We start from the raw sequence: 124,660 nt of genomic DNA, 5'->3' as shown, positions 1-124,660 counted from the left end.
AATTTAAATACGCTCGCTATTAGGCCTTTTACATCTTTTAGCCAAGATAAAAGTAAAGTAAATAGATACCAAACAACTATTTATGTGCAAAAATATCGAAGAAGTAGAGACCACAATTTCATTTCTTTAAAAGTTTGGGCTGTACTGACTACAGACTAGACGTGCGCGCCGCGCTACTGTTACCCAGCGGCGGCGCGCCGACCTGTCGGGGTCGGCGTGGTGGCGCCGCGCCGGCGTGGGTATTTTTTTTAATAAAAAAAAATTCTAGCTCTTATCCAGCAGTAGGTACTTATTTGAGTATTTTGAGTTACTAAATTAAAGAAAAATAATTGCGTATGACCGAATGAAAACTTTTATTACCGCTTGAAGCAGTCAGGGTCGACAGCTTCAAGCTGCGACTGCACAGTGAACTGCAGAGTTCTATGGCCGCACATACACGAACCGCTCGAGCAGTTGCAACTGATTCGGGCGGTCGACAGCACGGTGAATTTTCATCGTGCGGTCAAGTCGCCAGCCATACACTGACTGCTCGAGCTGTCGACAGCTCTCGCGCAGTTACCTCCACCCACTTTCTTCATTCCACGGCGCGCGCACTTGTGATTTGTTGAGCAGTTAATACCACCTGCTCGAGCAGTTATCACTGGCAGCTTCAAGCTGTTGAGTCTTGACTGCAAGAGCGGTCCGTGTATGTTGATCACTAACTGCTCGAGCTGTCCGTGTATTGCCGGCCTTAAAGCAATTCAAAGATAAAATGGCGACGGGCGACCGAATGACAGCACGGTGATAAAAAGTTCGCGTCTTTACCCTCCCCGCGCCACGCTCTGCCCCGCCAGCCACACGTTCGTGAACACTCGGTCCAGCTCGGCTGAATTCGATTAATTTGTCGCGCTTCGGCCATCTTCGGCGCGCCGAGAGAATGTCTCGGCGGCGGCGGCGCGTTCCGAAGTCGGCGCGGCGCGGCGGCGCCGGCGCGGCGCGCACGTCTACTACAGACTACTTTATTAAAACTTATGAGGTAATTTATTTTTATTGTTGTATGAATATCTACACTTCTACACTAATATTATAAAGAGGAAAACTTTGTTTGTTTGTTTGNTATTTTAATTACTTAGGTTGGTAGGTACTTACTTATTTGATTTTAATGATAATTACTATAGGTACGTATTAGTAGAAAGAAAGGTCATTGAATGACTAAGTGACTCACTCACTCATCACGAAGTCTCGGAAACTACAAGTCTCAAAAGAGTTCTCATAGGCGTTAATGGTCTATCTATTCCACTTTGATCACCTGGCTTTGATCACCAAGATGATCAAAGTGGACTCCAAATGACTTTTTTAGTGTTCTTTGATCACCTATAAATAAATCATACCTCTGAATTGTCACATACATGTCCAATTTGTTTATTGCGGTTTTTAGAAAATATCAAAAATGTTACAAAACAAAATATTATGTAGTACAACAATTGGACATGTGACTATTCAGAGGAGGTGTGATTTGTTTGCAGATGATCAAAGGACACTAAAATAATAATTTAACTAGAGTCTACTTGGCTCACCCAGGACATCGTATCCGTGGCTGATCAAAGGCACAGAACAAATTCAAAAGACACTAAATTGTCGCTGTAAGTCCACTGGCTTTGATCAGCCAGGTGATCAAAGTGGAATATACCTCCTTTTAGAACGTAGGTAGTCTCTAAGACGAAATTTTGCAAAATTAAACCCTTATGGGAGTTAAAAAGGGGGTTAGAAGTTTGTATTGCAGTCCTCGGTTTTTAAAGTAAGAGACTTGAAAGTTAAAATGTATGCTCACTATGATCTCTAGATATTGTGGAGGTGTACATATACTGTTCGGTATACTTTGGTACTGTGTACACATAGGTTTGCCGACGATTGTCGTCATGCCAGAATCGTTGGAAGATCTTGGCACAATGCTCGAAGACCTTAATCGATTTTCCCAACAGGTAGGCCTGAGGATGAACATGGACAAAACGAAGCTAATGTCGAATGTCCATGTTGCGCCCTACCCAGTTTCAGTTGGGAGCTCAATTCTCGAGATTGTCGACAAGTAGGTATGTCTACCTCGGACAAACGATCCAGCTAGGTAGGTCCAATTTCGAGTAGGAGGTCAATCGTCGAATCCAACTCGGCTGGGCAGCGTTCGGGAAACTACGCAACATCTTTTCGTCCAAAATACCTCAATGCCTTAAGACTAGAGTGTATAACCAATGTGTGTTACCAGTGATAACTTATGGCTCGGAAACGTGGCCTCTCACTATAGGCCTTATACAGAAGCTCAGTTGCACAGCGTGCTATGGAGAGGGCTATGCTTGGTGTTTCTTTGCGAGATCGAATCAGAAATGAGGAGATCCGTAAACGAAGCAAAGTCGCTGACATAGCCCGACGGATTAGCAAGCTGAAGTGGCAATGGGCAGGGCACATAGTACGCCGAACTGATGGCCGATGGCGCAGAATGGTTCTGGAATGGAGGCCGCGTACCGGAAAACGTAGCGTGTGACTTCCACCTACAAGGTGGACCGACGACATCGTAAAGGGAAGCGCTGGACGCAGGCCGCTTCCAATCGATCAACATGGAAAGCATTGGGGGAGGCCTATGTTCAGCAGTGGACGTCCTATGGCTGAAATGGTGGTGGTGGTGGTGGTGGTGGTACATATACTGAAAATGTATCATTAGAAATCAACTACGGGGGCTAAGGAGATAAAAGGAGGGTTGGAAGTTTATATTATGAAAGTCCTATGTGTTTAAAGTAAGAGAGTTGAAATTTAAAATGTATGCGCTCTAGATGCTAAGAGCGGATTTTACGAAACTCCACCCCTAATGGAGTAAAACGAGGTCCACGCGTACGAAGTCGCGGGCGGCCGCTAGTTGTACATAAAACTTTAGTTCTTAGCAACTGATTATTCTTATGCCTAAGATTGTTTAATTGTTAAGGACAGAACAGTTCTTCTGGAAAATTATTATGAGTACCTATGAATGGAACTGATACTGATTGAACGGTATTATGATTTTCATTTTATTTGTATAGCTCAAAGTCATCGCCATTCCTACTCAATGACATAAAACTTTTCTTTAAAGACTAAACTAAACTTAGAGGGCATGCGATTGGTTAATTACTTACATCAAGCTAAGGGAGAGGGAAAGTTTAGCGTTTTCGGCGCGTCCCGGGCGGCCTTTGTGACTGAAAAGTTCCTTTTCTTGAAATTTCAGGATTCTACATGGTCAGGAACCAACCTAAAGCTTTATTTATTTTCTTTATTTTTTTTTGTAACCGACAAAAATTAATAACAATGCCACAACTCTACTCACCTCTCACAATTCTACTAGTATTGATCTGATGTCTAAAAAATTTAGCTGCAGTAAGTAAAAAGAACGTAATACATAGTAGTATCCAGTTCATTAGCAGCATTGTGATTGGTCTATACAAAGCTGTACCTAATAATAACACCAACATAAAGTATTATTTGAGAAATTAAAAGGAAGGAAGATTACCTAGGCTCACTACCTTAGGCATGAAAAATAAAGTTCGAAAGTTGATCTATTAACTATATTTAATTAACATTTAAAACATAAATAGGTAAGTAATAATTTTCCTTTTCTGGAGATTCCATAAACATTCAAAACATCTCTTAATTAGTAATTTTTGATAAAGATACATAGCCTAACCATAAAATTGTTCAAACTTTTGCACTGCACTTTAACGATTGGAATCACAGTAGGCGCCTTGATCGATGAGCAATTTGCGCGTGCGTCGCGGCTGCGCGGCGCGCGGCGGCGGCGGCCCGGCGCGCGTGCACTCGCCCGTGCTTGGCGAGGTGGTCGGAGCGCGCGAACCGCTTGCCGCACTCCCGGCATGCATACGGCTTATCTCCCGAGTGGCTCCGGCGGTGGCGCGCCAGCTCATCCGACCGCGCGAACCTCCACTCGCAATCTGCCCACGTACACCTATAAGGCTTTTCCCCACTGTGTCGGCGAAGGTGAGCCCGCACGTGCGAAGCCTTAGCATACAACTTCCCGCACTCCTCCACCGGACACCGGAACGCACCCAGCTCCGTCACGAACTCTGGCTCGCCCCACGATCGCACCTTCATATTCACTCTTTCTATATCCTCGGCGATGCAACCTTTCTTGTCCCAATCCCTCCGTGACGTCACGGTGTAGTCGTGCGTATCCAGCACACATGATCTTTGAACATGATCACTGGACTCCACCGTCTCTGATCCGGAGTGCGGCGTATCATTCGACAGGTCGCTGCTAAAAGCTTCCAGTAAGTACTCATCTATCACACTGTTATCTAAATCCGAGAAGTCGAATCCTGGTGAACTGTCCGTTAAGGTAAAATCGTCTTTGTTTACATCGCTAATATCACTGACGAAGGCATCACAATGTAAGTCCAGATCACTGAGTTGCCAGTCCAGGTTTTCAGATTCGATAGACGGCAGGTCGAAGTAGACGAGGCTCTCCGCCGGCGAGTAGTCGTACAAGAGTCTGTCGTTCAGCAGAGCGTCCTCGTGGACCGGGCCGCTGCCTTCGTAGTACATCGTAATTCTGAAATGACCACATAAAAATTAATCCAAATTCTATCGGCAATATCACATCGTGAACACAAGAGTAGCGTAAGAGGTCAAAGTGAATTATACTTACGAGTGTCGGCACCGGTCGTTTGTATCGCCAGTTTGACTGGTCCGTTATTTTATTAAGTGTCGGAACAATGATAGATAATACAATGGAACCGTTTATCTTTCGGGATGAGGAGGCAGCCGGCAGCGTCGGTTCCCGGGCCCGGAGTGAGCGGCGCGCAGCCGCAGCGTGTGTCGCGACGGACGCGATAACGACGATCGACGATTATCGCAGGATCCGCGCACGCACATGTCCGCAGCGGCTGCGATTGATCGTCAATAACATGCAGTGATTGCTAAACATGACAGTTATTTGTGGTGCTTCTTATGACTTAAATTCATCACACCCAGGACTTTGACTCTACATTTTCCTGTCCAATCCCCAGATTTTATAAAAGCTTATTATTATAGAGACCCGTAGGTATTTAGGAAGATCAGAACATAACTAAATTGTAATAGGTCTGACACATAATATTAGCATTTCGCATGTTAAGTGTACCTAGATAAAATTATTCTAAACAACCGTAAACCGGTAGAGATTTATTCTATAATTTATTAAGAAAATATGTATATTTAGATGCAAAATAATGAGTCAAATGAAATAAATTAGGTACGAACTTGTGGAATAATACATATTTTATAATGTGCTTTACTTTGTTTTTGTATACATTTTAACACATTGCGCAGTTAAAGAGATAAAAAATGGAAATATCAATTAACAAAGCTGTTTATTGAACATAACGAGAGCTGAACGGATCATTCACTTTCTTCTCTTTATCGGTTGTTTGCACGACCTATCCGACAGTTCTTTTACCTAGGATAACTTCAATGTCTTGTGTGAGGCAAATATTAAGATTTATTGGTCTATCAGCTTTATCACTTAATTTCCTATTGCAGGGCGATATGAGACTTTATTGAGTACTATAAAAATGACAGTATTATTAAAATATTATAATTCTTTTTGAATAAATTAGCAAAATTACAGATTATTTAGGACTTTTTTTTAAGTATCATGTCATTATTACCTACTTTAAACTGGAGCTAAGTATACCTATTAGCAAAGCGGTTATTTTAAACTAAAAACTTAGGTAAGTAGGTACGCACTAACTTTTACGTTGACCCGATGTTTGTTGTTGTACGGAAATTCCTAAGATTCTTTACAATTATAATGGCAATCGAGTAGGTTGTAATTAGGATTACTTGCACGAATAAAAATATTCCAGATGGAACAATAACAAACATAAGATAATTAAATAATTATGGAAATTGCGTGGTTTACTTCACAAGAAGTAAGTATTATTTTGTTTTTCAACTATAGTAGTTAACATTTAATGGAAATATGTAACTGGAAATGGAATTGGTAAATAATTACATGGAACCTAACGAAGTTCTGCTATTAGCACTGAAGCGGAATGGGAATTATTTTTGCGCAGTTCACTTCCCCTGATAACTTTGATAAGATTCTTATAAAAAATATTGTTGTTCCTACGCTGATTAGTCATCACAACTGAGAAATGGCAAGCTTATAAGTAAATAAAAATTCCATTGCAATGTCTGCAGACTCTTGATCCAGAACGGAACAGATACACTATTTAAAACATCCAGCTCTTGCTCCAATTGCCCTACGAAATTCGAACCCGCAACTGTAGCTTTCGTTTGACTCAGTTCCTAGGAAATTTTAACTGTAGTATTTCTTTTCTTGTGTGACTGCATTCAGATTCTTTAGCTTCTGACGACTCTGCGTTCATTTTGGCACATGTATAAGCACGTTTTGTGTGTCATAAAATCTGCGTGGAGTAAAACGTTGCGTCAACGTGGTGTCCCGTCTAGCCGCTATCGCGGCGCTCTGCGGTGGCTGGCACCACCAGCATCTGGCGTGAGCCTCGCAGGCTCAGGTTACTCTCCACTTATTTGCGTATAACGGATTTTACGCATAAAATTTTTACAAACAAAGCGATTAGTTTTTGTTTTGTTTTTGTGAAAATACTATTTTCTTGAAAATGGAAAATTTTAGTGCCTAGGACTAAATTAAACGTTGTAGCCAGTCTTGATTGCCAGGAGTGTCTAGAGGTATACATTTGTGATGAAACCTTATTGAAGCTCTTAAGCTTATTGAAAAATGTGTAAAAATGAAAAACATATTGTATTGTTTAGTTGGTGTACCTACCTAGACCTACTTTCCATACAGTAACCCTACTGACGTAATCAGAAAACAGTTTGGTCAATGGCAAAACAGTAAACAGGGTCCATTTTGTAAAGACCATCTTTATTTTTAAAACCCCGCCGGCAACGTATCGAAAGTGGCCAGCACGAACACAATGCCGCCGATAACAGTCGGTGGCTGGTACCGCCAGCGTCTGTCCACTACGCCAGATTACGCACCATATTACTTACTATATCGTACCTACGGTCATTGAATAAAACATCAGAGTCACCTCGACCGCTGGGATGACCCATGACCGCGACCCACTAGACTTCAAATAAGGCTTAATATATCAGAGCCTCAACTGCTAAATTCATGCGAAAAACGTGAAAATCGAGGCACAAAATAGACTTAATATTGGCACATTATTATTTATGTTATGTAGCCAACCAATAGCCATATCATGCTGTAACTATAACAATGTTTACAGCTTGCCCGCATCGCTGTGCGCCGAGATTATGAATGAACTTCTTACGAGCAATAGACGATAAGTACGCGTCAAAGTCAACATTCACTTATTCAATTTAGGCTTACACAACACGTTGCAAGCTCTCATAAAAACGCTTCCGGAAAAGAGAATCTACTTTTGTTGGGGACAAGTGTCTGTAACAAGCTTTTTAAATTAGTGATAAGTATTGGTAAGTTGTAACTTTACTGAATTTTCTCATTATTTTTTAAGTTTTATCACAATTTCACTTCGTGCCAATTTAAAGTATGAATAACATACTTACCATTTAAATGCAAAATTTAATTTACTGCGTTTTTTAAATTTAAGTTATTCATGAAATAGAAAAGACATTGAGATTATTAATGCTACGACTAGCTCGCCTATGATTCTGTTCGATTTGCAGACAATATCACAGGAGTTTATGCTATTTCACGTTGAGATTTTTTATTAGAATTTCGCGCAGAAATAAAAGCCCAAGAAATTGTAAAAGAAATAAGTGACAGATCGAAATGCAGGCGGTTGCAGCTGGATGCAGAAGTAACGATAAATATGAATAAACAATTGCCAAACGGCCACAGCGTAATGTTTTTTCCAAAGATAGATAAGAAGATCGTTAACGCCAGCTGGTTTGAATGGCGCAGATTAATGTTATTTAGCAAACCTATCGTTATCTTTGGTGATTCTCAAATTTCAACCATGGATGAAATTGAGATCTGTGTTGATGGAGTATGATCACAAACAAAAACTGGGAAATCCTCTCTAATCATAATCAGCTAACATTATTTACGCGCGTGTCGATAAATATCCGGAATAAATTAGATGTGATAAAACAGTTCCAGCCAGCAAAATAAAAATGGTAATGTACGCAAATTCTATCATCAAAGTAGTGAGTTAATCAAATAGGCCCTTGTTCTAATTAATAACTTGAGCATTGTAATTCATATTTATGAATAGATTTCAGTCTGTGATTGATTAATTAATCAGGTCGTAACTTTCTTAGCCTAACCTTGGTTTGCACTACAAGGTAGAAAGGAATATGCTATGCCAAACGTGTTCGTTATCAAAGGTTCATAGTGAATAATTAATTAACCTTTGTTACCTTTTTTTGTAATATTAAATCCGTTGCTGGTACCCAGAGAACTAACAAAGCTAGTTTGCTTTGGTAGATGGCTAATAATATAGGAGAGTATGAATTTTATTTATTTTTAGAAACTGGATAACTAGTTTCTGTTAAACGGTTAACTGGTTTATCATATTCCTCTTCATAAAGAGAACAAAAGTAATAAGTAAAGGGTTGTCTTACCATTTCATTAACTCAATTTTATTTCTTAAACTTATTAATGGGTGTATAATAAATTAAGTGAAACAAACTTATAATTTGCGCATATCTTTTCTTTAATACGAGCATTTTACAACAATATTGAAACGAAATCGTCATTTTGAGATCTGCTGCCAACATACACTACGGGCGCTCAACAAATAAACATAAATCGCGCACACTAATCTATATAAACAAGTCGCATAAGTACATACAGGCTTCCCAATATAATCTATACATACACTAAAGCTATATCACCACTTTCCACTGTTCGTTCGCGGAACGTTCTCACTCACTTGTACACAGTCACTTGATCTAGTTTGTTCGCTTTTCTGAACGTCTGTTAGCGTTTCGCACTAGTAGATCACCTCGTACACTGTGGCTTTCTTGTCGCCAGAGCCCGTCACTATGTATTTGTCGTCTGATGAGATGTCACAGCTAAGCACCGATGATGATTCTTTTGACTGTAAATAAACAACATTAGTTAGTTCATATTGCATATTATGTTCTAAACTAAATTATTAAAAGTATAAATATCCGTAACCTAACGAAAAACATTGATGGAGCGGGCCATGCTTGGAGTTTCCCTGCGTGATCGAATCAGAAATGAGGAGATCCGCAGGAGAACCAAAGTGACCGACATAGCTCGCAGAATTGCTAAAATCAAGTGGCAGTGGGCGGGGCACATAGCTCGTAGAGACGATGGCCGTTGGTGCAGAAAAGTTCTCGAGTGGCGACCACGGGCTGGAAGACGTAGCGTGGGCAGGCCTCCTACTAGGTGGACCGACGATCTGGTAAAGGTCGCGGGAAGAGCCTGGATGCGGGCAGCGCAGGACCGTGCATTGTGGAAAGCCTTGGAGGAGGCCTTTGTCCAGAGCCGTCTTTAACGTTCTAGGGGCCCTGGGCACTTAAGGATCAAGGGTGGTCCTTATCATCTGGAGAAAGGTCTTTTGTGCAGACGGGGGCCCCCTCGGTCGCGGGGCCCGGCCAGTGGGAAAGAGGGACCTGCCTTTGTCCAGCAGTGGACGTTATTTGGCTGAAACGAACGAACGAACACATTAAATAGAGCAAATTAAGCAGTATTCACCTGGAATATACTAGCCCCGTAGGGCGTGCGCCAGGCGTTGAGCAGGTTGTCCTTCCCCGTGGAGACGAACCACTTGCCGCAGCTGGCGAAGCGAAGCGACAGCACGCATGACTCGTGCAGGTGCAGCTGGTACTTGTCCGGCTTCACTGCGTGCAGCACTTCCACGTTGCTGTTCTCCATGCCCACTGCCAGCCACTCGCCTGGAACAAAAGGAACGAAATTAGGAACATACTCACTCACTCATTTGCGCTTGCTCTCAACGTGACACTGTGCACTGATTTGTTGAAAAAAAAAACCCCTTCAAGTCACATTGTTTCTCTCTACTTAGGCTGGGTTGCACCATCTTACTTTAACTTTGACAAACGTCAAAAATCTGTCAAACTCCATACAAAAAACACCGGTTATCGTCATAGTTACGGTCAGAGTTAGGTGGTGCAACTCAGCCATAGAACATCTGTTTATCAGTCTTTCCAACTGACCACACTGCACTCGTAGCTCGTATTTTGATTTTTACTTATTCTGTCGTTCATAATGTGTCGACAATGGCTACTCAAGCTAAAAACTCCTTAGTTTTTAGCGGCCTACCTATAGGCCGCTGCAGAACCCAGAATGGGACAGTTCGCGCACCGCGTGTGACTGTGGCAAGGAGTTTCATCCATAGCTCACCTATTTGGGACTCTTTATACCCACTTCTATCTTGCTTTGCAAGTTCTATGTATAACAATCTGTGACCTTCACTAGATTTGTCATTTATACGGAATGTGTTTTTATGTTTTATTATATTTACAAATGTAGAGGGGAAGTGTCGATACATTTCCGTCTACATAACATACCCAAATGTGACGCATTCGTCACTTCCTTGGATGCAAAGTTCATAAATCCTACGCAAACGGATATCCACGGCGATTAACATTGCTGTTAACGATAATAATCTTTTCTAATTTTAACTAACTAGCTACATTGTTTATCAAATTTTACATAATAGATCTATGCAAATAGATATCTATTGTATTATTCCAATATTTACGTAAATATTATACGGTTACAAGCGAACATGGCTGTTACGAAATATTTAACATATCACTTTACACTCTTTGTGTTAGACAATACTAATTATGCAAGCTTGTTTACATAATAATAGTACCTGTTTAGTGAAGACAATGAGATTTTTTTACAATCAATGTGATGTATCTTACCTGTTGGACAGTAGCCCAGCGAGAATATCTGAGAACTGAAGTCGTGTTGCTGTAGTTGTCTGCCTTCTCTTAAATCCCATGACCTGTTACAAAAAATTATATTGTTACTGAGAAGTTCACCTACTACTATTTAAACTACAATAACACAACATGAACAGCTTTTCTTTGAGTAGAATATAACGCAACATACTCATTTTTTTTACAAAACAGACAATTTGATTCTTAATTCAAGAGTCATTTTAGATGTAAACAAATGACAGCAGTTTATGTTTCATTTCGATCCATTTGCAGTTATTTTCAACTGTTGAGTTTACAGACCCATCCATTCAGCCATAGATACATGAATCTTTGGTAGGCAAAGTCAATGCTCAATGACAGTTTCGGCAGAGTAAATACAAATGAGTAGGTCATTCATCATTACTCATTTGTATTTACTCTGGTTTCGGTTTAGATCAAAGTGAATGCAGCCCGCATGTTGTATGATTACTTTGACCTGACTACAGACCCCATCCAGTGTGGCAAATCCTGTAAAGTTTACAAAACTTACCGCACAGTATTGTCGAGGCCGCCGGTCCAGAGTTTGGTGCCGTCAGCTGAGATGTCGATGCAGGACGCGCCGTCCGTGTGCCCTTGGAACTGCCGCACCAATGTCTGGTTGTGGAGGTCCCACACCGCGATGTTCCCGTCCGAACAGCAGCTGAAGCAAACCTGGAAGCGAAAGTGGTAGTCAGTAAGGCAGGTCGAAACACAATTGAAGGGGTAAGTGGACAAAGGTGTTATCTGACAAAACTGAAGAATCGACTTTTTGCATTAACATAGGTTTAAATGATAATAAAATCGATTAATGAGCTCAAAACACGCAAATTTTGGTACGTGTCAACAATACAGACCTTAACAAAGGTGTTATCTGACAAGCATTAATACATATTTTCAGGATTCAAATGTGGTATGAGCAGATTAACATTTTCGAACACTCATAACTCATTTGGAACTTTTTGTTAGTTAAGACCTTTGTCTACTCAACCCTTCAATTATGTGATTTTAAACGATGATTTGCACTGAAATGAAACATGATTCGCATTAGAGAAAAGTGTTAATTTTTACATTTGCATTCATCAATTTTTATTTATTTATGGTCTATTCGTGGTACTCTTATAGTTTTTGTGAACTATTGCTTAGTCAGAGATGATGTAATAAAATCAAAATTCATAAAAAAAATACAATCTCTGTGGCCAGTATATTCGTACCTTGGAGTCGGGGCTGATGGCCAGCGCGTAGCACGCCGGCGCGGAGGGGTAGATATTGTACAGTCGTTGGTCTTATTTTATGAGCAATAAAGTTAGAAATAAACAAAAACACACATCTTAGTGTACGGCCTTATACAGAAGCTCAAAGTTGCACAGCGTACTATGGAGAGGGCTATGCTCGGTGTTTCTTTACGAGATCGAATCAGAAATGAGGAGATCCGTAAACGAACTAAAGTCGCTGACATAGCCCGACGGATCAGCAAGCTGAAGTGGCAGTGGGCAGGGCACATAGTACGCAGAACTGACGGCCGATGGGGCAGCAAGGTTCTGGAATGGAGGCCACGTACCGGAAAACGCAGCGTGGGACGTCCACCCACAAGGTGGACCGACGACCTGATAAAGGCTGGATGCAGGCCGCTACCAACCGTGCGATGTGGAAGTCATTGGGGGAGGCTTATGTTCATCAGTGGACGTCCTGTGGCTGAAATGATGATGATGATGACACATCTTAGTGGCCAGTATCTTACCTTGGAGTCGGGGCTGATGGCTAGCGCATAACACGCCGGCGCGGAGGAAGTGAGCTCGGCCTTGATGCGCGGCGTGGGCGACGCCAGGTCCCAGATGGACAGGTTGGACGCCTCGCCGCCCACGATCAGCGTGCGCCCGTCAGGCAACAACTTCACCGATCTGATGTAGTTGTCGCGTTGCTGGAATTTTATAAACGTTAAAATTAGGAAACTGCTCGTTCATTTGTTTTTAGTACATTAGAAAGGGACGTGGAGAGGAAGACAAATGACTCGTATGTGGTGTAATATGATGAATAGGGGCATTTAACTTCAAGCCTCATACTCCAGTCCCCAAGAGACAGGTGTAACCTAGTTTGGGGACCACTAGCAATACTAAGTTGTAACCTTGGTTAAATAAAGGATTTATTATTATTATTTTAGTTTTTACACTTAAGTGTCTCAGCTTTAAGCCGGTATTTCAGGAATGTACGGGCCTAAGCCAAGTACATTCCCACCCAATACAAATAATGATTTAAGTCGGTTTGCGAGGATGATCATGGTCCTGAATTATTATTATTATTAGTAACAATAAGTGCAATAACAATGATTTAACACCCATTTGATTTAATCTATCAATGAACACTTTCCCTGTGGATTAACGTGCACGTGTCAATAATTTTTAGATAGGTTAATAGGAAAAGCTCACACTTTCACTTGACTCCAGAAAAAATGGTCTACACAACTTTTTATTATTATAACGTTTTAATTATATTTATTTATTGGTTTACCAACAATAAGTACGTTCCGTTGGTTTACGTTATTCACGCACGTTGTGCAAAAACAAAACATCACTATGTTACTAAATCAGTTTTAATTTTTCTTCAATTTATTTAGTTTTTTATTTGTTAATTAATCGGGAATTCTAGTTCATAACGAATAGAGAAAAGAGCAAAAAAAACAATTGACGGCTGATCAACTCAAAACAAAATATCGGTCTAGAAACGTAAGATCCAATAAACTGAGTCGCCGACAGTTACCCACTCACCAAGCAGTCGAGCTGGCTGACGGGCGCCTTGCTGGGCTGGCTGATGTCCCACACCTTGACGCAGCCTTTGCCTCCCGTGTACACGTATTTTGTAGGAGATGACACGGTGACCGCGCACACCACCTGGAGAAAGGATTTGTAAAGTTAAATGCATTTATTGAGACAAAGAAATCGTCTTATGAACCTAACCTAATACAGTTCATTGCTTGATAATAATTAATAAGGTTAAGGCACGTTTAACTACGAAAGAAAGTTCAGAAAGTATTTATAGTAAATAACCAAGTTTTATATCATGAACGACTTTACTTAGTGAAAAGATTGTAACTGCTCGAAAAAGTATTTTTTATGAGATGTGAGTACCTATAATGGTTCTACAAAAACACAGTTTTAGTGTACCTAAAATACTAAGAACATAAATACAGATAAATTAGCGCAGGTGGTTGCGCTGAGTATATTTAGGACGTATAAGTTCCGGTTTCTACCATAGTGGAGAGGGGATATCTTGAAATAACCAATCAGATTTTATCCCGCTTAGCTTCAATTCGAAATCTAATTGGTTATGCAAACACCTCTCCTCTCGGCTTTGGTAGAAACCGGGCTTCAGTGTAAAGAAAAGGACCTACAAACTAATATACAACCCGATCGAGTTAACTGCGCGCCACGCTGGAATGAGACTCGCACGCACCTACCCGCGTTCACCACATCCGTATCAGAGCATCGATGTGACATCACGGCTGCTAGGTACTTAGTTAAAGCAGGGTACTCATCTATTTATTTATTTATTTATTTTATTTTATTTGGGATAACAAACAATTGCGCAATATTGCAAATGCTGAACATTAAATAAACTTATAGGTACTATTACGCAACCAGCACTATTATCCTCATAGTAATATTACAAACTTATTTGGAGTTCGTTTTGGGCAGCCTTCGGGAGTGGACGTGCGCAACACGTGCGCTCCAGACGGTCCGACCCTTTAAAGGCACTTACAAAGCCCTATGGCGTTTGACGCCGACGCGACGGTTAAATCCAAATATTCTAACAGTGAGAATTACCCGAAATCATAGTCGCGATTATCTATCAGCTGTGTAAAAATTAGTGGTTATAGGTCAATTTTTTGAATGAGAAAAACTGTAGGTGAGAAAAATGCATCGAGTACACAGTGACCAGCACAGCGCCTAAGCTCGACGAAACCCGGTGAGATCTTTCCTTATATTTCTTTCCTTATAAATATTTGGTGTCAATTATTTTGTCAAAAAGCACCAAAGCGAACGCATAATTATGATCTAGTATTTTCATTTAAAAATATGTAACATAGATCGTATAGTTTGTCAAACGAAAAGCTCTAACTTTTGGTCTATAAACTCTAACATAAACTTTACTTTTTTATTAACATTTTTGATACATACAGATTCTACATGTACTCTACATGTCTACATGTATTCTACTTCCTGCAAGTCATCATAGTAGGTATAAATAATATTGATAACAAAGAAAGATCCCTACAAACTTTCACCAACACATTCTATAAATTAAAAGACAATTGTACAAAATTTCAAAGCGCATACCCAAGAAAGGTTAACATCTGGCCGCCATAAAAAGTTTCCAAAAGCAATATAACTTAACTTCAATATTGCACTAACATTTGTAGATGGACACTCTAAACACATTTGCCACGAAATACAAAAAAAAATTGAAACAACAGAGATCCTTTGCTTGGTAAAAAAAAAACTAATAGTCACAGCTGCATGTCGTAAACCATTCAAAAGAACAACCCATTTAAAAAAAGGNTCGCCTTTACTGCAGGAGTTCGTTTTGGGCAGCCTTCGGGAGTGGACGTGCGCAACACGTGCGCTCCAGACGGTCCGACCCTAAAAGGCACTTACAAAGCCCTATGGCGTTTGACGCCGACGCGACGGTTAAATCCAAATGTTCTAACGGTGAGAATTACCCGAAATCATAGTCGCTATTATCTATTAACATAGTCAGCTGTGTAAAAATTAGTGGTTATAGGTCAATTTTTTGATTGAGCAAAACTGTAGGTGAGAAAAACGCATCGAGTACACAGTGACCAACACAGCGCCTTAGCTCGACGAAACTCGGTGAGATCTTTCCTTATCTTTTTTCCTTATAAATATTTGGTGTCAATTATCTTGCCAAAAAGCACCAAAGCAAACGCATAATTATGATCTAATATTTTCATTTAAAAATATGTAACATAGATCGTATAGTTTGTCAAATGAAAAGCTCTAACTTTTGGTCTATAAACTCTAACATAAACTTTATTTTTTTATTAACATATTTTATACATACAGATTCTACATGTGCTCTACATGACTACATGTATTCTACTTCCTGCAAGTCATTACAGTAGGTATAAATAATAATTGATAACAAAGAAAGATCCCTACAAAACTTTCACCAACACATTCTATAAATTAAAAGACAATTGCACAAAATTTCAAAGCGCATACCCAAGAAAGGTTAACATCTGGTCGCCATAAAAAGTATCCAAAAGCAATAAAACTTAACTTCAATATTGCACTAACATTTGTAGATGGACACTTTAAACACGTTTGCCACGAAATACACAAAAAAAAATTTAAACAACAGAGATCCTTTGCTTGGCAAAAGAAAAAAAAACTAATAGTCACAGCTGCATGTTGTAAACCATTCAAAAGAACAACCCATTTAAAAAAGGTGCCATCACTAATATTTTGCTGAAAGTAGGTATATTTAAAACAAAAGACATTTGACGCTTTGACAATACAAAATCCAATTAACACGGTAGTCATACTAATTCACTAACCCTCTAGTTATAAGTCCCTTTCCACAGCTAAAAAACTAAGGCATACACTTTCAAAATACCTGGCGATGGAAGATATCTACTTTGAGAAAGAGCTCACCAAATCAATGAACCTATGTATCTCAATCTTGATCCAAAAGCAGCCAGACAAGATCTTATATATTTTAACAAGAGAATACATAGTAGCGGATGAAACGAGTGAATCACCACTCAAAAACTAGACTAGGTACTTACTTACCTGGAACCATCAAAGAAAGCTTGAGCCTATAAGAATCAGGATTACTGCCTTATTTACAAATGTGCAGAGAAATACCATCAACAGAACATCAGCAGGTACTGGAATCGGAAAATTGAAATAGTAACCAAAGCGTAGTACAGTTTTAAGAGACTCCAATGCACTGAGAAGGTCAAACAATTTTGCATAAAGGGTCTTCATCAAAGACAGAAGAGTGACACCCCGCATGAAAAACTCATTTAAATGCAAGAACATCTAGAAACTGGAACCAAATCTCACCATTGACCATTTAATGACGAAATCCCATAGGAACCACAAAATATTCAAACTGATTACAGAAGCTACATATTCCAATAAGAAACTTTAGACTGCAAGCAATTTAAGGTGAACATATACAGCTCAACAAGCTCTGCAAACAACCTTGTCGGTAAAGGGACTTCAACCAGGTGAATCTAATAAGATTTCTACTACACATTTTTTCAATAAGAATACATTCTTTCATTGAGAGCATATAAAAAACTCAATCCAACGACACAGTGCTAACCACTGTCTTTTGTCTCGGGAGGACAATAAGTATCATGAATATCTTGAAGACATCGGAAAATAACTTGTGCTAAAAGAAATTAAATAATATCCACAGTGAAGAATTGAAAACCTGATGGAAACAATGGATAAGAAGCCCAATGTAACAAACACACTGCATAAAATCATTGAACTAAAAAGAAATCATATAGATTACACCAAACCGAGCCGTTTAATCTTAGGAAAATATGCACTCGCTCCTAAAACCGTTTTAGAGGCCCGCCGTCCGCTTACCGCATCAAACACTATCCGAGAAAGTCCTAAATCAATCCACCATAAAAAGAAATAAGAAAAGTAGCACAAGAAACTTTAGATATTGAAGAAACAATATCAAAAGATAGAGAAAAAGACAACAAAAACCCACAAACGCATATTATATCAACGGAAAAGTCAAAAGTGCAAACAAATCAAATAATCGAAGAGAGAAGATCTATTTAGCATGAGACAACAACAAAAAAATCAAGCAACATAAGAAATATTCGACCCAGGCAAAACAGACTACGAAGAAGATGACAAAAATCCAAAACCACAGTTATCGATGGATTAATTAGTAAAAAACAAGAGAGTCAAGTTATTCGAAGATTGTGAATAAATTTAAACATCTACTATCCAAGAAATAGAAGAGAGTGAACTCAATTAAGACAAAAAGAAATAAAAAATGAAGCATAAGAAATATTTGAGCCGGAAGATGTAAACAAAATAGACGTCAAAAACCCAGTACCTACCTAACACAGACCGACAGACCTCAGGAGAACAATGAAGCTAGTCTAGCAGCAGTACAAAAAAACAAGACACCTCACTAAAGACCAAACCGCCCGCCTTATCGCAGCAACGATCATTCAATTAACGACATCAAGAAAAGAAGTTCGGGAAATATTTGACAAGGAACATAAGACGATAAAATCGGAAAAACAATCAAGTTACAGTCTTGTAGCAGTACAAGAACTAAGAATAACCAAGCCGCCTCACCAAAAGCCAGACCGCCCATTTCATCGCACCAATACTCAGTCCTAAAGAAAAGAAATACAAGAAATATTTTACCTGGAAGAAAATAAGACGATAAAATCGGGAGAACAATGATGCAAGTCTAATAGTAGTAGTACAAGAACCAAGAAAAACAAGCCATATCCCTTACCAAAGGTCAGACCGCCCATCTCATCGCACGCATCACCAGTTTAGTCCGTCCAACGATATTAAGAAAAGAAGTTGAAGAAATATTTAATCTGGAAGATACAGAGACGACAAAAACGCAGTAGGTACCACAGACGTCAAGAGAACAACGAGTAGCAGCAGTACAAGAACCAAGAACAGCCAAAGTCATCTCATCAAAGGCCAGACCGCCAAAAAAAAAAAACGCAGTACCACAGACGTCAATAGAACAACGAGAAGCAGCAGTACAAGAACCAAGAACAGNGAGAACAATTAAGCTAATCTAGCAGCAGTACAAAAAACAAGACACCTCACTAAAGGCCAGACCGCCCGCCTTATCGCAGCAACGCTCATTCAATCAACGACATCAAGAAAAGAAGTACGGGAAATATTTGACAAGGAACATAAGACGATAAAATCGGAAAAACAATCAAGTTACAGTCTTATGGCAGTACAAGAACTAAGAATAACCAAGCCGCCTCACCAAAGGTCAGACCGCCCATCTCATCGCACGCATCACCAGTTTAGTCCGTCCAACGATATTAAGAAAGGAAGTTGAAGAAATATTTAATCTGGAAGATACAGAGACGACAAAAACGCAGTAGGTACCACAGACGTCAAGAGAACAACGAGTAGCAGCAGTACAAGAACCAAGAACAGCCAAATTCATCTCATCAAAGGCCTGTGTGCCTACCATGAGTTTGCGTTGGGTGAGCTCGCTAGCGAATACGTCAAAAGATTCTATGAAGATTTTATTTCTTGAAAGTAGCCGCTAGGGGCGCTGCACAATATGTCATACATTTAAATGACATTTTTTTACGCAGTCGCTAGCGAGCACACCTAGCGTAGACTCATGGTAGGCACACAGACCGCCCGACAAAAACGCAGTACCACAGACGTCAAGAGAACAACGAGCAGCATCAGTACAAGAACCAAGAACAGCCAAAGTCATCTCATCAAAGGCCAGACCGCCCGACAAAAACGCAGTACCACAGACGTCAAGAGAACAACGAGTAGCAGCAGTACAAAAACCAAGAACAGCCAAAGTCATCTCATCAAAGGCCAGACCGCCCATCTCATCGCATCAACGCTCAGTCCTATCAACGATAACCCGTCTTTACCTATTTTCCTAGACCAGGCTCAGGATGCATATCTACTTGGTTGTGGTCGACCGGTTGCGGTTTAAAAGACGCAGCGGCTAGTCGGCCGTCCTCTCCCATCCTAGAGCGTGTCTTTCCTTAAAATCGTGCCCCCTGCAGGTATACCGGTTTGACCGGGACAGGCCTCGTCCTGGCTGGGTCGGCACTATCGTATCGTATCGTATCGTAGTAATATTACAAACTTATTTTGGTACAAGCTAACCAAATCTAGCCGTGTAGCATGTAATGTATCGGATACTGTATCAAGTGAGTACATAGGCACAAGCCCGCTGCGAGCTGCTCGCGCGTTGTTCGCAGGGAGATCGCAGCGACCCGCCGAGTAGCGGTATCACTGCGAGCACAAAGGCGGCTTCAGGAGCTCGCAGCCAGATACGCGATGACCGTGGACGAGCCGTACTCACTTGAAGGTTGGTTACGTCACATGCTACGTTACGTGCTACATGGCAGGTGAGTACCCTGCCTAACTACGCAGGGTTGTAGGTTAAATAGTTACCTCGCCGTGTGCTAGCGCTGAGACTTGACGGGCATGCCGCGGGATGCCGGGCCCCATGAGCGCGTCGGGCGGAAACGGCACTGGTTGCATCTGCCCCTCCGCCGACACGTGGAATGAGTATGCTCTGGAATTGCAAGTGGTACACGTGAGATTTTGATTGAATGGTTTCAAAGGGGAGAACGGGATTACCTAACTAAAAAGAAATAGATTCTTGAGAGGTTAAAAATTGCTTCCGCGGATTACCTGGAATCAATATGCTCTAGAATTACACATGATACACGTGGGATTTTGATTATTGATACTTTGAAGATAAATTTCATTTCGTTTAGGTACATACGCGAGAGATTGAACATATTTTAGAGTGTATTCAGGCGATAAATACTGTTTTACCACGATAATGTCGTCTAGAATCATCACCACGTGAAATATGTTTTAAATGTTTTGGTCTTGAGCAGGATGGTTTTGAGCTCAAGTTCTCATAAAACTGAAGTATCATTCTACGTCATTTGATGCATCGGACAGTTCCCTAATATATGATGGGACGCTCTTTTACCTTTGCCATCATTCAGGCGCATAAAGTAATATTTCAGGTGACATTTCGGCTGGTAAGCAATACTTACATGCAATAACGCAGGTGTCTATTGAATTGGGTTGGCTTGGACATGTAAAACTGCTTTTTGAAAGCCTACTTACAGAAAATACATGAATTTGACTAAGTTAATTGACCAAATAAGTAAGAACACTAACGGTTTGCCTCCTGGGATGGGTGCTAGCGCGGCGGGCCCAAGCGGCGGGCGTAGCGGCTCGTACGCCAGCGCCGCGCGCGCTGAGTACCCGGCCAGGCCGTAAGCGTCGTGCGCACCGTTGCCTGGACAGATAGAAAGGTTAAGACTTTATACACTACGCAAAATAGAAAAGGAATACACATAAAAGAGAAATAATTTAGGCGGTCTTATGGCTATAGCGATCACTTGCAGACAACCTACCCAAAGGTTCATTTAAGGGAAAATGCATTACACTGAAATTAACAAAAAATATTGTAGAACTGTCTATTCATCAAATTAAAGCATTATTAAAAGTACATACTTTAATGAAAACTTGAATCAATATTTTGGAATTGAATAGATACTGAAAACCCTTGAAAAAGAGACTGAAAAAGGTTGAACTGCCACTGACACATTTTTTGTCCCAAGGCAATGGTAGAGTTAAGGTAATCGGGACCTGCAAAGGCGCTTTTAAAAGGCTTCAATTACTTCAAAAGATTCAGGACTATTCCTATTCCTGTTGTGTAGTCAGGATCTATAGCTTGACCGCCAATAAAAACCCAACCAGTGAAGGCCAAGTATGTCCCGGGGGAAAGTTAAACTGTAATCGGACTCGCAACAAAACTGACTTTAGACTCTAAAGTTTAGAGCAGTGGTTCTTAACCTTTAAGTCATGAGGGACCACATTACCAAATTTCTGTCTTATCAGGGACCACCTCCAATAGGTCAAAACCAGTATGACTGCAAAAATCTGTTAAAAGTGGTTTTGACCAAGGTGTGCAAGTGCACTTCGTGGACCACTTGGAATGGCTCCAGGGCCCACCGGTTAAGAACCACTGGTTTAGAGGATAGTGTTTAAAATACCTAGATACGGGTACTGCAGCGCGGGCGGCTTGACCGCGGCTTTGAGCGGCGCACCGCCCGCGCCTGCGCCGCTGGCACCAGACGTCGGCGTTACGGGCTTGGATATTGGCGTGCTTGGCTTCTCATCCAGTTTCTTGGCTGACGGTGTTGAGGCGTTACTCGAGGTTCCAGACCTGCAATTGTTTCTTGGTTTAGCATTTGAGCAAACTGGACGTTAGAGAATGATTATTGATTGTGGTCAAAAAAATACACCCGGTAATATCCGGATAACTAATCAAATTATCGGTATGTAGTTATATATGATTGTTTGTGACCATTAATAATATTTAGTAGAGTGCCGTACGGGTGACGGCACATCAAGCTAATTATTGTAGTATTATTATGTTAATGCGATTTGGCAACAGAAATGTAATCCTGAGACCATGAGTTGATTTTACTAATGTGCTAGTCACACATTTTATAATAACTCTGTGAATAAAGATTTGATTTGATTTAAAGATCACAACTTTTATTATAAACTGTTAAAGTGCTAGTGTTTCAATAGACTGCTAAAACAAAATTCTTTTGCAGCCTCGTTACACAATTTGTTTTATTTGGTAATGACTTGCAAGGCCTCTACTCTACCACTCTACTGTTGAAGATTGATGTAAATATATCATTATCTATCTAAAGACCTCCGTACAGTCAACGGTTTAAATGCATCATAATGTTGTTTAAACATCGATAATTGTGTACTTTAATTATCAACAGCTCTGTTATGTACCATTTAGTGTAATTACATACCTAATTGCTGGTAGTCAAGTCTGTGTACGTTAATGCTAAAGGTTAGGCGCTCAATTTGTTGAAGTTTGCACGAAGATTATCAGCAGTTATCCACAGAGGCGTGTCTAATCTTATTGCTGCTAATAGGACTAGTACTGAGCCCCCGTTCGTATTCGGTAATTGATTTAGTGTTGGGAGGATTAACTTTCAACTCGTGTCGCAGCGACCTTCCGACTAACATGTCACCTGCGAGGCTTCTGATAAACGGATGGCGGGATTATTAGGTGCTGGACACCGAGGCGATAGAAACGCTGTGACGCGTTAAAATGGCTTCAATATTTTGTGTCTTTGCTTGTACAGTTTATAGAGTAATTCCATTACGAGACAATTCCCTGTTAGATATTTAAATGAAACATGCTTTGCGGAGATTACTAGTGGTTTAGTTTACAAGTTGCGTTTGAGGTTGCGGTAAGAAAATAATAGGATTTGCGGTGGATGGTTTTATTTAGGTAATGTCTCGTTCTGTGTAGCGAAATAGAGATTGCAAAATTAGATTAAGCAGTAAGAATTTAGGAGAAGTTTTTGAAGAACTTTTAGATACGGTACCTTGGACTATGAGGGGGGTGTTCTTTCTTAGGTTGTAGTTTGTCTAGTCCATTTTCACGCGGTGAGGGCGCTCCGTTATGTGGTGACGTAGGCTCTTCGCTCGCGTCGTCCACTACTAACTCCTGAAAATAGAAAAACATTACCACATTATTAATTAAATACATAAAAATTGTATAAACATCGTAGTTGTATTTTTAAATTAGGCGAAAAGTGTTTGTATGTTATCGTAGCTCAAATTCCTACATCATATTATCTGAGTTTTCATGTTTAATAGCATTTGGCAAGCTCTGAGGCATTTACAATTATAACGATCTTTTGATCTTTGCCAGCTGTTCGGTAATTTACTGTGAAATTTAAATTGTAACTCACATGTCCCATATCTTTTTCCTCTTTCTTTAGTTTCTTGTGGTCTGGCTCCGCTGGACTCCGCGTTCTGTATTTTTCCCTTTCACCGGGTGATATTGAATTTCTCTGCAACAACAAAACAAAGTCTATAATAACAAAACGGTCCATTTAATACGGGCCGGCATTGGGTCTTGTTAGTTCAGCAAATACGAGTAAGTAAACATAATCAAAACGTTTACGGGCGGGCTTACGTACCTATAGCAATCAATCGATCATTGTTCGCAAATAAATCGGCGCGCAGCGAGCCGAGTGCTACAGTCAATATCAATATCAATATCAAAACACGCTGAGGCAGAACAAACTGACCGCATGATTAGCTCCGGGAGTGGTCATCGCCCCCCGTGGGAGGGGGCCGTAACATTTGGATGAGCGCGCAAATACGGACTAATGAAATAATCATATACGTGACGAACGACCACCGCGCTCACTGATTCAGTTAGTGTTGATGTTTCAATACTGCGTAGGTACTAGTATAAGTACCTATCGACCGTTCGAATTATCAATATTCGCTTGAGTGCTCACGGCAAATTGTGTTAGGCAGATGCTATTTCAAGTAGGCAAACATCAAGGCAATTCAAACGAAAACGCCTCTCGCTTGCTGAACAATTAGCTGCAGGATATTCAGCTACGATAAGTAAAGTATCTTCGTAGTTAACTGTACAAACAAGCTTGTATTGTGTCCCGATATTCAGATAGTTCAGAATTTCATTTGATATAGTACATAGACGGCGTAGAGTTCAATACTCCAGTAAATCCGTTGTAACTGGAGTTGAATGAGAAACGGCTCGGCGTAATCCGACGGCGGAGCGGGCAGGACGCGTGCCCGGAGGAGTGTAACGGGGCCTAATTTTACGAGGCACTAATTCAGCGGCGAGTGGCGAGCGCCTGTTAATTTGCTCTCTCCGCCGACCTGTCGCCGCCCGCTGTGACTTACTGCCGGCTCTAGCTCGAGACAATAACACTTCATGTCTTCACGATCTATTACTATTACTGCCACTGAGATTTCGCCAGCCCACGACAGATCCAGATGAATCATTTGGACCGCGACATTCTCGTAGTTACAAAATTTACGGCCGAGAACTTCTCGTATAGTGAAATTGAGACGAGAATTGTGCGAGATCAAACTAGACGTGTAGCTTATTGCGGCGGTGTTATTAGATATTTGATATGCGAGATGTAAGCAATAAAGTTTTATTATTGGTGTGGAAGGCAACATAAATATCGCGATGGCGATACGTCTACGACTATGTGTAAGTTAAAGCGTGGCGCGCTATGTTGTGAGACGCGATAAAGTTATACGAGTACAGCGGGGGTCTTCCACCGTGTGTTCGAGGACCTAATTTTACGATCTCCACAGAGTTGGATATCGAATTTCAAGTGCTATTTCGAGAGACCCACGGCGCTCGCGGTAATGCGACGTGTCGGATTCGATTGGATGGATTTTATGATGCCCATATTACGAACCATTCGCCCGGGTTGGGTAGTGTTTGCGGTTGATCGTTAATTTCATAGATTAAATTTGTGGTCTGCTGCCGACATTACTAGATCATGTGTATTAGTCCCAATATAGTTACAACAATATTTTTTCAATTTTGTCGGTATATTGGATAAATGGATTTTCGTAGAGCTGGTTTTTGACCACTTCTGTAACTATGCTGATATGTAGAGTTATAAATAAATGCTAGAATAATAGGCATTGCCATTAGGGTTGCCAACATTTCATCAGCGAAATATAGTATTTTCCAAAATAAGGTGTAAAAAAATATAGTACATTTAAAAAAAATATAGTATTTTATGGGAAAAACAAAAAAATAGACAAATATACATTTTTTAATTATTTATTTTTATAAAAACTATATTTTTTTGCATTTCTTGCGCTGTGAAACAGTTTTTTGTATAAAATAAAAGTGTCATATGCTTTGTCACATTCAATTTTTAAATTAATATAAATCAAAAGCTCATTTTTTATTAATGATACACTACTTGTTTCTTTCTTCTCGCCACTTCGAATTCATAACCGAATATATCCTTTCTGTAAATGCCGAAGTGGCGGGAATAGAGAGCAGGAATGAAATTACTTCAAATAAATTTGGTAAGTCATTTTCAGTATTTTTTAAAATATGCTGCCATTTTTGACCTGTAGTTTTGTCAGTAAAGTCACTACAGTCTTTTAATTTAGCAAAGATTTCATTCAATATCGTTATTTCAGAGTATAGGTCGTCCATTTTGATACTCAATTTTTCTTGTAAATTTAGAACTTCTAATATTGTCTCACAGTCAATGAAACCTCCTTTTTTAAATTTAATTTTTGGATTTTAAATAACCAGTTGCTTTCACTGAAATCAAACCATTTATTAAGATAGTCTAAACATTTATCAAGAAATAGCAAAAAAATCTTTTGAATTCCATAACTTTCCCACTCCGGTTTATTTTATTTGGAGTCTTTTTGGTATTTTTCGTTTTTTAATCGGCGTTAGCGGCGCAATAGAATTTGACGCACTTTCGTTATCACTACCACTTTCCATACCTAATTTATATAAGATTTCAACTTTTCAAAAGAAATAACAACATCTAGTTGAAAACGATTCTGCCGATAAATAAAGCAGACCAAAATATCCTTTCACGACGTTAAAATTTACGTTGTCAATTTGACATTGACCAGTTCGTTACGTGCGATGGGGCGGAAAGGTTTTGGAATGGAGGCCGCGTACCGGAAAACGCAGCGTGGGACGTCCACCTACAAGGTGGACCGACGACATCGTAAAGGTAGCAGGGAAGCGCTGGACGCAGGCCGCTACCAATCGATCAACATGGAAAGCATTGGGGAAGGCCTATGTTCAGCAGTGGACGTCCTATGGCTGAAATGATGAAGTTCGTTACGCAAGCGTTCGGATACACGCTATCGCCTATCGGGTATGTTCACGGACCTCATGAAAGGAAATGGTACGTGCGCAATAGGTTATATGACTTAACCATCATCACAGTTAAAAGTTACTTTAAAGGCGCGTTCTTATTTTTTTTAAATGAAGGATTTGTTTGTTAGATTTGTCGGTGTTGAAAATATAGTATTTTTGCGTACTATATATTTTTTCAGCAGTATATAGTACGCCGACCCGAAATATAGTACAATACTATATATTATAGTACGGTTGGCAACCCTAATTGCCATGGAAGTAAGAAGATCAAAGCTAATACTTATATCTCCTCAAACAGAAACACAGTATATTGAGTAGTCACTCGCAACCTTTTCCATTTTCAACAGATAAGCGAACAGAGCTAATCTTTACTTTATCCCATTACGCGGGTCGACCTCAAGAAAAAGGCAATTGAGTCGGGGAAGGGTCGGGCGGGCGCGGGCGGCTAAACAAGTACGAGTCGACTACAAGCTTCAACAACAAGACTTATCGGCTGCCGTTCGCGTCGACTCAAGTCGCGGGTCGCACACATGTGTCGCCGGGCGGTGACGTAACATATAAAGTGGCAACACACAGGCGCGCTGTTAACGCCGCCCGGGCTTATTGTCTGCGGTCACGCGACGAGCCGTTTAGCCGCGCGCGCCGTGCCGCCGCCCGGTTAACCGGAAGGGGGGCGGTTAACCGGACGCCCGGGGGCGGAAGCGGGGGAAATAGATAAATAGACCGCCCGCCGCTCGGAAATGTTCGGATTGAGTTCGGTCTATATTTCAGGTATAATAGTTTTGAAAAGTTTCATGATTTACACGCGATATGTTCGTCTCTTGCAAAACTTTCTGACGACTTAAGGTTTTTATTGCCATCTATTTCGGCGTACCGTATTATCATTACATCGACGACTATTTCAGGAAGTGAGGTGTGAAAATCTGTTGAGCGTAAAACCCATTCATACGTTTATTGAAGGATGAGTGCTCTTGCCTCTTATCGTGATTACACCGGCCGCTACCTGAACTGAGCGTTTGTAAAAAAGCTAATCATTCGAAAACGAGAATCTGCAGATCGTCGGAAACCGTGGCCATCAAAACATAACAAAAAAATTAATCGTCAGCGAGCGCGTAAACCGCGGGCGACTTTAAAATTAACTTTACCGGTTCATTCGTATACATAAATAATGGAGGAATTTCTGAATACACATTAAACTCCTATAAAGAATACATTAGCATAAATTTATGGTAGCGAGTCGGCGTTTCGAGCGCGTTTTTACGTGACTCGTAAAGTTTATAGTCGCGAGTGGAGGATTGCGTTTACTGCGCTCGCTATCGGTTTATGGCCGACCCCAAATAACCAAATTGCCTGGTGCTCGTTGTCGGCTGACGTGCGCCCCCGCGCCCCGCCAATCTGTTTCCGACCACTCACTCTTCGTTACGCCGCTTTCCGCGCGAGCCCGCCGCACTCGCCTCCAGTGCACTTGGAAAGCTGCCCAATGCGATTGATGCTCCTGCGAGAGTCGAACATCCCGAACCAAATCTTAATATCCAGGCCATCAATCATAAAGGGATTACGCACGTACTTTACGCGAGCCAATAGACCGAATTAACGTTGCGGCCGGGCAGATGTAACAAAGTAAATTCCGGGGAAGCCGTCGATAAGCAATCTCACCCCGCCCCTTGCTCCATTACAGGAGTAATTAGCACAATTAACAGGAGCGGGCGAGGGCCGGAGGGGGAGGCGCGATCGCTTTCACGCACGCAAACAAATGTCACGTGGCGTAGCGCCTTAATTAAAACGATAATTGAGTTGACTTGCGAAATTCATCCGCCATTTCAACATTCCGAGAGAAATTTCACGGAAACTCCCCTCGAAACTACGAAGCCCTTAAGTGTCGACGACTTTAATTTTGTGTTAGCGTCTACTTTGCGGTCTCCAGGCAAATTTTAATACGGTGTACGCGGCCTCGCTTTTGTGAAATTACTTAAATAAATTACACCGAATCGAGTTTCGTCGCTATGCTGAGAGGCAACTCGTTTGGAAAATTGCCGACGAAGAAATAAAGTCGCGATAACGAGAAACTTTCGTCAAAAGCTCTCCGCGCGCGAGGAACAATGTTTTCATCACCTCGCGCGGCTACAATGAGCGGAGTGAATTAAGTAAATATGAATCAGGGGTTTATTTTCATTGGGTTCTCAAGATAATTGCAGTAATAAAGCGTGTCAGAACGACGCGTTAGCCGGCCGGTGTTGACAAAGCCGACTCCTTTAATTGTGATCCGTCGCTTAAATCAAAGAGGGTGCGGAGGGACGAGCCCTCGCAGGATTCCTTCGCTGCAATATGTGCGTCGGCACTCCCGCCACGGTTTAATGCCGGAGATAAACAATTCGTTCCGCCTTAACGAACGACTCACTCCAACGACATAATAGCACTAAAAATTAATTTGTAAAGGTCACTGTCCGACATTTAAAAAATTATGACTCATAAAAGTAATTTAAGCGTCGGTCCACTGTGTTACACCGCGTATTATCGTGCATGTTTAATAACATGTTAAAAACACGCTTATGGCGGTGAACGCTAACAAGATTTGACGAAAGTTTATGAATGTGGTACAAGCATACGGCTAATTTAGTTATTATCATAACTTGTGAAAGAGGTTTCATTAATGCGTTTACGTCTCGTCGTCGAATAATTTTATTACTGGTCTGATAGTAATTACTACTATAAATGTGCTAAACCAGTATAGCCTAAGGGCTTCAGGAAAAATGCCCTCCTCGGGGTTGATTCTGGCGCTCATTGTAACATGTTTTTGAATGAGGCTAATTTATAAACAGCACTTATGTGAAACTTAAAATTATGGTATTTTTAACATGATTGTATAATACATACAATAATTTTGTGTTTCACCACTAAGATCTCTCAAGAAGTGCTGAAGTAATGTGTGTAATTATGCACTCGCAGTAGACTTGGATTTATTTAAATAAGGCATTTGAACAGTTAATTAGTACAATGATGGAAAGTCGTAGGATCAGCGCGAGTAGCGCAAGGGTCGCACGGTCGTGTTAAACGAGAACTCCCTCACCACCCGTCAATAAAACATTAAACACGTAACAAGTTTATGCGCAGCGACAACCCTAGCGGATTCCGCCACTTCGTTAATCCGGGGCGGGGGCAGCCCTAAATTAGGGTCGAGACAAGCCGTAATCCCCCGCTCGGCGCGACGGGGGATTTATATTGTTATTGCTCCGCGTCCGGAATTATACGAGGGTTGAGGGACTAATGAAAGGGGAAATTTAATTCCTAATGATTCTCGTCTTAGTCCGTAACGAGGAAACTCGAAAAAGGGCTGCGACCCGCGTACTTTTTATGATTAATCGGTCGAAACGAGTAGGTTACGAGTATCATCGATCCTTTGTTTACGTTAGTGTTTTTGTAGACGGGGAAGGTTTGTCGACACGGAGTTAACGATCAAATTGGATTACAAATTTATTCATGAAACATTTTCAATGCTCGTACACGGCAGCGAGGAGGCGAAGCATATGTAAATGATCGCGCTCGGAGGGAACGTGGCGAGCATAGAGGCGGTGCAGCGTGTTGGCGGGAGCGTGTCACGGCGAGAGACAACCCGCACGCCGGCCGCATTGTTAAACACGCGCCCGGCCGCAGAGCACCGCTACACTACTCGCTACCCGCCGACCAATCGACAATACACCCGCTGATATTACACAAAACCGCACAGCTACGTATAGTTAAGTCCTTTGAGCAACGCAAGTAAACTGCAATAGAATTTTAAGCCCTCAATTACAACATGTCGTGCAGAGGATTTTCAGGAAAATGAAAAGATTTTCATGCTAATAACTGAGGGAGCTTTTCGTTTATTCGCAATTCTGGGATATAATTATTTTCATTTGCAAAAATGGACTGACTTATCTAAAATGATCAACAAACAATTTAAGTTCTTTCAAGTCATTATACAATGTTCTTTGACTCTACATCATGTTCATGAAAAAACATCCCTTACAAGTAAATCCCTTCTGTTCTGCAAAAAGGTGGCTGTGTAACAGCCACCTTTTTGCACCAGCCACAAATAATTTTGCTTAGCTACATAAGAAAAGCCTACGAAGTTATGACCTGACGCAATGAAGCCTCCAAACAAAATAACGCAAACAAGGTAAATAGTAGCGCGGCGAATCGGCTAAACCTCCCTTTGATCGCGGTAAGCCGTAGGTACTTCACGAACAGAGCCGAAGGCGAGCACCGTTAAGAATCTATCCTCGACTTCGAAAATTGTATAATCCGGTATGAAGTGAGAATCTATCTTGTAACATTTGATAACAGATTTTTCTCACGCTTTGAAGTAACAACTATAACTACCACACAAATTAAAACGTGAGAAAGCTTTTTAAAGTACAGTCGCAGAATGAAAAGGTTCGTCACCTTAGTGTCGGTTTTCGCTTGCACTAGGTACTGTAAGAGTCAAACCTGCCAACATAACCGTGCAAGAAACAGTGCTGCTAACATTTAAATAAATATGACGTTTGCTAACAAATAAGGTTTTGCTTGTTTATTTTTCTATCCCATCAGTGCAATGCAATGATGACATTGACCAATTGACAATAGTTTTTTTTATTTAATAGAAATAATAATGGCAGGTTGAGCCAACAAGAAGGTTTTAGTTTATCAATCATAATAATCTTCTTGACAAGATAAATCGTCAAACAACTTTGATCTGAATAATTTTGAACTATACTGACGAACAGTTAAAGATTATTTTCTCTAACTCGAGATTATTCTGTAACATAGTTTTAAAAGGTAATATGTGCTCGCGATTCGTTGAAGGAATCAATTTGAAAACTGACGAACCTTTTCATTCCGTGACTGTACACAGCGTCAGCGCATTTCGCACGTAGTGCAAGTAGAGAAGCGAGCCGGCGCGCCACCCGCTCTTCCGCTTATTACGCGCCGACTAATTGAGATAAATTATGAAGACGTGCACCGAGCCGCGAGCTATCGCACCACCTCGCGCTGCTAATTACATGCAGCGATTTCAATTATACAACAACTCTAGCGTGTTTCGCCGAGGGACGAGTCGTTTGTTTTTATTCTCACATTTACGAGGAATTAATCGTAATTATAGCGTCAAAATAACGCATTGTAAAGGTGAGGTTTAGAGTAATTAGAGGTGTGGTTATGGCGAGTCGTAAAAGGGAACGGAGCGAGGTGCAATAAATGGGTTCGGAGGAAGGTAGCTGGATGCGGGGCCACACACGTCGCAGCGCAGTGCGGGTGACCACAACAGAGAGCGTGTGTGCCGACCGCACTGTCGCGCCTCTATCACGCTGACTCGTCAGTGTTGCGGTCAAGTGACGACAACCTACCTACTGCATAGCACTACGCAAAGCCCCTCGCAAATTAAATTGCAAATCTGGAGCTATGCGAAACCTGAACAGGACAGTGTTCAATCAAATGTAGAATCTTTCATAAAAGGGCCATTCTTATTCTTACGNTTAGTAATTTGGCCATAACTTCGTCAATTTTTGTCGTAGAACAAAAATTTTTAGACTGTGTATTAAGGATTTCTTAGCCCTATAAATCTGCATTCACAGCTAAAAATCGAAATGATCCTCATTGCACAAGATCTGCTAATTCACAGATAGTTTTTTGGATATATCGGACACGTTCCAAATTGTCACGGCCATGGTATTAAAAATGTGTCACTACCGCAAACTATTTAAGTACATGGTCGTGACATTACAACGCGTGGTTGTGACATTCTATTTTTATTATTTAATAGTTTTTGTTGTTCTGCTAAATTATTTTGTGTATTATGCAATTTTAAGGAGTAGCCTTTTAGTAAGTGTACTTATTTTTTGCTAGTATGATTTTCTAGATGCCACGAAGGAAAAATTATTGCACTTTCTCATTTCTGCAGTAATATCAAATTTTACTGAGACAGCTCCCGGTAAAGGCCCTGCAGAGGTGGTCGGAGTTGTTTTAAAAGGAATTGCTATTAACCATATTTTTAGTGGTACGGTGACTATGAAACATGTTTAAGTTGTCAAAACCAACTGTTATGTGAATCCTACAGAAATCTCATTTGATACTCAATTAGGTACCTACTGTGTTTAAGATTTACTAATTTGTTAAGCATATTATCATATCGAAACCATGTAGGTAGCATATCGGAAGCATGATCAGATAGTGCCAATAATAAAAAGTCTATTTTTTTATTATCTAGTAGATATATTAACTACCTGACGGTATTTTTGATCTCAATTTTAATTAAATTTTTGGATGTTCAGAAAAAAGTACATATTACCAAATAACACCTTTGTTGATGAAACGAATTTAGTGTATTTTATTGTTAATCAATTTAAACTATTATGATATAAATTTAACAACATAAATATAAATATTTACAGTAAAAATGTAAAACTGTCACATCCGTGTCATGCTGTGTCACAGCCGTGTTTACGTAGGCTATTTTGTTTCCTTTCCGAGGGCTTTAAGGTTGTCCATATACATCAAAAGTATGCTTTTGGTTTATACTTTCGATACACATCACAAAAAGTTGAAAAAAAAAATCTTTCATTTTAAAAAAAAAATTGGCACAAATTTAAGAATGGCCCAAAATGTAGTTAGCATTCGCTGTAAATACATGATGCTTAGAAAATTTATTTTTAGTGGAACCTACCGCCTTTGTTTAGCTGAAATTTTACTAGTTGCAGGCAATATCATTTTCAAAATTCAAAACATTCATAAACTGCAGATGCATTTCATTGTGAAAGGTTATCTAATATTACATTTGCGGTTGTGAATCCGTTTTGTTTACGATACGCTTCTATAAATTGCATAAAATATTGCACTTGAGATACGTATCGGCGAATGCAATACGTATTGAATATTTCATTTGGAATATTGAATGAGGGGGAGCGCGGGCGCTCGGGCGTCGGTCGTGCGACATGGAGCGACACGGCTCGCCGCATCCAGCCCCGAATGTCGAACACGATACACGAAACAATGACTACGGATCGCCGCACTGCCGCCTAATACATAACTGGAATACAAACGAGGAAACAGTATGACACGAGTAACGAGAACCGAGGACGTAAAATCACATAACTGAATCAAGAGCTGGCATCTACACACACATTTCAACTGAACATAGCTGTCTGGAATTTTATGTATGTTAGTAGTAGCATGTGTAATGACTGGAACTTCTGTTCAGATACTAGAAATTTTTTCAACATTTTTTAAAGCCACTGAAGTAAATGCGATACACCATACACCATGTTCTTGTTTTTCTTTGGTTAAAAATCACGCGTGCGGAACGGCATACGTGATAATAAGGTAAAATCATACTGATTTGTATTTACATCTACTGGTTAACTTGCCTGTTTTTAAAGATAATTTTATGTTTTTTTTGATGATGTCGAAAAGTAATAACACAGAATGGTATCTGTGCATTGTGCAAGCAACTGAGGCAGCAGTGCAACGGCATTAAGATAGATATTGTGACGGGTGGCGAGGTAGGAGGGGGTGATTCGATCAAGCTTGCATAAATCGATGCGATACGGCCCGATCGGGAACAAAGCCGCAGCTCAGAAGAGCAATACCCTTGCCTGCCTCCGACATACGTAAGTCCTACGTATTGAACTTAAGAAAGGAAGCGTTTGGCAAAGAACGGTGATTCCTTTGCCTGTTGAACTCGTAAGATGTTGAGAACTCTTTGTAAGATTGAAGACGTTTCAAAATACGCGTCTATTTTCAGGTCACATTGCTTTGGTTTCGATGAGTTATTCTTATTGTTAGGGTTGCCTATGTGTTTACTCAAAAAGTGATTTGCAATTCACCCAAGTCGCTAAATTAACGCTATTATATTCAGGAAATAGAAACAACATCCAGAACAGATGCTGGGCAATATTTTTCACTCCCCGCTTACAATTAATCTTTGTGTAACAAGATCCTTATTTGCTAAGATTAGTGAAATAAACATATCAATACCAAACATCACACAGCTCAGCTAATTCTGTGATAAATCTGATGTGAGAGCCTATAAATAAATAAATCAATAATCTCTATGCATTGAATGCCTAATCTTAATCGTTGTTGCGGTAAGCGGCCGTGATTCGAAAGTCAAAATAAATTCATAAGTGAAAACAATGCAATAAATCTCTACATGTCCCATTGTATTCTAAATACAACAATGGTAATCTCCAAGTTGCTGTGATCAGATTTTAGCCTTAAAGGTAGCATTCGGATCAAGACGACCGCGACGCGAGACCGCGACTCGAGACCGCGACCGGCGACCGGTCGCAGGTCGCAGGGCGACAGCTACTTACGAATCTTCGCGACACGAGTCGTGCGACCCATACGAAACTCAGTATGTTTGCAGTTAAAGTAAAATAGTACCTATCTGTAAACAATAAAAATAAGTACATTTTCTAATAAAAATATGTATCATTTGAACTTACTTGTTTTATTTAATGCTTTTCCAATTTTTTCCCAAATATTGTCTCTCACAGTATTATCTTTATAAGCTTGAAGTCTCGTATTGAATACAGGTGCGTTTTTACTTACTAATTCTATTAAAATTTCGTCTTCGTGCGAAGAAAACACGGCCATTTTGCATCTGTCGCGCCACGGCACTGCCTTGTGAGCGACCGAGTCGCGCGACGCAAGTAGCCGGCAGGCCACGCCCACACGTCGCGCGACTCGGTCGCTTGCATCCGTCAGCACTTCCTATTAATTCATATAAAGCAGTGGGTCGCGGTCGCCGGTCGCGGTCTCGAGTCGCGGTCTCGCGTCGCGGTCGTCTTGATCCGAATGCTACCTTTAGGTATTTGCAATAGATCGATATCAATTTGCTACTGCCTTATTCCCTTTCGTATCCATTATCAGATGGTTTCAATAGATAAGACCGACTTCACATTTAAACATTAGTTAGGCATGACTGAACTGAATGACAGAGACGAATTGGCTTTTAAACCTGCCGCAAAATGACTACCGGTTAGACTGGGAATGCCTAAAGACATCTCAGGAGATTAATAGTTGATGCAATGTAACAACCAAATCAGGTAGGTATCTTGAACTATCTTGAAATGTCATGGAACTCGCTAAGAATGGAAGAACAGAATTACAGATAAAGGCAAAAAGCAAATCAAGATCTCTAGGGGCACTTTGTCAAGTAACCCCAAAACAAAAAGTTCTTTCAATAAAAGCTCTTACAAGTAACTTTTTGTATCAAATCCTTGGGAGAAAAAACAAAACGGCACGAAGACGACTACCGCGCAATCTGTTTCACTTTAGGCCGTCTTAATAATTACAAGTGGCCATTCCTTCCAATTAAGAAAAGTCTCGGGCGATAAATTGTGAAGAGTGTCGCGGCGCGCTCCGGGCGACTGTTGTTACACTCCGCGTAAACACGCCGGCTAGGGTTGCCACTGCCGACAAAACCTGCAGTCTCGCATCGACGCTTCGATGAAACACTCATCATCTCTCACCTCCTCAAATAGAATTTACACGCGCCGCTGCCGTCTTAATTAAAGGAGCGCACCTTTAAATACCCACCGACTCGAGCGTATCGGAGAACAAACGCAAATTTATTCTGACCGGAGTTTTTTTCGGCATCTATTAAATAAAGAAGTCGAGGAGAATGCTAAACAAGGTTGAGCGGCCCTCGGCCTGCGAGTTTTCCACTTGAAGTGGTGAGCGGGTGGCGCGGCGACGATCGGGGGAGGGGCCCGGGGGTGTTATTCAGAGTGGCTTAGATAAGGTAAGGAGGATGAAGAGGCGAGATGCGCGGCGTAATGAACCGGCTCCGAGCAGTTTTTGTGTGGTTCGGGCGCCCAAATTGAATATTAGGCGCGATTTGAGAGCGAATGAGCGGGCGGCAGAAATAAATCCGCGGTTATTATGTTACCCAAATGAGATTGTGGAAAGGCTCGCCCTGTTAGGCTTAGGGACGCTGCTCAATTTCGCGTCGGTGTAAATTGGCAGTCGTAAAGTTTGTTATATTTGCGGGAGTTCGAGATCTTTGAGCCGGGTTCATTGGTTTGAGGCACTTATATTGATTACGTTCTAGGTAACAAGCTAATAGCGAAATTTGTTCAACAATGTTTGCGTCTACAATTCCATTGTGTATTTTAGATGTCGTGTTTCGTGCCATCCATAAAACTGGCAGCGAGTGGTCCAACAGCGAGTTTCTCTACATTGTTAAAATAAACAGCGGGCTGATGTATCGGAAAATCAAATACACGGCGTGCGATGTTTGCAAATAAACAGCGAGCCGGTTGCAACAGTGTAGCACCTTCGTGATTCGCAGTAAAAACATTCGCCGGACAAACGGGCGAGGCACGAACTCGGTGTAACCTGACGCCCCCTCGAGCTGCCGCAGCCAAGACGCGCTCGGTTTATGTAAACTTTATTACGGCGTGCATTTCTCCCTGCCCCCATCTCCCGGCTCAAATTGTAAGGCGCGTCCGTGCATTACTCAGCTCGCCGCGTGTTTGCACAGATCGACGGCTCCGTGAGCGGACTGCCAACACGCCGCGTATCGAGGTCACACTGCAAGATAAACTCTTCACGTGCTCTCCTCAAGTTATAAACTTGCCTACCTCGCTTAAGTTTTGCTAAAGCACTCTATGATGGACTTTTATGAGACGAACTTATTTGGACGAGCTATTTTACGTCGGATAAAATGACTTATGAATTAAGGTCCATTAAGCAGACCGTTTGTTAAAATAATAAAATGTAACTGTAATGTCTTGCGTCAATATTATTTTCTTCAATGCTGCAAATATTAGTAGAAAATTAAATTTACAATTAACTGCGAAAATGTTTTACTAGTGTTATTATATATAATATTTCTTAAACAACTTGTTGAAATAGATTTGTTGATTTCGCGCATCATTAGTTTTGGAGTGTTGGAAATGTTTCTCTAATCCGGTTTCTTAACAAACAAAAATAGCTCATAATAGCTGGTAGAATGAGACAGTTGATTTGAGAATGATTAATATTTTATAGATGTAACGTGCAATGAAGTCAGGAGAGAAGTAGGTTAGTGCAACAAAGAGTGTTATAAAACAGGCGTGGGGGGTATCGATTCGCATGCATTCCGCGAGGCGGTGCACGTAGGGTTGCCAGGCGTCCGGCTTTAGCCGGACATGTTTAGCTTTTTAGGGGCTTGTCCGGCGAAATATTGTCTTGTCCGGCCTGTCCGGCTTTTTATGTGGCTACCGCGCCAGATAGTACCCACTCAAGAGCTATGACGCTTATTGCACCCCCCCCCCGTGACATGGTACGTTAGCTATTAAAAAAGTATGTCCGGCTTTTAGGGTAAAATGTCCGGCCAAATGAAGCACAGAGTCCGGCTTTTGTGTTTTTGGACCTGGCAACCCTAGGTGCACGGCACATCTGTGCGGTGCGCCGCTGCGTTCATCCGAGCACAACAACAGGGGGCGCCACCCCCGCCCACACTGTAGCACGATAGCCGACATTCGCAACACCTCGCGAACGACGCACTCGGTCGCGAGCTCACTTCACACAAGGGTCGACACTTATTGATATACCTAATTCGTTAAGGGTTTTTGTTGTGCTTAGCGTTTTGATTTAGATTGTATGGCTGTATTGTTTGTGGATTATCTAATCAAGTAGTTTAATTACCTACTTCGTTCTTTTAAAAAGGTCGTAAGTTGATGCAACATCCTTACCTATTATTTTAAATAACAGTTCTGTCACAAACAATAAAAATAATTTTATCCAAGTAGACGTCTTTCTAGAGTTTGTTCTGCCTTCAGTCTGCCCGGTAATCTGGTTTCCTGTTCTTACGTTTCCACTTCACTCTATCTAAAACTATTTCAATGATAGAGCTCTTTATTATCGCCCCTTTACAACAGCATTCTAAGAAGTTTACTAAGCTTCAATCACCGGCTTCTCTTGAGTAGCAAGCAATTGACTAAATTATGTTTTATGAGATAGAAATCAAAGTGGGCTGTCCAGTTTAGAATAGCACATCTATTGGTTTGATTAAGAATTTATCGTCTATTTATCGTTAGTCTTAACGTTCGCTACTACATCAAATCAGCTTCCTTGAAAAAGCTGTTAGTGACAAAATGTGATTAGAATTTGTAAACGGGTAGCAACCCTGCTGCGGGGTGCGCCACTTGCACCACCCACTTGTTCCAGCCAGGGCCGTGTTATGAAATCAACGTGTTCAAGCGCACCACTCCTCCGCGTTCACATTCCCAAATGGAAAAGGCAGTATGACGCTTGTTGGGGAATTTTTCAAAGCGAAATTCGTCGTCGCAGTTTTAACAACCCGGGACAGAAATTGGAAAAAGTTGTGTGTTACTCACATGTCTTTCCTCTGCTGAGCTGATACCTGCGGACAAAAGAAATTTTAATATTTCATTTTATAAATGTTTTGCGTTTTTTTTCCTGTTACGGATGTAGTTGAATAAAAGTTGCTTTGGTGCTTTCGCAATTAATAAAGAGAATAAAATAACCGTTTGCTTTTGTAAACATCTTTGTGGTGAACTGTAAACTTTAGAACGATTCGAATGTTTTTCTTTCAGCGTTGCAAAAGGTAAATCTGTTTATAATCCTGTCCCGTCTACGTTTCGCTTAATTGCATTTTAGTAAAGCTAAATCAACGCAATTTGTTATAAAGCACAAACGAATCAATTATTAGCTTCTCCAACCCTAATTACCAATTCCGTGACTTCCCATCTAAAGCCAAATTGGTTTATATTACGGATATCGATTATAACATAGACGTGCACGGGTCTCAGGGAGCGGGTGTAAAGTGCCCGATGAATATTGTAGGGGATGTCGCTGTCTGTGCCGCAACTTCCCGCCTAATGTCCTTCCGATGTATATGTAGCATAGATGTTTGTTTGTTTATACGGTATGTCTTCATCTACTTATTAAGGAAATCGTTTTTAAAAGAAAGAAACATTATTTTCTTTGCTTTTTACAGCACTGCCAACGATTTCTTTCTGTTTAGCATGAACCAGTGCTAGTTACCCGCAGCCTAAAACTTGATAACAATAATTTTCCTTAAAGTGCTTAGATTTTTTACGATGTCCTGTCGTTCAAACCCTAAAAATAGTCACATCACACAAAGACACCAAATAAAGGCATGTGAACAATATGTCGAGAGTTGGTTGGAGACTTGAAAACTGACAGCTTCATGAAAGTCGAGTTGTAAGGTTAAAACATCCATCTTTAGACTTTGCAAATTCGTCAACCTAACAGTACGAATATAGAGCTAGTTGTTAAGTATATCTACTGAGGTAGTAGCAGTTTCGCAGCCACGGGTGACTGGCTGTAAATTAGCAAGCGTTCCCGCGGCACTTAGCTGACACCGACTGCCCGAATTAGAACCGTCTGGGTGGTGCATCAATCAGGGCCGCATTTCGCATACTATAAATCTTGCATCAGTTTTATGCACAATCCTAGATATCCTGTCAATTATCTATTTCAGCTATGGATAAGCGCTACTATGAGGTAGGCCGTCAGTATAGCTGAGTAGCTGCAATTTAGCGATCGTTTCAGATGCACTTAGCAGATACTAACGCTGCTTGAAATTCGGTATAGTACGGATCTATCAATGTGTAACAATGGAGCAACATTTGATCATCATCATCATCAACTTCTGCAACTTGTATAGAAATAGAAAAATATTTTATTGGCACTTAGTATTGTAACAAGTTGTTGGGGAATTCCTCTCTTAAGTTTATGTAACCTATATTGAGAGGAATTCACTCTTTCGTCACATCCATAGATGTTCTAAACTTACTTGTATAAGATCATTTATCCTCCTTTAGGGATTATGATATGAGGTGATATCATCCAGGTGAACAAAGTGGAATAATACTCCTTTAGGTGAATCAAAAACTTGCAAGAGCTTTATAAGGAAACAATGCTAAGCACCCTTTCGTATCGTATACAGCTGTGTGTGTTGAGCACCACACTCGAGGTAGTTCGTCAGCACGGCTGATTGGCTACAAATTAGCGATCGCTCCCGAGGCACTTAGCCGACGCCGACGACGCCCGAATTAGACCTATCTATTTCTAATTAACGCTACATAATATAAGGGTGTAAACAAAACCTACAGGTATAGCTTGTTAGTTTGATTGATAAAGCCTTTTCGACGTCTCCATGGAATTTGTAGTTATTGAAACAAAAGAAGATAGGAAAAGAAGAATCGAAGGATATTCAGCTTGAAATCTTCATTATTTAGCCTACATGATGTAACTTAGTACATATTTAATCAGTAACTTAATATCTTACGAATTACGAGTATAATTTAAGCCCCAGACATAAATTCAGCAGCAGTTAACAACTACAGTCGAGAATTGCCTACAGGTACGCACAAATGTTCATGAATAGCAACGTAGAATTACGTATGCAGATAGTAAACATCAAAGGCATTATCTGCCGCGTCTGATTCGCCACAAGTTTGCGAGCAATTGCCAGCCCAATCCCATTACTATGCACGTGCAGTACATATGTAACACATAAGAGCCAGACGCTGCATTAGCACCGCATGTATTGCTACAATTAATTTAAACGCAATGGCCTCAATTATTGACAACTATTCGACCATTTCGTCCACGTACGCATGAACGCTCAGCGCACATTAGTTAGGACAATGCAATCGTGTCATAACTGAGCTGTAAGTTTTCAATTACGCTATCGTAACCAATTAATCAGTGGCGCGTCATTATATTATTACCGTAGTAATTACTCGCGAGTACAGCGTTGTTTGTTCGAATGTATTATTTAGCGAGCATTAAAACGCGGCACGTCGGTCCGCGGCCGCATACGCTCAAGTCACCCGCAAAATTACGTTACTAATTGACTAAAACACGCGACGCTCACACCAGCAAGGAATAATTAATTGAGCGCGGGCAAGGTGAGGGGCTTGGTAGGGGCGGAGGGGGGCCATCTGCGCGGTAACTCTTACATCAGTACACCGATAATGGCACAAATTAGCCAGGGAAGTGGCAGGCGGAGGAGGGGAGCGGAACGAGGGGGCGCTAAGCCGGAACATCCCGGAGCGCAGATTACCGCTTGCTTTTGTAATTAACCGGAGCGACGGGCGGCTTCCAAATCCATTTCTGTGTTACATTTTCATTTGTGGCGCGGTCGTCCCCGCCGCGCCGGGATTACCCGCGCTCCACTGAAAACTGAAAACCCCGCTTCCTGGTGTTTGTCATTGCTGTAGATATTTTAACGGTGAACTCAAAAATCGGTTAAGTGGAATAATATTTTCCCCCAATCTGTCTCACACGTGTTTACATATTCTGTCCAAACACACGCATAGATAGGTAAGAATTCGAAGAAGTGACTTATTCATACCCTCAAAGCAATATCGGGCGCGCCGTAGCCGTCAGCGATCCGAAAACACGCAAACAGCGGAGTTCAAAAAGCCTCTCGAAGCTGGTAAATATTGAAACAGAAGTGGGATCGGAGACGGCGGGCGAGGGGCGCGGGCGGCGCTAATAGCCTCCAGTGGCACACACCAAACAAGGCGAGCACACAACGGACAGCTCTTAAAATATTCATGTTATTAGACCGTTATATCTCACTTCCTATGATTTGTTTTGCAAATTTATACTTGGTCATATTTATATTATAGTTTAATAGACCTGACTGATATATTTTCCCACGGCTATTTATGTGCTTTACTCTGTTAATTAACTTGATATTATCATTGCTGGTGGTATCGTTACTGACATTAGATATTACGATATAACTTTCTAACATTGCATATTTATTGCTACCATAATATACGTCAGTTAATATTACAATGGAGATGAGATCATGGACTCATAATGATAATATTTTTATTAATTCCTAACAGCGACAGAAGAGCATCAATTAGAAACAAAACACTTTCACTGGGTGCCCACGACTTCTACACCCGTATTCACAAACATTACTATGAGGTCTCACAGTGCGGGTGGACGCATGAACCAACCACAGAGCTCTATTCATGGCTGTGCGTTCGATTTGCTGCTTCACTTAGCAAGCATTGTTCGCAGATAAAGCAGTATGTATACAAATAGGTGGACCGACGATCTGGTAAAGGTCGCGGGAAGAACCTGGATGCGGGCAGCGCAGGACCGTTCATTGTTGAAAACCTTGGAGGAGGCCTTTGTCCAGCAGTGGACGTCATTTGGCTAAAACGAACGATACCAAATAGTTACCACTTTTTTAATTGAATTTAACTTTCTAATGCGTAAGACGAGGTGTCTCTTAAAAAAATAGAACTTACCGTTTCCCTTATCGTCCGCCCGATGATGGTCGGGCGGTTTGGCCAGGACCGACAGTGGGTGATGCGGGACGCCGAGGCCTAACAGGCCCGCCGGCGGTAAGGCCCCCTGGCCTAGCAGCGGCAGCGGCGGCGCTCCGTGTGCTGGGAGGTGGGCCGCGTGCATCTGCTGCAGCAACCTTGGCAGGTCTGGCCTTTGTTGCTGTGGACAAATGGACTGTTAGAATGAGCAGTACAATAACTTGAGAGGGTTGTTATTGAAGCTTAAATAAAGAGCCTATCGAGAAAAATATTGTTCTTTATTTATCTTTTAACTTCTAACGTTTCAATCGTAAACCCTAGTGTAGTAACATACTTAAGAAGTACAGGCCAATTTAATTCATTACGCGATTAGAATGATCAAGAGATTTATTTTACAAAAATAAACAATACTAAAGATTACGGCTGCTACGTGCTACGACGTAGCTACGAAAATATCGTAGAAGCTAAGACAATAGCTTTCATTTCTTTCATTAAATGCAGCTTAGTCACACAATCCACGTTTTATAGCTGAATAAACTGCGACTATTTAGGTAGTTTCGAGTGTTGACAGTCAAAGTGAATTGATATGTCACCGCAGAGCTCCGTGCATTTTTAAAACGAAGCGGAGCCAAATTAAAAAGTCCTCCACGAGCCCCCTCCGCGGCGCGTTATTTTAAATTTTAAATGAGAGCTTCGCCGGCGGCGGCGACTGAGCGAAATTGATTACTCCTTCTCCATTATTCCCCTTTTTCCACTTTTCCCGTTTTCCCGCGCTTCCTGTTCGTATCGTCTCGTTTAACGTTATTATTGCCCGCCGACCGCGCCGCCATACGCTCGTCGTTTGCGCCGACGATCGCCGGAGCTTTTTCCGCTCGGCCGGGCGCGTTCTTTTTTTTAGCCGCCGAAAATTAATTGGATTTTCGCCGAGGGTGGAACATATTTTTTATTGGCCGCTCACGGCTGTGATTTATTGTGTGTCAAAAGGTGGCGAGCGCCACTTAGCTGGGAGTGCTTTTTTACAAAAGGGGATTTTTTTATTCGAATTAGTCCTAAAGAACAGTCTTCAACTCGTGCTTACGCTACGTAGCTATTTGTGTAATACCTTTTTGAAATGGGCATAGTCCAGTCATTTCGTCCGAAAAAAAGGCAAATAAAAGAAAATGAATTTGCGCTTCTAATTTTTTAATATGTTGTAGGGGATACCTAGAAAAGCTTAACTTGAGATTGTCGACCAAGCTTTCCTAGGAGCTTTCGCCGCCATCTTGGAAAACGCTTAAAATTTGTTTTTCGGCAATAACTCGGCTATCCGATGAGATTCGAAAATTTTTGTAGGACACTTTTTGTAGCTTTCTTTGTGCTCTACAATAACGCCCGAACCATTTTTAGCGTATCATGCATCGTTATCGAGATATCGATCGATAAAGTTAAAGATAAATTGATAAAACAATAGACACTTGAATATTGTTTGAGGGAGCGCTGAAAATTTTTGGGCCAGCCCTGGGGGTGGCGGGGGCGTTATGAATGACAATAACGTGGCGTGATACCTCGCCGGTGTTTTTTCCACCGCATATTTAGACGTGATTAAATACCGCCAATAGTCTCCCAGGACTAAAACTCGTTCCCCCTAACGACTTCTCCATCCGTTTACTTATCTCCCGCGAACTTTGCTGTTTGTATTATCAACCAAATTAAAGTTTGATTAAGTTTCGTTTGAGACAACAAAGAGGGGCGAGATAATTTTTCAATACTCACTCTCCATCTCAAATTCGCTATTACGTTAAACGCCGGAGGTGGTGAAGATTTCTTGTAGCTAAATTGAAATAATAAAACAATCTGATGTTGTTAATTTTGAACGCTGATATTAGATACGGGCAGATAATACAAAGGAACTTTTAATTCAGTATTTACTTACCAGCAAGTTGTTAATTAGCATAAGTAATTATCATAAGTTAAATTTAGTGCTCGCTGAGTAACTTACAATAGGTAGTTAAACTGTACAACAATACAGTAATAAAACGGGCACTAGTGAACATCTTCTAAGGTTTACTTATTTGGTCGTTAAAATAATATGTAAGAAAAGCAATTTTGAGATGATTGATATGAAAAAAGCGTCTGTGTTTGTGTGTGCGAGGGAATCTGTCTGAGCAGCCGGCGAAAGCTGTCTCCGAAGCTTTTGTTACGAGAAAAATGCTTCGCCGCGTTCGGGTTTTCACGCCACATTTACCGCCGTCTATACGCCCCGGATTATTCTCCATTTATAAATGGATAGCGCACGCCGACTGCACACATTTTTATGCATAAATATTTATTTACCTTCGCTCCACAGCAAATATTTTACTATGAACGCGTTTGGCAACGCATGGCGGTTATTCGAACGATTTTTTTACATGTCGAACACAGATTTACATAGCGTTGACCTGGTTAAAGCTATTTTTTAAACTATCATTGTCTGCTTTTGTTTTGTTTCTAGAAAACTACCTACTATCATTAAAGATACAATGATGCTCATGTTAGAATGAGGTCAACAAAAACACAATTAAATAATGGTTTGTTAACGAAAAAACTAATTAAGAACCGATTATAGTAATGAATAGGTATCGATGTGGCATTTAAAACAAATTACTCAATAGTTTACAACAAATAAGTGGACGTGTAATCTATACAATTAGCCCACAATAGTTGCGTTTTAATAGGCGCTATTGAGAGAGGAGGAAAGTTTCCACTCTAACACACTTAAATAATTAAGAGCAGTTAGTTCGCGGTTAGAGCCGCATTAGAGTTATTATAGCGATTGCTTTAGAGCGCTTTCCTCGGGGATTAAGTTGTTGCGTAATACGATATTATTATGATAGTAATTGATTTATCTAATGAACGTTGACGCCTATCATTGACAGACTTGAGTGACGGCGAAGAGTGAAACCGAGATGAGGTATGCTATCAATCATTGTAGTGCTATTATAAAAGATGAAAGCCAATTTTAATGACTCATAAATGATGTTAGTCTTAGTAAACGTTTTAATAGCGATAATAACGGTAACTTTCACGGATTTTTGAAAAGCTTTTCATTGGCACAATATCAAGAGAAATATTTTGTAGTAACAGTAAAAGCGTACCAACGACGTTCCTCTCGGAATTTCAATGTTTTTTCCGATAGTTTCTGTGAAATACGAAAATAATAATCACCGTGTTGCGATTACGTAGACTTGTGTAAGCATAAATCGGGATATAAAACGTCAGTGCGCACAAAGAGGGTAGTTTATAGAAACAAGGGAGGGAGTTCACGCGCCATTAGGCGGGCAGCCCCGGGCGGGTCTACACGTGAACCAGCACGTGTTACACTTTCAACATAATTGCTTCTAATCACACATTATACCTTACACGCCACACCGTATCATTAACTTATGAATTGAATATGACATAAGTTACAGTGCATGTGCATGGCAATACAATAATTGTTATGGATCACTAATAAATTGGACGTTAGTCGTTAACATTATGCTTTATTGAAAACGTAACGTATAATCTGATAATACTGTTTGCTTACATTTTAAAGCTGATGTGTAGATGTAGAATTACAATATCTCCAACAATTGAGCGTGTTTCCTCTACCTCTTTTATTTTGAATACTCATCTCAACTTGACAAACGACATAAAAACCACAAACGGAAAGAAAAAACGTACGAAAAACGCGCGGGACGGATGAGTCGTAAAACTGATTACATAATTTCATTGGGAGCGACGACAGAATGTCCCCTAACTCACTTCCGCGCGTTGAAAAACAAGGAGCTACGCGTAAGCGACAGGGGAAAAGTTAATGCGGCTCGCTCGTCGGGCGACGATGCGCAAGAAACGCCAAGGGCCTGCAATGCAATATTTATCACCCGCCCGCGAACGTGCCTGGGAAAAAATGTCAAATTCATGTTGCCCGCCCGCCTGCCCGCGCCGCTCCCCGATTTATTCCAGTCGTAATTTTTATCAGAGGGCGCGAGCCTCGGCGTAAACTAGATAGAAATGTTTTCACGAGTCGCTTGTTTATAAAGCCATCGACGGCGAAACAGATACGCTCTATTTACACAGCGAGCTTGTTTGCTCTCCTATCTCGAGATAATGTTGCATAAACGATATACATAATACACTTGTTTATTCCACATACTTATGTCAACGATGGCACTTTTCAATTATGGATGGATGTAGTAAATATAAAAGAATGAGATTTGTTATCGGATTCGGTGCGCGTATCTGTGATACGGGGGCACACGTCGTATCGATCTGGGGAACTTACGTGAATATTGTTTCAATGCGAACATTTGTGTCATGTATAGGTGAGCATGAGAGGGGGCTGTATCTGTAAGCTATTACCTCCGAAGAGGTCGGCACCCCGGGGGGTGTGCGACGCGGAATAAAATCAGAACGAGAAATGATTTACCCGGTGATAGCGGGGCGAAGACTTCTCGCTTTATTGATGACGAGTTCACGCACATTGCATAAACACAATAGGGTTATAGGGAACAGATCTGTCGCGTTATTTGTCACCCCTAAATTCTATTCACATTCCGAGTTAGCAATCCAGTCGACCGAAAAGGCTAATAGTGTTTGACTGTTGTCCCTGCGTGAAATGTTAGTTAGAATGTGCCGTTTCCAATTCGGTATTAATTTGGAATAGGTACTTTCACGCTGGAATGGATACAGATTAAATTGTAACTGAAATGAGAGCTGAAACAGCGTTGAAAACAAAAGGTTTCGAAACGAAGCACTCAGAACGGTAAGTGATTTTAATAGGCAAGCAAACAGTCCCCAATTTGAGGAGTATTCCCTATTCACAAATCGGCGCGCGTTGGAATCGTCGCAAATCAGACGGAGACGGGAGCGGCGGGCGGCCACTCTCAGGGGAGAGCCCCTTTGATCCCTAGCTGACCCGAAAATAAAAAAGGTTCGTAATAAAAAAGGACCGACATACGGAAGGTGGCGCCGCTTTTTTATTTAAATTAGAGTGTTTTATAGGGGGAGAGCGATATTGCGTTTTGCCGGTGTCTCAGAGGCTGTTAGGTAATCTATACATGTAGGTAAATCCTCACGGAAAGGGGGCGACGAACTTGCGCCGAATACTTTGGGGTCTTAAGGCATTTTCTTTTATCCCCTAAATCTTATTCCGATCGTGAATAAAAAGGTTTCTGAAAGTAGAATAATAAAATGTATCGCAAACTGACACACTGGTGTGTATTTATATCTAGAACTCAATAGAGGTTCTCATATGCGATGTAAATGGTCCGATAAGGTCAGCAGCTCGAACACATGTGTGAAGCATTAAGTAATTAGGGACAGTTATTAGCGAGACTTCAACGTGCGTAAATAATTCATGAGATTGTTGACTCGACGCCAAAAGTTACAACCCACATTTAGGCGTTAACGTTGATAATTTTCGAAGGCAATAACATTTGCCAACTCGGTATTCTGCTAATAAATAAAGCTGACAAAAATACATTACAGTTTCAGAATGTTTACTATTTGTCTTTAGTAGAAAAGATGTTCGGTGTCGGGTGGGAGTGGGAACACGTTTGTACGTGACGTGCGATCGAATTGGCCGCGCGCCAAGGCCCCGAGCGGAGTATCAGCCACAGACAGACGAGCGATGAGTGAGTTCCACCACTTTATTTTCGCCCTCATTATCTTTAAAGTGATTTATTTCAGGCGCGGTAGACGTATTCACAATTTTCGAACGCCGAGCGTTAATACACCACGAGAATAGGTCGCACTAACTACTTGGCACCGGTCCGCGAATGTGCCTATTGAAATTTATAATAGACGGCAATGAAGTCCTCACGACGCCCACCGGCTAAAAAACACAATTAGTGGGTTGCGAAATAAATTAGAAGTCCAATTTGAGGACAGATTGTGTGCGCCAGAGGTGCGGTTAAATGGCGGCTGTAAATTGAAGTAAACGCTAATAGTGTAGTCATTACGTTTAGATACACACCTCGCCCACGCGGGTGACAAATGGTTGCTTGACGAATAGGTACCTACATAAAACATGCTAATTTGCGGTAAGCTTACTAAGACGCGCCGGCTTAATAAAAATCTTTATTTTCTGTATAAAACGGCTCTGGTTTGTAACAGTTTTATCAATTCCTCGTTGTTGGATCGCAGCCAACCTCGTCTTGCGGGGCTTAGATGGTTTAATTAACGACCGTCGAACTTTCGACCTGTTGAAAGCTGTGCTTTTAGAGAATTTACTTGCTTAACACGTACTCCCCTGTTTAAAACAACCGACTGGGTTTTTGTTTGTAGCAATTAGAAGTATTGGGATCATTTAGGTACACACATTCTTTCATTATTTTTATTAAAGTAGTTGTAGTTTCAAATATTGCTTAAATTCCAAGGTTTTGTACTGTTCAGTAGTGCACTTGGGGATCTTCTAAAACTTTCTAAATTCCAAATGTCGCCGTGACTGGTATCGAGCAGTGACTAGCATGAAATAAGTTTCCCATTTGGCAAGCGCATCCACGTTTGTAAATGTTGCAACAAGCGAATAAGTAAGCATTGAGACACGCATTTCTTACTGTTTGGACAGATGCCATCGAAGCGCTGAGCGCCCCACATTAACTAACTGCTATACAAACAGCACACGTGTTGTATTAATCGGTTTCGCGTGAAATGTTACGGCTAACTAATAAATTTCCTTAGAAATTATTAGATTGCATTCATAATGCCCGAGGTGATTCATGGAAGCCAAGCGGCGTAAAGGCTAAACGAATACATGAAATAATAAATTACTTCAGCTGTCTTTTTTCACATTACGTACCAACTATGTTTGTACGACTTCGGGAATTTTTCATCGACTTGTAATTTAATTTGTTTAACGATTGAAATGAGTTATAAACGATTAAATTTTCGGGACAATACTTACCCCTATAATAGCGTTAAGTTCTGTCATAGTGACCTGTTTCGCCCTCTCCACCGCCGACGCTACTTGTTGCTGGTGCTCTTGCGACAGGAAGGGCAAGATCTGAGCTATTATAGCGTTTAGCCTTTTCGCTATCTCCGTCTGCAAAATCAAAACAAAGTTTCAATAAACACCCGAACTGACTCACGAATTAATTAACTCGTAAATCGACGACGCGCTGCGTGATGGAAATTATGTCGACATCGATAAATGCTAATAAACCATGACACCGTTTAATAGTCAATTCAAATTCAGCGATCTATTTCTTTGAATAAAATCTACATTAACGTTCGTTCATCGACGCATTAATCAGTGAAATAATAACCGACCTTTTGCTGCAGATTAACCTATTTAACATACAAATTGAGATTCAAAAACGTTTCCACATTCCAACGCAATTTGGATTCAATAATAACATATATAATTAGTGGATAAGCTGCTCGGAGAGCAACAAATAAAATTAACACGATAAACAATAATGCACGCGGTCAAATGAAATGATAAATTGCCGTGTTACAGAGCCGCTCGCGTTTATTGGCTTTGTTCGTATTTTCCGTTTAAATGCACATTAATTTTATTCACAGATTCGGAGTGAATTGTGAACGAATTAACATAATTAAGTCTTTCGTGAAAAATAACGAGTAACCGGTAAACGTTTAGTATTTTTGCGTATCGCAACCGAGTGGGCGAGCGGGTTATTTAATCATCGATATGCATTAAAAAAATTTAGTAACGCGGAACACCACTATAAATTAAAACGTGCCTTTTATATTCCGGATCTAAAAACAAATTTGTTGGACGTTAAATTCCATTTCTAGTAAATGGTTGAGCCGCCCACGCAAACGAAGTGATTTAGAAACCTCCGAGATGATCCGAAACGGAATGGCACATTGCAGGCGTCCCTAACTGCTGCAATAAAGAGAAGAAGTTGTGTGGCGGAGGCGGCAGTCGGTAACAGCGCTACACCGCAAATTGCACTTTCATTCCACTCCACTGTTTGCTGCGGCTCTGCGTAAATTTTCTCTTTAAACTTTTGTTTCATTTAAGCATTCGTTTAATTTTCGCGTACATTTTAGTAGTGTACGTTTTAGGATTCCATCTGTTTGCGAAATGTAAAGCGTTAAAGTGTTTTTTGCAAGTGTCCTCAACTCTACGGAACCCTACTCTGCGCGTGACTCGACACGCACTTGACCGGGTTTTAAAATAGATGCGATTCGTAGCATAGCATTAACAAACAAGCCCGTTTATTGAATCACTGTTAGCATTTTAAAATAGCGATTTGTCAGAATTGATTAATCGCTACTCGGTATTTCGCTGCACATAGCGCGCATATCTGCAGTCGGCTGTTGAAGCGATAACCATCTAGCTTCGTGACTGGCTATACTCAAACATTCGTAATTGCGAATTTCCTAAATGCTAATAGAGCGAATCAAAAGGTCATCGGTTAATTCGTTTCGCATGTTGCATGCGCTGGCAAATATTAAGAGAAAATAACAATCAGTTTGATGACGTGCACTCGCAGACAGTTCAATGGGTCATTTAGATGTTACACAAATGTTATATGATAGGTTAACGTTAATGGACTTGCGGCACGAACAGTTTGTACGAGAAACGAGAACATAATTGTTGAAATTGATTTGACTGTGCAAGAGTCGGTAAATGTGTCGTTTAAATCAGTAAAGTAGGTAAATGAAGACAAATAACAATAAAGAGCGGAATATCGTGATGAAATGTAAATAACGTATGTATCGTTGTAAACCGAGGCGGGCACTCGGGCAGTGACGCGGGCAAGCCGCGCGCCGCAGCCGCGCGCCGAATTACCGCAAATTACATTTTCATTCGCCGCCAGCCGCGCCCGCGCCGCACCACGGTTATTGTGGAAATTCACTACGTTTACACCCTCCAATATCTCATAAAAACTTTTTGTAAACTTAACTTTTTTTTCTTCATTACAGCGCTTTATAAAACTTATTAGTGGTTGGGAAACTTTTTTCATTAATTAATTAACATAACTTATAACGTCGGAGCCTGTTAACATTTTTTTATAAAAATTAATATTAAATACCGCCAGTCTGTCTACACAATTACCGTCAAAAACGCGTCATAATTTTTACAAAATAAAAAGTTTTCTAAACTTAATGAATACCGTGAAATAGTTTTACAGGCCATGTGAAAGAATTCTTAAGACGTATCTAGACAGTCGTTAAAATAAATAAAAGTGAAGTTACGTTACATAAAAAATATATGGGTAGTTAAGAGTATAGAGAAGTCGTGATGAAATTAGCGGAAGTTATTGTTCATGATACGCAACCAGGCGTGGGTCAGAATTAATTGTTCATAATTTTGCACACTTTCTGCAATGTTTATGCATGTCGCTCTCACAATGCTAATAATGATCGTAAAGAGTGTCTGTCTCTATATTTCATTGTTTGATATCTAGTTATTATTCAAATGGAGCTTACTTCAAACTTGATAACTTAATCCCACCCGTCTAAGCCGAACGTTCAGTCAACTGAAGACGTCGAAAGTTATGTCTAGCTCTTTTATGTAGTTACAAATAATACTGCTCTACAAAGTACCCAATTTAATAAATGGCAAATTGTGTGATGAGAGCACAATCAGTGCTCCAACGGACACGTATTACCCTTTCTAGAGCTCACTCCCCCGTTAAAAGAATCCGCTTGACAATTACGAGATTTAATTAGAGAACGTCACCCCGCTCTGCTGAAATGTCGACAAAGGGTTTCAGATTGAAACGGTTTTTCTTATTGACGTTACGAGTCGAACAGAGTCGACCGTATCTGCATCTCGTATATCCACGGGAGCCACGGTCGGCGGAATAAAAAGCGGGCGTACAAAAGGCCCGCAAAATACGTACTTTTGCGAGCTCTCCACAAAAGATATAGTACGGTTTGTCATTAAGGAGTTCATCCCCGCGCGAGAAATAAAAGAGGAACGTCGGGTTTCGGGGTGAGCGGGCGTGGGAGGGTGGGAGGGCGCACTAATGGCTCCGACACTCATCCGCTAATGCCGCGGGTGACTCCTCTTTTTGCGCGATTTTCACGTGGTTTAGCCGCCGGAGCTTTTAATCTGAAGCTGCATCTTGCCACCGGTGACGCTCTATTTGTTCTCCTATCTCTACAGACACGAAAGATTTAATTTGCCGAGTCAACCCGCACCGTTAAATTAAATATGACATCGGAATGTCTCTATTATTCGAGTATAAATGCTGTAATGAACAAACGAATTAATTAATTTGCTGTCTTAAAAGGAGACATGAAAAATAATAAAACATTCTGATAATTTCGATTCGCTGAAGATAAATTAAGCGTACAGCCGATACTGAATAATTAATTAAATATGATTCGTATCATTTCATTCGGTTTCCAGAACAATTAATTAATGAAAACTTCGCAACGTTTTTATAAAAACGTTTCTTTGAATTGTGATCGTAATGCATTCCAAAATGGTTTTGTTTCGTCGGAGTAAATATTTGTGTTTTGTTAGTTATAATGCAGTTTTACTTGGATACTCTATAATACTGTAACATATAATTAATAAGCCTTTGAAAATAATTTATCGTAATTCATTAGAATTTATAACAAATGATAGATATCTATCATTGAACGCAATGTAAGAAAAATAAATGTAGCATCACATTTATAAAATGTTGATTCGATTTCATCATTGCACGCTCGCATTAACGAAAGATATCCATAATTTATATTAGACAAGATATAAATAATTTATATTATGTAAGTAACAAAGTTTTAAATTTAACGATTGTATTAATCTGCACAAAATAGTTAATAACTAAAGTGGATACAAATTGTTAAACAAACAGTTGTGTTACAACTCCCAACTTTGGAGCCTACGGCGGCTACGAAATTTAGACCAAACTATATCTGTGACACGGTTGGTCGAGTGTTCAGTAGAGTAACACACGCTGCCGACCATCCGACCACTTCATCCGGAGAACTTTGCGCGGTTTTGCGAAATAAGCCGAACCGACTGGCATTTCTACAGGCGGTTTCGGCCTTCATTATATTGTCTTCCGAGTCTTTTATGAATTATTTATGCACAGCACACCGCATTTTGCTTATCTTACCCAAAGTGAAGTTTCCACTTTATTAAACAAAACAGTCTCCAATCGAGAAGGCGCGCTATTGTATTAAAAGCGACCGCTCTTATGGCGCGGCAATAAATAATTCCTCCGGTGAAATGGCAGTCGAGTCGATAAATGGGCTATTATTGCAGCAGACAGAGCCAACATTATCATCGATTCGTATCGCATTCGCGGGCAATAATTGTTTAAACATAGCCTGCCGTGGAACATTAGTGGCTGGCGCATCGATAATGCAGATAGCTCGATGTCGACGCTCCTCGTTAGCTTTCTAATTGCCACCTATGTTCCGTGCCGGAAGAAAAACAACACTAATTGTTTGAGTAATATCGACACGAGCGAAAATAGGGCAGGAGCACAACTTAAATATTAAAACAACAATTATCCCGACCTACGCAGTTAAGTGAAGACAAAATAATTGCCTTTACTTAAAATAATTGCTAGCGTCAATACTCACAAACAGGATCGAGTCGGACGGAGGGCGCGTCGTTAATATTCATTATAAACAAATGGATATAATTACTCGGCAAGAACAAGTTGATTCGAGAGCTGTCGAGTGGGTGTGTAGTGGGAGACACGTCGTTATCTCGATATCGAGTATCGAGTGCAGCCGGTGCCGGTGTCACCTCGTAATCAGATTGTAATTGCGCGATCAAAAGTCAGCTATGCTCGAATAACCACCACCTGTCAATTTAAACCTCGTTACTTCGGCTCAGCCTATAAATATACATATACGCCTATGTAGGCATGGTGGAATGCCGTTCAAAGACAACTCATCTATTTATTTAATCTATATCTAGCCAGCAAGCTACGTAATTATTAATATTTATAACGAGCAGTTCAGTAAAAAACAAATTTAAACGCGTATTATACCTACATAATCTTTTATCGATGAATGTTTTGTAATGAACTAAGTAATTAATTTATCTAATTATTACTCAACAATTTTTTATATGTATTGGCTAATAATTCAGTATTTATTTTTGTATAGTAAATTTCCTTCTCATCAAATTGAAATACGCAATGTTTTTTTTATAAATTATAATGAATGTTCAATTAAACGGATTTTCAATAAATCAATTTGCAGCAATACCTAATCTGTAATCGTTACGTTACTGTTAGAATATTAAATTAACATTGTAATACCAGGATGCACGCGCGATTACCATTGAATGTCTATGTCTGATCAAATGTTAGCTGGTCGGCGAGTACTGATCAGACGGCCGATATCATTTATAATCACACGGAGGTTGTTATAGCGCGCGACCGTACAAGCTCGACATCTCGGAGCACCGGTCACGTAAGCAGTTAAGCCTCGATATGATGCCTATCTATTGAAGTTGTCGAAGTTATAAATTGACTCGGCGCGCGGGATCACGTCCCGATTGACGGATTAGAGGCGACAATCACGAGCGGCGTGACATATGGTTCCATAATAGGGCACAACCCGGAGTATTCGAGTGGGGCGATGTTGACTCGAATGTTTCTCGCCAAACAAAGCGCCAGCTTCCTAGCTACCCTTGTTTGTTTAGGTCCACGCCAAACGTTTATTGCCCTTTGTGTATCTTACCTCTCGCTAAAGCGTGAAGCCTTTTTGACTCGGCACTTTTTACGAGAGCGCTTATAAGCGTGTTGATTACTCGACACCCGAAAACAACGCCGTCAGGTATTTATACAAGGAAGCCGAGATACCTATAGATTTACGTTATGATCGTGACTGTTCAAAAGTAAAAGCTGCAAACAAACGAATAGAGTGCGGTGTGGTGTTTAAGTGTTTATAAGTCTACATGTGTACCCAGCGGGTGAGGAGAAACCTCGGCGCTTACGTGATAATAAAACACAAACAAGTTTCTCGTACATGAATTGACCAATTTGTAGACAGCAGATAGTTTCACAGGCGGTTTCTATAGACAAATCAATCATGGTGTGCATGAGGTTTTTTGCCAGCATTAACGAGTCGTAATGACGGCGCGTTTCCGTCGGCGCCTGCAAGCGCGGACACACCTATCTGTTCGGCTGTATTATCGCACTAATTAACGCCATTAATACACTCGTAATTTATGTAGTTACAAAGTTCCGTTTCACACGTAAATCGAAAGGTTCCGAGCAGATAGTTTTTAACATTCGTGTACGCATCGAATTATTCGCGGTTGGCTGCGTGCCTATTATTTTTAATTTCGAAACGGCGATTATCCGCATGCTATAGTGTGTTATTATCACGCCTTATATCAGCAGGTTATTTGGAATAACAACATTAAAACCGAGATATAGGTTTAATCGTAAAAAATATATTTATCTACACACAATCTCTCATATACATTATGATTTTTAAATCCACCGTTTTGCTTTTGACATGATATCGAGTTTATCACGGATTTAGTACAGAAATTGATTGGAGTGATAGCGGGAAATCCGGAGTATGTTAAGTGATAAAGACTTTACCTACGTACCTACCTATATTATTATTTTAGTGATCAATATGGCGATAAAAGTGTATGATAGGGACCTGTCATGCTTGGAAAATCCTACATAAGTGGTTTGTCCTTTTTAAATACATATCAAAACATTGAAGAAGTTGTTTGGAAATGAAAGAATCATTTAACATCAGCATTTATACAAAACTTACAACACTTTGTTTATGTATTACATCTACGATAAATGACTCTATTATTTAAATAACAACCTCACACAACTGCAACGAGATGAAATCTGTGCCTAGAGCACCATGTACGAGCCCATCAAAATCAAACCGAATGTCTGTCGAAGGACAAACATATTGTGTGTATGTAGAGACCTAGGTGGGCATTCGCCTCTGTGTACAGCGGGGGCGGACGGCTGTGTAGTCCAGGGCTGCGTGTAGGGTCACTATATTTCTGGTTTCTACGACTCTACATAATATTAATTAGTCACTAAGTAATTTACTGAAATTATAAATATATGGACTGGATGCAACAAAGTGAATAAATACTAACGCCCGTATTCACAAACGATGCTTACTTAAGTGAAAAAGCAAATCGAACGCACATCGTTGAATAGAGCTATGTGATTGGTTCGTGTGTTACCCTGTACGTCCACGCGCACTGTGAGACCTCATAGTAATGTTCGTGAATACGGTCGTAAGGCTCATATTCTGAAATACCGCTCAAAACTCTAGCATAATTATATTTCCGCATATTATTTTAAACAAGACCAACTACAGGCTTAAACTTGAGACTACTCTAGATTGTAGTTTAATTATTTGAGTTCAAAACTCGATTCAAACTCAAGGATGCCTCGAACATAAATGTATTTTCATGATTCAGGCCTCAGTATTTTTGCCAATATTATCCTAAATCATAGCTAGGTTTCTGAAAGAGATCAAAATTTGACGATCAAATTGATCCAAAAGCTGGTAGCCCTGTTTGGAAGATAGCAGCGTGCTTATTTACGAAGCCCGTTTGCAGTGCTCTGTTTGCCATCTCGTTGTGACTGCAGTCCAGGGTAAGCGCAAATCCTTACTATCACTCCTCTCCAGCGCAGAGAAGATAAACGAATTTATTTAGCTCCATCGGAATCAATACTCAGCTCGACAAACTAACTCGGACTTTGATTCTGGGATTGCGACCCCGATCTGTTAAGTCCATTTCGAATTGGTCCACCGATTCGTTTGTCATCGCATCCCTAAATCAGCCTATTGGCTCCGTGCACGATTACAGCGCCAACTAGCGTCCACAACTTTGTGGGTTCTGTCACATTGACATTTAGGTCGTATAATTGTGAAAAAATGTCGAAATGAAAAAATAACAAATATTTTCAACTAATAAATTGTTGTGATACCACGATTTGGGTGGAAAAAAGGTTTTGAAATCATTTTGGTCATTCAAATCAAATGAGGTAAGTCCAAAAAGTGTGTTTAATTTTGATTGTGTCAGGGTTTGTTTACTTCATTTATAGTTGTAGTTTTACAGTAAAACAAAAAGAAAAAGCTACTTTAACGGTTTCATTATATAACAGTAAATATATTTAAATGTTTCTGTATCGCTAGTAATAAATTAAATATCGTTTTCAGATCGAAATGAGTATCGTTTTGAAGACCGGGTTTGTGAGAGTTACAATATCAAATTCCAACCACAAACCGTATTTAAAGGAAAGTTGTTGGTATTGGCTGGACAAGTCCGAGATGTAGAAGAATTAAGAACAAAACAAGGGCAGAGTTCAATAATTCACGCTCTCATCATAAGGCAAACATCTGTGCACAACAACTACTGTGACTCATTTTTGTACTACCACGTTGTATAGTTTAGTTATTTCCAAATTGTAAACGGCTATTAAAACAGCCCTATCGAAATACAGTCCACTCTTTTATTTAAGTTCCCAGTAGGACCCTTTTCATGCGATTAATTAATGATATTAAAATGTATTATGTAGAATCGCTTTGCCATTGACAGATACATCTGATGACAGAGCTTACATTATTTCTACTTTTGACCACCATGAGCGCTGCGATAGATTATGTCCCCCCCACCTAGTACTTCGCACCCAGCGAATAACTAACCCAATATTTGGATTTTGGAATATGAACGTTATGTTACAAATATTTCGCATCGCTTATGAAGTGGTAGTGCATGTATGTCACCCGCATGAGTTAACATGCTAATTGCTAACATTAACATACAGTTGTAAATTATGTAGTGAAATTACGGTACTAAATATTACTTTTACATCTATATGTGTTTATGATTATAATTTAACAGCTATTGCTGGTTTAAAGTAAATGTTATTATGCATTTAATGATTATTAGTATACTCAGTAACGGTTGGGAACAGTTTTGAAATTGGACAAAAAGGGCACAAGGGGAGATTTATTTAAATATTGGCTAGCTGATAGAGCAGGCCACCGGGACCCCCACAGGGGACAGCGAGGGTTGGCGTGTACACAGTCTATGTTTACGCAGCCTGTTTGCGCTCAATGCTTATTGTGAACTGTCGGGCCAGCCTGTGTGCGCCTGAATATTATTTAATTTGTTAGATACGCCGCGCGGAAAACTCTACAGCGCAATTTTATGCCGCTTACACTCTTTGTCCGTCGACAGCGAGAGCGAACATAAAACAACTGTGTAAACACATTTGTCGGTGTAGTTGCGATTGCGATGAGCTCTGGAATATTGGAAATTCATTGTTTCATACCTACCTACTTGCACAATTGATTTAATAGATGAAACCACTGATCCATATAATTTTAAACCGGTTCAATCATTTCGTATTTTAAATATTAATTTGCAATTTTAACTGTGTTTTGGTATTTCGTAAACGAGAGATCCTTTGAGATTTAATCAAAATACTGGGTTATTAAACATAAAGTAAATTTTAAACTGCAAATGTTTTTATTCGCGTTCACAATTTAAGTACAATTTAGTGAAAATTTCGCACAATATGTACCCGTAAAACTAGTCAGTTCAAAGCAGTTTGGAACAAATTCAACAAAACAGTGTTAGTACTCGGGTAAGCGAGAAGGGAGCGTGCGGGCGACGGGAGCAGCTATAGTCTTTTTCACGTAAGATGATCCGTATGACGTTTCGAGTTTGAAAGTTATAGAGATGTCACATAACTAAACCATAGCGATTTATCTATCGATTTTTTTTAAGAGTTAGTAAAACCTACTTTTAGAGAAATATTTTGTATAGGTGTCATTTAACAAAAAACATGTTTTTTTAATTACAAATATTTTTGTAACAATTTTTTATTGATAATATTCAAATTCCATGGACTTCGTGTTCAAAAAAACGATTCCTAAATAGTACTGGTTCTATTTCTTTAAATTAAAAACTATTAATTTATTTTCAATGCGTTTATTAAAGTCAACAATCGAAAAATATAGTTGATTTTTGTGATGTTTTTAATAACTAAGTAAGTATTCACTGCAATCGATTAATGAAACTATTTTGTAATCGATTTTGTTATACAACAAATACCCCAGCACTAAATCTATTCCGTTTCACACATTGCGTACATTAAATAAAAAATATTTTTACATCGTATTTAATTAAAATATAATCAATAGACTCAGATTTTACTATATATTTCAAGACAAGTAGTTAATTTTTTTTATTATATTGCTAATAAAATACAAATATTTTTTCAAAAATATTCTGCATAATTATGTAGTATGCGTAATATGGATAACCTTGAAGTGTCATACGGATCATCTTAGGTGAAAAAGACTATAGGGTTGCCAGGAAGAAGCCAATTAGATAATAATGAATACATTTTCTTAGTTTGATTTTGATAAATACTTGTCCCACATTTTGCAACAACGTGGCGGTGCAATTAAATACTTTATCTGTGTGAAAATTTTTACGCAAGACATAATGGTTTGAATTTAATATTAAATAATATACTTGTATATGAAAGCAAAGTAGGCCTTAGTGGGACGTATAGTCCATCCGTCCGGACATTTAGACCTGTGTCTATAATCCGGAATATGGTGCCTGTGCACAGCGCAGATATTCTTCTTATACATGTGTATAAGAAGAAATGTTCGCGCTGTGCAAGATAGATTATTCCAGTTTTTTGAACACGTAATTAGATACAAATCCAGATTTAAAATCCTAAAGTCCCAATATATCCAAATAAATTAGTACAGATGGCTACCCTAGACGGGTCCGGCCACGACCGCTGCGGCTTGCGGCGCGCCGCGACCGCAACCCGCGCGCCGCAGCCCTAATGTTCAGGACTTCTTTGAACTCGGTAAATTCTTAAACATCAACTACTACTATTATTAGCTGCGTAACTAAGTTTCAGTACTTCTCGGTTACGGCTTCATCGGCTAAATGAGTGGCTTGAATGAGAAAAGGCTTTAAAACTTTAACGTTAAATATCGTTACTTCATTTAGAGCGTTTCGATAGAAGTAAATCGTGATTACAGTTTTATACAAAGATCAATGTAAATATGACTCGGTAAACCGCGCGGCATCATTAAAATTAAGAAGAAGCAAATAAATCGTTTCGACGCTGTGTTACTGTAAAATTAATATTTATTAACGTGGTTAAACAAGACTCTTAATTTATTACCTCATTAGTAGACCTGTTTTAGTATAGCAAACATGAGCATGTATGTTAAAAGTATACTAAGTGCTATTTTGAAGTTAATAGTCGGCTTGTGCGTGTTTTTTTTTTAATTATTACCAAGAAAAAAAATTTACTTATTTAATGTCTTAAGCAATGTTTTTATTCAATGTCTAGAATAGATTACTTGTGTCTATGTCGATTTATAACATCATTAAGTCTACGTAGTTCGTGACAGAAAATTTAAAATTGGTGTTAAACTATGCAAATTCGTTCCTCGAACGACTAATAAACCAAAAAAATGGCCACTTAGGAACACGAGTATTTTCGTGCGACTAGCTAAGGACATGGCGCCTTTAGGACAACGTGTATGCTCGCAGCTACACGCACGAAGTCGCTTCTCCGAAGCGCATGCAATACACGTGTTCATACGCCACCGCATAAAGCGAGCCTAATTAACTTAACATTTACAAAAGCGAACTTCCACTAATTATATTCGGCGCAATTATCTCTCCAAATTCCCATCCCATTATATTTAATTCACAACAAACGTTTTATTGGCAAAATGTGATTAACCACAAATACATTGTGTTTGTATTATTACATCAGTCGGATAAAGATTTATTAAACGTTTGTCAAAACCTATAAAATGGCAATTAACTATTAATTAATAACGGACAGTGACTATTATAAGTAACCGAATCACGCATTCGAAACGAATAAATTTCCAACAATTAATTAATTGGCTAGCAATTATTAACTATGTCCACTTTGTGTTGTACTAAACGTAATTAATGCAAACCTGTTGAGTCGATTGTCGGCATAAAAACAAGCGGCTAAAGCGCGATGGTTGAACTCGATTTACGATAATTTAATCATATTGATTTTTTGCATTGATAAATTATTGTAAATAGTGTAATGACAACGCTTTTTGTACAGCCGGTAAAAAGATAAAAGCAAATCAAAGATAATCTAATGACGTTTTAAGAAAGTTATTTACATAGATAGGCAAATAGATTGTGAATAATGACTCTACATTTACATATCTAGCTAGATTACTTAGTCTAATGTACTCGTATTTTACTTCGGTGAAAAGCATTCGAATTTTTGTAAAAAAGAGAAGCATCACACGAATCAGTGCATGAGAAGCAGTATCGAAGCGTGACTCGTTTGGCAACAAGCTGGGCCACTTGACAAGTTGCGCGCTTCGCAGTCGCTTCCTTGATAACGATCGCCAGGAAGCACCTGGGTGACATTCGCGACGAATATATCGCACAAAAGATCCGACACTTCGATCAACTGAGGGCGACGTGTTCACATGGAGTCAAAGAACTTGACAGAAAAAGAATTTTAACTAAAGATCTATTCAGAAATAGACTCTACCTAACTATATCAATATATTCAATAAGGCAAGAATTAAATTATTTTTGTGAAAGTTAACATCGGTTTTATCATTAGTAAATAATTACGTTCACGCTATTTCGTAGTATTAGTTTGTTTACAAGTTTATTCACTAATTAAAATGTTTTTGTTTTGACTAAAAACTCTACAAGCACGTTCGTTATTTATAATCGACCATGGGCGGTGATTCTACAGTGAAAGTATACAGTTAAGATTCATTTACATAAAACAAATACCGATGTTTGTATATGTAATTAGTAGCAGTCAATAAGCAATAGTTGAGTCACAGGTCAAACAGCCGCCTAATGCGTAATTTGTATGAGGATGGTAGCTACTCAGACGGTAATTAATACGTATATCCGCCATTAGGCAGTTGCCGCTTACATATACAATTCAAACATGCCGCTGGCATTGTTAATCTATTCGTTATTGTGCACTCGGTTTATGATTTGCTGCACAATTTCGTTATTTTGTATTAATTTCTTTTGATATCCACCCTAAATCTGGTCCCCTTCGAATGTTTTAATATCTCGCCGGGAGAGCTCCCCTGCAATATGGCGATTATGGGTGTACGAAAGCTTTATACTTGAGCAACTCGGCGTCAAAATGTCGCTGGCAATAAACTGGTGAATAGCCGAGATTATAACGACCAGAGAGATGACACAGACAATAATTATTGTCAACACGTTGTCGTTATTGCAGTACGGCAAATAAACTCGCGCTATATTGCCTCCTAATATTTCGCTTTAAGAATTATGTTAGGCAACTAAAAAAAAGTATTTTCCACTAAGTAAATTAATAACTGAAAAATACATGAAGCATGATCAATAACATGTTTATAGTTTACACAACATTGACCATGATAGCTGAAAGTAGCAAATTACTTACTCCTTTCCAATTTCTTTCCTTTCAGTGAGCGCACGTTATTTTTATCCGACAACAATGCCTTTAGCCATACATTCCATTAAGCAGAATGAATCGTGCTCGGCCATAAATTAATGACAGTACATTTAACGTGTTATAGACGGAATCCTTTCGTCGTTTCGGCCGATATTACATTGTGTGGGTCGTAAACTCGTGAAGCGCTCTTCAATGGGTGACAAAGTGTATCGCGAGTGTCAGGTGGCGGCTGGGGTCCCGCCACCCCCCGTATTTGTGCTTACCCCTTTACCCTGTTTGCATTGTTTCGCTCTATTTGTATAGAATACCCGCCGTCGTACAACTGTTACCGGTTCGTTATAATGCCAGAGATTTAATGATACTATCTATGATAATATTGTACGCAATACAAATAAAAGTATGCATTATGTATGAAATGATAATCTAAGATTTGTTGCCTAAGGTAAAAATGAATTAAATTGATTTGTTCGTTTGAAATGCTAACGTTTAATTACAGGTATAAAATGTTTGGTTTTCAAATTAAAGTCACCGTTCGAGTGATTAGTAGCTGTTTGAGGAATAACGTTTTTATGAGCGTATTCCAATGGACTTTTAATTGCTGGCGGCGCTGACAGATTCCAACCTTACAGTACCTCTAGTAGGAAAAACTTTCGAGTTCGTTTCGTTGCGTATTCAAAGTGTCATCGAAAAATTTTGTATGAAAAATTAAACAGCGCCCCCTAGGGCGGCTATAATATAGGGGGCGCTGTTTAATTTTTCATACAAAATTTTTCGATGACACTTTGAATACGCAACGAAACGAACTCGAAAGTTTTTCCTACTAGAGGTACTGTTACGATTACGAAGCGTTAATGTCTTCACTACATATTCTTTTAATTCCGTGGAACGTCCGAAGCAAATATGTTGCTTCTTAAAATTCTTACACCATCCTCGCTGCAGTTTTACGGGCTATTACTGTGAATGGAGAATGAATGACTCATAGGCGTGTAGTTTACGACTCGAATAGAAATCGTCTGTTTTAAATGAAGAGTCAAGGAGCGTACAAGGCGTCCATTATTCATGAGGGCGTTTCACGCGCCAGTGCCTGCGGACGGGCCCAGGCCATCGCGGACTGTTTCGAAATCAATATCCGTGTCTCAATCAGTGCAATTAAGGCGGGAAGAGCAGGGGCCGCATTTAGTAATTAGTTTCGCGCGGCAGCGAGGGGCGATAAATAAGCACAAGTAGAATAACGTTAAACGAGCAAGCGCGCTGGTGACGACCTCGGCTACAGGGTGCTCTCTAACTCATGGCGTTAGAAAAATAAACTGGCATAAGTCTAAAGTAAGAAAATATACGAGTAAGTAAAGGTATTCAGTCTGTTATAAATACACTTTCCAAAAAGAAACCTTTACAAGAAATTATCAAATAGATAACACGAAACACGAGCATGTTACATTTGACAGGACATGGATTAAATAAAGTCTCTGGACTATTGCCAATTAATCGCAAAATAAATAAAAATCACAGATGCTATCTAAAAGCAACATCAACAAATTAAATAACAGATCTGTCAGATAAGAACTCACAAATAAGGGGTAGGCGATATATCAAGCATCACATATTATTACGTTGTTTCATTACGCGGTTTAGGCACGCAATAAAACTGTGTTTATTAGTCACGAGTGTTCACGGCCGCATTACACGGGATAACTTAACGCGCACGAACATTGAATCGTTAAATTGTTCAACGTCACTAATAAAACGTCGCGCCGAGCCTAACATATCAGCCGGGCTTAAATACGACATCGCGTGAAATATTTAAACAGCCTTAATAGCTAATATACTAAATACATGTGCTTTGCGAAATTCAGAACATTTTGGGACAGGCTGTATAAAATTTAATAAAGCGCAGGGTGAGTACGCCCTATTTTTTCGCGTCCCTCGACATCGCAAGGGCAGAATTTGAAAACACAATTAGACTTAATACAGAGGTGATTGTTGACGGGCGAGGGTCGCATGCGAGGGGTTACGGGAAATCCTTTAATTTGGCTCCCCGATCAAATAATAAAGCGGAGGGGCAGCAGAGAGCGATATCACATTTAGCGGTTTTATTGCAAGCGCCATCTGCCGCGGCGCGCCCTGTCGATGGAGAGATAATTTCGCTTTAAAAGCGAGGGGCGCGGTGGAGCGTCCGTTTAGACAATTCACAAGGCTGTAGATGCGTCGGATAGCGCATTATGCGGGGCCCTTAACGACTACCTGCATGTTGCGAGCGCTCGACACTCATAATTCGATAAGGCACTGCACTCGCCCGAACAATGCAACATTATTCCGCCACCAATGAACTTTGCGAACGAAACACTTAAAACAACAGTGCCAATTACTCATTTGTTTGTGTGGGTCGAGGCATTTGTTGTGCACAATTTATATTGTGCAAAGAAATATTGCGTCAGTAAAGATATGAATACGAAATAATATGTATAATTTATAGTATTGTAAATTTTATAACGGAACTGGCTTTGTTAGGATAACAAATGAAGATTATAATAATCTGTTGGAATTATACTTAATTTAATCAGTCTAATAAATACTAAAAAATAATTCAATACCATAGTAAAAATGTTTAAGTTTTATCTCTATCAGTGTGACGTTGTCGTGAAACCGACAATTCGAGTAGGCGAGTATTTTAGGCACGTAAGCCTAATAGAACGGTGCAGTCCTATTGGGGAAACAAACAGGATTAGGGCAGTTGCACAAGGCCCCCTGTTTCATTAAACAGTGGGTAAGCGGATCGTGCACGTGCAGTGTTTTTATCAACAAACGCCGGCCATGTGGACTCACCCTAACGTGGGCCTGACTCGCCCTACCCAGTAACCACAATTAGCGTTTTCACGAGATAATCCATAAATTAAATTCGTGTATTCAGCTAACACAATAGGCAAACTGAATTTACAAACAAGGTTTACAAAACCGCGTAGAATAAAATACCATTAACTAACTAAGCAAATACTTCGAGTATACATATAAGTGGTTAACTAGTTTTCAGTGCTACTTCGTCAATGTAATATATATGTTACAGGAAATGTATGAAATCCGTCATTGTATACAATTCCTAGGATTTGTGTATAAGTCCTAAAATCACCCGGAAATGTGTGATGTAAATTATATTAGACACATTTCCTAGGAAATTTACACATTTCCTAAACAGCAATCGGAAATGTAATTAAGGTTTCTTTTTTTTCTCCGAAACTTAAATGGCGCTACCGCGCCGCGGCCGCTGTGTATGTACCTATAAGGTCGCAAGTCTAACCTAACCTAACCGAGACTTTGTTATCCAGCTACAGGAGTAAAGGTATGACAATAGGCAAATATTTTTTTCAGCCAAAGTATAATGCGATAATATATAAGTGCGAAAACAACTTTCAGACTGAACAATAATAGTTGTGAGTTTAAATTACCTATCAGCCAATGTGGTTTGGCTAAATGAAATTTTAGTCGTACTGAGGGGCACCCGATCACACGACCGCGCTTGTGCCGCTTAGTTTTATACATTTCCTAATACAATATTGGAATTCTATAAAATTCCTAGGAAAAGTATACATGTCCTAGGATATGTGCTTATTTAAAAATCTCTGAAGCATTATTTTATACATTTCCTAAATAGCTTCGGAATTGTATACATTTCCTAGGAATAGTATACAATTCCTAGAATTCATACATTTCCTGTAACATATACATATATTTAAAATAATGGAAACCCATATTTGCCGTTGCTAATAAGAACAGAGCAATAAAAAGATATCAAGCAAATCCTATTAGGGTACGGCCGAAACAATGAAGGAACATCCAAATTGGTTTTTCATGAACAACCCAAAACGGGTACATTATATCAAATCGGGGAATGTCCTCAAAAACAAGTCGCGATGGTGACTCGATGCGTGCGTATGAATAATTTGAGTGCGCATCGGGGCGCGGAGGGCCGCGTGCCGTGCACGGAATCGCAATAACCCCTAAATGATTAAATTATACGGCCTCGCTCTACCTACCGAAGTGCCAGCTTTTTTCCACCCCACTATTATTCTAATTGCTGTGTACGTGATACCATTACGTTACCGAAGGAAACACTTTTTTGTATGTGAAGGAGAATTTAATTAACAGACACGTATCGAATGTTTGCATAAGTTTAACCACTTCGAAATTCGTGTAAAATAAACAACACGACAGCGCGATAACGTAAACATTAACATAAACAGTTAGCGGTTGACTGATGTCAAGTCATGTTTAGAAGCTCATAGCCTTGATAAAATTAAATACGTTCCGGCAAAGCGAAAACAGTACATCGTAAGCTATGTTACAAAGAAATACACGGCGTGTATTTTCAGCGCGTCCGCGTCATTGATATTTCATAACGAGCGAGTGTCGGCGAGAGGGTGGCGGGCAGCCGACCGCGAGGGAGTCCTCGTAAACCTCGACAAAGTATTATATCGACAACCGCCCACAGCACTCGCGTCTACACAACCCTATTGTCTCCCAACATTTGTGACACTCCATGAAAGCACTCCACTGTTATAAATTTATTGCTCTTCAACCGCTGTTGACTCCCCATTCGACGCGTTTTATCTACGTTTATCATCGAACATTTAATTACGATCGCAGCGCTGATAACACTCGACGTCAAAGGCCAGCTCTAAATACGGGAACCGTTGCAATAATCGGCAGCGTGAAAGTCAGCTCGGGCGTAAATAATACCACGAAGCTCAGAACAATAAGTCTCCGTGTCGATACAGTCGCACAAAGACGAAACAATCAATTCACGGCATAAGTAGGTGCGATTCGGCACGGTCTCACTACGGTCTGGCCCCGCGACTAACAAAAGAAAATCTAAGCAATTAGTCGTCGTCAGAAAGAGCGGAAAACGCGCGTTAGACGCGGTCACGGCAACGAACGCGACGCGGTCACGACGCCAACGATCGTGCTGCGACGAATCAGACCTTATCGACGACCGCATCGATCTACTTGCTGAACGAACACTGAGACAGATCCACCGCGACCTTGAAGTAACAAGTTCAACGACAACGCGATATAAAAGAAAAACAAATCCGATTTTTCCACGGCCAAAAAAACATATCCAATCTTATTTCATTCGAGTAGTTAACTAGAGATACGATTGGAAGATACAAAACAATTACTGCTGGAACAAAAAATGTAAAAACATTACTTTTTATAGTATTATACACGTGAGCGTGCTGCGATATAAAAGCTTAACAAAGGGGGCAGTATTCTGGTTCTCGCTCGACTGAGCGTGTTAAGTGCTAATGTAATAATCCATTACAATGAAGCGCGGCAGTGTACGCTAAATAGCGCATTCAAGCATTGAGTCGCGCGGAGGCGGCCATCTGCCCGCCGCAGCCGCAAACAATGCGACCCTACCTAATCACCCCCGTTGCTAGTTTGCCAGACCCTAAACAAATATTGCTCCGCGCCGTCGGCTTTGCGATATTATAAGAGAACTCGCAAAGTATCATCCGCGCCGAGTTTATCCGCCGATTAAATCGAATTCGCTTTCTTTCTCAACTTCGAATAAAGACGTGCTTCGACTTACAATCCTCTAACGGAAATCAAATCTATTTCTTATTCATTATTAACTTCAAGATCTCTACGACAGTTTAATAAAACTAAAATGTTTAAAAAAACACGTGAGAAATTATTGACGTGTAAAACGAATGACTGTTTCCTATTATAGCAGCGTTTAAAATTGATTTTGGTTCCGTTTTGAGGACGTGTTAAAGCCGAGCTATTATTAAAAGTGGGGTTCGACCGTGGCAAGCGGGTCGGAGCGTAAAATCAACAGATTACTGCGGAACCCGGCGACCCTCGGGCGCAGGGAACCCCTGGTGCATAATATCTATTCGTTGTGATATCTATTGTTCAACTGCGGTTAGGGTTGTCAACAAACTGCGTAAAAAGCTAATATTTTTATAATTTTATTCATGATGAGATGAACGTAAGTAAACATTGATAAACTTATTATTTTTTTGTAATAAGGCTTGCCAATTAAATAACATACAGACAAGTCATATTAACTACCACATAATTTTAGAAATTCTTCTATTTGACGTTCCGTTGACTATGTATTTCTTAAGATGTTTATAGGACTCCTTTATTGCCAATTTTATTTTATTGCAAGAATACTACTCACTATTTTGTAATTAATATCAAACCAATTTAAGGTTTATCATAATGAAACTGCGTATTTTAAAAAAAGCAAATAATAAAAAATAAAGAAAATAGTTTCGACAGCCCTAAAAAACACCCCTCTTGTGATTTCTACTAAGCGCCTGTAACTCACAGAGATATAGTCTCCGCTCTAGTCACACGCATTATTTAGGGGAGCCTGTTCGAAGCTGTTCCCCCAACAATATATCCATCATAATGTATTGAAATGAACGCCATCACAACATTACTCCGGCGCAGATTGTTAGACAAATTATTTTCCCTTCGTTCACGGAACGCCGGGAAAAACTCGAGTTATTCGTTTAACGTAAAACAATTTTAGCGTAACATTTTTCTAAAATTAAAAACCGATGTCAACAAAGCGGTTTGACCGTGCACAGGCGACTGACGGGAGCGCCCGGGGCCCGGGCCCGGTTGTCAAACAACGAAATCCAACAAACAGGCGCGACGCAATAACACGTTTTTTACGTTTACAACATTTCCCCGTGCGCCCATTCGCCCGACCGCAAATAAAATACAGCTATTTTTCCACTTCGTCACGATATTTTTAAAGACTCGCGTTGCGTTGGAATGTGGACGTTTAAACTCATTTAAATGCTTGTCATCATTATTAAATTATCGTGACAATCATAATGGTAATGAATTTCACACAATTAAAATGTAATAAAACAAATTAGACGTTAATTATTAAATGATTATACTCATTACATACCTGTTTGTGCATTTCCACATTGAGGCCATACGACATTTCATAGTACTGAAACATAAAAGACACGCATTAGTCGAATCGATTACGATATTATGTGTGAAAATGTTCGCACGGAGTGTGACACGGAAAGCTTTTGGCACAGATTGGCTTCCTCAAATTATAGGAGGCGAGTGACCAAACATCCGCAGCGACTGAGTTTGGACTAGCGCCAGAAGTGTTTCCGACACATAAAAATTCTCAGAGAAAATTTCCTCCCGAGCGTATTAAAATAAATTGCGAACGATTTGGCAACACTTAATCGTGATTCATATCTGAATGGGGCGAACATTCGGGGATTAAAGCATGCGAAAATACACTATACATTACGCTGACAAATGCACGCTTGTTATTGTAAGGAACGCTAAGCTGGCTACAATGTGTTTTTGAACAGAATCCGGTATGATCTACTTAGAGGCACGGCAATTTAACAGTCGTTTAAATTATAGCGCCCATACATGTTTAAGTCAATTGGAAGCACAATTTTAATTAAATTATATTCTATTTTCGAAACACATTTCTATCATCAAATAATGAGTCTTTCCTAGATTTCACACGCCAACAATCGGAGCGTCCGATAAACATCTCCATTCAACCGGTAAATTAGACTCTCCCTCCAAATGGTTCGCTCTAATGATATCGTAATTGTTAGCATGTGCCGTTGATAATCAAAAAGAAAACAAATACTCACCATAACATAATGCCTTTGTATTTCGATTTTTTCACTAGCCAGTTTTTCACATTCTAATTTTAAACTGAAACAAAAATAACATCAAATCAGTACAAAACACAATACCTATCATTATCTTTACTTACACGGTAAATATTTTTTTGTAAATAAGTGTTGAAGGAACTATTAAATATTTAAACATAATTTGTGAACCGAACTGATGTTCCACATCGGCTGCTACTCGTAATAACGTATAATTACTTCAGAGATAATTAGTAAGAATGTGTACCAACTCAATAAGTAAGTATCCCACGCACTTAACGTTCTATTTAAGGAGCACTTGTAATATTAATAAAGATAAGCAGTTTATAAAAACAAGCTATTATAACACTTATCGTCGAGCTAGGTCAGACTTGTTACGGTTAGATTTTATCGCTCGGGACTATTCGGTTTCACTTCAGCTTGATTACTTTATTACTCCTTTTTGTGCTACGCTATTAACGTTAAACTCTATTTTAGATGGGGTATTATGTTTCGCATTAGCCCGAAATACTTTAGGGTAATTTTATTTGTGTTGGGCATATTTTTGTTGCATGACCTTTTTAAAGAACAGGTTTTTTAGTTCTCGGATTTTTTAGTGCAGTTCCATTGTTATTCCTTCCTCAGACAGGTATGCAAACATAAAGTGTTGTTACTTTTTCCATGGATAACAAAGGAGGTCACAACGCTGAGCACAAAAAAGGGCTGCGCTCTCAAGGGCCAGGTAAGGGATTATTCCACTGATTCTATGGGACAGGTCGGATCCTGGATGATCTCCTTTTATCTCCTTTATTTCGCATCACAGATTTCCTCATTTTTTGTAGCACATATTTAACACAATATGTAGTTCTGATGCAAACATACCAGTTTTAATCTTTGCAGTAAAAAGTTTACAGAAGAGTGTTTTTATAACTATCGAATAGGGTAAGATGGTAGCAAGTGATACTTACTTATGATATTGTGCTTGAAGAAAGTTAAATTCCTCTTTAATCCGATCACACGATTCGCCGACGGTGAACTTTATTGGTTGACCCGGCTGCGGCGGTCCCTGTGAACAAAGTTCAACTGTTGTAACTTGCTACCTTAACCAACTAATAATAACTTATTATTACTTCGTAGGTGGCGTGTACTTTATTAAATACATACTAAACTGAACATAAATTTGAACCGAGTGTACTAGATATAGGACATTCTAGAGCAAATTAACACATCGTGACATTTGATAATATTAAAGCACCTACCACACAACCCATCAATCTCAGTCTTGGTATAAAAACATTCCTATCACGATACAAAAATTACACGCATCCCGAATTACCATAATACAAATTATCCTTTAATGACCATAATTCGGTGTGAGCCTCGATTAATGGAAAAAAAACAACGCAGACAGCTCGCCTCTTAACACAAAAATAAAGTAACGTGAACACGCGAGCATGTAATAATAAAGTAAAAAAAACTAACTTCATAATAAGAAGCACGAAAATAAAAATAAAGCAAGGGACACAACAACACACGGTCGCCGGGAGGCCGACGGCAAAAAATAAATAACCGCCGCTCGGAGCCGGCGCGAGGAACAAACGGACTTTAAAAATAATAAAAGGAGCGTAAATAAAAGCGTAAAAGGAACTGGCGCGGCGTGTAGACGTTGTAAATGGAGCTGCGGACAATCGAGCTCGGGAAAAATGTGGCCGGGAATTTAGTGAATGTAACCACCGGAGAGATAGCCTTGCGGTCGCGCGCCTCGACACCGATGTCTCTCACTGTAATGGTTGATCGCACTTAATAACGTAATAGGTACTGCTAACCGCAGGATAGTCCCGTCTTAAGTTACAATTTATAGATTATAAAAACCTTGAAAATAATTACAAAATCTTTAGTGACAAATTTTCATTAAAGCGTTATCTAAAAAAAAAATATATTAAAATGTATTTGATTAATTATTCTAAGTGCACATATAAAACGATTCCGGATCTTTGAGGGCAACAAAAAAGCCGTTTCGAGTGTGAATTGTCTCGGGCAATTTATTTATTCGTGTTCGAGTTTGCTGATCGTTGAGTCATAAAAAAGCAAATTGAAAGTTACAGACCAATGTATTTGAAAAGCAAAAGCAAAATGATATCGACAGTAGCAGTCTGAGGTGGGCGAGGCGATCGCGACCGGCTCGCGTGTGGCATTAAAGTGATGTCACGCCGCAGAGTGCAGTGTGCACCCGCCTTAGTAAGCGTTTTTGAGTGCACATTTGCTCAGTTTTACACGTATGCGTTTTAACATACATTGTTTACGCAGCTAAGAGCATGTTAACGTCCGCTTTCATTACTGCTAATTGATGGCAGTAAGGCAAAATAACTCAGTATTGTGATAAGATTTTATGACTGCTTTTGCACAAATGACTTTGTTGCGGTCCGATTGGACCATGTTACTCCATAGTACTCACTAAATTGAACAAAAGCACAAGCCAAAAAAAACATTCTTCATTTATTTTGCATTACAGACTGGCAATGTTGAATTGTTTGCTCTACATTTTATTCTGTGTACGCTCGCCCTTACAACCTCGGGCATGATCCATTCATCGAGGCATTTTATTTTATCTCAGTCAATATGTTACAGCTCCGGTTAATTATTTGTTTTATTCACTGTTATCTCGGCTTTATCTGCCCGCTAATGCGGTCCGCGTGTTATTTCGCTCTCCACAGACACGTTATAGGTAAAGTGTTTTATGACCGCGATTAAATCTACATAACAAATAAAATTACGAGCCAAATTAAACGCAGAATGTCATTGCGATAAAAGTAATTATTTATTCAGCCTAATTATACGTTGATTCGATCTTAAATAAATTACAGTAATTATAACTTTAGGCGAAAACATTATTCACAGAATTAATCTACGTCATTTAACTTCAAATTCAATAGTCCCAACTTCGAATCAATCACAAAAGAAACGAAAATAATCCGTGGCAATAATAGACTGAGTAAACGTTCCCTTCGACAGAAAAAAGATTCCCATAAATTATCACCGAAAAGGTCAAATTAAAATACAATGAACAGTTTTTGAGTGGTAGTATTGTGTAGAGGGCCCGGATGAAAGGCCCGCATCCAACGTGCACCGGCGACCACTCACAAAAACAAAACTAAACAAAATGCGTTTAAACGGATATAAAAAGAAATATACGTGTTCTTATTTCAAATTATTGAATAAGTCCGTCTGCCCACGTCTACCTGGCTGGAGATTTTGTTATCGGAATTTGAATTTGGAGAACTCAATGGATTGTGCTTTTTTTTCTTTTCTCTCTTTCATTAATTCGACAGTAATAAATGGCCTATCAACCAAAATAGTAATTGAGCTAAGTTTAAAGACATCATTCAAATAGCAGATTTTAGGTAGTAACTTTCTACACAATTAAAGTCTAATTCGAAGGATAATTCTTAGAAACTGCGAAAAGTGAATCGATTTCAACTGTTTATTAGTAATATTAGAGGCTTGCCAGTTCTACAGAGAGTACACACAAGTTCAGCGGCTCGGTAAACACCTAAACACCATTCGCACTTACAAACCAAACAAGCATAGACAAATATTTGAACATCAAGATTGGCTTTGGGCCATAACGCCGTAACGCTCAACTGACTCGAAGTAATTTCTACTCTAATACGATCGTTTTACGATCCATAAAAGTTCAGGCTGGCTCCGTTTATGGAACGCTTTGTGTTTCAGAAACAAAAAATGTTAGTAAACTAATATGGTAGCGTAGTAGGGATCTGAGAGCCGATTTTGTTTTCTCAGAAACACAACACCATGAACCGCCCAATAGCTTGACATCCTTCACTAAGAGCTTCTACGAATTAGTAATTGACGCCTATCAAGGTAATAATAATATAAATAGATAGGTGTCCAAATATCGAGTCATCAAACAATAAGTCTCTCTAACGCGTAATTAATTAATGCCGGTAATAAAGCTATTAAATGTGAATTTAAACTGATAATAGACTGAAGTATGTATAAAATGTAGTTTTTTATGTTTTAGAATTTTGTAATGTACATATTTATTTATACAATATGACGCTTTTTATCGTTGATGATACTGAATCAAGATAAGATTACTACATATTTAAATGTATATTTGGGACATGGTCTCTTATTATTAAGTTATTATGAGATATTAAATATTACTACATAGAGTACATTAAATACCATCACGTTCAGACCTTAATTGAAGTATGTTCTATCTTAAGCTTCTAGCACAAAATCTTCTAGTGTCATATTTATGTTTCCAAAGAATCCGGAGATTCTTTTTACTTTTAACATATTTTATACAAAAATAATAGTGTGTCTATTACTCCTATTAAAGACTAAGGCTGAGTTGCATATTACTTTAACTTTAACAAACGTCAAAAATCTGTCAAACTCCATACAAAAAACACCGGTTATCGTTATAGTTACGGTCAAAGTTAAGTGGTGCAACTCAGCCTAACAAACGAATACATTGACGTAGGTATAAGCTAGGTATATGTATGTGCAAGGAAAACATATGAGGTGGCATCTTGATTTGACGAGGCTTTGTTTGCGTACTCCAAATGACTTGTTTGCGCTGTGATAGCGATATCTCGCCACATACCCGGAATCATTTCGGGTGATATTGACTCAAACACTAACTCTTATCAAGCGATGATAATCCCATTTGATGAAATACATTTCCGTTGATAACCAGGGAAATAAATCTTGGAGGCCACGTTTCTTTTAACATGAGTCAATTTTAACCTAGACCTTATTACATTTTGATAAAAGATTACATTACCGAGCCTGGTCATTTAAATTAAAATATTACTATTTACGTGCTTGAATTTCTTATGAGACTCAATTTGCAAAAATCAATCAACGACGTTTATTGAATTCAGAAGGCGCATTAGAGCGCTAAATATTTTATGACTAATGAAACGTAATGCGGAAATAAATTTCATAATGGAAAGACTCAGTTATCCACCTACACGGAATTTAATGCTGGTGATAAACAATGATATAAAATTTCAAACTCTACACGATAAAGCACCTAGCATTGTTTGAAGAAAACGTTAAATGCTTTGGACAGTGACGCAGTTGAGTGTTTGGTTATAGCGGTATTACCAAACCATCAGTCAAATATTGACCGAGTAGGATGCGACACGGATTTCTAGCAAACAGACGAATAGGCATACATTAAACATCCCACCTCCGTCATTTGATTTGGGAGACTGGCCAACAAAATCTTTCATATTACAACCATTTGGTTCTAACTATGATCGACTGTTTAGTTCGATCGTTGATTTAGTTCCGTTTGGTACAAATACCTAGTTAGATAAGTGATAACATGCGACGGAGGATTCAAGGTCTGTGCGGCAGATAATGGGGTCCAGCAGGGTCTTCTTAAACAGGTAATATTATCTGGAACTATTTGACCTCACGATGACTATTAATTGGACGTAAGGCTTAATTAGTTAATAAGCCTGCTGTAGAATGTTTGTCATGCGGTAAATGATACACGAATATCAAAGTAAAGTAGGTACCTACCTACTATTGATTGACCTTTTGACTATTCCACAATCAGTTTTAGCGGGAATAATAGCATAAAGTAGGTTAGTAGATTTAATATTTTAATAGACGGGAAAATTTTATGAATGAATAAAGCGCGGCATGCAATAAATCAGTCTATTTTGGTAATAGGTACCTACTACTACCCACTCAAGTCTCTATAGGTTGTAAACATGAATGAAACAAAACATTCAATGATTAGTAGTAGAGAACTAGAGATATACTAATACTTATGTAGGTACATTATTTACATATTATCTACAATGAAAACAACACTGTAATTGATTTTTAAACTGTGGTTAGGTCTCCGTCGGAAAACGCAGCGACAGATGCACTGCGGCTTGCGGTTATCTGTCTTCAAGTTTATCACCAGCTGGATTGATAATGCGCTTTTCTGTCTAAAAAATAGAGTTCGATTTGGCGTGTTGTAATGAAAGGATTACTATTATGGTCAGCTTTATGTTAGAACCTTTTAATATTAACATGAGAATACAATAATATTCTGTATTAAACGTACGTTGTTAGGTATACCTATAGTCGGATTGCGAAGTGCTAAGGGGAATTTGTCCCTTTGATTTTGAGTATGATAAAGTCCTTTGCACACAATTTCACGGGTAATTGAGTATTTGACAATGATCCGCAGCGCCAGGGCCGGGACCGCCTCCGCGGGGGGCTTAGTAGGTATTCTCTCACATTTGTTTTCCACTGAGCTGTAAATAATTTTTTTCACGCTTTAACATTCTTTTGTGTTACTATCTTTGTTATATTCATAAAACTGTAAACTTTTACAATGTAACACAAAAACGTGCTGTCGTTTGTTTTACAATGTGTTTCGCTAGTGCGTTGTGTTTCTGAAAGAAGTTGAAGATTAGAGATAAACGCTCTAACGACTAACGAGCGATGCTTTCCCCACGCGTCGCAGTATGTTATCTTGCTTTGTTTGTTATGCCAGAAAGAGTTTAAAACATAACAGCAATTACTTAGGTGTAAATGACAATAAGAGTTAACTTTATTTGTCTAAAATTATAAGTCCATCGAATCTCTTTTGCGTCTGGTCCAACTTAAAAAGATGATAGGAGTACAAACTCCGCAAGTTTACGTTTTCCGTGGTCTTCTTTTCAGTGTCCGAGCTTTGGACGAGCTTGAATGAGTCATTGTTTTGAAATTGAATGAGTTTTCGCGAACTTTTAAAAATGAAATGTAACGGACAAAGATGTTACTAATCTAGAGGTAGGACCTAAGCGCATTCATTCAACAATATGCATGTGTTGCTTACCGGATGCCTGGCGGCCGCCACGGCAGCGGCGGCGGCTGCGGCGTTCATTGCGCCCGCGCTTGGATACATCCCCACGTCAAACACACGCGGTCATCGTCTGAAGCACTATAAGTAAAACAGGACACAGCACACACTCCACTCAATTCACAAAAACAGCACTAAAAACGCACGTAATCCGCGCAGCCAGTCACACGCGATTCACTTTGAAATAAAAATGCGACACACGTCCAATACGCACTGACGCTACGAGCAAACTGGCGCGCCGCGCGACGGGGGGAGCCGCTCCCCACCCTATCTCGTATCCTCCGACCCCTCTCGCATACCGCTGCCTGCCATACATATTTTCTCCACTCGAATTTTTCGTCGACTATCTTCATGTTTGAGGAATACTTTTAGGCGAATCGGAGATATACGCTCTAATAGATACGTATTATTTGGGGATTTTCCTAGGGGTGGGGGTGGGGTGTCGGTGTCACGGTTTTCGCGATCTCGCCTGCTCCTACTGCGCGAGTTATGCGATCCAGCTTGACTTGTTTTTATTTCAACAGGGGATGCTATTATTTTAATTTAACTGCTCTCTTTTCATTACCTACAAACAATCTTATTTACAACTTGACATCCAAACTACTGTAGGTAACTTAATCTATAGGTAGTTTGCAATGTAAAACTGAAAGGCTTGACCTGTTTGTTATTTTATTTGCAAAATAAAAACAATGTTAAAAATATCGAAGAGGCAGTGAAAATACAAATTAATTAAGTACGCACGACAACTTGTTTCTCATTGAGTAACATTAATTAAGAAATAAACAATGACAGCTGACTCGATTGATCGTTGTGGATTTTATTTTGCAATTAAGTAAGTAGGTAAGTCTAGACGAACGCGGTAACGATTCGGGCGATCGTAGTGTTGCGGCGAAATTAAAATAATAACGTGTGCGGTTAATTTGGTAATCCGCACGAGTTGTGTGTGCGTAATTGATAGGTTTTACCGCCCGCCATCGGGCTACTTCGGCGGTCGTGCTAGGGATGCAGCCGATTTTGCACTTCACACAACTTTATGTGCAAGTTTAATCCGTTACAAACTCAGATCATAGAAGGGTTACAAACGAATATTAAGCAGGAAGCACAGATCCTAAACCATTTACTTAATATCTAAAGAATGTACCTACTATGTAACCTACATTATTTCTATAAATAAGTTAGATAGCTCTTCATTCAACTATTAATAATATTCCTGAAAATAAAGTGAAAGCACTCCTACGCAGCTACGCGATTCATGATTGCTGAATAAAAACCGCCCCTCATAAAGTAATGCGTGGGATGACCAATTGGAGTGAAAGGTCGGTTATCAAGGTTGTAAGCAAATGAACATTTTCAATTCCAAGGAAGTTTTCCGTGCATGCAGATCCAATCAGGCGCATCCCTACGCCTTCATCCAGCGGACTATTAAACGCACCTAAATAGCTCACGTCCGTGTTCAATCTATTTACTATCTTGTACCTCGATAATTGTTACTCGGTTCTGACAATTCATTGCCTGTAATTAGAACCCAGTTGGTTTTTTATTTTGCGTTCTCGCGATACGCTATTGATATTACATTTTAATTGGAGAACCGATATGCAAATGCTCAAAGCACCTACAAAAACAATTTAATAACTTGCAGTTCAATTGAGTTATTTTTACGAAGTCAAAAAATATGCTCTCTTTCACAGCTCAACTGGTAACATAAATGTCAAAGTTCGGCCATTATAAGATAAATTGGTTTGCATTTTTCAGTAGAGTGCATCTTATTTACTCGTATTATTAAAAAAACAAACCTCGTGATTCGTCTTATGTTTATTTAAAAACTTTATCAAAATTCTTACGAACTCTACACTCATGTTTACCGACAGACACACGGCAGGGGAACTTTAATTACAAAATTTAAGTACATACCTTAGTTATTATTCATTCCGTGTTTTAATTTCGAAGCCAAGTGGTAACTTTGTAAACAATTTCAATTTTTAAACCGTGCCCTTTTACGTCAACGGGGACTGCCTACTTAAAAGTTATGGCATTTTTATGTGATCGCTCAAGTGGCTCCTTGTAATTTGGTTTCAAGTAGCCAGTTGGAGCCGACGTGTGTGGGGCCGATAAAGTGACCATATCTCGCTCGACCAATATTGACCTATTGATTAACACAGCCAGAAGCATCCGGTTTGCTGCAGGCTATTTATACCATTATTTATTAGACATTTGTCAGTTGTTCTGATAGCTTTAAGAACTCTACAAATTTGTCGTTGGGATATTTGCATCCGAAAATAACTGAAAAATGAAGATGAAAGTCAGTAAGCTTTCAAAAAGAGCTTTTACACTTTAGCTCTACCACTACTTTATAGATCAGAAAGGTGGGCTCTGGTGGGTGATAAGACGAAGGAGAAAGAACCCAGTCAATCACCATTATAGTAGAGTTCCATAGTTCCATACATATGCTACGATGACACCCAAACCCCATTTAACACAAAATTCAAGTAAACTATAATCAGTTAAATTTAAATATCAAAACCAATTACAGGCTTGAACCTAGTTTCATTATGTATGCCTAAAACAGCTGAGAAATTAAAATTTTCAAATAATAAAAAAATATATTAGCAGGTAATTCAGAATCATTAGTTCCTGTTCATTGAGATTACAAGCGAGTACGCAAAAACCACTGACATATTTTTTAAAGCAAAATTGAAACCATATTAAAATAATTGCATTTAATTTTGGTATTGCAAGTACGTACAAAATGTAAAAATAACCTTCCAAGCCGATAAATTAATCCATTGTAAGCACTTATTATTAGCTTACAATGGCATATTGCAGCCATTTGTTTCCAACAAAAAACGTTTATGTTTAAAACATTTTTCTTTATAAAGCGTCTGTATTACGCTCTTAGGGCGTGCAGTGTTTATGTTTATTCAATGCATTCCGAGTTCCAACCTCATGCGAGTATGTTTAGCTGGTTTAGGGTTCCGTAAGTCATGTTAATAATGAAATTTTACGGCCAATTAGAGTTTTTATAGTCTATGGCAGTTTTTGTCTCTACAAACTTACATTAGCAATAGCAATTAGAAAGCATGGGATAATTTTTCAAGTGAAGTTTGTGTTTGTTTTTGAATCAGAATTTCATATATTGCTACGAATATTCGTAGCAAATTCGTAGTATAGAGGAAAGAGATGTAGAGAAGGGAGTGAGAGTACTAAAGCACGCACTTGACTGGTTATGTAGTGTATTCTGGAACCTGTGAGATATTAATCAAGGAAGAATACCCTTATATTTCTATAGACAAAGCATTTCATGCTCAATTTCTAACACGAAACTCTACGAAAATGAAAACAGACACAACCATCTTGTTCCGTTTGCAATACTCCAACCTTCTTTGATAGTTCGTTACTGAAACTGTATTGCATTGATAAATCCATTTTTTAATGTATTTTGTTTAAGTACTGTTGATTTAAGTTAATTGGATTTTGAAGTCGTGGTGATACACGTGTAATTTAAAAAATAAAAATCTTGTTAGATATTTTTCTTTTATTATTTTCTTTTATACCTATAGTATCTATTTTGGAACTAATGTAGGTATTATCTAGCAACCATAAAGCAATGCTGTCAATGCTTACGGTAACTCCCATTTTATTTACGCAGCATTCACAGGCAGAGGAAGTAACGAGGCGCGGCAAAAAACCACCTCATTCATTCGATCACTCGCTTCGTATCGTTTTTGTTTCGTTCTTTTTGTGTGTTTTATCTTTTTAATTCGTATTTCGAATCGCGCAGCCGTTTTGCTCGATGAAGCCCACATGTCGCGCTCAAAGATGTGGGCCACGAATCTTAACAATAGACGCGGTAAATTTTATGCGTCTACCTGCCATACCGCGAGCACTCGTAAAGTAACCGGTACCTGCTATTGATATCGCAAAAAAGGATTTTTTCGTACACACAAAAGTTATTCATTGAGAACAAACTAGTTTTACAAAAATTGAATTTGTGCAAATCTGCAATCACCGCACCATTTAGAGCTCTACCCTTTTATACTTTAATTTTATCACTCATCTAGTCCTCTGAGCCATTACATCCAACTAAAACGTAATTAACACTTTTTACTTTATAATTTTACGATGCTATAAAGCTACCGCCACTAAGTTGCTTAGAGGTTAGATCCTCGAAACATCCATAACGAATATATTTATTACTAGCTCCGAGATCAAAGCGATAGAGCTCCCTGCGCAGGCGGTCTCACGACGAGCGATCGCCGGCTCGATAAAAAATAAATAACAATCAGGTGGTATCGCCGCGACATCGCTACAACATCGCACCGACGACGACGGTCGCGCGTCGTACCACTCGCACCCCACCGGTTTATCTCTGCCTACCTGTACTGAACTGTACCTCTAGTACGAAAAACTTTCGAGTTCGTTTCGTTGCGTATTCAAAGTGTCATCGAAAAATTTTGTATGAAAAATTAAACAGCGCCCCCTATATTATAGCCGCCCTAGGGGGCGCTGTTTAATTTTTCATACAAAATTTTTCGATGACACTTTGAATACGCAACGAAACGAACTCGAAAGTTTTTCGTACTAGAGGTACTGAACACGAAATTTTTACGATCCCATCGCGTCGATGTCGATCGCCTCAGCGGGAGATAAGCATTAATTAATTAGGTGGGCACGTTTAATCGACCCGAAGTTCGAGTCCATTCCAATTTACACTCCACGACTTTAATAAACAGTTTTATCGAGATTACACACTCTAATTCGAGTAAAACTTTGATTAGATAGAGATTCGGTCTATTAGAAACATCGAACAGGTTGCGGTTTTGAGGATTGTGTTCTGTATATGTTTGTGTTACCCAAGATCCGTGAGAATTGAACTAGGGTGCGCGAGTTATTCGTAAACAAGTTGTATTTACTTAGTTACAAGGCCACGGTTCGCAATATCAGCGGGATATCAATCGAGAGTCGGGTCGGGAGGTCAGTAAAACAGGCGTAGTACAGTCTGACCGCGCTATCTGCCCGGCCGCACACCGCGGCTAAACAGTCTCAAACAAATAAAACAAGGCGGGGTAATTAACCAGCGCGAACAATTAGTTGTATAACCGGCCATTGTGTCGCGTAAAAAGCGACTATTCTCAAAAGCCATTCCTTTTCCCAGAAGGCTCGGATTGCCTCGTCCGTTCTCGCCAGCAGCCCAAGGGTTTTTTGCATGAAAATTAATATTTAATGGTTGCAGTTGGAATTGCATGCGATCTGAGTTTTAGATAAACGTTTATTTACGGCAAGGGTGTGAATTATGAACGTTTTGTTGTGTTTACCTATAATAGTTGGGTTTATAAAGTATCAGACCAGCAACACTTAATTTACATTAGATAAGTGCTTAGGATCGCGTGTAGGTTAACACACATTTACATAAACATTTATTCTTGGATAAGTTTATTTATTTGTACAGCGGCCTACGCATTCGTAATAATAATGGATTATTCAATTGTTTATTCTAATAATGTTATGAATAGGTACGTTTCTATTATTGCTTCCTGCTCGATTTACCGGATATCAGATTATTTATCAAATGGCGTGTACGAGTATGTAGAGTCGCTGACAGAAAGTTCTAACCTTAATAGCTTGCCCATTTTAACTTATTTGTCTATTAAGAATAAAAGGAATGGCAATTAGGATGCATTAGCTATTAGCTAGAATTCCGAACCCATTGTGGTCAGTGGATTTCTCGAAATTGTTAACCTTTTGGATGAATAGGTTTTGTTGAGGATGCCTGTGTGGGCGTTAGTTCGGGCAGCACGTCAGCTGCCGCTAACACAGACTAATGTTGTCTGGTTATTGCTCGTCATCCTGCTCGAATGTCATAAACGTCACGGAGATGAGTGGTTAAAACAGTTTCATTACACGTTCAAAACAGCATCATGCAATTTCAGTGAAATTAGTCATATCAAAGACTTGACATCTCTGCAAATCACCCATCAAAATTGTTCCATTTTGGGAAATAACCCTCAAAAAGACAGATATGACAACAGCGGTGGGTTCAACAAATCGCCTATAAACACGAGTTTATTACGTAATGCACGGCGCCCGGTGGCACGATGCTCGCCCCGCAACAATGAGCGTAAATATGCCACTTACTATGATTGACACCATTTGACACACACTATTGTGCACCACACACAACACTACGTTACAACATTGGTGAAGCTATACATAATTTAGACACAATACACTTAATTTTGTCGGCTAATTCAGGCAATGTTTGTTTAGGGAGGTGAGAAAATCATGAATGGGTTTTTAATTAATTAACACAATTTTCTTTTAAAGCATTGTGTAATATGTACTTATTAGGACACGATAGAGAAACCTGAAAAGGGTGCTTTGTTTACACCTCCAAGTTTGCTTCTATAAAAAAACTGATTGGCTTCTCACATATTTCTCGAGAGTGGCCCATCAACGTTGATCTCATTACCATTCACACGCGTTTCAAAAACAAAAAGCGGTATAAGTAATACATCATGAGCGAGCGTGATAGGTACATGTTACGATTACCTCGGACGCGATAATATCTCTTAATTAATAGCGGAGCTCACACTCCGGTACCGAGTTTAAATAACATTAATTCGCAGCGGCGCCGCTCCATCGACGCGCCCTCGGCGTAATTGAATTAAATCGGGCACAAACCGGCATTGTAACGAAATTACCCGGTTGCCGTACGACGTTCTTAAATATCTCAACTCCGCTCATATCGGAAACCGATGTTATTATGTCGTTTAGGAAAATAACTGTGCAGTGCTCGCCCGGTTGTTACTTGTAAACCAAGAACGACGGTAGTTAGAGACACGGTAGAGCCACATTAGGCAGCGTGTAACTACCGCCTACATTGCGGAATATGTCAAAGTCAAAAAAAGTCAAAATTTCTTTATTTGTTTAGACTAATAAATAGTTCTTACAATGTGTAATACTGTCATAATTTAAATAAAATAATGTATAATACTGTCATAATTTAAATAAAATAATATCTGGAATAATTACCCTTTCTAAGCCCATAGAAAACCAGATGTTTCACAAATGGCTTTCAATTAAATATGCATCCTTTAAGTTTTTTATCCCTCATAAATGGTAGCTCACTGAACTCTACATTTTTATTACATTAAAATAAATTAACTAAATTACAACTGCTATATCGGGAAATGGGAACCAACGTAATAATTTAGATTTTGTTTATTTCAGACAAAACCCATGTAAGTGTTAGCCACAAAGAATCTTATAAATCTCGACACGGTGTTAGAAACTTAAAACATTTTGTTGGCAAGATAATTTCACTAAAATTGAGCTTTATTTGCAAACAAGGAAAAATATTTTCTCGGAATTGTTTTATAAAGATTTTAGATATGACGTAAAACATTAACTTGAACAAGTAACTAACTAATTTTAGTTACCTTTGGCTTTAGAATACCTATTACAAACAAACGTAGGTAAATATATTCCTACCAACGAAAGTTCTACGTGAGCAACATCTTAATTTCATGCTCATTACAAGGTTTTATTACTCAAATCCTTTTTCGAAGCATGAATTTAAATAGCTATTCTATTAGGTATTTAAAGGTTACTTATTAACACGACGCGAACTTATCTATCTATGTAGGTAATTAGTAGGTAAAATACCTACCGAAGTAGGTAATTAGATTTCGCTTTACAGGCTCTAATTTATAGGTATAATGTTAGGTTTCAATCCATTCAACCAGTTACCTATTTGATATAAGTATTTCGAATTTGCATTTTCTTAAATGAATAACATCAACCTGGTGGAAATAAAAAAAAAACATGTCGACGTTTTTCTGTACGTTACTTTTGGATCTAGCTACCTGCCTACTACATAACATACAATGGTCTTCAGAACACAAAATCACACAAAGGCCTCGTTTATCGAATCAACGACGCAAGTTGTAGAAAACAACCTTCAGCGTTCCACGAACTGGCAAGACCTAACTGCCTAGGTACGACCACTAGGTGAGTGAGTCCACAGGAGGTAATTTTTTCAAGCGACAAGAAATAAGTGTGTTGAATGGTGGCTACCGGACAAGCCAAGCCTGGTTACCGCCTTATCGGATGGAGGTCGGCGACGCTGCTCGCATATCTGACGCGATGTGTTTTTGCCGACAGTAACTTGCGCTTGCTTATTCTTATTTTTATTTTTCCTTTTAATCTGACTCTTTCTGGGACCCGAGAAATATTTTGGTAGCTGGAATTACGTGTTAGTAGTGAGATCGTGAGTTATGTTTGTTGTAGCAACTTATTGCATAAAAGCTTTGGCTTCGTTTTTCATTCCGAAATTTAATATAGGGGACCAAATATGCGGATTAAAGGCTTGTCCGGTACCTGAGTTCTCACACTTAAAACTATCGTTAAATAATAAATACAAAAGCTAGGATTCACCAGCCTGTTAAATAGAAGTAAAGTTAAATAGGCCTGTAGGTTTTTTCGGAGTCTTTAGAATTTTTTTGGTCACAAAAAAAAGGTTATTAATTCGGACGCGCTTGCGAGCGAGAAAGGGGAGAGAGGGGAAAAATGATATTATTAAAGAGCTTCCGTTTTTGCCGTGTTTTTAATAATAGGTCAATACTGATCTGGATACTAATTAATTAATTAGGTAATTGCATCCAAATAAATACTAAAAAGCAGATTAATGGATACCTATAATAAAAATAAAAATTTCAGAAGGGAAAAATAAAAAGTTTACAGGTAAAATGAGAAATGTATTGACATGTAAACGAGAATGTATTTAAAATAACTACTAACACAAGTGTCTTGTCATTAAGCCTCTCTCAAGAATTCAAAGAAACATTTCATGAGTCTACCTCTGTCACGAATGAGCCTTTAACTTGCTGCGAAATAAAACGTCTGGAGCTTGCAATTTTGAACAAACTCATGATATTGAACAGCTGATACCTGCCTGTTTATGACGTTGCGTTGAAATAAGAAGCGACCCGTTATTAAAAACGGGTAAGAGCAGTTTAAACACTTTTTTTTACCCTCTACCTACCCTTCTATTTAATCTTTATTGACTGAGCGCAACTTATCCGCAACCGTCTAGGCCATTCCACAATATTAAGAATAAAATAATGGATCTATCTATCCTATAATCCATCGTAAGCCCTGAAATCTAATCTAAAGCACTTTCACGTTAGTGTACACCTCCGTTATGAAGAAGTCAATACCCAAGTCATTATTAGTTTATGTTTGGTTAAGTAGATACTAGTTACCTATTTAAACTTTCATAAAATAGGTAGGTAATACGCTTAGTCATAAATTCGTTAAACTTTTTTTTAATGTAATATTAACCCTATGAGCGACCTTTGAGTGATGGGAGTACCTACTATCTAGTCGCTCATTTGTCGTGTACCGCTTCGCTGCGTTTGCATCGCGTCGCGAAGCAAGGAAGCGCGACCCGCGACCCGCGACTTGCCATTAGCGCCGCGCATTCAATAATAATGAACAAGCCGCACCAAAATATCCCCTGTTTACACCCACTCGCTCGCTCGCTCCGCCGCCGCACCGTCCGACCGCATTTTATTTTTTCGCTGTCGCACATTTCGCCGTCATAGCTATTTCCACTCGAGGCATTATACGCGCGTGTATGTGTGAGTCAGTCCACGTGGACCGCTTCGACGTCGGTGAACAGAATCCGTCGAATACGCTCACGCCATTCGTCGAGAGCTCGAGATCGCTTATTAAGGGCGGAGTTACACGCGTATCTGGCGCACCATTGGCTGGGATGGTGCGCGGAAAACGTTCCATTCGCCGAGGCGATTTTTATAAGCGCGGTAGTCCACGTGGACTCGTTTATCTATTCAGACGCCGGCGGCGCGGTCGCGGGGGGAGACCGGGGGGTATACGGGCAATCAGTAAAGGCGGGAGGAATACGGCCATATTTATAAGAGCTGCGGGGATGCAATCACGAAGCGGCGCGGGGGTCGGCGGGCGGTCGGGGGGAGGCGGCGGCCATTTTGAGGGCAGCTCTTTTTATTCGTTTTTCGCGCGGGGTGCGTCGTCGGCGGGAGCGCGCCGTGCGCTAATTGCGGGGGTAATGAGGGCGCTCGACTCGACTCGCTCACTCTATTAAACTCGCTCGCTATCGACTGCCTTATTGATTTGTCCTTAATCGAGGTGCGGTGGAGTGGCGAGTGGCAGGCATGGCTCGGCAATGTAAACAAACGTTCGGCTCGCGGCCGCGACAGCGCTGCACGCGGAAACGGTTGAACAAATTAAATTAGAATGATTAGGTGCCTACCCGCAACCATCACTGACCTACTCGCTACGGTGCGTGACGACCCTCAGCTGCTACTATTTATTGCCTTACTAAACTGAGCGGACATTTCTTACTAAACCATCTTACTTGTGTCACTATCATTTGATTATTATTGAAGTCTTTATCGTTTGCTGGTATTTACCTACCTTATTAAGTTTTTGGCTTACTTATAATAATTTATTGAACATTAATACTCATTATTACAAGTAAGTAACTGCACCGAGTGTTTTTTATTAAATAAAGAGACTTGCCTATTATTATTCGTTATGATGTAAAAAAGGTCGAATGAGTGAATTACCTTCCTAATCGTCTTATTAACGAGGCTTGTGTTTGAAATAATATGTTCTTAATATTATTTAGTTTTTGAGTGTTATAAAAATGAATAATGGATGGAGTTACTGAGATTTTCCATAATCAATGAAAAAATACATATTCATCAAGAAGGAAAAACAAGTACCTACTTAATGCACATTCTTCACAAATATTATTTTACAAATCAGAGTTTTTTTGTGTTTAATTTACTGTAAAGAACTATTTATAAGTGCGATGACCAGCAGGTAATCGGTTAATGAATATTGTATTATTATCGTTTAGTTTAATTAGCTATGGCCTTATGAGCTAGTCAATATACAGTAGTACAGTCATGTATAATTAATTATTCAAATTAAAAATCCGTGAGTCCGTTTACACGAAAAATAAATGAGTGATGGACCGAATGAATGAATGGCTGAGTAGGGCGACCACGGTTCCGTTTTTCCGGGAAATGGGTTTAATTTTAGGACTCCCCTCAATGACCTAACCTGAGAAGGGTCGGAATGTCAGGGTTAAAGCTTTTTTTATTTCTGTGGGTACCTGCCGCCTGCTTGTGAAGCGATTGGACATTTTTGTTCGGAATAATTTAGTACGTCTCGAGATCGGTTTACATGGAAGGGAAGGTGTAAATAATAAATAAGTATCCTGGATATCCTTTTTACTTTATTAGATATAGCGGCCGCCCGCGACTTCGTACGCGTGGATCCCGTTTTACCCCCTTCATCTATCTTACGCGGTTTAGATTTTTTCATACAAATGTTTTTTTCCGCTAACTCCCGTTCCCGTGGGAATTTTGCAATATCCTTTTGTAACTAAGCTTCAAGTTTACTAAGGTACCTGCATACCAAATTTCAAGCGTCTAACTTAAGCGGTTTAGATTTTTCATACAAGTGTTTTTCCCCGCTAACTCCCGTTCCCGTGGGAATTTTGCAATATCCTGTTGTAACTAAGCTTTAAGTTTACTAAGGTACCTGCATGCCGAATTTCAAGCGTCTAACTTAAGCGGTTCAGATTTTTCATACAAAACGATTTTCCCGCTAATTCCCATTCCCGTGGGAATTCCTAAGTATCCTATAACCTGCCCAGGAGTATGAAGAATAATTGTACCAAGTTTCGTTAAAATCCGTCGAGTAGTTTTTGTTTCTATAAGGAACATACAGACAGACAGACAGACAGACAGACAGACAGACAGACAGACAGACAAAAATTTTACTGATTGCATTTTTGGCATCAGTATCGATCACTAATCACCCCCTGATAGTTATTTTGAAAATATATTTAATGTACAGAATTGACCTCTCTACAGATTTATTATAAGTATAGATTAATTACCTACCTGGTTGTGTTTAGGATAAGGTATGTTTGTATTGTTAATGCTCGATATTATTAACTAAGGAAGTGTTGTCAATTACGGGTAATTTATGTTATGCACAATATTACCTACTGCCTGCCTAAAAAACTGACTCCCATTACCTGCACATTTCTAGGGTTCTGTACATGTAAAAAACCGTTACGGATATTTAACAAAAATAAACTTGCCGTTCCAAATTTCAGATTGCATAAGATTGGTAATTCATTTATGGGGAAATGTATTAAATTCTTTAATAAATTACCACAAACTGTTGTAGAACTACCCATTCATAAATTCAAAGCACATATTAAAAGTACCTTAATGAAAAAGGGCTACTATAAAGTCGATGATTATTTAAAAGATAAAAATGTTTGGGATACGTTACTGCCTAGCTCGCATAAATATTTATAACTTTGTACATTTTAAAGCATGTAACTAAACCTTTGAAAAAGAGGCTGACAATAGTGACTGAGTTTCTTGCGCTGCTTCTTCTCAGCACTGGCCCATTTATTGTCCTGAAGCAGTGGTAGGGTTAATACTGGGACGTGTAAAAGTGCTTTTTTTAAGCCTATTTACAGAAATAAATGAGTTTTAATGAGTTTTTTTTAATGAGTTTTAAAAAAAAAATATAATTATAAATGTTAATGCCATACTTGGACGGAACCCTATTCAAGGAAAAGTGGTCGCACTTAGCAAGGTTTTTATCGTTTAGTAGGAAGTTAATTTAGGTTTATTGGTTAAAAATTAAGATTACCTGTAATTGATTTTTAATCGTTAACTTTTGATTGACTCATCATCAGTAATGATAATTTAAGATCAGTTTTATGTATTTCCGTGGTTAGACTGTTGTAATTAACGATAAAAAATTATTACATCAAAGGGGAGCTTGTATGGCGATACTATTTTCCCCCACGGGATTTGAACCCGCAATCACGTTCACGCGTAAGCAAAAAATCAGTCAAATGATTCTGGATTAGGTGAATAACGATAGCTAATTTGGTTTAAAATATTATTGCGAGTAGGTAAGTAGATATACATACATGTTAAAAATAATACATATTTATCAAACTTATTTTTTTTAAGTCTATTTGCCCAGGTGTTCATACTACATTTATCGTTATTCATGAATAATTACAAACATATTCAGACAATATATCAAAATATGCGAGCGTATTAGTACAGACTACAGAATGAGCAAATAATATGTTCACATGAATTCGTCATAGGCGGCTTCGTGCGTATGTTAGCAGCATGACCAATAATCCTGATAATGGGACCGCTTGTTGTTCTACAACATGTGTTTGTTAGGGATACGTATAACAAAAGGAAAAACGGAAAAGTTTGGGGATCACTTCGTTTCTTTCTCCTTTCTTAACATCCATTATTATCTGTCTTCAGTTCTTTACACGAACATGTTGAAATTAATATTAAAATATAGTAATTCCTAAATCTGGGGTCCCATGAAGCTTATTAATTCACACTTCTAAGTCATTATTATATTCCTCTAGCAAAAATTAAAATAGCAGAAAGGTGGCTCCATTATTATCTAACTGAAAGTAATATGGAAGATACAGAAGGAGGATGAACCTTCAGTGCGTAAAGCCAACTCACGCTTAGCTATTTTTTTAATTACATTTGTCTGGCTGGTTACTGTATAACATGATAACACTAAAATCGTACTCTATACTTAATAAAAAAAACAAGGATTTTAGTGCTAAGTGATGACCAAATTAAAATACTTTATTTGTATTCTGACCTAGGACACTACCAAAAATAACCCTACCATCATTGCCCTGTCTGTCATTTTCATAAGAGAAGTCTCAATCAACCGTCTACATTACACTACGCATACATAAGCGATTAGCGTTACTATTACAATTTATTACAGGCAATCAAATTAGCATCCATAGATTGTGGTGTTGTGTAATGTTGTGATTGCAGGTAGATGAGCCGCACATCTATTTAGGTTGAGTTAGATTATACATGAGGGTATAGTACGAAAATGCATATCACCCACCCATCATTTAACGACCTAAGCGCTCGCATTAGCAGCGTCGTGCTATACACGATGATATACATATACACATGACTAATACACGATTACATTTAACATGTCCTTTAAATCATATTACATCGTAACCAAAGTAAATATTATGTTTCATCTGTGTCAATTTTACGCAACATTTATAATGAATTGAAATTGATATACAATAGCGCCTCATTGTGTTTCAAGATAAAAACAGAATTTCTGACGTCATTCGATACAAACCGAACCGAATCTTACCGAACTTGCATACCTATAGCATTACAACAATCCAACCTAATTTGAAGTCAATGTGCGCAAACATAATAGCTGAGCCGACAGTCAAGTGTAACAATTCAGCCGTTTCAATGCCCTAGTAAGGTAGTGCACCAACAATGGAACGGGACGCGGCGAGCGAGCGATATGAAATTTCATTAACGAGGGTCGGTGAGCACTCCACAAGACGGCGGGCAAACAGCGCGCGTGAACCCACGAATAATTCACACGCGAGCCCTACAAATAACGGGCCCCCGCGTCCCGCGCGCCCCCTCCCCGCCGGCCGCAAACTGAGTTATTTATCGCCCCCGCGACCCCCGACCCGCGCCGGGGACAGGAAATACCCGCACGTATTTTTACTGCCGGCTTGAAGACCGCGCGAAAAACCCCTAGCGACATCTATCGGGGGGCGCGGACACTGTAAACTTGCCACCGGCTCGTATTGCCTGTACTCGCATCGCTACGAACCCTTTGCATGCCTTCGCTGACCCTTTTATTAATCCGTGCCAGGGACGGTTTAAAATTCTATTTGATTAAGTTGATTTAGTTTACATGTCTACATCTGTTACTTAATTAAAATGCTTTCCCTTAGTTCCTGGTTTTATATTCTGTTTTTCATTATTTATTAATTAGAAAAATAATAAAATGGTCTATTATTTAAAAAGTTTTTTCTTCTCCTTACAGATCCCTAAATAAAGATAAAAAGTACTGGTTATGTAATAAATGCCTCAAACGGATGCACGTTTTTTCCTCGCTGTTCACATTTTTTGTTGTTTTGTTTTTTTCATTAAAACTAAACAAAAGGAGATTGATTTCGTGTTAACAAATTGTTTGAACGAATCACGCCTATTTGTTGCATTACTTTACTAAGTAAAATTCAAAGTAAAGTCTGCTTGTAAATGACGGAGACGTTAAACAGTTTAATTAAGTGCGGGCAATATAGTGCTTGTAATAAACTTGTAAAGCACTTGGCTAGTAGGGTGACCAAATTATAGGTTTCATTGAAATTTTTTGTTAATAGTTCTGTGAATAAATGAATGAAATGCCATTGTCCTTGGCCTAGTGCGTATGTTTGTTTAGAGTTAAAAAAAGAAAGTGCCTAACAACTTTCTTTTTTGGATGGCCTTTGTTAACTACTTAGAACTAAAAAATATTTAGTGATCACTTATTTATATTATATCAGATAATAGTATAGATTAGCTTGTTCTATATCCTGAATAATATTTGCAATTAGTGAAATTACAACGAATTATAATTTATACGCAAATAATTCATTAATCTTATTAAGCCGCACGTCATGCAAAAATACCTAATACGAGTAGTACCTACTGAAGATCATAAAACATGACTATCATAAAAATTATGTGATTAAATTCACGTGATATCTAACATAACTACTTCAAAAGATTGTAGGTATTATCTAAATTATATTCTATCCTATCATTGCAAACAACTTTAGCACACTACCTACTTCATATAATTATTATCTTAAGAATAATAGCGCACAGACACAACATCAGTAATCGTGTCAGTACAAGTAATTTTTTTTTTCGTTTTTTTTCCCGAGAGTTAAGGAACCGACGAAGGGCATACACACAATACACAGTTCCCGAGGGATGAGCGATAGTAAGATATCATAATTCCAATTTATGTATGTTTCATAATTAAAAGTACCTAGTCATAGTCAGATAAAAAATATAGGTAGTATAGGAATTTACGAGTTTTTTCGATCACGCACACACAACTCATTGGTTATAATCAATTTGGCCGAACCTCCCCTTAAACGTCTCACTGGTGCTTGCGGCGCCCAGCCACTCGTAGATCAGGGATGGACAAACTTTTTATTATTAAAGGCTGAAATATCGGAAAAAAACAATTTTATTATAGAAAAGTTTCTAATTATTGTTATTTTAATTAGGTTTTCTATTCTCATATAGGTATACTTATCCTTTACGAGTATTTTAAAATTGTATAAGTAGAGTCAGACACATAAATTACCTAATTTGTTAGTTAATTTGATACTACATAGTTGTAACTTTAGGTACTAGGTCTTCTAACTAGTTAATTACTTGTTATAATAAAATAAATACCTTTAATGTAGTTTTCCCCAAGGACTAGGTTGTCAAAGCCATTAGTATCGTATTGGAACAAATCGCGCGGGCCACGTATGGCCCCCGGGTAGAGTAGAAATGTAAGGAATACCTAATCAATCCATCTAAAGGTGAACGAAGTGACGCGGAAGAAATAGAAGCATAGGTATGTGTATTTAGAATGCATAAAACACACTACTTTTTTCTAAATTAATCTTAATGATAGATAAAGTTTTACAATAAATGATACCACGCGTGTCCACAAAGAAATTGATCCATTCAAACAATAAAAATACGATAAACATACCCTACTACGAAGCGGGCCAATTGTTCCTTCAATTGGAGCCAGTTGATTCAGCGCCGAGCGGTGGGTCAAGGGTTCAGTTCTCGGCTCGCTTCTTACTGGTTATTCATTTCGATGTCTGCTCCCGAGTGTTTTGTTTTGTTTATTGCTCTGTGACTCTTCGGTCTCTATCAGATTTTATTGAGGTCACAGAGGTTTCCGAGCCCATTAGTGTCTCTGCATATTTTTCATGATCATCGTGACAGTTGCTTTAGTGATGCTATCAATGTTTAGGCTGAGTTGCACCACCTAACTTTAACCGTGGCTATAACGTTATCCGGTGTGTTTTGTATGGTGTTTGACAGATTTTTGATGTTTATTAAAGTCAAAGTAAGATGGTGCAACCCAGCCTTAGATTTTTGGAATCTCAGAAGTTATGGTTAAAAATGTTTTCCAAGTAGGCTCTGCTATCTATTTTGCAAGATTTCTCAACGCCCTTCTGTTGACTGCAGTTTCCATAAAACTGGAAAGGCATAACAAAAATCTTGAACGTCAGTATTTGGCTACTTCTCATTTACACTCAAATTTGATGGTCACACAATAATAGTTCATAAACGGTATAAGTTAGAACAATAACTTTGAAATCAGATGATAAAATATCTATTTAGCTACATACAAAATAAATTTTATCGTAATAGAAGCAAAAATAATACGAAAAAATCACATGAAACGATAAAAAACGGGGTCATTTTTCGCGTTCTCATCGTGTCACACCTTCGGTTGCAATGAAACATTTGGTTACTGCATTCACAATTTTCATTCAATTTGTGTGTAGCATATACTAAAATCATCGTAATTAAATATACTTTCCACACAATAGTCAAAAAAATATCTTCTTATAATTATTTTCAATTGAGAAAGCGAAATACGTTGGTCACACGATTTTAGGTACCTAAAATTTTGAGTAATAATACAAGATTGCCGTTAAACTGAACACCAGCAACCAATCACAGTGTTCTAGTCGGTTAACGTTAGTCGCGCTCCGGCCATTGGGGAGGTGAGATAGGTCGATCGTCGCTCCGCGAAAAAAATACGTAACTTTTTGTGATTATCCATAGACATACCGTCGCTTGCTTGAACAATATTTTCTACCTCTAAAATTTAAACAATTTAATTGAAACTTTGCCATTGAAAACTTAACATGTTAGACTTATTTGTGTAGTATTCGACTTGAACCGTTAAATTCAAATTTAAGGATAATTCATAAAAAACTAAAATTTTCGTCACCTTCGTGGCATCACCTTCGTGGTGTTTTATACACGAAGGTGATTTTAGGCCACGAAAGTGATTTCTTGCTTTGGTTAATTTTAAAATATAGTGACTGGTGTTTATGTTTTTACAATATTTTAATAACTAATAAATTATACGTGGTAAGTAGAGATCAGTGCATCAATAAATAAATAAGGGTATTTTTGTTATCTGTCTGTATGACTGTATGTATGTCTGTATATGTGACTGTGTATCTTTTTAAGATAAATTTAATCTGAAGTTTGAGTTAAAAGTTGTACAACAAAAATACGAGGCCCTCTGGCCTAAATAAAAAAAAATATTTTTGTTGAGGGACTGATAATCAGTTAAAGTTCTTTTTATTGAGGTACTGATAATCCGTTTTTTGCTTCTTTAGCATTTCAGAATGCCACCAGTATCACCCTTAAAACCAATTGCGTAGAATCTTGTAACTTAATAGGTGACGTAATCGGTAAAATTTTATCTTGTATTTAAGTAGGTACCTATTTATATTATGTTATTGCTATTTAACTATGAAAATAAGACAAAATATATTTTTTATAAACACTTAAGAGTCATTTACAGTAATAAAGTTTGAAAAAATTATTGCTGTGAAGTACGGAATCACTTTCGTGGCATCAAAAAATTCAAAACGTTAAAGCTTCCAAACGAGACTCACTATTTGACTGATTTACTGAGAATACAATCTTCACATCAAGCGCTACAATTTTTGTTTACAAAAAGTTGAAATAAGTTAGAAATAAAATTCGCCACGAAGGTGACGATGAGAACCGTGGCGATGAGAAATACCCATTTACGATAAAAAGATAATTAAACTAATAAATGATCGCATGTTATAGAGCTGAAATACAGGGCTTCATGAGAACACATTACATATTTTGAACTAATGCATTCCGTGGAAACAACACTGTGTAGGTAGTAGGTACCAATTAGTGCAGAAGTTTTCCTATTGAAATCTCGCTACAATTAAATTATGTAGGTTGTTTAATTAACGTCATAACTCATAACAATGCGACTGTATCGCGAATTCTAAATAAAGCCCAGCAACCGAGGCAATCATAATAACAAACTTTGTTGCATAAAAAGGAAATAGTGTCCCTTTCAGACGAGGAAGGAAGGAAACCAACTGGAGCCTGAGGTTGGTAATTTGATAAGTGGCAAAAACAGTGAGTCGTTGTTTTGATGGGGCTATAGCTATCGTTGCTAGGGATGGCCATGGGTGATCGGAGTGATTCCTGTTATAAAGTTGATATTTTAGCGACAGAATAACTATGTAACTTCCATGGGCTCGTTACCACGGAGATATCCGGTTTTCTGCAGGGATTGTTTTTTGCAGGAACCCGTTTTCAAACGAACATCCCGTTTGCAATGTCCCGAAAAAACCGGACCTTTCAAAATTGGAATTCGAATTTCAAACTCGTGTGAGATTTTCAGTAAAGTACAGTTTTTCAGGATCCTGCATTAATAAATCCCACAAAACCGGATTGACCTGGTAACGGGCCTTAAAAAAAAAAAAAAAAAAAAAAATCTATCATCTCTTATGAAAAGCCACGCATAGATCTGTGATGATTTTTGACTTGCTCAATTACACCAAGAAAAAATATTTCGACGTCATCTTTTCTTCGTAAAGCCTCTAAAAATCTCACAGCCTCTGATCTCTATCTGTGGTTTATTCAGTCACTCACCTTGTGACACCTTTGATCGGTAAAATAAAAAACCCGTATAGGGTCATCCCTAGCGGTTGCGGTCGCATGTCAATTAGTGGCGAGGTGCGATAGCCGTGGCGGCGATTCCACGAGTAACAACAACAAGTACAAACAACGGTGGCAATTCTGCTAGTTGGACGCTCTCCTAATTATTCGTACCAAGCGCTTTGCTAGATCTACATAACTAATAACATAAGTACGTGTAACTCTTAGTAGCTTTTATATTAAGTTTCATCGCTTAGAAAATTTATACGAATTTTATACGAATATTAAACAAAGAGATACCTATGAGAATAAGTATTCCTACAAATTTCCCTAATCTCAAAAAACTTCAGGAGGGTAAAATAGAAAATTAACTGAAAATTAGTGGGTCTTTTATATGGTGTGTTGTGTCAAACAAAAAACCGCACCACATGACGAATGCACGTCTGGCATTAAATTATTTGGTTTAACAGCTGTTTCAACAGAATTGCCACTAACCTGAACCTAATTATCAATGTGTTTGCCAAGCACACCCAGAAATAACCGCTCCCGGCACACTTATCTTCAGGACAAACACCTAGCTAATTAAAACCGAATAATAACGAACGTACTCCAGTTATGTTAACCGCGAGATAGCACCAGGAAACCACCAGGTTATTTTAACCTTTATCAACCACTGGTTTTAGGTTTTCACACAGATGAACCCTAATGGATTATTAACTCTAATGACGACTTCAAATAAACCTATTAATTAACTAAAATCTCTAACTCTACTTTAGTGATTAAGTAACAGCAGGCAGGTAGGTAGTACTTACAGATATTCTCTAGGTATCTAATCTATAAATGCATGAAATTTGCTTATACGTAGAATAGTAATTTAAATACTCAGACAGCATATTAATTTACGATCTAATCACAAGCGCTAGGCTACCTATTGTTAAACAGGAGACTCGTAGTCGTTACTAGGGCATGCAAAAACCGAGCGGTTTGGAAAAACCGGTTTTTTCGGTTTTTATTTTTAAAAACCGAACTAAACCGGTTTTTTCGGGTTTTTCGGGTTTTTTGGGGCGACTGTTTGTAAGTAAATAAAAATGCTGCAAATTATAATAAAAATCATTTTATTTCTTTTATATTCTAGTTTGACAAGATTTTGTTTTATTTTCTCAAATTCGTGTGTGGGCGACTATTTATGTGTAATAATGGTGGATTATTAACCATTGAGTGTTCGTGAACGTCCATGGGTGTGGGCAAGTGAAGCAAAACAGTGCATCGTGATTCTTCTGGTTCTCTCAAGTTGTCCATAGGAGGTCTCAGTAAAGCACCACAACTTTACTGAGACTCAAAGGGTGGGAAAGGGTATCATCTATCATCCTTCATTATATCATTACTTGATCTCATTTTGTAACTCGTATCACTTATATACTGGAAAATGGCACAAATCAAGTCGACCTCGACGTGTATTGCCAACATCATCAAAAAAGAAGAAGAACATTTGGTAATAGTTATGCTTAATTAAATAATATGTAAGTTGACACTGACAGAGACTAGCAAAGCAAAAATAATGGCGGCAATGGTCAAATACAAAGCGCGTTCCATTTTGCGCCCGCGCGCTTATACACTCGCGAGCAAAAGTATGGAATCACTTACAAGAATTCCGAGTGCGAGCTGATTGAAAGTGTGCTTATCGGTGACCTGCCGTCAATTTCAAGCCTCTGGCAGGCCTTTTTGGAGTCAAATTCTATTGTTTATAATATCTTAGACGAACTGTCCACTTGCTAACAGCTATCCTACGAACATTTCTGAGCTCTTGCTGGACGTCGATACCAGGCAAATGACGATTTCGTAGAGAAGTTGACATGAAAAAACGGTTTTCCCTCTGCGATGTGCACCGGCAATGTTCAGAACTTGGTCTCGGGATAAAGCCACAAGTCTCCCAAAAGCGTCTTAAAACTTTCGAAACCCAGGACTGGCTTATGTGGAGCTGACGTGCGACAGCCCGCTGGCTGAGCCCTTCTTGCAATAGTGCAACGATTTGTGCTGCTTCTGAAGGTGTAGAATCCCAGGTAAAGTGTCAAAAGAAGCGGAGATGTGTATGGATCAACGTTTGAAAGCAAAAATCCGATAACACTTGCTTTTATGGGGGGTAAATAGGCCGCAACTCGCGACGAATCAAACAGTTGATACATGTCTTTTTCCTTACTTCTTCACATCAGCCGGGATATCTTTTTAAATACTGGTGTGATTTAAATGAATTTGGTATCAATTTAAAGTTAAAAGTTTAATCTTTAAAATGGTGCTACTTTTTTTGTTACTAACAAATTGGTTAGTACACAAGATCGCGTGGAAACAACTTCATGTAAGTGATTCCATACTTTTGCTCGCAAGTGTAGCTTTAGCTAGAAGATACATGGTACTTTAGTTCAATACCATAGTCATAGACTATACTCTACTCATTCACATTGCATTACAATAATTGTTTTTATTGATATGACTAAAGAAGCATGTTCTTGTATGAGTTATTAAATTATCTAAAATCGTAGAAGAAAAACCGAAATAACCGAAAAACCCGGTTTTATAACTGACAAAAACCGAGTTCCAAATTGTGTCGGTTATCCGGTTTTTCGGTTATCCGGCTAACCGGTTTGCATGCCCTAGTCGTTACTGAAGCACAAAGCGAAATCAATTATGAAAACCATTAACTCGCGCTTACGCGTCTAAAGGCCGATAAATAATGCTTGGTAACTTCAAACGTTTCCATTTCCATCCACTTATCGCAACCCGGACAGATATTAACCCACTTTTATTTGCCCAATTCACAAATAACAGCTCAAAGTATCGCCGAGTTATCGGAACGGAATCGTAAAAAATTAAAAACAAAATCCGCGCGCTCCACTCCCCGTGGCACCCCCCATTTTTTGCGGGTAGGTAACGTGCTCGGTGACACCTCAGTCGGGTCAAGTGCGGGGGGCGGGAGGGGCGCTAATTCTGAGCGCGTGACCGCACCCCCCTCCGCCCGCGCTCGCCCTCTCGTTTTCCCGCCGGATTTGCGTTCATACAGTAAAATAAAAAGGGCGATTTGGCGCCCTCCATCGACGCCGCCCGATTAGCGGCGCCCGGGGAAATTAAAAGTATTTTATTCGAGCATTTATTCCCTTTTTGTTTGCTTTGAATAATGCGAGCGTGTGGTGCGATGTGTACACGGGCACGCCGGCCTAGGGTTGGCAAATACAAAGGGTAAACAGAACTATTAAATTAGATATTTTGATTGGTAATCCTCTTTGGGTTTGTGTATTTTTCTCTTAATTTACAAACTATGTTAGGCTCTAATTTAGCTATTATTAACAAAGATTAAAACGTCTTATTATAATGTATTGTAGATGGTAGAGTTAGAAAATGTAAAACACCTACGAATTCCTGTCTAAATTTTCATAACGCAATGTATGTTGAGATTTTTTAAATGTAAGTTATCTATTTTCTTTCTTAGCTATCTGTTACACTTTCTTGATCCAGAGGTCCTGAGTTTGTTTCATTGGGGACACTCACACACACACCATGTCAAAATAAGCCTACGGTGATTTGTAATGTCACCAGAGTTAGTAATTTGGCGGGCTACTAACGAACCGAATGTGTGAGTCCCTAATTTATACAGCTGATGACCGAAACGCGCGTGGCTTTTATAAACCCTAATAGTATCATATCTCTAGGGGTCAGCTGCGTTTCAAGGTCCAGATGATCGCAAAATTTTAATAAGAAAGATATCACGTGACACACCGAGTGTCAGAGAAACTACATTAATTTCATGTTAGGTAAGCTGATTAAACAAGTGATATTAAATATACAAACAAAAGATAATTAATCAAGTTTAACATTCAAAACTAATTACCGACCGAGTAAGTTTACAAAATAAAATTATTTATAAAGTCTGATATAATCACCTTACTAACCTTTTGTAGTCATAATTTGATAATTGTACAGGTAGGTCCGTGTAGCATTTAACAGTTAAATCATAACTCTACAGTATTTAACATTTAGTTGCCAAATTGGATTTATGCAATGTAGTGAACCTTGACTCTACATTTAGAAGCTTTACTATGTTGTAAAGTGCCCATATTAGCTCGTTGTTACATGTAAGTGATTAAAGCTGTTTTTAATGTCAATTTACATTCAATAGCGTTTACATTTAAAAAAGTCAGACAATAAGCGATAAGAAAAGATATTTATGACGGAAAAGATATCGCAAACACTAGTGTGAAACCATTTGCGGTAATTTTGTAAAACCTCGGTTAAGAACTGTTTTACATGAGTTTTCTTTATAGGTACAACTAGTATAGGTAGGTGCCATTGCAAGCAGTCACCTACGAGTATTTATGTTAATTTTCACCATTTCGTCTAGCACAAAAATATTTCTGAAATAAAAACAAACATTCATAACAGACAATAAAAAAGTGTCAACACCGCTGGCACTCGCAGATTAGCCTACAAATCACAAACAAAACATTTCATTTCGAAATGAGAGCGGTCGGTTTTTCCGCGAGAGGGCGCGGGCGCTATAAATCAAATATTAGCTCTAATAAATGGAAGCCCTTTTTGCCAACAGTGTTCCCGACTTCATACTCCCGGGTAAGTGGGTGTCTGCCGCGCGCCGCGCTATGCCGCTACATTATAATATTCTAACAATGTGGAAGTTATCGAGATCCCTGAATAGATGATGAGGGCAATGTTACAGTGACTTTTTGATTTCGCTGTGACGTGTCTATTGATGAGGTAACTGGTTGATGATTAAAGGTAAATCCACAGTGCAGTGGCGTGTGCACAGTCAGTGCATGTGATAGCCACTTCGCCGGCTCAAGCAATGATAAAAATTGTCACACACTTCACATCACACAGCATTGTGAATACACCTTTACGATATTTTTTAACGAATCATTTACGCACGTAAATACCTACGCAGTGTTTTTTTCCTTTACTTTGACATAATAAATACATTAATAAGTATACAAGTGTTTCGCTGATTTATGTTCAAACACATGCTTGATTTACAATTAACATATTCATTACTTGGCTCGTAAATTAACAATAACTATTCATAAGCAGCGTTCACCTTTCCCCTTAGCCTTCTAGGTTTGTTAATAACATTTTAAATTATAATTTTTGCCGTATCCACCCCGATGTGGATTGTTGGCGCGACTCTCCCAATAAGTGGATGTCGGAGCTTTGTCCGCGAACTAACATGCTTCATGCATGATATAATGACTATGTAGTTCTTTGAAGTTACTGAGATAAATAAAAGATGTTTTGTTCAACATTGTTTTAAGGTCAAGTACTAAAGTATGAACAAATGTACAACAGTATCTTTGTCAGGAAAAGTTCGAATATCAAGTTCTACGTGTACTTTTGACTGAACAGCTATCCGCCCAACTCACTCAACTATCCGTCGACAAAAAGTCTGTAGTCTGCGGGTATCTAAAGCTTTATCGTCGTCGTCGTTTCAGCCAAATGACGTCCACTGTTGGACAAAGGCCTCCCTCCCCCAAGGATTTTCACAATGAACGGTCCTGCGCCGCCAGCATCCAGGTTCTTCCCGCGACCTTTGCCAGATCGTCGGTTCGTGGTCGCCACTCGAGAACTTTTCTGCCCCAACGGCCATCGTCTCTTCGAGCTTTATGCAAAATCGAAAATTACTACCAAAATAAGACGCCACAGTGTAGCTTGACGTGTCTTCTTTACATGCCTAAGGCTAATAGCTTTGTGCCACTTTCAACCGCCTTAATTGACTCCATAATTACTCTTCCGCTCTTTCGTTGTTATTTGATATACTCTTCCATAATAAACTCTGCCCTGTCGTTACGTTGGCATCAATCAAATTGAGTTACCATTTTTCATACGTTCCAAAGATGGTGTTCATTAACATTTGATAAATTCATCCTAGGCACTTAAAATCATTTTAAATTTCGCTCAAATAGGTCTTTAGTTGAATAAAAAGCTTATCGAATGGAGGCTTCTTTCTCTTAGTAACATCATTTTTCATTAAATTGGAAAAATTCTTCTATCTACCTGAAATAAATTAGACATTATTCCAGGTGGGTATATAAATAATGTAACTTAAGTTATTGTCCTGTACTTATTAAATCCCACGCAGACGAATCTTCGAGCAGAAGTTATTACGAAATAATCTGAGGTATTTATTTTTAAGTATCTACAAATGTTCAACTAAATAGTTGTCTCAATACGTCTATTGTAACGTCAAAAGGCAGTTTCTAAGATCAGGCGATGACTAATAGAACGCTTAATTGCGTGACTCGAGCATTTCTTAACGCACAACAATGGAGTTCAACGTGTTATAAAAGGATGCTATAAACGCTTGTAGTATTTACATAAATAATTGATGTGGCTCGCATCTTTATCGCCTCCTCAACGTAAGTGCTTTGCGAAACGAACGAAGTTATGTCCACTTATGGGGAATGTGATCACTTCAATTTATTATCCTTTTACGCTCAGAGATACTCTATTGTAAACACTTTTGAGTCATTTCGATGGTCTGCGAAATGAGTTGACGTCTTCATGAAATTTTTGAACTTTTCAACTTGAAAAGGTTGAAAGTTTTAATGAGTCTCTGACAGAGTAATATTAATACATAATTATGCAATGATTACTTGCGTATGAACTCGCGACAACTTTAACTTTATTTAATTTGGATGTGACGAGCTACTAGTTAAATCAGAAGCTGAGAGAGAACCAATTTATTTTTGAATATTACTTATAAACAGTAAAACTTAGTGAAAATCCAAGAAAAAATACTAACATATTTTTGGGTTTCCCACGTGGGAATCGAACCCAGGGATTACGGTTCGAGGATACCTACCATATCTACCGATGGATACGTGGATTTTAAATAAAGAAAATCCTTTTTTCTTCAATAAATAAGATCTTAGGGTTATAATAGTTTCACCAATGTAATTAGTTGAATGAAAGACATCAACGCATCAGTCTTCCAAAATGTTGCAAAATGTGTGTCCTCTAATCGGTATAAAATGGCTTTAAATTTCGTATAGTTTAAAACTAACGATTCAATTTGGTGTACGATCTCATTTACTTACAAATGTATAAAAGTGTAAATCCATAATTTATTGAGACCAATTTGCAAAATGTAGAGTCACATACATGTCGATATTAATTTAATAGCTCCTAATTGAACGTCGTTCGATGTTAATAAGAGACGAAATAAAACTTACCCGGCGAGTTCACAACAAAAGTTCACAGCTATGACTCCGCAAAACTCCGCAGCGAATCCAATTAAGCCATTCAAAAACAAGCTAACGTCTTACTTTGTTTTTGACACTTGAATGCTCCGCGGCCCTCAGCATGCGTCGAACTTCGACTCCGCTCCCCTATTTACCCCGCCTCATATTTCCGGGTCCGTTATCGACAAAGAAACCCCTCATATTGAATCAAGAATAATCATAAACCCCCTAAAGACCCGATTTGTTTCCACGAAAGGCCTTTAATACTTTGATACGTCCTTCGTTATTATTTTTTGTTCCCGTAAAATAGCGAGGTCCTATCTCAGCCGGAGATTAAATTTCGACTTCCTTCGACGTTGATTGATTTAGGTCTATCTTTTAGATTCTTTAACAGCTGACTAATTGGATCCTTGAAAATGACACCTAATTGGTTTGGTGCTTAGTCAATTTCGGTTAATGTGTAATAAATTCTTATGAACCAACACGTGTTGATTAGAATGATGATTGCAGATAATGGTTATATGAATGTAACATTCTAGGAAGTACACTCATCATGTGAGGTGTCATAATGGAAATTCAAAAACCTTTGTTCGGTCGACGACGCCCACAAAATAAAAAGCGGCATATTGCAGCGGCAAAATATTGCGACCGTTGAGTACAGCGGCGCAACTCGCAGCTATGAAAACCTCGTGCCTCAGCACAACAGTTGACTCTAAACACACTCACACATGCACCACTACTACAATAAACCGGGAGGGGGCCGGGTGAGGCGAGGGGTGACTGTGACGATGCAGTTTGCACCGCGGCCTCCTCCAACCTTCACCAACTTGCGCCCGTGTTCTTGGGAATCGTTTTAAATTCAAGAACCGCAGAACACTCCGCAAACAACAACACACCCTCTACTCCCAGACTTACGAGCCAAAATCGTAACAACACCGTATTATAAGTCGTTTCGAAAACGGAATACACCGTCACCACAACATAAGATTTAAAACTCTAAACGTACGACCGAAAGTCGAGAATCCCGTAAATAATGCAAGAATGGCAGCAGTCCTTGGTGTGAGTGCGGAGGTGAGAAATACATTAGCGGTACCGTTTTCTATTGGTCGTTGCTCCTGTGTTGATATTAAGCAGTCCACGTGGACTGCTCCGGCGGTTGCTTGTCTCGTTTTTTTCGGCGGGTGGTTCTCTGTCCGTCCCGTTCTAATCTACAACGAAACGTGGAATGTCATGTCCGGAGTTGTTCAGAAAGTCGTGAGCGTGCATCGTGCTTCGAACTTGCTATTCGCTGGATAACGGCGCATGTTCGGCGAGTTGCCACTCTACATAGAGCTTAAATCGTTACGCGTTTAGGACACGTTTCGATTGTAACTGAAGGGTGGTTGTAATAATTTTTGAATGCGTAATATTGATAAGCATTTTTAAGTCAATTAAGGTTGTAAGCTAAAAGCGGTTGTTGCTACATTTAAATTATCGGTCGGCATTCAAATAACGCCATTTTTTTCGTGTCGGCACGAATTTATTTATAGTTATATGTTATGGTGGGTATAATAACGCGGCGTGGGCGATACTATTACGGCGCATATCGAATACGGAGCTATTCATTCACTCGGTCACGGATATCGGCTTAGTTTAGTAGCGGGCTGGATTAATAAATTTTGTTGAATATCGCGTTAGGTCATTTGCTACGAAGTAGTCGGTTATTCAAAATAGGTACTCGTTCATTAAATTGTCAGTTTCTTGAACGCTTAGCTAGTTTTTGGCTAGGATTGTAAGATCCTACCTATAAAATGAGGGTATAGGTAGGCCTACTGTAAAAATAAATAATATGCTACGAAATCTTACACGTAAAAGTTATCCGGTAAGATAGTGAAGTTATGGAACAAATATATACAGCACAGTACTCAGTTAGAGTTAATAAAAATATTTAATTAGGTTTTTTTTAACTAAAATACAAATATTTTAGGGAAATTATTGTAAGTATAAAAAAAATTTAGAGTGGCGACGAACTTTTCTGTAGTACTGCGACTGGTACTATGGACGACATCTAGCGATATTTTCATAGGACTACGTTCTATGGCGATGAATACTAGCCTGATCAAATTCTACGCCTTTGCTTGCAAAATGAATTGTCCGAATCAGACCAAAGTTAACATTTAGTAAAATGATACTACCTTTAAGTAAAATTATTTGCATATTGTGTCTTGTTGAATCCTATAAAAGACTATAGCATAGCTAGAAACAAATATTTTGTATCTAAGATGAATGATGGTTACTAGTTAGGTTTAATAATGTACGCGGATCGAATTCGGACTGCAGCCTTATGTCATTTTGTCTGTCAGTGTCACAGCAAGCTGCTTGCCTCTAATCCATATCTGTGCTGCTTGCTGTGACACTGACAGACAAAATGACATAAGCAATAATGGCAAGCAACTGTCAGTACTGTCACTCAACCACTGTCGTCGTCTTGTGATATTTTTGAGGAAATTTGTTATTGTTTATTTATTTACAATAAGAAACAGAGGTGAATTCAAAAACGTATTGTGGCAAATAATGGCACCGGGCATTATTTTATTGTTTAGTGGTAAAAGAAAATCAGGAAAAGACTTTTTAACCGATCATTTACAACAAGAGTAAGTAGTGTTTATACGATGTAAAATAGGCATAATACCTACCTATTTTATATTTTCCCTGACTAACTGATGAAGCTATATTTTTCTTTTGCTTTTCTTACTTTGGTTGGGGGAGTTGAGGTACCTACAAAATTACTTAAAATATTTTAAGTACAAATTTTGTAAATCTTTACATTTTCATTTTAGGCTAAAAGAAAAATGTGAAATTATTAAAATATCAGCACCAATCAAAAGTCACTGGGCGAAAGAGAAAAATCTAAATTTGGATGAACTCCTGAGCCACAGTGAATACAAAGAGCAGTATAGATTAGAGATGATAAGATGGAGCGATAGTATGAGAGAAAAAGACTATGGCTACTTTTGTAGGGAAGCTTGTAGTAATGGTAATTAGACGAATATATCAATACGCTAATGAAAATATTTGTCCTTTGCTTTGATGATTCTTTGATTAATCATTAAAATGATTTGAATTTGTCAGTAAGTCTTAAAGAAATTATCAAACATTTTCTATTAATTACAGCTTCTGAAAAACCTATATGGATTGTCAGCGACATAAGAAGAAAGAACGACATACGCTGGTTTAAAGAAACATACAAAGACCTTATCAAAACTATCAGGATTACAGCAGATTTAGAAACTCGAATTAAAAGAGGATTCCAGTTCAAAGACGGAGTGGACAATGTGGCTTCAGAATGTGATTTAGATGATTATGATCAGTGGGATTTAGTTATAAATAATGGTGAAGGGAATGTTTCTTTGCAGGAACAACTGAATTGCATAAAACAACTATTGCCAATTTTATGATCAAATTATTTATCATGGTAGCTAGATTTGTTTTTGAAATTAAATATACTTTTATTTATTAGGAATCTCCAAAGAGAATTGAAGGAGCCTTGTCCCGTGGCAGGTTAAGCTGTTTTATTTTGTATTATAATTATTTTTATATGTAGTTAGTTATTGAAATGTTTTATTATATTTAATTTGTATTAATGGGTCCAATAAATGAATGTTGATTTTTACACTTAAGGAAATGCATGAAAATAAATTAATTATTTTTTGTATTTGTACTTTTTTCTTTCCCTAAGTATTTTTAGCCACAAATCGAGACCTTTGTTGATGCCTGGATGGAAGCTTAACAATGCAACTCCATACTGCGCCACTAGATGGCATCTGTGTTAGGTTGTCTCAGACCAAGACATGAATCTCCCTATTTNGGGTGCTACGAAAGAAATATGACAGTGAAAATAATGTCCGTTTTCGTGCGCGTTTAGTGGCAAAGGGATTTTCACAAGTTGAAGGTATGGACTATACTGATACTTTTTCCCCTGTAGTGAGGCATACTACCTTAAGGCTATTGTTCGCTCTCTCTGTTCAAATGGGTCTAGATATACAGCACCTAGACGTAACAGCTGCTTTCCTGAATGGTTCTCTTGAAGAGACAATTTTTATGAAAATACCAGATGGGTATTCTGATGTAACGCATAGTGGTCAAGTTCTTAAACTAAAGAAAGCTATCTATGGCTTGAAACAATCTTCAAGACAATGGTACAGGAAAGTGGATGATTGTTTATTAAAAAATGGTTATGTTAAATCTGAATATGAACCATGTATGTACATTAAAAGGTCAAACAAACAGATTGTTATAGTGACATTGTACGTGGATGACTTTTTTATTTTCACAAATAATATGAAGGAAACCCAACTTTTAAAAGACATGTTAGCTGCTAATTTTAAAATCAAAGATTTGGGTGAAATAAAGAAGTGCCTTGGTGTTAATGTAAATGTTGATAAATGTAACAAAACTATATCTCTTGATCAGAAGGACTATATTGATAAAATTTTGCAGAAATTCAATATGAAAAATTGTAAAACAGTTCAGACTCCGATGGAGACTAAGTTGAATGTATCTGAAAATGATAGTAGTGTTGGTAATTTTCCTTACCAGCAAATAATAGGTTGCCTAATGTATTTGGCAGTGCTCACCAGGCCAGACATTTCGTTTGCGGTAGGATTTTTGAGCCAATTTAATAATTGTTACACGACTGAACATTGTGCCTATGTTAAGCGAGTACTTAAATATTTGAAAAAGACTAGAGATTTTGGTCTTGTATATTCTGCTAATGGAAATACAATGTTAGAGGGCTATGTTGATGCTGACTGGGGTGGCAATATCATTGATAGACGTTCATATACTGGATTCTGCTTTACTCTTTCAGGCTGTATAGTTTCATGGGAGTGTAAGAAACAGCAAACCATAGCTTTATCAAGTAGCGAGGCCGAATATATGGCAATAACTGAAGCTTGTAAAGAATCAATTTATTTAAAGAATTTACAGTATGAGATTACAGGAACAATGTATAGTATTGATCTTTATAATGATAACCAAAGTGCGCAAAAGTTAGCATATAATCCAGTTTTTCACAAAAGGACCAAACATATCGACATCAGGTATCATTTTTGTAGAGATTGTGTGGCAAATAAAGTTATTAACTTAATGTATATGTCAACAGCTGAGATGCCTGCAGATTTGTTGACCAAGGCCTTATGTACTGCAAAACATTATAGATTTCTAAACAAATTAGGTATTCAAAATGTTAATTAATTATTGTTTAGATATAGTGGCGGTGTTGAAATGATATCGTAAAACAATAATGATGTTTAATAATCTGTACTAAGGAAGTACTAGTAGCGCCATCTTATGTCAATGTGATTTGATGAAATAAAACTTCAGTTCGTTTCCTGCAAGCATTCAAGTCGTTTTATTATAGTAATTAACAGCACAAGTAACAAATAATTAATTAGAATAAAGTAGCAGTAGAAGAAGTGTAAAGTAGCATTGTTTTTAATACATATCCTGCGATGTACTCTTAAGAGTTAAAACCATGGTCCCTGTATGTGGTGCACTCATACCGATCCCAAGGAACCGTACTTACTCATAACAATAAGACACACACTGATGCATGTATTCATGCACTTGACAAATTTATGTCTTGAAACGCTGGTAGGGTAAAAACAATAACGAGATTTGACGATTTGTAAGAATTAATTTATTTTAAAAAGGTAAATAAAGATGTTTTTGGTTTTGTATTTAACAAATTATTAGTTTTATCGGAATTAATTAATTTTCGAATCGAGTCACACGATATCATTCGATGACTTTGCAAATGCAGTACGATGATACGATTACTTTTACGTTGCGGCAATCACTAAAATTCGCTAAAATGACACTAATGACGTTTAAAAAGTGGCACGCTCGGCTTCATACAATTTTTGACACATGCTGCATCTATCCATATCTGTGAGCAATGGTATATTCATCATTCAGCTTGTAAATTGTGTTTGCCTGATTTTCTTTTATACTTATTTTCTCGAGTCCAGTAGCAAAGGCATCTATCATTCAGCCTATAAAGGTGTTGCCAACTTCACCTGATCACCTGAGCATTGTCGCGGCGCAGGCGCGGGCCGGCCATGTGGTCGTTCTCGAAAGCGCCGAAGAACTTCGTTGGGTCGTCCTTGCCGTACGGGTCAGCGTGGAGAGTCCGGTTACCTGAGGACAACGAAGCATGTAGAGATCTTAACAAGGATTGTTCTAAGGAATCACCAAGGCGGGGCAGAGCGGAGAAGTGTCGGGTGAAGGATTTGTTCTATACAGTCGTGACAACTTTAATTTCAAAATAGCAAAGTAACTGCACACGAAATAGCGGTGGAACAAAGATAGTTCGGAAATCTGTCCCATTTGTAACTTTGGCAGCGCCTGTAGAGAATGTAGCGTGCTGAAGCGAAAGCTTGCCTTAGCTTCGAAATTAGTCGCTGAAAAGTAGATGGCGTTCGTATATTACGACATGGTAAATAAATTAAAAAAATAATAATTAGCTCGGCGCGGATAGAGGCTTCCTTTGCGCTTCCAGAAATTATTTCCCTTAGCCTTTTACTTTCGTTCGTTCGTTCGTCAGCCAAATGACGTCCACTGCTGGAAAGGCCACGAAGGCCTCCTCCAAGGTTTTCCACAATGCACGGTCCTGCGCTGCCTTTTACTTTACTTTCCATTAAATCACTCACATTTCAGTGGACTTCAAGGGTGATGGTTCAAACGATGAAACATGTAAGTAGGTAATCTTTATTGACGAAGTAAATAAAAGTTATTCAGGGAACGTTACTCATAATATGTGACTAATATTCCAACACAGCTGATTGCACAAAACTATTGTGTTCCTTCTTACTTACTTACTGAAAGAAAACAAAAAAAGGAATCTCCCGTCATATCCGGTACACTTAGGTAAACTTATTTTTACTTTCAAGTTGCGATTTACCTAATACAGGGTATCGTTTTAAACGCGTAGGTTAGTAACCTATACTACCTACAATCTAAGTACATGGTTATAACAGAGGGACATGAAACTAATGTGAGATATTATGAATTAGGAGCATCCATAGGCTGCTGACATGGCTCAATGAGTGTTTTCGCGATTGAAAAATCCGCCAGATGGCAATACGTAGACGGGAGGTCCAAATGCTGCATGATTGGTGGATTTTGACATATCTGTCAATGTCATGTCAAAAATAACCAATCATGTAGCATTTGGACCTCCCGTCTACGTATTGCCATCTGGCGGATTTTTTAATCGCGAAAACCCTCGTTGGACCGAAGCTGCTAAGCCTTCCGAGAGCACGGAATCATTTATACCTATCACCTACCTACTTAAGAATAGGTATAATTTAATAACAACTATGGTTGCATTTTCGGTGTAGATAGTCGCTTCTTATCTATCCCTCTAAAAAGGTAAAATTATCTCTCTCAAGACACCATATTATAAATATACTGGTTAACTTCTCCAATAAGCCTTACCTAAATGCAGCACTCCATAGAACTGGTGGTCCTCCCCAATGTATCCCTCCGCTGATCCCGCCGCAGGGTCCTCCACCGGGAAACCGTACGCCATCGTGACGTCAGCCAGCGAGAAGGCTCGAATGACGTTGTCTTCTTCTGGTTCAGGGTCCAGGAAGAGTGCGGAGTGATGCGAGGTGAGAGGCGATGTGCCTGAAAGAAGTCATTTGTTGAATTACATAAGTAGTCATTCCATTTTGCGAATACACCATCGCGCATCATGCAGCGTGCGAAGTCCACCTACAACATAGACCGACGACCTCATGGAGGTAGCAGGAACACGCTGGAACTGCCAATCGAGCGATATGAAAATCATTGGGGGATGCCTGTGTTCAGTAGTGGACGTCCTGTGGCTGAAATGACGATGATGATGAATGAATACCTACACCATACGGTTGATGGGAGAGTCATTGAACATCCAACCAGATCACAATTTATTCAGGGGCAGAGGTTCCTCCTTGGGTTGGGGTCATGGCATAGTGTGTTGCAAGCTCATCTTCCAAGTGAATTATTTAAATGTTTTAATCTTAAATTTTGCAAAATGGAAGTAATGTAAGTAGTTTGTTATTTTTCTATCTTTATGAGTGTAGTGTATAGACATTTGTCTCGAGCGCATACGTCACAGCCTAGTCGGCGGTGGGGGCATTCGGCGTCCGACCGTGGTGCGGGCAGGTCGTGCTGTGTGCGTAGGCGAGCCAAATAATAATCTAATGGCGGAGATAAAGGTGTACAATACAATGGCGACGAGGATTAAAAAGGAGTGTAAAAAAAAAAAATTATTATTTTAATTAACATTTTTATTTCTACATACTATTGTACCAGTGATTTAACGGAAAGGTAAGTGTGAGGAAAGTGAGGATTGATATTATCATAGTACGGGAGATTATTTTTAGCACAAAGGCTACGGCTGTGACCATTATAATATAAATGTAGATGTTTTTTCAGACAGCACCAGCTTCTGCACTACTTCTTGCACTAACATCTCACCTTTTCCAGGCAAGCTTCGGCAGCTACGGGTAATTGGTCCATGTAGGCTCCATGATGCTATCGATTCTGGTCCACCCCCAACCATTCAGGTAAAGGGAAGCCTGAGTCAGTTGCTTGCAACGCGAACCCCTTGAACCAACTAAATTTTAAATAACTTAAAAAAATCATAAGGACATGATTACTGCCCTTGATATACTGATACAAAACTGCCTAGGTTGGTGGGCACTTACAGTACAGCACTCGTTCATAGTCAAGCATGTAATAATAGTAAGAGGTACTTGATCTAACTAAAACAATACCAGTGGACTGAAAAAAACAGTGGATTGAGCTAATAAGTGGATAGATATTGAAAAAGGGACAACTAGAAAAGAGGACCAAAATCCCAACAGAACAGCCTAATCTGTTTTACTGACAGCTCCAAGCCAAGATAGCCTGGCCTTGGGAACGGGACCGGGAGTCTACTGTAAACACTACGAACACAGTGAACGTTTAAGGAGGTTTGCTACAGTATTTCAAGCTGAATTCTACGCTATAATTTATTATGTGTGCACTAAAAACAGGGGCACAGCCAGGCAGCACTCAAACAAAGCCATCGCCTCAGTAAAGGTTGAGTCTAGAATTATTCTAGATGCAATCTTAAAGATGAACAAACTCTGAAGGCATGACAAAGTGTCCCTGATGTGGGATACCTGGACATTGGACATACAAGGATCGAATGCAAGAGAGAGCCGACAGTCTAGCGAGACAAGGGTCAGAGACGATACCTATTGGGTCAGAACTGATAGTACCTTTATCTAAAAGCATAGGTACCTTATGGCCATATCCAAGAAGCACAGGGCTGAATAAGAAAGCTCCAACGATATAAGCCTCTCCAAATCATTCCTAAAGGGAAATACAGGGTCATGGAAAACTTATCAAAGGTAAGCCCAAGCAATTACAGGTACGCAATCTCGGCATTATGAAACGAACCACATGTCCCACAAAATGGGCCTAACAACAGAAGCTCTCGAGCATGTGGAATAATACATGTGGGGTCCATGAAACACTTAATACTGTAAGGATGGGTCTGCTTGGGTCAGCATATCCGGCATCAGAAGACTATTAGGTGGTTTTCACTCAGACGCTTAATATTCACCTAACTAATGGATAGGATTTTTTTGGATGATAAGGAATAAAAAAGGGAGAATAAAGGCCCTAATGGGTCGCTGTTGACTACGTTTAGGTGTCCATACATAAGATAATCCAGACAGCTTTGTATCAGCATTGGCTACTGGCAGTATATCAAAGGGTTCGCGTATAGGATCAGTTGCAAGTTGAAAGTAACCGACTCAGTCTTCCCTTTACGCGACTGGTTGGGGGTGGACCAGAGTCGATAGCAACATGGAGCCTACATGGACCAATTGACCAGCTGCCGAAGCTTGCCTGGAAAAGGTGAGATGTTAGTGCAAGAAGTAGTGCAGAAGCTGGTGCTGTCTGAAAAAACATCTACATTTATATTATAATGGTCACAGCCGTAGCCTTTGTGCTAAAAATAATCTCCCGTACTATGATAATATCAATCCTCACTTTCCTCACACTTACCTTTCCGTTAAATCACTGGTACAATAGTATGTAGAAATAAAAATGTTAATTAAAATACTAATAATAATCATTAGACGTTTAGACAAATTCAGTTCTTTATTTAGTACTTTCTTCTTATGATATTTTCAATAATGAAATGTATTTAAACTATTTTCAACCTTATGACTTACACATAGAGTTCAAAATTAATTGAAGAAAAAATACAAATCATGGTAGCATGATGTGCCAGAAACTCTAAATAAATTCTAAAATAATAATCTTTACTTGCTTATGAACCAAATAGTATGAATTCTTGGATAAAATAAATATTTTTTTCCGACGCGCATCAAAATTCGCCCGCTTTGTCCTAAAGAAAAAATTTTTTTCACCTACTTTTTTCGAAAAAAGTACCATATAATGGTATATATTTATAATCCTGATAAATGTAGCTTTCAGGACATATTTTTTTTATTAGATTATCTCCAATGGTTTAAAAGTAAACGACGTTTATTTAAAAAAATACTTTTCGGTTATTGTGAATTTTACTCAATATTTCTATTTTTTTGTATGAAAAGGCAAAAAGTTTGTTCTAGAAATGAATTCGCCATCCTTTAATTATCCGAAAATGATACCACACTTGCCCTAATACCCATAGTTTTGAAGATATGGGCCTTAAAGTGAAGCGCGGCAGAAGGAAACTTGCCCCCCCTCCCCCTGCTACCACAGGGGGGGCTCCCGATGTCTACCGACGGAAATCTACTCAGGAGCACCCAAAGAACAACTGGTGTAAAAATGAGCCTTCTATACAAAAGTGGAGGGGTTCTTGCACTAAATTCCCTACTAATTCCATCACAATAAACCTCAACTGGAATTATGGTAGATGCCACTTGAAGTTTATTTTTGGTATATTTTGTTTTAATACCAAGAGATTGATAACCAATTACAATAATAGTTTTTATCTATTATTCTCCACTATGAATTTGACCGAATTCTTTATTTGTATAGTGGTCGTACTTTGACAAGGCCATCTACCCACAGTCTGATGCAGTTAGAGGCAAACTTAACAAGCACAGTTGCTTTCGTTTTCAATACACGAACCAACAGCAATGCGCGAGCCTATGACAAGCCGCAAACTAGTACCAACAGATGGCGCTCCTTACTTTCTTTCAGTAACATCGACTGAAGGGAATCCGTTCATTCACAAACCTTCACTGACCCAGGAAATGAATGAAGTACATAGCTACTTACATCCAAGGATTTTATATGTTCCGGGCTGCCGGGCACTTCCAGTAATAGACACTGAAAGATAGTGATATAATATCACAAGTCTAGTTAGAATTTTGTTGTTTTACAGTAAAGGGACTAGATTCAAATAATGTAAAATTATAGATATAAAATAGGGTGGAGATTATTTGGCTGTTATAAAAGCTGTTTAACCAATACTAGGGCCGTTTCCTATCTGTCTTTAGAAGACATAGTTTGGTATAAGTGGGGGGATCCCCCACCACGGTGAGAATATCATAACTTTACAGATATCTGATATAGGTCATGCTCTAAGTATATTAAAATTTTCTGTTTTCCTGGGTTCAATACAAACAACCTTAGATTGATTTTAGGTAATGAGAATTTTTTTTGTAGGTTAAATGTGTTGATATAATTCAAGATGTCATAAAAATATGTAATGGGTCGAAATAAATATTCCTAGTTTGGTTTTAACCCATTAAAAGTTGCTAACTGTAAAGTATTTACTGCGCATGCCGTCGCGAAATCAACACGGAAAATGAGTTCAAACAGATCTGAGTTCATATTTTGGTGCTCTAGAATCCATCCAGAAAATGGTACTCGAAGAATAACACATATGTATATAAAAAGTTATTGACATTCAACTTGCAGGGTATCTCAGCAGTCAGGTAAGCCACTTTAAATGGTCGGCTTCTAAATTGTCAGGAAACATTGGAGCAATAAAGAATTTGAATTTGAATTTGAATCAAACGCGGCACCTTTCCGGTATTCGTCTTGCCTTTCTTCTCTACCACGCTGTTAAGACAGCGACTATTATTATGTACTAGCTGACCCAGCGAACTTTGTTCCGCCTTAATGGCAATATAATAAGCATACTTTTTCTTATTTCGAACGGGATAAAAAGTATCCTATGTCCTTCTCCTGGCTCTAAACTACCTCCCTGACAATTTTCAGCTAAATCGGTTCAGCCGTTCTTGAGTTATAAGCGAAGTAACTAACACGACTTTCTTTTATATATACAGGGTGGAAACGATAAGTGATCTCACTCGATTATTTCTAAACTATACAAGATATCGAAAAACTGATTACTGATCCTGAAAGTGCTTCACGAGCTCTTTCAAACGATATCAGTAATGGGTTACAGAATTAACTTGATCTATCCGAAAATTCAATGTTTTCAGCCTCCATACTAAATGTATGCCACTATGCCAGCCACACAATATTAGATTGTTAATTTTTTTTATTTTAAATAATAAACACTTTAAATTAACTCGTAAATTGCACTCTTATTTAAAATTATTAATGGAAAACATTGGTTGAAGGCTTTACTTGCTATAATATTATCAAGACATGAGTGCCATGACTGTGGCAGTACTAAATTTATGGAAGCTAGAAACATTGAATTTTCGGATAGATCCACTTTATTTTATAACTTATTATTGGTACTGTTGGATAGAGCTCGTAAAGCACTTTGAGGATCAGTAACCAGTTTTCAGATATCTTGTATAGCTTTTAATATAATGTGGTTTTACTAAATGTATGGAGGCTAGAAACATTGAATTTTCAGACAGATTCAGTTTATTTTGTAACCTATTATTGGTGCCGTTGGATAGAGCTCGTGAAGCACTTTCAGGATCAGTAACCAGTTTTTGGATATCTTGTATAGTTTAGAAATAATCGAGTGAGATCACTTATCGTTTCCACCCTGTATAGATTACATACAGACCGCCAAGAAGGTAAAATCAATATTGTCTCCGGCTAATTCAAAATATCAATAACCAATACTTATATTAAAGTTGCAAGAGACATTTTATGACGTGAAAGTTACTTCAACCCAAAGGTTGTGTCATATCTTTGGCCGACTGTACTTTTGGAGGCACTGACCGAGACCGACGCCTAAAGCCCTCCGCAGCGCGGAATTATCTTGCTTATCGGACAATGGGGTAGAAGCCTGCGCCTAATCCTAATTTCGGAGCCAAAGGGTTTCCTTAACCGATTTGTGTGTTTGTTGACCTCAGCTCATTACGTGAATATTAATCAGATTTGAGATTTACGTCCTTAAGATTATGGAGTAAGGAACAAAAAATAGGATTCAAAAGCTTTTAGGAACACTACCCGTAACATGCCTGTACAAGTAAGTAATACCTTTGTTATGCAAAAAGCTTCGTAGAGCCTTGAGTGAGAGTAAGAGTGTATAGAATAACGCCCGTATTCACAAACATTACTATGAGGTCTCACAGTGCGTGTAGACGCACAGAGTTACACACGAACCAATCACAGAGCTCTATTAACGCTGTGCGTTCGATTTGCTGCTTCACTTAAGCAAGCATCGTTTGTGAATACAGGCGTAAGTCAAGTGGAAGCAGCACTTGGTTCTATTCTTTCCTTATTAACGAAGATACTACTTATTTTCTCACACCCACACATTCGGTGGCAGTTAATTTTGAAGAGCTTAAATTATAATGGATAGTTCAATAAGGCTACATAGAGTTTGAAATTACATTTCAGCTCAAGTAGAAAAATAATTAAGAAAAAAGTACCGAGAACCTTTTAATATTAAATTTCAATTATTTTTGTTAAATAAACCTTCGCCTACGCACACTTCATTTAGTAATTATTGCTCATAGAATGATATTTTTTCATATTTTGTTAGAGCAATATTAATAAAAAATACACTGGAAAACGTAATATTTATACTAGAATAATATAAATCTAAACATACCAAAGAAAACCCGAATTTGAAGGCTGATTGAGAGTATTTTATTGAATAACTGAAATTCTAGCGAGCGAAGACGTGAGCAAAGAATACAATAGCTTAGACACATGGGTAAATGTTGTGCCGAAACCTTCTATGGTGTATGTAGGTTGATACTTAATAAGCTCAAGCTCCAGGTAAATAACAAGTTACAATGATTTTAAATCTATGAAATCTGTTGTAAACGCAAATTGGTTGTGCGTATAGCTATATCGGTGACCTTTGTACACTTCGACGTCTTCTTATTCCGTATTCTGCCCGCGCGTTGGATCATTCTGAATATCCTGCCTTCCTTCCATCTTGGGCTCTGATACTTCAGAATACATCCTGAGGATTTCTATGATGATCATTATCAGGCATAATCTATATATATAAAAGAAAGTCGTGTTAGTTACTTCGCTTATAACTCAAGAACGGCTGAACCGATTTAGCTGAAAATTGTCAGGGAGGTAGTTTAGAGCCAGGAGAAGGACATAGGATACTTTTTATCCCGTTATTTATTGCCATTAAGGCGGAACAAAGTTCGCCGGGTCAGCTAGTATTTATTATAAAAAAAATATTATTGTAGAATCAGGAAGTAATGCTTTTCGATTTTCAGGATGTTTAAAGAGTTTTATAACTCCCTGTCGTAAGTATTAAAAGTTAGTAATAAGTAAGTATTCGTTTGAAGTTAAAATCATACGTAATAGATGCATAGATTAAAAATTTAATATTGGAGAATTTTCACTATTCTTAAAATTAAGAGAAAATCGTATGAAGGAAACCATTATTCCAGACGAAATGCCAGCTCTACAGAAGTTTTAAATATGGAACGTCCTAAGAAATGCTTAGACCTGGCAGACGCTTTGTGTCGTCAGTGCGGGAATTCCTTTGTTCTCGCGCTTTTTCTATTCTAGGACAGCCTGAAACTAGTGCAGCCCATGTAAAGTGGTTCGATCGCCATGAAAAAGGTCATAAACGGGTCACGTTCGAACGACCTTCAGCGGAAACTCCATTTGACAGATTTCGTAGAAACCAGCAATCGTTACTTACTTATACCTAGTTTCCTATTAATATTTTTATAAAATACGTTATGAAAAGTAACTTTTGAAACTCCATCTTTATGCATTTGATTAATAAAAGTTATTTAGTATTTTATTATAATCGTCAAAGTTTTCGCCCCCTAGGGCGGCTATAATATAGGGGGCGCTGTTTAATTTTTCATACAAAATTTTTCGATGGCACTTTGAATACGCAAACGAAACGAACTCGAAAGTTTTTCGTAATAGAGGTACTGAAATAATTGACGAAAGAGTTGAAAAAAATATGGCATTCTGCATACATAAATGTACATCCGGAATTCCTAGGGGTTGTTAGGCTTTGGCCTGCGTCCTGAGGCGCGTAGTGCCGCCGCCGTAATGTCACCGGCGGCGGGGCGGGCGGGGCTGCGGCGGGGGCGGGCGCCGTCGATGCGGCGGCGCGCGCACGACCCGCGCCCCTCGCGTTCGATTTTCCCAGTCCGGGCGACAGTGGCGGCGCGTTGCATAACTCTGTGGCGGCACTCCGCGCGCGATCCCGCCCCGAGCGCTCGCGAGCGCGCCAAACGCGCCCACACGCGGTTTACGTAACGCGCGACCACCGCGCGCGACCGCTCGACACCCGCTATACCGTTGGAAGTGCTCGCGTGAAGTGTGCCGCAGCCGCCCCAGGGACGCGACCCAGCTCCGCGGCCGGCCACCGCCGGCAAGCTGGTAGGTCCGCAGTGCGCGCCGCCTTTGTCCGGGCGCGTGGAGGCGACGGCTGCGGTCGCGTGCTGAATAATTGAAGCGGAGGCTGGTCACCAGCTATCGACCTCGCTCGCGTGACTCGCCCGTATTAGCGGCAAGGACGCCGCGCTGGCTGCGGCACGTCGCCGCCGCCGTCGCCGCCGCTGCGTCTCCTGTCACTCTGATGTTTTTCTGTCACTCCCACCATCATCCTGCTGTCATGCCTTTTGTCATTGCCCGCTACTGCATCGCTCCATTCTCTAATCCACTCGACACTTTCAGGTTGACGTTTCCGCCAAACAGTGCTGGAGTGACACCTCAGTAGATTACACATAGGTAGATCGATATTCTTGCCGCAATGTAGAAATTATAAACTTTTTCAACTATATTTTCTGCTTTTTGATAAAAATAGGCATAAGAGATAACACCAATATACATATTTGACGCTTCAACCTCAATGTTTTCACTCAATTGAGGCGTAAACGTCTATAACCTCTCCGTATCACGAGTAGTGTCAAAACGGGTGTGTAACTATTACGTAAAGTGAGTAATTCCGCTTTCCATTCAATTTTAGCCGATACTTATTACAATCTATGCTTTCATTTACACTTAGATGACATATTGTACTTTTCATTCCAACTCATGCCTACCACGTATTTACGTTTAAGGATGTATCATCACTTTTGTGGAGTACAGCGTAGCACCTTAACAGTTTCGTATTGTTATTTAAAGACTGAGGTAAATTGTTTATTAATACTAAAAATAACTTTTCAAACCAAAAATGTTTCTAGTAATTTGAATGCGGTGAAAGATTGCGGGAAATACGAACGCTACGCGCATTCGTAGCACGCTACGCCTAGAATCGTAGCTGCTACGAACATTCGTAGCTGTCTACGCGCTACGGAACTACGATTGTTTCTTTATTTGAGAGTCATTATTAAAATGTTTAATTAATCCTTTTCTTTGGATAAAAATGATGTTTCAAAAATTTTCGTTTCATGTAAAGCGTTTTCCTTGTATACCCACCATAAGTTGAAGCTACTGTCTAGAGTATATTATGTATTTAATATACATCCATCTTATATAAGATTACACTGGATGATTTTTATAGCCGGGCGTATTCTGGCAACATTCTCATTATGTAACTTGTTTTGGAAGGATACCAATACTAAGACATTCGTTAGTTCTCAAGGATCGCAGCCGCCTTACTAACGACCAATAATTCAAAGATAACTCTCTGTCGTCTGGTTTACAATTTATGTTGGCACTGGTACCTATACAGGGTGTTAGGTAAATGGGTATATGAACCGACACTAGCCCATGTTAACATAATGCGTAATAATGCATAATAATAATAAATGGTATGGTGAAGTCAGAAAATTTATATCATCATTCTAATTATTTTAATTTTCATACAAATCTGACTTTATTTACATAATTACCTAACAAATAACAACATGAAGGCTTGGCGTAGTTAAATTTTTTCAATCAACATATTATTCTGGATTATTTTGTTCTTTAGCTCTATATTAATGAAAAAAAACTTGACATGTTAAGTTCTGTTAAAAAGGCCAAAATGACTAAAAGCTTTCATGTTATATTTGTGTCAACGTAAATAACCGATCACTCAATCTTAAACAAAAGTCAATTTTATCTATGCCGATGAATATGCAAATTGTTATATGCTACTCGGCTCCAGATAATTATGTATAATAAGTTACTTAAAATACTCGCAGTAAACAAATAATCTTGGGCAATGAGTTGCAGCTAAATAATACATAATATATGAGCGCAGCCTAAGGGTTGATGTTACTAGCTTTCCGCCCGCGGCTTCGCCCGCGTGGAATTTTGTCTGTCACAGAAAAACTTTATCGCGCGCGTCCCTGTTTCAAAAACTGCGATAAAAACTATCCTATGTCCTTTCCCGGGACTCAAACTATCTCTATGCCAAACATCAAAATCGCTTCAGTGGTTTAGGCGTGAAAGCAAGACAGACAGAGTTACTTTCGCATTTATAATATTAGTATAGGTATAGATATTATAGATTAGCCCTGTAAGATGAAGATGTTACAAAAATATTATAATTAACTGAAATATTGTTTCAAAATTATCTCTTTAACGTATTATCTCGTATAACGACAAGTTCTTGATAAATAAAATAAGTATTTGTAACATGCTGCATTACACACTACACTACATTACATTTGGTGTAGCATATATTTCAAAATTCACAATAGGGGGTATAAAACTTGGATTGAGGAAGATTTTTAATTTCAATTTTGATTATCATAATTTACCACGAATAATCGGTGAACTGCCATAATAGTGCGATGGTACCGAATGGTAACAGCAAAAACTACATTCCGGTATCTGTCACGAACACCTTTCTCTATCCATACATTAGGCTATACTGATCTTCCAAGGTCTTCGTATGTAGTAAATACACATACACACACTTTTTTCATTGTATACCATCCAGAGAAACGGTTTATAAAAGAAAATTATCAATTTGATCCAATTAACTGTATGATTGCATCATGTTATTTATACACACATTGTCCTCTTTATAACTTACGAAAGTTATATGTGTGTGATTAATGTGTGGTAGTTTAGTAGATTGCCGTTAAATTAACTCAATGGCTTATTCCAAAATTGGGGTCCTAGCATAACGTTATTATTTTAAACGCTCATTTACAGTGCTCCAAAGATTAAAACGATTAGCCGTCAAACACAATCTGCAAACCCCCTTTAAAACAATTAAAATGGCTCGTTTGCACGCAAAAAAGCGTGGAACAGATAAAAATGAAGAATAATCAACTGTCTGGAAGACAGAGTAGAAACAGTTTTCCCTTAATAATGGCGCGTGGTTTTCTTTCAATTTCCTCTGAATAAATTCTGGCAGCTTCTGTAATGGACCCGTTATCGTTACGTCCCAAGGACGTTTGCTTATCAAATTAATGAATTTTCCTTTAAAATAATAAGTAGGCACATTTGTATGTAATCACGAAATGAATACTCACAATCTCACATTTATAAATCTAGTGCTTATGTCACTCTTAGATTTGGTACCTAAACCGTTGTTGACCTATTTTACTTAAGGAAACGAATTAGCTGCTTGCAAGCCAAGTTTTCATGTAACTAACTGACCTCTCTCACTCCAAGCAAGGCATATTGGCAAAAATATGTTAACTGACGCACACAGACACATCCTACTCTGCAAACAACGTATGGCGTGTTTTCGACGCGCTCCGCCCAGTGTTTCTGGTAAATGTCCTACTATGCCACGCAAACTCATGCTTTACATACATTATGGTCTACTACAGAATTGCTCTTTTTTCCTTTTTGCACGACACCTACGTGAAATTATGCACCACTGTGTCATTTTGTTACACTTCTTAAGAGTAGCTGTGTAGCTACGTCGTTTTGAATGACTTTTGGGGAAATATGTGAGTATTAACTTTATTGTATACTTTCTTTAATGTTATCACAAATTATTTTAGAAGAGAAAAACACAATATCGCAGTCATTGCATTTTTATGTACTAAAGTAGTAATAAGTAGTAACTGATGAAATGCATTCACAATTTACATAGGTATATTAACTTAAAAAAATAATGTAACGCGCGACCTTTACTGTGCGTCAGCGTGTTACCGCTACGGACCGCAGGCTACGGCCTTCGCGGCGAGGCCGATTGCTACGAAAAACGTCTACGAGCTGTAATCAAATCGTATTCGTAGCATAGATGCTGCAGTACAGCATCCCGAGTCGAGTCTCTACGACTTTTGGAATCTCGTGGATCATACGTCTGTTTCTAATGAAACCTCAAAGTTATAAATAATTCAAACGTTACGTAAATATTCGTCCTAGTATTTCTTTGTAACGCTATTGAATGTAAATGTAACGTATTCAAATTAATTCTATTGATATCTAATTTATCTCAAAGAAAATATTTGGAAATAGCTGGATATCCAAGTATTTATATTTTACAAGCTTTATATTTCCTTATTTTATAATCATCACTCCATCATTATCGTGTATCATCATGTTGGACAATAATTCAGTTCATTGTAAAGTAAGAAACGAGTGTCTAAACAGTAAAATTATATTCTGTCTGAAATTACGCAAAGGTATCGTTAATAGCTAAACTCAAATATACTTGTGCTACTATAATGTAATAAACCACTTACCAGAGAATATAATAAATTCGATTTACTCCAGCGTAGCTCTGTCCATAGCTTTCGATCAGCATTTTGCGTTGGGTAGTCCGTAACTCCGTAGTCTCAGCAGAGTAAATACAAATGAGTAGGTCATCTAGT

The 124,660-nt window shown here is 38.9% G+C and overlaps 3 protein-coding genes across 3 annotated transcripts; 1 reads left to right on the top strand and 2 right to left on the bottom strand.

Moving 5' to 3' along the window:
• Window positions 1–3,608: 3,608 nt before the first annotated feature.
• Window positions 3,609–4,901, bottom strand: LOC114356320 (zinc finger protein 420). Its single transcript, XM_028309425.1, has 2 exons — window positions 4,661–4,901; window positions 3,609–4,564 (listed from the first exon to the last, which is right to left on the bottom strand). Exon 2 carries the CDS (start codon window positions 4,555–4,557, stop codon window positions 3,727–3,729), a length of 831 nt encoding a protein of 276 aa, XP_028165226.1. The 5' UTR covers window positions 4,558–4,564; window positions 4,661–4,901; the 3' UTR covers window positions 3,609–3,726.
• A 3,759-nt stretch (window positions 4,902–8,660) lies between these two features.
• On the bottom strand, window positions 8,661–77,898 carry Gro (groucho). The gene is made up of 18 exons (XM_028309403.1): window positions 77,636–77,898; window positions 71,745–71,842; window positions 70,777–70,840; window positions 70,053–70,097; window positions 49,621–49,758; window positions 42,699–42,897; window positions 38,769–38,794; window positions 23,477–23,578; window positions 23,108–23,229; window positions 21,740–21,912; window positions 20,859–20,979; window positions 20,112–20,235; window positions 13,686–13,808; window positions 12,662–12,841; window positions 11,435–11,595; window positions 10,888–10,970; window positions 9,692–9,891; window positions 8,661–9,068 (listed from the first exon to the last, which is right to left on the bottom strand). The coding sequence occupies exons 1-18, from the start codon at window positions 77,702–77,704 to the stop codon at window positions 8,961–8,963; spliced, it is 2,136 nt and encodes a 711-aa protein (XP_028165204.1). The 5' UTR covers window positions 77,705–77,898; the 3' UTR covers window positions 8,661–8,960.
• Window positions 77,899–106,971: 29,073 nt separating this feature from the next.
• Window positions 106,972–108,223, top strand: Mpk (phosphomevalonate kinase). The gene is made up of 3 exons (XM_028309424.1): window positions 106,972–107,170; window positions 107,357–107,553; window positions 107,691–108,223. The coding sequence occupies exons 1-3, from the start codon at window positions 107,091–107,093 to the stop codon at window positions 107,972–107,974; spliced, it is 561 nt and encodes a 186-aa protein (XP_028165225.1). The 5' UTR covers window positions 106,972–107,090; the 3' UTR covers window positions 107,975–108,223.
• Window positions 108,224–124,660: the final 16,437 nt, after the last annotated feature.

The sequence above is a fragment of the Ostrinia furnacalis genome, unplaced genomic scaffold (assembly GCF_004193835.3).
Source record: "Ostrinia furnacalis isolate ACB-3 unplaced genomic scaffold, ASM419383v2 OfSCF2780, whole genome shotgun sequence".
Classification (NCBI taxonomy): domain Eukaryota; kingdom Metazoa; phylum Arthropoda; class Insecta; order Lepidoptera; family Crambidae; genus Ostrinia; species Ostrinia furnacalis.
Note: the sequence above shows the minus strand (reverse complement) of the source record. Positions and strands in the feature narration are given on the sequence as shown.

Coding starts and splice junctions, on each gene's coding strand:
- LOC114356320 (XM_028309425.1), bottom strand. CDS start 4,557: ATGTACTACGAAGGCAGCGGCCCGGTCCACGAGGACGCTCTGCTGAAC.
- Gro (XM_028309403.1), bottom strand. CDS start 77,704: ATGTATCCAAGCGCGGGCGCAATGAACGCCGCAGCCGCCGCCGCTGCC. Junction 23,579..38,768: donor GCTCAGCAGAGGAAAGACAT/GTGAGTAACACA, acceptor TTGTTGTTGCAG/AGAAATTCAATATCACCCGG. Junction 11,596..12,661: donor CCATCAGCCCCGACTCCAAG/GTAAGATACTGG, acceptor TTTCGCTTCCAG/GTTTGCTTCAGCTGCTGTTC.
- Mpk (XM_028309424.1), top strand. CDS start 107,091: ATGGCACCGGGCATTATTTTATTGTTTAGTGGTAAAAGAAAATCAGGA. Junction 107,171..107,356: donor ACCGATCATTTACAACAAGA/GTAAGTAGTGTT, acceptor TTTTCATTTTAG/GCTAAAAGAAAAATGTGAAA. Junction 107,554..107,690: donor TAGGGAAGCTTGTAGTAATG/GTAATTAGACGA, acceptor TATTAATTACAG/CTTCTGAAAAACCTATATGG.